Source organism: Topomyia yanbarensis, chromosome 3 (assembly GCF_030247195.1).
Source record: "Topomyia yanbarensis strain Yona2022 chromosome 3, ASM3024719v1, whole genome shotgun sequence".
Classification (NCBI taxonomy): domain Eukaryota; kingdom Metazoa; phylum Arthropoda; class Insecta; order Diptera; family Culicidae; genus Topomyia; species Topomyia yanbarensis.
This window is the reverse complement of record NC_080672.1, coordinates 267,974,949-268,099,957: the sequence shown is the minus strand read 5'-3', so window position 1 is coordinate 268,099,957 and position 125,009 is coordinate 267,974,949. Positions and strand designations below refer to the sequence as shown.

The 125,009-nt window shown below is 37.3% G+C and overlaps 5 protein-coding genes across 34 annotated transcripts; 2 read left to right on the top strand and 3 right to left on the bottom strand.

Annotated features, from left to right (window-relative positions):
* The first annotated feature begins 11,193 nt into the window (after positions 1-11,193).
* On the top strand, positions 11,194-19,644 carry LOC131689977 (zinc finger protein 44-like). 2 transcript variants are annotated; one of them, XM_058975400.1, is made up of 2 exons: positions 11,194-12,572; positions 18,774-19,644. In XM_058975400.1, the coding sequence occupies exon 1, from the start codon at positions 11,400-11,402 to the stop codon at positions 12,555-12,557; it is 1,158 nt and encodes a 385-aa protein (XP_058831383.1). In that variant the 5' UTR covers positions 11,194-11,399; the 3' UTR covers positions 12,558-12,572; positions 18,774-19,644. The 2 variants fall into 2 exon arrangements, with proteins under 2 accessions (XP_058831383.1, XP_058831384.1); XM_058975401.1 differs by having other exon boundaries at positions 18,771-19,644.
* A 23,882-nt stretch (positions 19,645-43,526) lies between these two features.
* LOC131688966 (bone morphogenetic protein receptor type-2) lies at positions 43,527-62,814 on the bottom strand. Of its 22 annotated transcripts, none has more exons than XM_058973646.1 (8): positions 62,661-62,814; positions 62,001-62,061; positions 61,581-61,877; positions 46,719-46,870; positions 46,569-46,662; positions 46,104-46,509; positions 45,888-46,033; positions 43,527-45,827 (listed from the first exon to the last, which is right to left on the bottom strand). In XM_058973646.1, exons 3-8 carry the CDS (start codon positions 61,639-61,641, stop codon positions 44,023-44,025), a joined length of 2,664 nt encoding a protein of 887 aa, XP_058829629.1. In that variant the 5' UTR covers positions 61,642-61,877; positions 62,001-62,061; positions 62,661-62,814; the 3' UTR covers positions 43,527-44,022. The 22 variants fall into 22 exon arrangements, with proteins under 22 accessions (XP_058829629.1, XP_058829635.1, XP_058829638.1 ...); XM_058973652.1 differs by having other exon boundaries at positions 61,581-61,872; XM_058973655.1 differs by having other exon boundaries at positions 61,581-61,817.
* A 7,303-nt stretch (positions 62,815-70,117) lies between these two features.
* LOC131690545 (CDGSH iron-sulfur domain-containing protein 3, mitochondrial) lies at positions 70,118-70,943 on the top strand. The gene is made up of 4 exons (XM_058976410.1): positions 70,118-70,288; positions 70,347-70,488; positions 70,547-70,640; positions 70,697-70,943. The coding sequence occupies exons 1-4, from the start codon at positions 70,235-70,237 to the stop codon at positions 70,821-70,823; spliced, it is 417 nt and encodes a 138-aa protein (XP_058832393.1). The 5' UTR covers positions 70,118-70,234; the 3' UTR covers positions 70,824-70,943.
* A 1,763-nt stretch (positions 70,944-72,706) lies between these two features.
* On the bottom strand, positions 72,707-112,899 carry LOC131688425 (microtubule-associated protein RP/EB family member 1). 8 transcript variants are annotated; one of them, XM_058972637.1, is made up of 6 exons: positions 112,517-112,899; positions 83,968-84,236; positions 83,594-83,837; positions 76,305-76,539; positions 76,158-76,239; positions 72,707-73,652 (listed from the first exon to the last, which is right to left on the bottom strand). In XM_058972637.1, the coding sequence occupies exons 2-6, from the start codon at positions 84,232-84,234 to the stop codon at positions 73,602-73,604; spliced, it is 879 nt and encodes a 292-aa protein (XP_058828620.1). In that variant the 5' UTR covers positions 84,235-84,236; positions 112,517-112,899; the 3' UTR covers positions 72,707-73,601. The 8 variants fall into 8 exon arrangements, with proteins under 8 accessions (XP_058828620.1, XP_058828625.1, XP_058828624.1 ...); XM_058972642.1 differs by having other exon boundaries at positions 76,164-76,239; positions 83,591-83,837; positions 112,517-112,897; XM_058972641.1 differs by having other exon boundaries at positions 76,305-76,530; positions 112,517-112,897.
* A 5,100-nt stretch (positions 112,900-117,999) lies between these two features.
* LOC131691033 (small ribosomal subunit protein eS17) lies at positions 118,000-124,422 on the bottom strand. Its single transcript, XM_058977171.1, has 3 exons — positions 124,284-124,422; positions 123,884-124,035; positions 118,000-118,335 (listed from the first exon to the last, which is right to left on the bottom strand). The coding sequence occupies exons 1-3, from the start codon at positions 124,284-124,286 to the stop codon at positions 118,098-118,100; spliced, it is 393 nt and encodes a 130-aa protein (XP_058833154.1). The 5' UTR covers positions 124,287-124,422; the 3' UTR covers positions 118,000-118,097.
* Positions 124,423-125,009: the final 587 nt, after the last annotated feature.

Sequence of the window (125,009 nt, the reverse complement as noted above, 5' to 3'; positions counted from 1 at the left end):
ACATTTCGCCATATCAAACACTACATTTTTCTAGCAAATCTGGCCAGTATATCATATCAGACCCCACGAACAAAACTAACAATCATAAATCTATTCGACTCACCCTTCCGCCATCTTGCCATGTGAACTAGAGCACTCTAGTTAGAGTGTAGCCAAGAGGCCATGACGTATCCAAACGAACATGGAATTTGACGTATACACAATAAAAATACGTCAAAGTTCATGTTCGTTTGGATACGTCATGGCCTCTTGGCCACACTCTAACTAGAGCGCTCTAATGTGAACGACTCGTTACAGAACACTCTGCAGACTACACACTTTTTATTTAAGGAGTTCAAAAGCAGAAATTCGCATGTCTTTTAATTTTTCTTCAAGAAATTTTCAAATAGTGCTTGATTTTTCGCCTATTCCAGGTGAAGGTCCCCGTAATAGATTTACATGTCGTTTTCGATTGAGAACTTAGACACTAACTCACGTTAGTTACTGCAAACGCAGAATCACTGGATGATGACTCGGCATCTATATATTTTATTTTTTATACATAGGTCAGTGACATACTAACATACACGAGAATAGTTAATTTGAATATTGCAAATACGCTAACAGGCTAACGTCACAAATACACATATAAATACAAAAGTTCTTCAAAAAGTGTTCGATCGGAAAGAAACTAATATATGAATGGTAAACAAATGATTAATATGTCGAGTCTTTGTTCAAATATTCAGCGTTATTTAATATATTAAATATTTACGATACAGAATTGACGAATTCAAATTATTTTATTAGGCAACATGATGATCATGATGCCAACACTGCGAAATGGGCCCTGTGGTAACGAAAACAGTATCCCATTAGTCAAATTCGAAGACGTCATTTTGGCTCCACGCTGGCTCCAGAAATCACTTACTAGTTGTCTTGTCTTGTCTTAGAGTAAAACTAGCTACCATGAATGTAAACCGGCATTACGGAAGCTCCCATAATGTTCGTCCGCATTTTTTGACAGCTTTGCATGGGCTTCCTCTTGTACTTCCCCCCTTAAAACCCTCATGCTCGTTTGGCTGCACTTTTTGACAGTCCGTTTGGCTGCAATTTTTGACACTTCGCTAATCTGTGTATAAAATGTCTGTAACTCAAACCACTTAAAATTCATTTGAAGAAGAAATGCTAATGTTATCATGAGCACACATACCTTCTATGTGTCAACTGTATAAACTATGTATGCGCACACATAAGTTATATGTGCGCATTGTTATAGAATCAGGTTTCATGTAGCTTAGTTATGAAATGTGAATGTAAGATTAATATTTCTAGTCAATGCAAAATGTCTTACCGTAATCCACTGTTAGTGGTAGCATCTCAGCGTCGAATCGCATACAGTACGGATCAACTCCATCCACAATTGTATTTTTTGACATTAAAAATGTCTTACTCCACTATCTATGGCTAGGTGTCATTCTAAAATCTAAACTATCTCCCATGTAACGAAACTATGTAAGGTTTGCACGCTTATAACTCCGATATTACTAGATGGATTTTAATCATTCATGCACCAACCGATTCAGAAACACCTAACTTAAATATTGGTAATAATTTAATATCTCCCCAATAAAAGTAGACTTTTGGAAATTGGTAAAATTAAAAAGTTCACGAAAAACGGGAAAATTACCATTCGTGAGGCAGATTTCTCAGACACAGCCGTCAGAAAAGGGCAGCTTAGTTGCTCAATGAAACACGAAAAGTCATAAATAAAAGCAACGCATGTCCGTTTAAATCAGTTGTTGCTCTTATCCCATACGAGCAACATTGTCTCCGGGCGATGCAATAAGCGCTATCGATTTTCGGCAACGTTGGCATTTGCACACACTCGCACCTAAGTGACTAAACCATATACGGTTAGTTTATAAATTGACTTATCCAGCTGCGGTTGTATTTTGCCGTTTTGACGTTTGAATTGGGAGGAAAACAAATCATTTACACAGAGAATTGGGAGGAAAACAAACCGCTTCTGGGCTTAAGGGGAGGGCGGTAGTATAAAAATGCGAGATCTCAGTGTGCGTATTTTAAACGTCAGATATCTCAATAGAGGTGACGCGTACCCAGTGATGCCACAAGTACAGATTTATCTAGAAAGGTACAGATTTTTGAAGCATTTTTGGTACAGATTCTGTACGGTACAGATTACAGATTTTTGTAAAAAGTACAGATTGGTACAGATTTTTTTACATGACAGCAAGGTAAAATTATTTAACCATGCGATGCATCTCAGTAAACAGCAGGTAAACGTTGAGTTTGAAAAATCTAAAGTGCAGCTGGTACTGATTGAGCTTGAACTGAAGCTGATATTAGAATGCGATATGCGAGAAACCTGCCTCCAGCAAATCAAAGGGATGATGTCTAAGTGCGAATCTTCTCGGAGTGCATTCGTTTACTCTGACCTGCTCCATTTGAATACCTGCAAGCAGGTTACTCGCATCCTATTGATATTATCAGTCCCATTTCAGCTTCTTGCCACCACTCTGTTGACCACCTTTGGTGCCAAACAAAGTGGCAGCGAGAATTTGAGCTGGAGCCAAGTTTGAAGATTTGTCTTGACATTTGAAATGCGTGTTTTTCATTTCGTTGACTTGATTTTTTCTCATATCTCTGACTGATTTCTGGCAGAATTCTGGCTCAAAAGCAATAACCGATTCAGAATCCTGGCCGTTGAAGATAAATGAAGACATTTTTTATGAAATGTGAAGACATTTGAAATATATACCTGACATTCCTGGCTGGAGCTGATATTGACATTACCCAGTCAAACTCATCCGAAATTCTAAATTGTTTCTTGCGGAATTCCATCTCAAATAAAACAACCGATTCAGAATGTCTGGTTTGATTTCTCCGAATGAAAAATATGTATAAGAAAAATGATTTTTTTAAAACAACCTTGTTATTGTTTGTGTACAGAATCCGGCACAGATTTTTCTATAGAAGAGTACAGATGGAAAAGATTTTTCAACTCCCGGTACAGATTTAATTGTAGCAACACTGCGCGTACCCGTTTGAATCAGTTTTTGTTCTTATGTCGAACGGGTAAGATCATGACTGTAGCGTCTGGGCACTACAATAAGCGGTAGACGCTATGCATTTTCGGCAGCGGTGGCCGTGTGCGGATTTTTCGGGTACCAGCACAGTGTCACAGAATGATTTGCAAAGTGGGTGGGTGGGGTGGTTTGGATTTAATTCAATACGGCAGGATGCGACTTATGTGTGCTGCTTGAGTGTTGCGTTGAAAAACATTATTTATTTTTATGCATGCGTGTGCGTTATAACTTGTTAATTTATGTTTACGGCGCTTTGTAGCTGCGTAGGGTAAAGAGCCTATTGGCTTTCATATGTTTCATATTTCGGTTATATGTTTTTTATCATATTATTTTATTTTTTTTATTTTATCTGACAACGTGCTTCTGTAGTTATTGCACTGTTCAGCAGCGTAGTATTTTATATAGGAGAGTACACTCAGGTTTTGACGCGTTTTTTGCGCAGTATTTTTTACGCGGATTTTGAAATTTATGCGGTTTTCATTTACGCGTTTTTTGAAATTTACGCGGTTTTCATTTACGCGGCTAGTATCCCCTGCGTAAAAAAACCTGAGTGTAATTGCATCGGAAACAATCACATTCCCAGCAGAACTTTTTGTTTTCTAATTTCAAACACTTTTGTTTCGTACCACACAAAACGGAATATTTTAAAACAGAACTTGCCGTCCCAGCAGCAGTTTAAGCGGGTGTTCTTTTTCGATTAAAATTCAAGCCATGTCTTAAGCGTTACTGGACTTAAAATTGTTTTTCCAGTTTATGCAGTCAGAGTATCTGTCCTGCCCCATGTATTTAAAACACAGTTTTAATCGCGTTTTAAAGTGTACAACAAATAGAACGGTTGGGTATACCAATTTAAATTTTAAAATAAATCTGTTTTAAATTATGAAACAAACCGCTGTTATTATATTATGTCAGTCCTATTACCACATAAAACACCTATATAAAACAAAACTGGCTCACTGGCATCACTGTTTGCTATATTACGGTCGTCAGTAGAGCTGATAGTTTTTTTTTTGATTTTTTAGTGTTTTACACTCGCGATCATTTTTATTCTCGTTTTATCTGTATATCGTTTTATTCGGTAGTACGTGTGCATTGAAATTTCGTGACTTCAAGCACGATTATATCTGCCGTTGTGATTCGTGAAAGTGATTGTTTTTGGTTGAGATTTTTGTTTTCACTTGTCATTATCACTGCACAGACGTTACGCTCAATTTTTTCGCCAAAAGCGACATCTGCTGGTGGGTAGTTGAGTTGTCACACGTTGCGTGCAAGTTTGCTTCCATTGACGCACGTTACGTCTCCTGCGCATATTGCATACCCGCTAGGCGTTATTTCTACATCAAAGCATGGCTTGTAACAACTGCTCGAAAGTGGTTAATGATTCTGATCGAATCACATGTCGTGGATACTGCGGAAATTCGTTCCACATGATATGCGTCAAGATGGATTATGATGTTCGTGACGTCCTGGGAACCCACCCACGGAATTTATTCTGGATGTGTAATGGCTGTGCTGATTTATTCTCGAATGATAATTTCCGTAGAATGGCTTCGCGTTGTTGCGATATAGTGCCTGACGACAATTCTCTGAAATCTATAAAGAACGACATAGCTGATTTGAAAGATGTCGTCAAAGCACTCTCGGTTAAAGTTGACTCTAAACCGCTATCCCCAATTATAACGCCTTGGAATCGAATTGCTGAATATAATCCAGTTTCAAACACGCCTAAGCGCAAACGCGAAGATGATTCGCCCAAAACAAAAATTCCTAATATTCGTGGATCCAAAGCTGCGTTTGAAACAATAAAAACAATTTCACCACCTGAGGAGCTGTTATGGGTTTACTTGTCAGCATTCGATCCCAGCACGACGGATGACGAAGTTTCTACCCTTGTGAAAGATTGTCTGGGGGAGAATCTGCAACCGAGAATAGTTCGTCTAGTTCCTAAGGACAAGGATCTCTCATCTTTGAGCTTCATTACTTTCAAAGTTGGCGTTAGCAAATCATACAGGGATAAGGCTCTGTCCAAAGATTCTTGGCCGGAGAACATCTACTTCCGTGAATTTGTGACCAATTCAAAAATCCAACGACCTATCATCAGGATTGCGGCGGAGAAGAATCCATCTGGTGGTGGACAGTAGCGCCAAGCTGTTCCGGATAAACTCATCTGTCCAACTTCTTGTATCCCGGCGAGCGATTCAGGTCTACCTGGCGAATCGGCGACTTCTTCTGTGTCAGGTAAAGCCAAGAATGGTATATGTCCTTCCGAAGCAATACAAGATGCTGCACCCCCTCAATGTAAATTTCACTTACAGTCTGCTGATGAACACAACTCTACCGCCGCTGTGAATCTTCAATGTCAAAAACAAAATTTGGATCCCATCGTAACGAGCTCGTCTCTTCACAGCACACTCGGCTCTACAACGATCACAGAAGGACTAAGCACTCTATGCTATGCTGGTATGACTCATCGCACCCTGGGACGCACTGCAGCTAGCACTATGGAAGCCCTTGATCCCCCTGCCACAGTCGAGCCATTGCAGCCAGCGTTCACCAGTCGTCACGGTCCTGTGTGCAGGAGTGGTGAAGGGGTCTTCCAAATCGATACCAACGACAATCAATCGCGGCATTCAAACCTACAAATATATTACCAGAATGCCGGTGGTATGAATTCAGTAATCGAAGATTATCTGGTAGCAAGTTCAGATGAATGCTTCGACATAATCGCCCTCACAGAGACGTGGCTTAGCGATAGCACTCTGTCAGTGCAAGCATTTGGTGCCAACTACGATGTTTTCCGAACTGATCGCAGCTCACGCAACAGTCTCAAGGCTACCGGCGGCGGGGTACTTGTGGCTATCCATCGTCGATTGAAAGCGCAACTGGTTGACGATACTTTGGGGGTCTGTGTCGAGCAGGTGTGGGTGCGAATCAAACTGGCTGGCTACGCACTTTATCTTTGCGTGGTTTATCTTCCACCGGATCGCACTCGCGATTCGACATTGATTGATTCACATACTGAGTCACTGGAACGGATTTCCGCTCAAGCAAGCCCGGTTGATGAGATCCTGATTGTTGGTGATTTCAATTTCTCCGGATTAAAATGGCGCTCTGCTTCTGACGGATTTATGTTCGCTGATCCCGAAATGTCATCTTTTCATGCTGGTATCACCAGTTTGCTTGACTGCTACAGTCTAAATCTGCTGCGCCAAACGAATAATGTGGTGAACGAGAACAACAGAATCCTTGATCTCTGTTTTTCGAGCAAATCTGACTACGCGCCAAAAGTTACCGCAGCACCGTTCCCCCTGGTAAAGACTGTTAGACACCACCCTCCCCTGCATATATTGCTTGAAGCCATTCGAGTGAAGCATGACTGCAATGCTTCTGACACCGTCAGCTATAATTTTAGAAAAGCCAACTATAATAGCATTATTGACTTCCTGTCGAATATCCACTGGACTGAAATTCTCGACAATGATGATGTCAACGTTGCAGTGCAGACCTTCTCCAATGTTATGAGCTATGCTATCGATCGCTATGTACCCAAAAGAAGTGGCCTTCAATCTAAGCACCCAGCGTGGCACACTGCCGAGCTGAGACGGTTAAAAGCGACTAAAAGAGCCGCTCTGAAGAAGTACTCCAAGTTTGGGGGCTACGTGCTGCGACATCACTACGTTCATGTTAACCAAGTCTATAAAAAGACATCGAAGCGTTGCCATGCCGATTACTTGCGAAACGTGCAACGTAAGTTGAAGTCCGAACCTAAAACATTCTGGAAGCATGTAAACGAGCAAAGAAAGGAATCCGGGTTGCCTTCAACGATGAGCTATGGAGGACGTATGAGCTCTAGTTTACAGGAGATCTGCCAACTATTCTCTGAAAAGTTCGCGAGTGTTTTCTCCAACGAGAAGTTGACACCGACCCAGGCTTCACGCGCGGCTCTCAATATACCTCAATCATACCAGTCTTTGAACTCTATCAATATCGACAATAATATGGTACAACTGGCGGTTAGGAAAATGAAGGCTTCAACCTCGGCAGGCCCAGATGGTATACCAACTATTATTCTAAAAAAATGCTCTGCCGGTCTAATTGAACCTCTTTGTCATCTGTTTCAATTGTCGCTAACAACCGGAGTATTTCCCGAACTCTGGAAATCCTCCTTCATGTTTCCAGTTCACAAAAAAGGTGATAAAAAGGTAGTTGACAACTACCGTGGTATTACAACGCTAAGCGCAGTTCCTAAGCTGTTTGAAATGGCTGTGTTGGAACCCATCTCCAGCCACTGCAAACAGTATATCTCCGAGACTCAGCATGGATTTATGCCGAAACGTTCAACATCTACGAATCTTCTGTCGTTCACAACATATGTTACAGATGCTATGTCGGACGGCCTTCAAACTGACGTTATCTACACGGACCTTTCAGCTGCTTTTGACAAGATAAATCACGCTATTGCAGTGGCAAAATTGGATAGACTCGGCTTTGGTACTAATATTCTCCGTTGGATGCAATCGTATCTCAGTGATCGTCGTCTAGCAGTCAAGATAGGTGATTGTGTATCCGAAGAGTTCTGTGCTTCATCTGGTATTCCGCAAGGCAGCCATCTCGGTCCATTGATTTTTCTTCTGTATTTCAACGACGTTAACTTTTGTTTAGAAGGACCACGGTTGTCTTTCGCCGACGACCTCAAGTTATACCATAGAATCCGGAATACTCATGATGCAGCTTTCCTTCAACGCCAACTGGAAACCTTTGCGGAATGGTGCGAGATCAACCGAATGACCCTAAACCCCAAGAAATGTACGGTCATTACGTTCTCGAGGAAAAAAACGCCAATTCGATTCGATTACTGTCTAGCTGAATCCACAATTGACAGAGCGAATTGCGTCAAAGATCTCGGAGTTTTTCTCGATGAACAACTGACGTTTAAACAGCATATCAGCTATATTGTCGCAAAGGCATCACGCTGTTTGGGGTTCATAATGAGAATATCTAAGCACTTTTCAGATATTTACTGCTTGAAATCTCTCTACTGCTCACTCGTTCGATCAACTCTGGAATATTGTTCAGTTGTGTGGAACCCTCATTATCTCAACGGCGTCCATCGAATTGAGGCAGTACAGCGCAGATTTGTTCGGTTTGCCCTTCGTCGATTGCCTTGGAGCAACCCTCACCAGCTGCCAAGTTATGAAAGCCGGGGTTTGCTTATTGGACTCGATACATTGCAAGTGCGACGGGATCTATTCCGTGCTATGACGATTTCGGATATTTTGCAAGATCGAATTGACTGCCCCGAGCTTCTCAGTGCGATAAACATGAACGTTCGCCCTCGCGCCCTTCGCAATAATTTATTCCTCCGATTACCTCTTCGCCGGACTAACTATGGAGTGAACGGTGCCATCATTGGTTTGCAGCGGACTTTCAACAGAGTTTCATCCGAGTTCGATCTTCACATTCCACGTAGCAGATTACAATTTGACTTTTTAAATAGATTAAGAAATTATCATTAGGACCACACTGTGTCTGTTGATATTAATTATAAAATAAAAAACGCTGCAGAATTGGTTTAATAATACAATGTTTACACTACAGAGTTATAATACGTTATAATAATTAGCAACAAGAAAAATGTCACCAAGATAGCATAAAAACCCGTTTTAACTGGTAGTGCGAACGTTGTTTAACAATGTAATTTATCAAATAATTTCATTTGTTCAACCACTAATCGATCAAAAATACTTAACCTTAAGATTGTTTACTTAAGTTCATTAGTACATTATTGAAAATTTAAATGTAATATGAAATTTCATATTTCATGGAGAATCTGTATATTTCCGTTGGCGGGCGTGGGCTTCTTCATCACAGTTCTCAATATGGAACTTTTCTTTGAATATATTTTCTGGACAGATCAGCCTATTTTTACTAGATGGATCAGCCAAATAATGTCAATCACCTTGTGAGATACTTGATTAATTGTAATGATTGATTACCGTTAAATGACCTTCAATAAATTATGTTTTAATGGGGAGGGTATATAGCAAATTGTAACATATGCAAACAGGCGAGTGAGCAAGAACGTGAGTCGATATGTGTGATAGATAAAATTCATTTGCACGCTTATGAAAAAAGCTACATTTTTAATGTCACCGTGGTCGTGTCCTGTATACAACCCTTTATTTTTTCTAAATAACGAGTTAGATCCTCTGGTTGCAGCTTCTGAGTTTTAGTTGAAAGAATGTTCGAATCCATTTTAAAAATCGCGGAAGCACAAATTTAACATAAACAAATCTTGTTTCCGCAAAATTCGATACTGTCAAACTGACGTAAACGACTATTGTCAAAAAAGGGCCGTTAAACGTACTACGAACTAATCAATTTAGATCGCCATTATGGCACTTAAAAAGCTGGATTTGCATCCGCTCATCTATGCTAAAATCTATGAGTAAAATCAATAGGCATAACGTTTACATTGTTTTGAGTGTACCTACACGCAGAACTTTATTTATGCATCGATTGCATACTTTTCTATCTGCCTCTCGTTTCTTCTGCTGTAAATTTTATGCTAAACCGTATATATAGTTTTTTTTTTTTATTTTGAGTGTTGCATTGATAGGCCGGATGTGAACAACCGCAGTTTTCCTATGTATGGTTGTCTATGTTTAAAAAAAATTTATTTTAAAAACAAAAAACCGTTTTTACGTATTACAACGATTTTTTTTAAATAAAGTTATGTATACTGCCGTGATACGCGTAACAGTCCCACCTGCACAGCAAACCCATAGCAAATGGGACTGTTATGCGTATCACGGCAGTATATTGGACCTAAAATTTATCGAATGAAACGGAAAACAATATATACACGGCAAATTTTTTTTACCCGGTTTATGTATTCAAATTGCCCATTTTCGGAAATTATTCTGGCTGTCAAAAAATGGGTACTTTTTTGTTTCTAATAATGAGTACTTTTTATCCATTTCACAACTACTCGATGAGGTAATGTCAATGGGTATTCTGGTTGCAGTCGAAAACTGTAAAATCCAACCAGCGACAATCGTATTTTCTCTGGTTCTAAACAATAAAATCACGTCGGAAGTAGTGCGCTGTATTCTTACATTGACCCGGTCAGCGTGGCAAGCAGAAAGTTAGCAAAAGTTGAGCAAAGCGAAATTGATGCTGGCAGAGTTTCTGCGAGCATTTTGCGCGATTTGTGCGAGAATTCTGGCAACGAATTCACTCAAATGCAACAACCGTTTTTGACAGAAGCGGGTAAACCAACCGATGCTGCTCACTTTTATCCAGAATCGAGCCAGAAATGTACGGCCAAGATCTCTGCACGCTTCCTGCCACATCTTTGTCAGATGTTTTGCTCGATTCGTGCTAAATTCTACCAGGTAGGAATTGCCAGGATCTTTGCACAGTTTATGTCCGAGTTATGCCAGGGTTTAGCTCGGTTCCTGTCAAAATTTGCCAGAAAACGCGAGCGAAACCAAGTTCGCCCTAGCTCAACTAACCCGACAGGATACGCGCAGAAATCTGACAGGGCTGCCAAACCAAGACTTATAGAAATCTAGCAGAGCGGTCTCTGCCAGAAAATTTGCTCACTGGGGAGGCGCTAAACCCCAGTTAAGCTCAGCCGGAAATGAACCGGAATTCTGGCTGGTTCCAGTTCGTATTCCGGCTCCAGTGACACAACCGATTCTAGTTAGAATCGGTTGTGTCACTGGAGCCCGTATACGAACTGGAACCAGCCAGAATTCCAGTTCATTTCCGGTTGAACTTTACCGGGACAGCGCACTACTTCCGACATCATGGATTAGCACTAAACAAGAGAAAAAACGATTAATGGGTGCTTTCTTTTATAAGTGAATAGCTTAGTGACCCAATTGACACAACCGAACCAACGACGAGGGGTAACTCAATGTGTAAGTAACTGGCGGTAAATAACTCGGACACTTTTTCTTCGGATTGTTTCAAGGAGTTTCTGGTCGTGTCGTTGACCGAACTCCGAATCAATCGAAAACGCGATGAGAAATTTGGTGGTTTAGTCACACACTTTTGTGTTATTTCGCATCAGCGTGTATATAAGAAGGAAAATGTCAATAAATTTGATTCATTTCCATGTTCGGTCGTTCATCTCTGATCGGCTGAAAAAATATAAGCAGTTTCAACACTTCTTGCTGTTCTCAAGTGGCTTACAAAATATTTTCTTCCGTAGTGGACGCTGGTTTATCAGTTTCAACCAAAAGTGCGATTGTTGCCCGAATACAAACGGCGAAGTAGTAGATCATCTCTGCTTTCTACTCGATGCAGTCGAATCTATATTCGGAAGATTCATTGTTAAGCTATTGGAATGAATTCGATGGGGGTCCTGTCAGCTATCCGCTCCCTCAGCAACATCCACCACCAATGATTGTCGGTACGCAATTCGATAACGGTAGTTTTAGCTTTTTGCCGCCTCCGCCGCCACCAGTGGGAATGCCATATCCGGCAGGCTTGATGGTGCCAGGTACATGCCCAAACCCGATGATGGGCCCAGTTCCTCGTACTTATCCACGGTTTCAACCAGCGTTGGCATCCCTTCAAGCAATGCAACCGGGATCGCTGCCACAACCACCTCCACCAATTATTCCTGCTACACATTTCAATTTTCAGCCACCTCAATCGCATTTTCCAATAAGTGTACCGCCGGTGCCTGTACCTGTGTCTGCTGATAACCAGGAAAGGACTCATTTGAACCACTTGGGGCAAATGGAACAGGTGGTGGTAAAAAATGGGCAAGTATTTCACATAAGCTTCATCGACGATCCTAGCGAACCAGAGCCACCAGCTCTCCCAACACACAATAGTGAGAATACGGAGAGCGAAGACAGTCAATCTAGAGATTGGATCAATTACGACGAATTACCGCTACTACAAAATATTTTTAATAGCGAAACTGAAAACGGTACGTACAAATGTAAACAATGTGGAAAGGAACTTGTCTCAGCTTTGAACTTGTATATTCATGAACAAACGCATAAAACAACGCGACTTGACTGCAAAGTTTGCGGTAAACGTTTCAATCGGATTGGAAAGCTCGAACATCACATCCGAAAACATCACCTGGAAACGCTACCGGAAGGATCTGCATCGGGGAACAGTCCATCAGGTACGCCGATTCTGAACGATTTCAGTAACTACTGTGTTGAGTGTGAAGAATTTTTTACCAGCGGCGACGAGCTTCAAAATCACATGGAAGTAAATCATCGCTTAATCGACGATTCCAAGTCCCCCAAAGATCTGAAGAAAGCGATCGGCTGTCCGTACTGCGAAGAAACATTCGAATGGCCCTGCTTGCTCAAGACGCACATGACAAAACATACCGGCGAGAAACCGTTCATATGCGAACGGTGCAATGTGTCCTTTCGATTTGTGCAGAGTTTCTACCGCCACAATCGGCGAGTACACGGCTGTGAGAAATAATTGCATCTCACCTCAGTAAGTTTTACACGAATTTTTATCATTTATTGAGCGTTCGAAAGTAAAAATAGTAAGTGCGAAACATGGTTCGTAAAAACTCTTCAAATCTGTTGGAATTAGGGTTCCGAATATTACGTTTAAAGTTTATAATCGATTTTTACCCGCTAATATAATTAAAAAATGTTTTACGAAGCATGCTTTACCTTTTCGAACGCTCATTTGAATAGCTGTTTTTTCTGTATTATTACCTGCAAAAGCAACACATGATGTATCGTTTTTGATAGTGTTTTAATGTGTTGAATCGTCTGGCGAAAGAATCCCGATTTTACCCACGATTGCATCGGCTTTGGTCAGCTGAATTGCTCGACATTAAATCCGACGAATTTATAGATTGTTGCATCGTCGCTTATAAAAATTTAACAGCAGTGTCTGTCGACGCAAAAGTAGATGAATTAGGTCGACGTAATTTGTCCACATCAGTTGATGAAAAACGGCTTTGGTCAGCTGAATTGCTCGACATTAAATCCGACGAATTTATAGATTGTTGCATCGTCGCTTATAAAAATTTAACAGCAGTGTCTGTCGACGCAAAAGTAGATGAATTAGGTCGACGTAATTTGTCCACATCAGTTGATGAAAAACGATTAGATAGATCAGTCGACAGTTTCAAATTGTTCAAACCGTTCCGCCTTATATTCACTGGAAATTTCTCAAAATTAGTACGAGACAGGCTTTCGTAGAGGTTCCTATCTTTGGTATCAGCAGGCTAGATTCATGCCTTCGATTGTACCAATTAAAAAAGAAAGCTCTCATATCCAATGGACAACACGTTCCATGACAGGAACTCTAGTGATATGGGGAGTATCAGAAGGTAAATTGTACACCGAAAACTAAATATCAGAATAACGGTCCGCGACCAAGAACGCACGCGAATATGTGAATGGCCACACGGTTACAAAATCGAGTTTTGTACACGCGAAGTCACATGCACGCGAGGAGCACACGCGACAAACACGTTAACATACGAGCGCTTAAGCCCTTCGCGATCAACAACGCGCACCAACGCCCGCGATCACGCAAACTTGATAACACCCTGTTAATAATGTGAACGTATTAGCACTTACGAAGTTTTAAACGCGGTCTCAAACGCGAACCTACAAACGTCCGTGTTCGCGCGATCAAGAATCGGTCACGTCCAGAAATCATTACACTCCGTCCTAGCAACTTAGGTCCGTACATTCAGTTGGACCAATCAAAGAATAAAGCTCATAACCACTAGACAAAACCTTCCATGGCGACATTCTCGGGAACTCTAGTGATATGGATGATCTCACTTTCATCTAGAATCTGAGCCGTACACCAAAAATTAAGTATTGGATTGACGGTCCGCGCGCTATCATCCAAGAATGCACGCGAATATGCGAAAGGTACACGGTTATAAAATAGAATAATTCTATTTATTTATTTATTTATTATTATTATTATATTATTTATTCACACGAAGTTACATACACGCTAGCACACGCGACCAAACGCACACGCGATTGAACAAAGTCTCTACGCCCGCACATAGGGTTACTGCGCCCTAATTCATCTTAGCTTCTCTATGCATCCCACCCATTTGAACACATTACACCCAGGTTTTTTTTACGCGGGGGATACGTACCGCGTTGATTGGAAAATCCGTGCAAAAAACCGCGTTGATATGATCCGCGTAAAAAACCGCGCTGATTCGAAATTCCGCGTAATAAAACCCTCAGCAAAAGACAGAAGATTTTTGGAAGTTTTTTTTGTGCGGATTTCGCAATTAACGCGGTTTTTGCAAAAAGTCCTTTTGAATGCAAAAGACTTACACTTTTTCCTGAAAAAATTCTAAGTCCTTTTAAATGCAAAGAACTTAGGAGAATTTTGACAGTTGTTCTTTTGCGCGGATTTCGCAATTAACACGGTTTTTGCAAAAAATATTTTGACTGCAAAAGACTTAGAAGATTTTCGGAAAGATGGAAGAGACGGGTTTGGAGACTCCTTATGGCCCACACCTCAACAATATGGGTATTTTCGGAATGGTCTTGATGAGTAGGTTCCAAATTGATCTTTGGCGCCATTTTGAAATCCAAGATGGCGACTTTCGTTTAGCGAAATTCGGTATAACCCAATCAGCATTTCTTGTTATTTAAAGTTGAAATTCATGTTATTAAAAGTTGAAATTCATTAGAGTTGTCTACCTCATGCAAATGGTGCGTTCATTATAAGCCGCATTTTTCACTTTCGACAGAGCCAACCCAACTACAACTCAACTTTGCGCGCTTATAACTTTGTCAGTTTTTGTTGGATTGACTTGCAGTCTTCACGAGTCGATTTGTTGTTACAACAAGATTCGAAATTTTTCTCATGAAAAACATTGATCGATTACAGCGCTACCTAGATCTGAAAATGTGAAACTGATGCGTTTCTCCATACATTTGGTCAATTTTTCCCATACAAATTTTGAGCCATTTGCGGAACCACTTCCAGTGTACCAAATGAGTTGAAATTTTCAGGGAAGCTTATTAGCCACCCAAACTATCATATTCAGGTGCAAGCTTTTGATTTCGAGATTTCAGGTATTTTGGGCCAGGCTAGTATGTATGTATGTGTGTACGTGGAAAAAATGTCACCTCTGTTTCTCAAAGATGGCTGGCCCGATTTGCACAAACTTAGTCTCATCGGCTGTTATTGAGTTTTTTATTGATTGGACCTCCGGCTCCGGAGTTATGGGTTGAAGAGTGCGATCACACAGCGAATTCCCATATAAACTGAAATGAAAAATTCTCAAAGGGAAGGAGGGAAAATTTCAAAATCAAATTTGTATTTTTGATGCCAAATGACTTTAAAATGCATGAAACATTGAGTTTTGATGTAAACTCGAAAAAAAATTAGGAAAAATTGATTTTTTTGCCTTTCTCATATAGAAAGGTAATGCAATCACTCTAAAACTCGTCAATTAGGCCGGCCCGGAAGGAGTATGCAGAGAGGGGTTGCTACTTTAAAATTTCTTAACCAATTGAAAATTTTCGGCAGGGCCCGGGTCTTCCTCTTTGATCCGCCGCTGGTTCCAAACGATCGTGGCTATCGATCCATTGTATGTATGTGCAAATCGTACTGAATATGTAATATACATTACCATCATTGTATTGAACATGGAATGGAATCGTAGTCTGGACAAATGAGAAAGGTACAATTGCACCATTAGGTGGATTGAAACAAATTTTTATTTTGAGAATGCGTCGAGTTGAGACGAAAACTTTATATGATTAATAACGAGGATAACACTTTCCGAATGTAGAGGAAAATTTATGAAAAATGGCGTTTTCCATTCGGCTCTAGCAGGTCCTGATCGATTTTGATGAACATTTGATTTTTGTTGTATGACCAATAGACCGGCAACAAAATTGACTTTTTTCGGAACACTGCTAATTCGAATGGTAATTGGTAATGATAGTCATATGCAAAATATGTGCTTTTTCCGATAGCTCTAGTTCATTCACAAGAGGTTTCAAGTTTCTATAATATATATATATATATATATATATATATATATATATATATATATATATATATATATATATATATATATATATATATATATATATATATATATATATATATATATATATATATATATATATATATATATATATATATATATATATATATATATATATATATATATATATATATATATATATATATATATATATATATATATATATATATATATATATATATATATATATATATATATAAAGGTTCCCCTAAAATGTTATTTAACCATTTTTTTGAAATTTCCTATTCTAAGCACGTGCGAGAAAGAGAGACAACATATTACTTTATATGAGAATATCTTTATACTGCAAAATCGGATCAATTTGCAGTCTGCGGCAAAGTTGACCCTTACACCTTAAGCTACAAAACTGCAGATTTTGGGATGCACAAGATAATACTGGCATTTTGTACTGAATTTGTTGTTTCAATTGCCTATTTTTCATATATTTTCACATACAAACTTGAATACTCTTGTGTGTGAATTAGAGCTCTCGAAAAAAGTTCATGTTTGACAAGTGGTATGTGAAGTCAAAATTGTTGCCGGTCTAATGACCAATTATATGAACAGGTCAAATATTGAAAAACAGTAATTTAAGTTCAAGCATCATTTGAAAACCGCTAATTTACGCTTTCGGAATTATGCCGTTTGGACAGTAAGATCGATTTTCACCAAACCGCCACCAAACCGAATTTCTGGCTACGCCGCTGACTTCAAGTAAGTAGAAACAAAGTCGTTCTACAATCGTTCACAAGAAAATTCTTCGAATACTGAATATCTATTATAATACACTGAAAACCCGATTTTATCAGCCGAATATGAACATGGTGGGCTCTAGCAGACGAACAAGACTGAATTCGAGTAAATCCTTTTTTGAGCATGTTTTCCTTATCATGAAGATAGAAATATGCAAAAACAAAAAGTTCATCTTTTTAAATTTTACGCTAGAAAACCCCTTTAAAAGAAATGTATATTAAATAATCAGAAATAGTTATCAGATTACATCAAGGGACGGGAAGAATATTTTAACAGCTTCAGTTTATTATAAAGAAACGAAAGTTGTCCGATTTAGTCAATGTCCCCATTTTGTCAGCCTAAAATACACCATGAGACTGATAAAAACGGGTCTTTATTGTAGGGGAACCCGGGGCTATTCGGACCTACTTAAGCAAATCGCCCTTTTAGGTGGATAGATGATAAAAAATTTACCGGTCAAAGGTCCTAATTGTTAGTTTGAGACATCAGTTACATTTTGGTGCCATAAAAGCTTCATTTGCACCATTCAATGGCAGCGCTAGGCGACGATTTGCAAACCTCTACATTTTTCCATACTTTTACAATGTAGGGGTAATTTGGACCACCCTAGGGGGCAATTCAGGCCGACATTTTTCGTTAATTTTTTTGCAATGGAATTATCTTTACCTATGAAATATTTTTAAGAGACACTTCTGAGGAAGCAAAAAAAATTGCTTTACAAAAACTTAATCTGGGAAGTAACAGCTGTCGTTTGGCGGCCCATGTATTTTCTTTGCCGTGGCGTGCGCAATGGTGTGCGCAGCTGCAAGCCGCTTAACGTTGGTTGACGGAATAGGGGGTCCGAATAGCCCCGTACGCTCATTTCGCACAGAAGTGATGAGCGTCTCGAAAATATCTGTGTTTTCACCCAAACAAAAATCATTCCATTAAATAGAAGCCTCAAGCTTTTCAAAACACTTACTTATTATCTTTTTCACTTTTATTTATTGCTTTAATCACGTTTTTACCATCATAATGATTTTTGTTTTGAGGATGGCAAAAAATGAAACACGTTGTATCTCCTTAGTGATAGGGATCAAGCATATCCAGTGCTACAGGGATCAAAGATACCTGTTGTATGAGGTGAACAAAATTTAAATTATTTGTATGTGTTGTGAAACTTTTTATTCGAAAAACGTGTCTTTCTACACCAAAGCTCTTAGAAAGTAAACGTGCTTAAAAATTTTCATAAATAATTATTTCGACGATCTCACACAACCGTTCGAAAAATCTGTAAAAAGATCTTCGATATTAATTAAAACCAATATTTTCTAAAATATTACACAACTTTTCCAAACCAAATTTAGTACATCAGATTTGTTTTTTAAACATCATAAACGATCCAATATTTCATTTTCTTTTTATATTGTGATAACTTTATGCGTATAGATTATGAGATATGGCCAGGGAATCAAATAGCCCCAAGGATCAAGTGTCCTCACTGTCCCCTAGTGTGTAGCAACATGATAGATATAGTCAAGACGCACGTGCTTGACAAATTCTACTAATAAACCCACTCAATTATGTAAAATTTCAATAAAAAGCAAGTAAACTTAAACTTTTGACCGGTAGTTTATCGATTAATAATTTTAAAGAATGCTTGGTTTGTGAATGCCAGATATAGCTTTATTATGGGTATCCCGTCGGTTAATTATTGAGGAAGGCTTTGTAATTGTCCTTCAAAATATGGATTAACGACCGTCAAGTTTCGAAGAAGACCTAATCACATTACTTCACAATATCTATGGATAACAATAAATGTATTGCATCTTACCAGAAATTTCACAATACTCAACAATTTTAACACAAATTTTTACTTCTATTTCATTTTTTACCAGCAGTTCAAGATTTGGCAACGTCGTCAGCACGAATAGTAATAATATTTAATTCTAAGTACATAGTTTCAACAGTAATTCAATTGGAACTAGCTTTGACAAATTCTATATTCATAATGATTGAGATTATCACTACTAGATGATGACATTTCTTGCATAATTGAAATTGATTTAAGATACTGATGCACAGAGGAAGTAAAACTTGATATTATAAGTATTAGCAAAAAAGATAAAAAAATCTCCTTAAAGTGAAATTAAATCGTGTATAAATATAAGTTCTTGCTCTTCCGTTGAATATGTTCTTTGGTAAACCCAGTCAACATGATTAGCATTTTGTAGCTACAATACTTAATTATAAAATAATTGCAATTAATCAGAGATACCCTTATTCGTTTTGAATAACAACCAGTCTGTGTTAACGTTTTCTACCTTATCTAAAAAGAAAGGTCTGTGTTATTTTATAGAGCTTATGTTAAGTTATACAGTACTTTGTTTAAAAACACATTTTACAAGATGTTACCGATTGGTTTGTATGAAAAACGTACAGTTGTATTGTTTTGACCATCGAATATGTGTTATCCTGTCTCAACGCAAAGTTTGAGCCCAATAAATTTTCTTTCCTTTGTCTGGTTGAATCCAATAAAAACTCCTGCACAATTAACAGACCAGGAGTTTACAGTTTATTATTTTTTTGGTTTTCAAATTGACTAGATAACACATGAGCGACGGTAAGCCATCGCCAAGCGATTATTTTAAACTGGTCGTTTTCTGAAGTAAATTCGTATATTTTAAGTAACAATGTGCTTCCCTATGTTGAGTAACGTACAAGTTTGAAACATCTGATTACTATTATGTCCCAGCAATAAATTATGAAATACACAAGATAAAACGTAAGAAACATTCATCCGAAATTTCCTCATTCGTTAACCTATTGTAAATATCACATCTCTCTCTCTCTCTCTCTCTCTCTCTCTCTCTATATATATATATATATATATATATATATATATATATATATATATATATATATATATATATATATATATATATATATATATATATATATATATATATATATATATATATATATATATATATATATATATATATATATATATATATATATATATATATATATATATATATATATATATATATATATATATATATATATATATATATATATATATATATATATATATATATATATATATATATATATATATATATATATATATATATATATATATATATATATATATATATATATATATATATATATATATATATATATATATATATATATATATATATATATATATATATATATATATATATATATATATATATATATATATATATATATATATATATATATATATATATATATATATATATATAGGCGCATAAAATCATACTGACTGCCGGCACTGCTGGCTCCATGTAAACTGCAAAAGAAGAGAGTGGCTCGAACTTTATTTGTTTCAAAAAATATTTCGATGAGCATTCTAGGATTAGTATACCGATCACAATTAGAATATTCTTCAGCTGCTGATTTCAGCTTCGGTTATACTACATTAATGTCATACGCAAAGATAAACTATGAGTTACGTTGACATATACTCGACCAACCAAAGAACCGTTATTGTTTATCCTGCAGCAAGAAACGCGGGGCTTGCAAAAAAATCAACCTGATTCTAAATCTTTTGAAAGGGATTCGCCGACACAGTATTGATTAATTTCAAAGTCTTCTGTTCGTTCAAAGGAATGTTTATTGAAAAACAAAATATAACTTTTATCAGGCCACATTATATCCAGTTTCATCACATCAGGGATGTGGTACTGCTCTGGTTCAATATGTTAAGAATAACTTGTTTGTAAGCCCCGTAGTTTAAAAATAGAGATCAATAACAATTGATAGATTCGTTCAAAGACATCTTCGTGTTGAAATCATACCAATGCAATGCATTATTTTAACCTTTGAGTATTATTGGCATATTGTTACTTGGTTTTCGTAGATTATCGTAGTCTCGTATCAGCCCAATTATAATGCATAGTCAAACGAAACAGACAAACGAATCCTTGGTACATGAATTTCTGATTTCAGTTAGCACAGTTCAAATTAAAACGCGTAAAACTTAGTGGTATTGATGTAGTTTATATCGTGTGCCCACTCAGGTTTCTTCACGCGGTTTTTACGAGGTTTTTCACACGGATTTTCGAATTAACGCGGCTATTTTACGCGGATTAGCGTGATTTTTACGCTGATTTTCCAATTAACGCAATTTTTGCAAACTATTCGTCCTTTCGAATGTAAAAGACATAGACTTTTTTCTGAAAAAAAATATTCGAAGTCCTTTTAAGTGCAAAGAACTTAGAAGAATTTTAGCAGTAATTTTTGCATGGATTTCGCAATTAACACGGTTTTGCAAACAAAGTCTTTTTGAATGCAAAAGACTTAGAAGATTTTCGGAAAGATAGATGAGACGGGTCTGGAAGACTCCTTGTAGCCCGCACCTCAACAATATGGGTATTTTCGGAATCGTCTTGACGAGTGGGTGCCGGAAATTGACTTTTGACGACATTTTAAAATCCAAGACGGCGACTTCCGGTTTAGCGAAATTCGGTATAACCCAATCAATGTGGGTATTTTCGGAATGGTCTTGACGAATGGGTGCCCGTAATTGGTTTTTGACGCCATGTTGAAATTTAAGATGGCGACTTCGGGTTTAGTGAAATTCGCTATAGCTCAATCAATTTGGAAATAATTTCTCTTCTCACTTCCATTCTCACTGCACTCTTCTAGATGAACACATAAAAATATTTTGCGTTTCGCTGGTTTATGTTAGGTGTTATATCCGAGAAAGTTTTGGAAGATCACCCAGGTTTGTTTTTTTTATGCGGGAGATACTACATCAATTGAAAAAATCATACCAATTAGTTTATAGAAAATTTCGCTAAACTGGCAGTCCCCATCTTAAATTTCAAAATGAGGTCAAACATCGACCTTTGTCTCCTACTCGTTAAGACCATTCCGAAAATACCCATATTGATTGGGTTATAGAGAATTTCGTTAAACCGGAAATCGCCATCTTGTATTTCAAAATGGCGCCAAAAATCAATTTCTGGCCCCTACTCGTCAAAACGATTCCGAAAATACCCTTACTGTTGAGGTGCGGGCCATAAGGAGTCTTCCAGATCCGTCCCTTCCATCTTTCATAAAATCTGAGTTTTTTGCATTCAAAAGGACCGTAATAATTGCGAAATCCGCGCAAAAAAAAAATCCAAGAATATTCTATTTCTTTTGCTGCGATTTTTTTCACGCGGATTTTTCAATGATTGCGGTTTTTTTACGCGGATATTTCAATTAAAGCGCTTTTTAAGCGGATTTTCCAATTAGCGCGGTTTCTTAAGCGGTACCCGATCAGAAACACGTAACAAAAATACTTCAAACCTATATCTCCCGTCGTTACTTGTTATAATTTTCTGTTATTTCAACTACTAACGAGACTAAATTTATGACACAATATGTTACGAAAATTGCGTTATGTTATAATCTTGTTATTTCATTCTGATCGGGATACGTATCCGCCGTGTAAAAAAACCCTGGGTGTACTTCTAGTATACTGGATATTTCTAGTTTTACAACAAAAGATTATCCATGAAATTATCGCACTACGTAGAAAACACCGAAAATTAATTCGTTATCCAAATTAGGAAAAAGATACAGTTTGTGATATATAATATTTAAAAACCGTTTTTAATGTTACTCATAAACTATTATACAGTAGTATCTCCCAACTACCTTCTACCTTTATTAAATTTTCATTTAATTTTTAACGAAATCGGATTTTTAGCTGCTGCATCGTAATTGCCCAGTATCTTTCGATTTACTGAAGCTCCGGACAGTTTGGCGTATTATAGTAATCTTTGGACACAAAATTATTTTGATGACGCTATACAATGCTACAACTCATTTTGCATAACGGCACGATGCCAAATCAGGCCAACACGCCGGAGAACCACAGTCTTGTCTAAAAGAGGTAGTCGACGTTTGCAAAGGCGCTCTTTGTGGTAAGTTCCTTGCCCTGGTTCATAATCCCGGTTGTGATATAAATCTGACCTCGTTTGCCGCAACTGCAGATTGCTTGTCAGAACAATTTCGTTTGTTTGTATTTTTCAATGATATTAAATCTATATCTGGCGGTAAATATCAGGCACTCTCTCCATGGCTGAACAGTTAACATAGAAATAAAGAGGCTCTTCAGTGTGCATCTTGGTCCCACGGGCACGGAAGCAGTGAATGCAACCAAAAAACCTATTTTAATCCACCTAGCGGTGCAATTGTGCCTTTCTCAATCATGAATCACGAGAATGTGTGCGTTGTTTATATTCATTAAAAGAGTTCGAGTTCTAAAATTTTGAAAAAAAAACAGCCACGGTAATATTGAACTGAAAAAAGGTGCGAAATCGGCAAAGTCCCAAAAAGTCGATTTATACAAAAAAAAAAAAAAAATTTCGAGATAACATAAAATCTCGACGTTTCGTGCATTTTAAAGATGTTTGGCATCAAAAATACGAATTCGATTTCTGAAATTTCATGGGGTCCCTCCTTTGAAAAAAAAATTTGAGTTCTGGCTTATATGGGAATTTCATATGTGACCGGACGATTTAGTCTATATTTCCGGACCCATATAAGCGATCCGTACGAAATTTTATAGACATTTGTGGGGATATTATAGCTATCATTTGGAACTAAGTTTGTGAAAATCGGCCCAACCATTTCAGGGAAACTGATGTGAGTTCGTAAATTTTGACAGATGGCCGCTTTTCCCGGGCACTTCCGGAACCGTCTATGGTGGTCAATGTAGTCAACGATAGTTTGGTTGGCCGTCGGTGACCTAGAACAGCAAATTTAAGTTGTTTGAGAGACATTTTAGCGAAATTTTTACCTTTTTTGCTTTCATCGGAGTATCGGTTTGAATCACAATTTGCTATGTGATCGCACGCCACAACCTGTAACTCCGGAACCGGAAGTCGGATCGGGATGAAATTAAATAGCCATTTACGGGGACGCAATACCTTTCATTTGAGGCCAAGTTTAGTCGAATCGGTCTAGCCATCTCCGAGAAACCGATGTGACTGTTATTCTGAATTTAGATACTTCCGCCGGGGCTTCCGGAACTGAGGATGGTGGCCAATGTGGCCAAATAGACTTTGAATGGATGTTAGTGACCTAATACTACAAATCGAAGCAGTTGTGGTCATATTTTGGAAAATTTTTCACCTTTATACATTCATTGCAGAATTTATTAAAATCGACATTTTCTGCGTGTTCGTACTTATCACCCTGTAATTCCGGAACCGGAAGTCGGATCCATTAGAAATTCAATAGCAGCCTATGGGAACGTTGCACCTTTCATTTGAGACTAAGTTTGTCAAAATCGGTTCAGCCATCTCTGAGAAAAATGAGTGACATTTTTGGTCACATACACACACACACATACACACACACATACATACATACACACACACAGACATTTGCCGAACTCGACGAACTGAATCGAATGGTATATGTCACTCGGCCCTCCGGGCATCCGTTAAAAAGTCGGTTTTCAGAGCAATTGCAATACCTTTCTATTGAGAAAGGCAAAACGTTCTTCCGATCAAACTTTATCTGAGTTGCAGTTTGATTCGCCTTCCTGTTTGCCAGTGATGGGAGGCACAAATAAGCGACGTAGATATAATTTTCCTTTGGTTATTTTTTTAATCAACGATTTTGTGTTAATTTTTATGACATTTTCAGCGTTTTTTCAGTAAAAAGAGTGTCATTTCGCGAAAAAACAAGATATTGAAAGAATCCTACGTACGTCGCTTGCTGTTATTATACGAAATCGAAAAAAAATAGTTTTGAGCTCTAGGTTAAAATTACGGGAGATAGTTTTCCGGTCGTGCACCCTTTCCATGAAGAGGGGTCTACTAAAAAAGGCTGCACGGCGACCATCTTGTGACAAAAGTACTTGAAAAAGTTATCTTTTGTGCTTCGCAACTAGTATTATTCAGTTCTTAGTCGACCGTTACCGGTAGTAGACGTAGTTGAACGGCGCTACGCTACAAGTATTTATTTGATTAATTTAATTCAAGCCGCGCGCGATTTTCGAAAAAAAATAGTCAGCATTATGTCGTGCAGTGTTCGATCGTGTTCAATTAGTGATGATCGTTTTTTATGGAAGTGCGAGTTTTGCAACAAATCGTATCACGCGGCCTGTGTAGGAGTGCAACGGCACCAAGAGCATCACATCACGTCTTTTATGATTCCTCTATGCTCGGATTGTCAGCATAATCTTAAAACGGGGATTGACACACGTAAAGTGCTTTTCCAACAGGAGCAGCTCTTTAATTTAATCAAGACGCAAACGGATTCCAATCTTCGAATGGCTGCTGACATCAAAAAGTTGAACGCATTTGGTGAACTGTTCGATAACATTGATCACCAGCTAAAAGAAGCGGTGACTAATGTAAATAATATCACCTGCGCGAAAGTTGATTATGCGGTGTCAACATTATCGCGCACTATGGAAAACAACGCGGTCAATAAGGCCGATGAGCTCGTTGTTTTAAAAAATCATATCACGTCATTATTCAACATATCTATGGAATCCACAAGGAAGCGCGTTGAGGAGTACGTGGTGGAGCTCACAACTGACCTGACTCGTGAGCTAAAAAAAATATGCTGCGAAGTTCAAAATTTAAGCGTAATAACCATTGACATGGCGTCTCAATGCAACGAACATACCGGTAACCAGTCGTTTTCTGCTCGTGATGCTCTTGACGAAATAAAATCACAAGCCAGCGCTGTTGGCGACGATATTTTAGACGAAGTAAGGGCAATTGCCGCGACAATTAGTACCCTGGAAACCAGTGTTAATAATGCTCGTTTGACACCTGTGGTGTCTCCCCCCAGTCTGATGGACGAATTGACCGTCGTTTCAAATAAAACTGCTATCTCAGGTTCGCAGCATAATCAAGTGGCAAAAGATGGATGGCGCACACTTGGTTCGAAAAGAGTGTGGCGCTCCGACTGGTCAGAATATGACTTACGTAAACAGCGTCGCATTAAACAACAAAAAGAGAAAGATAAAGCAGCAAAGAGTAAAAAATCGAGAAGAAAACAGGGTACAAGATACAGCAATATCAACAGTAATAACAATAACAACTGCAACAACAAAGATAGCAAGTGCAATAAGAACAGGAACCGCAATAAGTACAACAATAACAATAATCACAACTACAACCAAAATAGAAACAACAACAATAGCAACAAAAACAACAGCTACAAGTCCAATAATACCACAATTTCAATAGAAACAGGCACAACATAAACAATAACGACCACAACGGAAACAGAAACAACAACATTAACAGCAGTAACAACAACAACAACAACAATAATCACAGAATAAGCAACTACAACAAAAACAGCAACAACAACTACAACAGAAATAACAACAACCACAACGAAAACAGAAACAGCAGTTACAGCAACAACAACAACAACAGAAACAGCATTTGCAATAGAAACAACAATGGTCTTAACAACAATCACCATAACAATAAACATCATTGTTCATCTTGCTCCTGTGAACGTTCGTGTTTTCGCCAATTTTAACGCACTTCTCAGAGGCAGACCAGGACAAGCATGACGCAACTGGTAACAGTACAATAGTTTTAAACAATATTTTTACGAATAACGAATCACAACCAACTTCTTCGAAAGCCACTGAAATTTTGGTTTACTGTCAAAATTTTAATAGAATGAGGAGCGCCGTAAAGATGAACGAAATCCATAAGAATATATTAGGCTCCTCATTTTCGATAATTCTAGGTACCGAAACAAGTTGGAATGAGGATATAAAAAGTGAAGAGGTTTTCGGTAGTGACTATAATGTTTTTAGAGATGATCGTGATTTACGACTAACCCAAAGAATGTCAGGCGGAGGAGTTCTTATCGCAGTTTCATCTATATTTAATTCCGATCTTATTGTCTCACCAAAATTCAAAGAATTTGAACATGTATGGGTTAAAGCACATGAAATCCACATTTTTGTCTCAGTGTACTTTCCACCGGACCTAGCTTACAAATCAACATATGAGATTCAAGCAGCTGAAGAAATAATCTCTAATTTTCCTCCAGAATTCAAAGTTCATATTTATGGTGATTTTAATCAGCGCAACTTAGATTTTATTCCTGACTCTGAAAATGAGAGCATTCTACTTCCTGTCGTTGGTGATAACGAAACATTACAATATATGTTTGAGAAAATTGCATTGCTAGGACTCAATCAAATAAACCATATAAAAAATCAACACAATCGTTATTTAGATCTGCTATTAACAAACATTAATGAAGATTTCTGTGTTGATGAATCTCATTCTCCCTTATGGAAAAATGAAACGTTTCACACAGCAATAGAATTCTCTATTTTTGTGCACAAGAATCATAATTTCATTGATTGTGACTTCGAGGACGTTTTCGATTATAGAAAAGCAAATTATGAAAATATTAAATATAAATTAAGCAGTGCTAATTGGCAGTCCCTTTTAAAGAATCAAGTGAACGTTGAATGTGGAGTGGAGATCTTTTATAATATTTTATGGCAAATAATACAGGAGGAAGTTCCACTCACGAAAAAACGACGAAATCATGCATCCAAAAATCCAGTTTGGTTCAACAAGGAAATTATTAATTTGAAAAATCGGAAGCAAAAAGCTCACAAAATTTACAGAAAACACAATAATCAGGATAATTTGGAAAAATACCTTAACATTCGTGACCAACTAACTTTGGCTATTTCTTCGGCACTAACTGTATATAATGCAAAAACTGAAAATGAGATCAAGTCATGCCCAAAAAACTTTTTTAATTACATCAAAACTAAGTTGAATTCATGCAACTTCCCATCAAAAATGTCTTTAGATGGGAAAGAGGGTGAAACTTCAAAAGATATTTGTAATCTCTTCGCAACATTTTTTCAAGAAACTTATTCTAACTATTCAGACAATGATCGTGACTTTGAATATTTTTCTTATTTTCCTGATTATTCAAGGGATGTTGGTGTCAGTCACATTAATGTTCAAGATATCTTGTCTGGTCTCAATGATCTAGATGCCACTAAAGGCTCAGGACCTGATGGAATTCCACCTGCTTTCATAAAGAATTTAGCAACTGAGCTTACGTCACCTTTATTCTGGCTGTTCAATAAGTCACTAGAATCTGGTATTTTCCCAAAAGATTGGAAAAAATCTTTTTTAATACCTATTTATAAATCGGGTAAAAAATCTGATATTCGCAATTATCGTGGAATTGCCATTCTGTCTTGCTTTCCCAAACTTTTCGAATCCATCATAAATAAAACCATTTTCAACCAAGTCAAACATAAAATAACAAATTCACAACATGGGTTTTTTAAAGGCCGTTCAACTAGTACAAACCTTTTAGAATTTGTTGATTACTCGTTAAATGCCATGGATAAAGGAAATCATATAGAAGCTCTTTACACTGACTTCAGCAAAGCTTTCGATAAGCTGGACATTCCCATGTTAATATTCAAACTTGAAAAATTGGGAATCGAGATGAGACTCCTCAATTGGATTAAGTCGTATTTAACAGATCGTCAGCAAATAGTAAAATTCTATGAGATGAAATCTGATATAATTAAAGTTACTTCGGGGGTTCCGCAAGGTTCACACTTAGGACCTCTTCTTTTTATTTTATATGTCAACGACATCTCTCTTATTTTAAAAAACATTAATATTCTCATATATGCGGATGATATGAAGCTATTTTTAGAAATCAGAAATAATAATGACTATAATGTTTTTCACGATGAAACACAAATCTTTTATACATGGTGTTGTAAATGTTTACTGGAGTTAAATGTTAAAAAATGTCATCTCATGACTTTTAGCAGAAAACAAATCACGGCTTCCGTGTCAATTACATTAGGTAATCAAACCGTTCAGAAATGCGATAAAATAAGAGATTTAGGAGTTATCTTAGATAAAAAATTAAACCTTGTGGAACATTACAACACAATTGTTCATAGAGCTAGTAATATGCTTAATTTTATAAAACGCTTCGGATATCACTTTCAAGATCCTTACACAATTAAAACTCTTTACGTAGCATATGTTCGGTCTATTTTAGAATATTGTAGTATTGTTTGGTCACCATTCATAAAAAAACACGAAGTGAGAATTGAATCAATCCAAAAACAGTTTCTATTATATGCATTACGCAAGTTAAGATGGACAGTATTCCCTCTTCCATCTTATGAAGCACGTTGTATGTTGATAGATATTCAAACATTAAAAGAACGTCGGGACTATGCTATGATCTCGTTTCTAAACGATATCGTCATGCAGCGTATTGACTCATCTTACATTTTGTCAAAATTAAATTTATATGCTCCTACTCGTCAATTACGCAATAGAAATTTGTTCGCGATAGGTCATCACCGTACAGACTATGCTAAATTCGGACCACTAAACCGGATGATGGCTGTGTATAACGAGCATTGTGAAAGTATTGACCTTACCATGCCCCGAACAAGTTTAAAACAGTTTTTCAACTCTTTACGGCATCATAGTACATAGAAATAGTTTACAGGATAGTATATAAGCAATTAATATTTATATAATGTAGTCTACATTTGATTGACGAAATAAATAAACAATTATAAATCCCATTTGATAAGATCTCGATTCCTCTCATTATTGCGGCTTACAGTGATTGGATTGCGCTGCCCACGATTTGTTAGAAAAAAAAATGGTAGGTAGTCATATCAAAGAGCGCCGCGCTGAAAAAGTTTCCTTTTAAACTAAAAACAACACCTGCAAAATCTGAAACCGATCCAATAAAAATTAATGGACCCGAAAATTAATTGAAGTGAACCAATGCAATTTTATTTGAATTACATTTTTTCACTTTTTTCCCTATATAAATTAGTAAAACCACTAAAATTAGTATGAAATTGCATATATAATGTTTTCATTGATGCGAGAAACAAATTACAAAATTTAAATTTCGCGTGGAGTCGATCATTCCTAACCAGGGGGTGGCATCCCTATGCTGATGTACAGACGTTGACAGTAGTCAGCATATGGTTCAGGGTTGTTAATCGATAATTCATCGTCATCGTCGATAACGTTAACCACCCGTCAACGTCATCGGAAAATCCGTTAACGATAATGTATCGTCGAATTCATCGTCATCGACGATAATACATCGGCGATTATCGCGATACATTTTGCGTTACTTTACCGTTTATTGGAGTTGAAGTTAAAGCGGTTAACATTCAATTGTTTAGAAATAAATACCTATTGCATAACATGTGGTTGGCAGTTGAAAATCAATAGTTTTTGACATTTTCAATGCACAGGGGGGTCCGTTTTTTCAACTATTTGGGAGTTTTTTTATTCAAGGGAAAGTTATTGGCAGTTCAAAATCAATAGTTTTGGACATTTCAGAAATTGTTTTGACCACAAAAAAAAACAATTTTTGAGCTATATTGTCTTCAGCAAAGTTTATTTATAAACTGTTTCGCATTTGAAATCAGTTTGGTGATTAATCTCCCTAAAGCTATGAAGCAAATTTATGTTTGGTCATTTATGAAAATAAAAAAAAATAACTTTATTTAGCAAAGTTGTAGAGAATACTTAAAGCATTGATTTCGCTGAAAAGACTATGTGTCTATCTATCGACGATTTTAATAGACATTTGTGATGATTTTTATGATATACCCTTGAAAATTTATTTTTTTTAAAAATAACTTCCTGGTGAATTTGTAGAATTTCAAAATGTTTCAAGATTTTGTTCTGCATAAAAAAAATACACAATTTTTGTAATGTAAGTTTATTTGTATCTCTTACATCTTTGGAGTTATCGAATGTTTTAATGCCCAAAAAGTAATATTTTTGTATGGAAACCGCAAATTTCCACAGACGAAGCTATACCAATACGAATCTGTAAAGCAAACACTATCATATCCAGGGATATATAATTGTCGCATGCTGTCTTTTGCATGCTAAATATACAGTGAATACCCAATTTTATCAGCCCCCGATTTTTCTTCCCATGATTTTGTCTACCCCCGATTTTGTCAGCTTTTTGACCCAATTTTGTCAGCCTCATGCGAAAATTCGTTTGGTGGGCTCTAGTATGCGAATCACGTCAAATTCGAGTAAATTCATTTTCTAGCATATATTTCTTATAAAAATGCAAAAATAAATAAATCATTTTTTTTAAGTGGGAAATATTTTGTAAATAAACGTGACTGAAGACACTATAGTTCAAAATTCGTTATTTCATGGTCAGAATAATTTTGTTAACTTTTTTGTAACTTTAAAAACGCTGTGCACCTGCTGACTCCTCTGTGCAACAATTTTCCCGGAAAGTTGAAAAATTCCATTTTGACGCATCGTCGGACCCTGTGCATTGAAAATGTCCAAAACTAATGATTTTCAACTGCCAACAACTTTTTCTTCAATATAAAACACTTTCCCGAAAATCCATTTTGAGACATCGTCGGACCCCCTTTGCATTGAAAATTTTTAAAACTATTGATTGTCAATTACCAATTACTTTCCCTTCAAATTCAAACACAGAGAATAATACGACGATACAATTATCGACGATGACAATGAATGCGACGATACATTATCGTTCACGGAGTTTCCGATGACGATACATTATCGTTAACGAGTAACGCCGATAAATTATCGTGAAAAATGTGACGTATTAACAACCCTGTGGCTCAGCCGTTTCTAGGCCCATGCCTCTCATGCTCTTGCGTAGGATGCCTAGCAGGGGACTGTTCCTAACCTAATTGCGTGAAGTTGATTGCAAAGATTGGAATTCCTTCAAACTTCTAGGACAAACCATCAACCGAATTTGCGTCGATAATGCTACTATTCTTGCAGCAAATTCAAAGCTGAAAGCATCTAGTTCCCCGAGCACAGATGGCGTTCCCTCGACTTCGACGGCTTTTTGAACCACTTCGGTGAGTCTTCGTGCTATTACGCACTACTGGAACATTCCCTTCCTGCTGTAAAGCAGCGCACATGTTTCCAGTTCACAAAAAAAGAAACAAATTGGGGAATCTCGTGTTTAGGTACCGTATCAAAACAATCCGAGCTGGTTGGTAGAACCTTTTTTCTTTCACTGAAAACACTAGGGGAACTGTGGGTAAGACGGACAGGTGGGGTAAGACGGACACATGGTTATTTTAGGGATATAACATTAAAACTTCAATTGGATAACCATGAATTACGAAATACTTCGTAGGCCTTGAATACTATTAAACGTGTACAATTTAAGCAAATATTGATAATCAGTTGTGCAGCTTCTTACGGATGTAATTTCCAAGTTTCCGATTTTAAGGTTTATCGATAAAAAAAATAATTTTTTTTGCGGATTTTTTCCTTTGTAACTCTTAAGTAACATCTTCGTGGAAAATAACAGGTAAGTTGATTTATGCGTGAATAAGTACAAGCGCTTAAAAGTATGTGTACTAGTAGGGCAAGACGGACGGTCTTGATTAATTCTGTTGATTCATTCTTACATGAATGTATCGCATGTAGAAACAAAATTAAAGCAGTAGTCAAACGTGGAGAACTACCCAATTAGCTGAAGTCTCGTATGCAGTAGACTGCAGGATGTACGTTAATGTAATCGAGACTAAATACGGAATTCCTAGAACATGGAAAAGGTAGACGACTTTGTGCAAGTCCCATACTCTACACACCAAAAAAATCTGAATTTTATCGTTGACGTAATTGCAAACATGACACAATTCAACAAACCGTAATTTACGAAATGACGGAACATTACCGTGTTCCATTTTATTTTACATGAAACATATACTTTACATGCGCGATGAAATAAAATTACACTTCCTACCATTCAGAACAAACGCTGTGTGTGGAGTAAAATTACATGATTTACGAAATTAAACGTCATGTAAAATTAAAATCAAACGTAAAACTAAGTCATTTTTGATGCTCGTATATGTCAGGGTCAGGAGACGTAAATTTACACTATTTTTTCTAGGTGTGTAGCTATGTGTAATCCAGGAGCTGATGTTACCAATAACGCATTTAATATATAACTTTCCAGTTTTGTATAAGCGATTGTGCCTGACCATTGGAACTGGTTGTATAGCTCTCTTTATGACAACGGCAAAAACGATATTAGAAAATACATCATTTCCTTCAACTCTAAATCATACCCCAGAACGTTGTTTTTCACCTCGAATTGAACATATATATTAAAAGGAACCATAATCTATTCAAAACATCCGTTAGAAATAGTAAATTTTAATATTTTGTGTTGTGATCATCTTTCCTGAAACATGTCCGTCTTACCCCACCCATATGTCCGTTTCACCCGCAGTCTGAAAAAAGTGCAGATATTTCTTCGTTTTCTAATTTTTTAAAAAATGATACTTATTGATTTTTGTAGAAAATTCCCTCTGGTCACTCGAAAGCCAACATATGGTGCTACAACATAGAGTATTACATGTTGACAAAACATGCTCTTACTATGTTATATTTCAGTATTGCCTTAATATGTCCGTCTTACCCTCAGTTCCCCTACATTGCAGACGACCAACACGATTTAATACCTAAACGATCGACAACGACCAACCTGCTCTCGTTCACAACATATGTAATCGATGAATTCGTTGACGGATTGCAAACTAATGCGATTTACATGGATCGCCTTCGACAAAATCAACCATGATAGCGTAAACTCGGTATTCATGAACAACTCCTGCGATGGTTTTGTTGCTACCTCGATGGAAGGCACCTCCAAATCAGCATTGTCTATCTGCACCATTCTTCACTACATCCGGTATCCCAGAAGAAAGCCATCTCGGACCCGTAATATTCCTCCTCTACTTTAATAACGCCAATATCATATTACAAGGACCCCGCCTTTCTTTCGCCGACAACACGAACATATATTTATTTATTTATTTATTTCCTATCTTCGGTATACACCGTACAGACACCTTTTAAAACTATATATTTCTTATTAATAACTTATATCTATGCTTGGAAATGTTGAAATCAAACACTGAAGAAGCTTCGTTAAATCTTTGGCAACATCTTTCCAGTGGATTCTTTTGTCCATATGAGGTACAATGTCTAGGGATCCATAACACAGTGGGGTTACGAAGAACACGAGGAGGCGCATACAAATTAACTGTCTATATTACCTGACAGCAAGTCGAAAACAAAAACTCTTTGCAGGAAGATACGGCGAGTCGCCAGAGTCTGCAGACCGAGTAGCATACATGTATCGGCATAAGGAGGCAATACAACTGGATCTTTTCATGGAAGTTTCCTGAGAGCGAATCGCACAAAACATCTTTGTATACGTTCTAATCGGTCATTTTGAACAGCATGGTATGGTGCCCACACTTGCACAGCATACTCCAGAACACTTCTTATCAGGGCACAGTAAAGAGCTTTTAGTGCGTAGAAATCATCGTGCTCTACTTTAAGAAGCCCAGCATTCCGAAAGCCTTGGCAGTTGTCGCGGTGATATGGTCGGAAAAGCTCAACTTCCTATCGAAGAGCACTCCCAAGTCACGGATCGATTCGACGCTTTCAATTGTTCTTCCTTTAAGGCTGTATTCATAAGGTCCTAGAGTAAGCAAGCGTCCGAAACTAATCATATTTCGTTTATTCCACCCTTAAGCGTCTGGATTTGGAGAATTTATTCAGCTTGTCTGATTAAGACACATTAAAGAACAATTCTTCAGCATGTATACAGCCTGAAGAAAACCACAGTTCAGCTTTATCAATAAACCTTTTCGTTACTGCTATTCAGCTGAGAGAATTATCATGTAAAAATATTAAAAAAGATATTTAATTTCAAGTTACACACGCCATCAATCTCTTTGGAAGCTATCTTTTTTTTATTAATGTTACGTTGTAATGTTGTTGGATATCATATCACGTATCACGTACCTGGATTCGAATCCGCAACCTGTTGAATACTAAGCACTTACTTTACTATCTGCACCTACTTTACAATCTTGCATACATTGAATGCTTAAGATTTCACCAATGCACCGAAAAGTATAGGTTGCTGAATAGAGTGTGTACAAAGGCTATAGTAGCCTTTTATAGATTTGAGTGAATCTAGTTGGCTTGGGTTCGAATCCCAACGTACGATAATTTTTTTTATTTGATAATTTTAAGAACATTCGAGAATTTTAAATTAGACAATTTACTAGTTTCGAAAACTGATGATTGTAGACGTTTTTGTATTCAACATGAGGACTTACAGTTGTCACAAGTAAAAATGGGTGTCATATAAAGAGGTGGTAACTGAATGATGGATTGAAGCCATTAATAATACTAATGTGGCTATCTCCTCGATTTATTTTCCACTCCCTGCCAAATGATTTTCTTTTCAATGTGATTTTTTTTGGTAAGCGGAAGTCGCTGTTCGAATTCAATAGTTTATATATTTATATCAATTATTTTTTATTGGAATGAAAATACGTTTAAACTCATTGTACCTTTGTCTGCAAGTCGATAAGTAAAAAAAAAATTCATGGTAACAAGGCTAGTGTCAAAAATTTACAGCAACGTTCGAACAAATAGTTTCTCTTGTGATCCATATAAGAATATTCATGTTTTAAAAGTAAACAGACCATTTCGATTAAAAAGTAAATTTACATACACAAGGGCGCGTGTGATTTGGTAAGCTTGCACATTGAAAAATTTACTTATTACTCGGCTGTGCGGGGATTTAGCTGAGTTCAACTAAGTGTGTATGTATATGCAAGTCACTGGAATGATTTTTTTAGGTTTGCTAATGCATCGAACCAACTTGATAACTGCTTTTTGTTAGCAATGACATTTTTTCAGGACGAAATTGAAATTGTAAATCAACTACATGAAATTATAAAAAACTGTATAAATTTTATAAGAGCAAACCGTTGAAGCAACAAATAGAATAAGCAAAGGGTTCTAAATGCGCTAATTTGAGAAGTTCTTCACTTAAAAGTAAAAAAAAATGTGCACGTATTGGGACTCGAACCCAAGTCGATTACCAATAGTCATGGTTTTCTTATCGTGTGAATTTTTAGAGTAGGAACACATTAAACACATAATTCAGCTAGAAATCAAAGGAGGTATAAAGGCAAATGTATAAGTAGAAACAACCTTTTGAAGACATGTAGTGCAGCTTAATGAATAAAGGTAATAGTATTGGCAACAGAATCATTTATTCAACTCGTAATTCAGTCTAATTGGGATGGTTGAATAAAAGCATTAATATTGCTGCTGCTACATTTGTTAGTAGTATAGTTCAGCCTAGTTTGAGCTGGCGAATATTGGAGTTTAAATAAGCTAAATAAACTGTTAATGTTCAAATAGTTCATAGAAAGTTTTATTCAGATTTCATAGCCTTTAATCTGCTTTTAATCAGACAAGTAGTCTTATAGTTCAGCTCCTAATGTTTGTTGGGAGCTTGAAGCCTTATAGCGTCAAGTGCCGAAGCGATAGTTCGGATTTAGATTTTGAGATCGTCCGCGTATAGCATTTCCCAGACTTAATTCGACTACAGATATCATTAATGAACAAAATAAAAATAAGCGGGCCCAGATGACCGCCTTGCGGGACTGCTTTGGGTGTTCTGAATGTGCTTGAGCACGTGTTTTTTATACTCACGAATGCCGAACGATCGGAAAGATGCAACCAGTTAGTCAGCCAGGTGGGAAATCTCAAACGCTTTAATTTAAGGATTGCGATGTTGTGCGGTACTTTGTTGAAAGCTTTTGAAAAGTCGATATAAAAAACATGAAATTTTTTCAACAAATATAGGATAAAACCGATACTTTAGTACGTGGCATGATCAAAACAGAATCGCTTTGAACCCGAGTAATTGCTCCATTGTTACATTCACGCCATCCGACTCATTTTAACTACAATTTCTTCGACTCGAGCATTCCAAGATGCTCTCATGTCAAGGATCTCGGAGTCATCATGGATCCGACATTAACGTTCAAACTACATACTTCGTGGATAAGGCATCAAAACAGCTTGGGTTCATCATCGAACAGCGAAACATTTTGGGAACCTATACTGTTTAAAAATCACTCTGTTGCGTGTTGGTTCGCTCAGCACTAGAATATTGTTCTGTTGTTTTGAATCCGCACTACCAGAACGGCGTTAACAGAATCGAAGCCGTCCAAGCCGGTTCGTACGCTTTGCACTCCAACACCGTCCTTGGCAAAACAGATTTCAGCTGGTGACTTACGAAATCCGGTGTCCGTTAATACAGCTCGACACTCTAGGCATCCGGAGGGACTGCCTGGATCTTCAAGCCTGCGTTTGAGCTCTACGTTATCTCTTCAGCGAGTTCCATTCAGGAGAACCAACTATGGACGCTTGAACGCTGTTACCGGACTCCAGCGTATTTTTAACAGTGTGGCGACGGCGGAATTCGATCAAAGCTAAAATATTATCTATTCTGAAATGCAATTAGTTTAAGCAACCACTATTGGGGCCAAGAGGTCTGTTGGCGAAGGTAAAACAAATAAACAATGAATAACAATAAACATATCCTTTTGTTAAAAGTAAAACAAACTTATGCAAGAGCATCGGAGGCATGGGTCTAGAAGTGGCTGGGCCTACCATATGTTGAGTACTGTCAACGTCTGTACATTAACACAGGGATGCCACATTCCTGGTTAAGAATGATCAACTCCGCGCAAAATTTAAATTTTGTAATTTAGGCCATTACAAATCTTTTTTAAAAATTATGTAACCCCCCTCCCCCTTTCAAAATCGCTGGAAAAAATCAGGGGGCAAATATTTTTTTTTAATAAGCTCAATTAAAAAATTTGTCACTTTTTATAAAACAACAATAGCGTTCATAAAGTTTTGCTTTTCGTCATTGAAAACTATTCTAGTAGTTTTGGAAAATGCTATCCCATAATTTTTTTTTATTTTGACCAAGAATGGTCAATATGGTAGATAGGACGTCCGAATAAAATCGTCGATCCAATCTAACATCAAACGAAACGTTTACTGTTCGCGGAAGGAAGGACCGGCCCGTGAATTCTCAAACAAACATCTCATGGCAAGGCTAAAAGACCGACTTCTGAATCGATTCCATTTTAAGAGGTTATATACAAAGTTGTAGCGAAAAAGAGAGCTAAGTTCGTGATTTTGTTTTATGCAATTTTTTTTTGAAAAAGCAAAAGACAGCTCGTTGGTAGTGCTATCAAAGTTCGAAAAAACAAGTTGAATTAAAAATAATATTGAAGGTTGGCGGAGTTATGGCCCATCCCCCGTAGCGAGTTTTTTTTGCAGAGTTTGCGGTGAACGCTCTCCAAGTCGAACCGCTCAACTGAAATCAAAAAAGTGAAAAGATTATTGAAGAAAAATGTATTGTGGTGTACTTGAACGGATTGGTTTCCCAATAACAATTTTTTTCCTGTAAATAAAACGTGTTAACCAAAAAAATGAGTTCAGGGGTATTAAAAAATTTAAACAAAAATTCATTGCAAAGAATCAAAATTTTTTGGATAAAAATGGAACCGTTCAAGTATACGAGAATGTAAATACAAACAATTCAAAAAAAAATTGATGAAACTCGGATGAATAGTTTTTGCGATATCACGTTCACCGCAACGGTACTTTTCAAACAACTTAGTTACGAAATAATTGCGTTTAAAGTTATGTGTTAACTTCATACGCGGAAGAACCAGCGTGCTGCGAACGGCTATAGTTTGGAATCTAGTGCTCCGATCTGGATGAAATTTCGCACAGATATTTTCAAAAGTATGTACTTTCAGAATATTCAATAATTTTTTTTCGATTTGTTGAGTTCCAACTTTGTATATAACCCCTTAAATGCAACAGTCGATAGAGATCGGTTGTTGCATTCTAAAATAATTTCTATAAGGAAACAATCTGAATTCACATAAGACTCCTGGCGATTTCTATGTGGTTCAATATTCAATATGCATGAGATTTACCGAAAGGCTTTTGAAATTTAAAGATTTAATATGGGATCGCAGTATTCATACCATATTTCCGCACCCATATGTGCGATTCGTATGAACTTCACCAGATTAAAGTCTGCTACTAAACCTTCCATTTAAGACTAAGCTTGTGAAAATCGAATTAGTCGTTTTTCAAGGAACGGAAGAGACTTTAAATCTGAAATATTCCAAGAACTAGGAACTTGCAAAATCGTCGAGAAGGACGCTGGAATCAAAAGGACTTTGTCTGACCATCAGCGATCAAGAAGGCTCTAGCAAAGCTAAATGTAGATCTTACAAACAAAGGTACCATCAGCACTTACCGCAGGGAGAACCGGGAATCCATTATCCATGTTAATGTTTGTAGCCTTGGAGTGACGGGAAAGATGGACTGAAAAGCGTGCGAGGATATACCCACAGCGACCATCAAGCGATCTGGTACAGCATTGGTAACTGGACACGGTTTGAATAACGAGTGAAAGTGGAAAACAGCGATCTTTCACAAGGACGTGTCCGTCGAAGAATTTAAATTTGAGGGCATCCTCTTCAACATAAATGCGAACGAGTTAATGGCAGTACTAACAAGGGCGTGTAATGCGACCATACCGAGAAATGGGAAACCGAGAAACGGTCGTCGGCTGTAATACGACGATTACCGATTTACGTATAAGTTATTCCGAACTTGGAGAAGAGTTAGAGTGACACCGAAAGAGGGAAACGAGCTGCATGAGATGCTTTTAACAAAGCAGTCGAGCTGAACAAGAAAACTTGAAGTAATGAGATTTGCCACAAAGCCAACGCGAATTCTCAAAGAGATGCAAGTTGGCATAGCAAAGATAAAAGGCCCAGCTGCAAGGTGTCCGGAGAAGCTAGAGGTCACCATCGAAAGGTTTTCCCCGCAACTTGAACCAATCTTCGCCGTACAGTGAGGAGGATGATCACGAAGAAGAAGCTCGAATTACCGACAAGCAGCTGATCGAGATGGCGAAAGCCATGAGTAGAAAGACCAAGTATCAGCCTCTCATATATTGCTGAAAAAAGCGATATATGAGAACCCGGATATGTTCAGAATGATCCGATAACTGGAAGCGAAAGAAGCTGATGTTGCTTCCGATGCCGGGAAAACTTGGAGATCTTCCAGTGTATAGGTCAATATGTCTCTTGGTACTGTTAGAGAGATTAATCCTGAACAAGTTAATCGGACCGTGAGAACGGCATGTCATTCAATTCGACTTCGTTATAGGCAGGTCTACAGTGAATTCCACCCGAACGGTTGTGGGAGCTGTGATGACAACAGAGAAAAGGATATCGCTATTGCGTGGTTGTTACCTTAGACGTGAAGAATGCTTCAATTGTACTGGCTGGGAAGCAATCGCCCATACGCTGTACAGCATGAGTAACTCTACAGGATATTACAGAGCTACTTTCAGTACCGAACACTGATCTATGAGACAGACAAGGGAGAATGACAACTACGACTGACGTCCCTCGGCCCGACGCTGTGGAATGCAGTGTACGATGGAGTATTGAAGCTGAACCTTCTCAGAGGTGTAACGATTTTCGTTTTCGCGGATAATGTAGTGTTCCAAGTAATCCGAGAATCACTAGCAGAGCTGGAGGCACTCGCCACGGAATCGTCTTCATCATAAAACAGAGTTGGTGTTTGTGAATGACTGAACTGTTGTCTAGAAAGGAATCGCGTATTACCTGTAGGACAGTTGAAAGCTGAAAGAGGCAGAGTCAAAGATTGATTAACTGCATATGTTGTCACTTACGATGAGTGTAACTGCACAGTGTGATTCCATAGATGTCCGATATGGGATGCACTGTATAATTAGAGTTCTTAAGTAACCCACCCAGTGTTGACTAGCAGCCGAAAGACAGCAACAGGCGAAAATCGCGGTCGGAGAACATATCATCGACTCGAACTTTTAAAGTCCCGACGATTATGCTAAGGGGAAGACTATGAGAGTAACCACAGCTTTGGTTGAGGCGCCAGTGTATCGGGCACCACGAACCATCTGGAATCCCCGGACCGAAGCCCGTGAGCAGACTAGTTACACCGTCAGGAACTATATCGAGTGAAGCGCCAGCGGTTGGTCAGCAAGTTTTCAGCGAATCGGAAGCAGCAAACAGGATTTATGAACTATCCGAGTAAATTGCGACAAACTGGGAGCTAATTGACTTACGCAACGGACATCGGTATCGAGTGAAATTCCGCCGTTGAGGAATAAATGACTCACTGAGATGACTCGCGAAAACAGGAACTAAATGGCTCACAGAAACGGGAGTTCGCCACTGCAATTAACGGAATAGGTGTTCGGAGCTAAACGGCTCGAATATATGCTCTATTGTATCATTTTGTCATAACTTGTCCAGGACAATATATAATCATTTTTGTACAAAGACATACCTTAAGTACCACCATTAAAGCTGAAAGAGATTGTTAAAATTATGTAAATGGAAAAAGCGATATTGAAATTTCAACAAAAGAACATTCTATTCGAAATATCTCGTGATCTCGATCTATCTTCGGAAAACCTGTTCGGAAAATCAAGAGCTGTGAAAGACCAAATAGTTTTCAACTGTACCACTAGGTTGTGCCAGTGATCTTCCTTTTTTTTGAGTTCACTGTATCTCAAGACCGAATCAGCCTCCCCACGATATAACGCTTTGATGCAGTCTCTTGGGGCAGAAGGAAGGAAGAAAAGTAAGGACTATTTTAAGTGGTTATGCACGAAAGTCAATGCACTTTTGAAAGTGGTTATGCAGTCATTGTCAATGCACTTTTAAAACTTTTCAACTTTACTATAGTAAACACACGCTCAGACATTTTCACATCTCGACGAACTGAATCTAGTGGTATATGACACTCGACACTCCGGGTCTAGCTTGACAAGTCGAGTTTCAGAGTGATTGCATTCCTTATATAAAAAAGGCAAATATGAACTGATGATTCCTATACGTTTCGTAAATCCGTACGACTGTACAACAAGATGGGGGAAAATGAAAGTATATTGAAGATGTACACGGAACAGAGCCAAATGACTATCATATACCAGACAAACAAATCTACATGTTTTCAAACACAAGCAATAAACCTAACCTGCCGTTTTCACTAGAGCTCGAAAAATTATAGTATGCACAGAATGTACGTTCGCCAGTTCGCCAGTCCATATGTAAAATGCTACAATCCTGTTTCTGTACAATGTTATCAAGCAGGGTCATCTTTGACCAATTTTCATGCTTTTTGTGTAAAGTCGGTCCATGTGCCACTACAACGGTACGAAAACTATCCAAGCAACCAAAAGTTCGGATAATACCTAAAAGTACTCCTAAATGTTCATATTAAGTTCTTAGTGATCATTCAAGCTTTTATTGAGAATTTAGAAACAGATTAAACCGCTATTAGAAATTGCACTGTTCGGAAAATTATTTAAAACGAAAAACTTAACCATCCCTTATATGAACTTTTGATTGATTCAATAAAGTTTGCTTGAATTGCTTAAGTAAAACAACCCCGCTATCCGAAATCACCCTGCGGAAACGTCCACGAGAACGATCGCAGGAAAATGTAAAATGAAAAAAAATATGCTTTTTTTTTGTTTTAATAAAAATAAATATTTATTTTTTGTTTGCCACCCCTTTCAGAAAAAAAATTGTGCTTGGACATAATTTTTCAAAAAGATTTGTAATGGCCTTATTTCTCGCATCAGTAAAAATATTATATATGCAATTTCATATTTATTTTAGTAGTTTTAAAATAGTTTATATCAGGAAAAAAGCGAAAAATGCAAAATTTTCAAAAATTGCCTTTGGTTCACTTCAATCCATTTTCGGGTCCATTAATTTTTCTTGGGTCGGCATCAAATTTTGCAGGTGTTATTTTTAGGAAACTTTTTCAACCCGGCGCTCTTCGAGATTGAGTGATATCGCAAAAATGGCCAGCCATAAGGTATCGTTTCTAAGAAGCAGTAACATAAAAAACTCTGGTTTTGTAATCGCTACCATCCCTAGCATTTTCAAACAGTAAACTCTTGTCGATCTAAGGCGAACATTCGATTCGTGGATGAATAGTTTTACGTTGTAAATAATACTGGTTAAAATTAAAATTACTGTCACAGAATCTTGTAATTAATAGAGGTATGAACCGGAACGCGCGAATTACTAAAGCTCGGTAAAAATCTTCAAAAGATATTCAAGTAGGCAACAGAATAGTGCAGAATACACTTTAGGCTGTGAAATAGATTACTGCAGTCTCTACTATCTTTTGAAAGATTGTATGATAATCGATTATTTCGGTTTTTCTATAAACAGATCGATTTTCGAAATTTGAAATGTTGAAATATATTCTATAGATTCGAAAAAAGAGCATTTGATGGCAACAGATAAAATTACATTCATCTGACGCTTTAAATTGCATCTGTTATACAGGTTATATGTGCCATTATGATGGGCCAATTTTAACAAATCATCTACGCTATCCTTTCAGTAAGATATTTTTTCAATAATTGCACACCAATCCACGCCGCCTCCGATAGTTACAAGCGGCGTGACGCCGCTGATCCAAATTGATTCCTACGCCGCCACCGATTAAGACTACATCGGCGCACATGTCTATTCTGTTTTACTTACCTCTTAATTTTAATGGAATTTTTTTCTTAATTTTAATGCAAACATACCATCATTTGTAATACCTTAGATTTTTATTCAAGTGCTTATAATATACTTACTGTTCTACACTTATTCTAGTAATTTAAGTGCGTTTACCAAGATTACCTCATTATGCTTTGTAGATTGATTCAGATTTTTTTTCAATAGATTCTAACATACTGATCATTTGACTAAATGCTTAAATTTATCTCTTCCTGATCACTTTGCTATAATTACAAAAAGTGAGTTACATATTTAGTTATAATTTTGAATACCAATTTTTACTTCCAAAATGGAACATCCCAAACAAAAATCTGCCTAACATTTTTACTTTGTGGTTATATATTCAAAAATAAAACCCAATCTCGTCTTTTGTAATGACTAAGTCAACAGAGATTCATTATTTGTTACGCCATGGAATATTCGGTCACGTTTAATCACACCTATCACCTGGCTAAGTCTTTTCGTGGCTTTTTCTACCCTCTCGCTGTGTCTTTCATTTAAAGCTCCAGCAGAAGCACCTCCTCGTGCTATACGGAGTTGGCTATTTTGCTAGTGTCCATCATTCGGTCGTCATAGAGCGAGAGGGTCTTTGAAGCACGGATTTTACGTACCGAGGGTGGTACATCACCGGGGGTTTTAACCCGTTGACTTGGGTTCCTAAGCCGCTCAATACTACCCTTAGGTCCGAAGACCTCATGAAATACTTCCAGTGATCGCTGCCGCTTCATATGTTTGCTGTCTTCACGATTTTGATCGCTGAGGCTTGATCGGCTGCTGTTGAGATTCTTAACTGCGTTCGCCGATTTGGAAACAACGATACGGAGTTTTTGGTTCGGTGAATTGGATTGGATCATGGTAAACGGTTGACTGGTGAAGTCATCAGTCAAAGTCTTAAACTTGGAATTAGCTGATCGGATGAGATTGTTTTCGTATCGTCCACCATTGCTAGTACTGAGATCCAAGTTGCTGGGACGCTCGGCTAACTTCTTCTCGATATCATTGTCTGCTGCGTTTATTAGGGTGATGTGAGGATTTGTTGAATTTACATTCAGTCGTTTGGAAGGTATATTCTCCAGGTTGACCTTCGAAATGAGAGAATTTTCAACGAAATTCGAGCTATCGTCGCAGTCCTGCTGGACGTAAGGGTTTGATTTTTGGAAAGTTTTCTGCAGCATCGCTTTGACGCTGTTCAGGCCTTTTATTTTGTGATGTACTTTGTTGTTTTCCAGCTTTGGGAGAACACAAGGATAACGGAATGAAACGTCCGAATGATGATCATTAGTTAGTGATTTGAATCTATCTTCCTCGTCTGGAATGTAGGCGTCGTTTATGCTATGTTTCTGTAAACCATTTGGAATAATTTGATTACGAGCTCTTATGGGTACGTTTATAACTTTAGAATGAGTTACAGAAGAGGTGGTGGTATCGCAATAATGATGGCTCTGTGGAATGATCTGTTGATTAGGCGGTGTCATAAACGCAACAGCTGTGGAGTTGACTTTCGTGTATGTTGCGGGAGGTGTAATAATCAAATTGTTCGTGCTTAATGTTGGTGTTTGACCTTTGTGCAGTTGAGCTTTAGGGTTCATACTTGTAATATCTTGGATGCGCTCTTGGACACAAAGTGCAGTTAAACGAGCTTCGGCATCATGGTCCCAACAATCCTCACATGTGTCTTTGACTACCTTAGCAGCGATACTATTTTCATAATTGCCGGGGAATCTTGGTCTAGTCTTGTTTCTGGACACCAATACCTGCATCTGCTCGAAGTTGGGATTGGTACCAATTTCTTCTTCGTATGGCGCCTTATAGTCGGGTACCGAATTTTCATCCGGGTAAAAATCATCACACCTTGTCGCTAGTTCCCATAACACCAAACCTAGTGAATAGACATCAATTTGTTTCAAGGCTGATTCACAATCCCGCAGATTGACCGCACCTTCCAACACCTCTGGAGCCATATAGCGCAATGTTCCCACCTCGTTGATACTCTTTGTTTCAGCTAAAGCTATTTCACCCCGACATTCATAACGAGGTCCGAAAGTTTTCATTGCGAAGCCAAGATCACATATACAACAAGAAAGGTCGGGTTTCACCAACACATTTCTTGAATTGAGATCACGATGACACACACAGGGCTTCACCAAATCTCCTTTGCGAATCTCCGTGTGCAAATGAGCCAGTCCATTGGCGATCGATTTACCCATTCTGCAGAAGACACCAAAACCCATCTGGTTGTCGGATAACCAATCCTGAAGACATCCCAGAGGAGCCAATGAAAGTACCAAGAGATATTCGATGCGACCATCCATCGTGCGACGTTCGTCACATCCTAACGACAAGAAAGTATAAATTATTTTTACAAATGAGTACATACCGATTAGTAGCTTACCGAAGTATGTTAGTAAAGAAGGCGTTTCCATGAGAGGGATCGTATAAATATCTTTCTCATTTAAGAAATACTGTCGATGTTGAGCGGTAAAAAGCTTCACAGCCACATGCTGTTCATTAACAATACCCTTCCAAACTGTACCGTATCTTAAAGAGAAAAAGAAATATTTTATAACATTACTAATGGCAGCATGACACGACACGAGGTAAAACATACTTTCCCTGACCAATCATTGAAACCAATTTCAAATTATCTACATTGTATAAATTTGAACTGTAGCCGGGTCCAGAAGGTTCCAACGGGGCCAGTTCTGAAACCGCTTTGGACGTTTTCCTGCATGTCAAGAATCCGATTATCAACATCAGAATGATTCCAACCATTGCAAAGCAGATATAAACCGTCGGAGAACTCCATATCGATGTGTACGGTGCAAAAGGTGTGTATTCACTTTCGGCACCCAAACGGACACTTTCCGGTATGATTGGATTAGAGGCATAACTGAAATTGCCGTTGCAATTGTCACCCGAGCAACAGCAGAAATAATGGCCGCTTTGGGTTTCCTTGTGGCTGACACACTCATTATGGTAGCATGTTTCTTTCTTATCCGATAGCTCCCAGCACCCTACAATTGTTAATAATTAATGGAAGTACTGGCGCAACAGCCCAATTAGAGGTTCTTACCTTGTACAACTACTTTGGTTGTATTCTTCGTTGTGTCAAATGTCCATAATGCGTAGCAGAAAGTTGCGTAACGGGCACATGCGACTACGGTGGACTGAAACGAATACATTAGAAAAGCACTGAAATGTTAGAATACTTTTTAATATATACCGTATTCTTATCCACTAGTGTATTATCAGTTGGCTCCGCAGGTTCATCATAGCTATCATAATCATCCGAACCATCTTGACTATATTGGCTGTTGGTGTTGGTAACAGAAGTCGCTCCATACTGCAAGCAGGTTCGAACCTTTAACGGAGTTCCTTGAAGTGATGAGAAAGGAAATTAAGTATTACCAAGTGATTATGAATATATAATGGTGACATATTTGGTACAAAGACGAAAACAATACGAATGTTAGCTATTGAAAATTTACTAACGGATTGCGGAATACAGATATTTGATACAAGGCATGATACATGATAAATCCTAATAACCCAAGTGATAACCCCAGTTTTCGTTCATTTCAACGACAACTAACCCCAAGTTAGTAACGTGGTAGGTATTATAGGCGAAAAGTTGTACTACAATCAACATACTTATATTTTTATCGAGCTCCCGAAATATCAATTTTATTCAAATGTAGCTGTATTTTAATAAAACTGCTGGTTTCAAATATGGAATAATGGAAAGTTATGCTGAAGGTATGTACTTTATTTGTATCTATTGATGTCAAAAGATATTATTTTGTTTGTTTATAGAAAATGTCAATAACTTTTACGATTTTGTAGCAGACGGTTTCAGCACACATTTTTGCTAAATTATTGAAATAATTTTTTGTCCACGTATGTCCACTATGTTTCAAGGCAATTTGTGTTCTTTGAACGATTCTCCATTTGGAACATTATAGAATTATTGCCCAAATTTGCCCGTTTTCGAGTAATCTTTGATTAAGTGGAGACGGAGACGGATTATAAGATTTTCAGTTTACAATTTAGACTCGTACTTTTAATTACTGCTGCACCTCCGGTTGTCATAGCGAGTCTCACAATACTGTATTTTGAACAGGAAGAATTGTGTATTTAGTGGTGAAAATTTCATCGAGATTCATAAACATTTTCAAAAGTGGAACGCAAAAGACGTAAATAATTTTGGTCGTTCATATTGAAAACCAACGAGGTCAACAGAAGTGATCGCCAAAGGTTCAAAATTTCAAAAATCGATTACGAATACCATGGTCAAACGTTACCGGGCAACTATGACGTTTGATCATGCAAAGCAAAACAAATCTAGAGGTGGAATATATAACTGGATTTTACGAGCGAAAATCGGTAGAGTTGAACAAAAGAATACTGTGATCTCTGGCCGTGACTTGGCTAAAAATCTCACTTTCGCGTACACTCCAGCTTTGTGATTTTTTTTGTGAGAAGGTTGTCAATCGTAGTATGTCAGCAAGCATGACAACAAAGTGTGGTTGCTCAAAACTATACCAGGAAGCAGTACGAGCATGTTCTGACCAAGTATAACGCAAGCATTTAAATAGACGCTTCATCGCACAGTGGAGTAACTATAACAAATTCTTGGCAAATAACCAAAAAAAATTTTTTTTCGATTTTTTATTTAGTTATATTTTTTTAGATACCTAAAAGCATACTGCATATTATGGCAAAATAAAGAGTTTGCCAAAAATTGCTAAAGATTTTTTGCATGGATGCAAAATGATGATAAAATGGTGGGTTTTTAATCATTTTTTATTATATATTCAGCAAAATCGCTTTCTAATGATGATGACTGTATTAAATAGGACAATATTATAACAAACGTAATTGAACACAACTATTTGCGTAATTGGACCAGCTTTAGAAACACCCTTTTTAAACATTTTATTCCAAATTTGAATGATAAAAAAGTTACATTATACGGCAAGATCCGGCAAAGTTGCTGAAACAACATTACAAAACAAGATTCCGGCTATCCGAAAAACATTCAATCTTTTCCGATCCACAAATTCCAAGCGATTTGAAAATATAAATATTTCTACTAGTTTGAGGTACACCAAAATGCTGTAGGGCCAAATACCATGTTTGGCAAAATGTATATCTATGATGATGTGCACAGGTATCCCTTTTTCCTCCTTTTTCCACTGACCAACTGTTCATGCATCGGGAAAAACAAATGTATTCACAAAGATGACCTCAAAAATACTAGTATTCGGGAGGATCTAGAAAAATGACCTCTGCACTGGTGGGTGGATAGATGCCAAATTGTCCCAAAAACTAGTTATTTTCTATTTTTAGTTCATATTAAGGCATAATAACAGCAATGGCCGCAATAAATAGTTTTGGCCAGGATTCGACCCCAGTTGCTCCTCTGTGCATCGTAATAATGGACTTTGAACAAATCCTCGGTCTAACAATTTAAAGAAAACTACGAATCTTAGTAAATTTCACTTGTCTTCGTATTTTTGGCATATTCATTTTTAGTTACTACAATTTGCAGCAAACTTGTTATCAATTTTCACTTCATGCATTTCGAGAAATATATGCATCGGACAGCAATTGAATAATAATCGTACAGAGAGTTGAAAAGTTTTATAACTGTGTTGTATAATATTTCAAAATACATATTTTGAAATGACTAATAACATAAATTTTCATAAAAGCTACATCATCTATACACCCAAATGTCTTATTGCGTGCAAATCAACAAATTCTATCATTTAACTACACACCATTTAAAATTCGATACATTATAAACATTATTGACATACACTGGAACCATTAAAATCATACATTCGTGAAAATTTCTTATATTTATATTAAAATGTCAGCCATTTTGTATCTGCCATTTTGAATTTTGAAAATCTGACATCAAAATCGTAATCTGCGCCCCCAAAAACCGTTGTATGTACCTTTGCAGGTAAATCGAAACCATTTTCGACTTTTGGACAGGTTTTTAGGGAAATCCGCCACTGTGTGTCGGTGGTAAAATAGAAATGGCCCAGGCACCTGGCCGTCAAATGGTTAGATAACATAGTACAGTCAGCTCCTTGGCGAATTTTAAGCTGATAAAACAGGGACATTGATAAAATCGGGACATATATTTTTCTGTCTTTTTAATAACCCGAAGCTCTTAAAATATTCTTCTTTGTTCCTTAGATATAATCTTGAAACCTTTTCTGATTATTTACTTTGGGGAGCTTAAAATGATTAATCAGAAAAAGGGGGTCCGATAGCACAAAATTTAAAAAAAAAATAATACTTTTATTTTTGCATTTTTCGGATCTAAAGATAAGAAATATAAGCCCAAGAAAGGATTTACTCGAATTCAACTAGGTTCGTCTGCTAGAGCCCATCAAACTACCAATTATCAATTTTCATATGAAGCTGATAAAATCGGGTCAAAAAGCTGATAAAATCGGGTGCTGATAAAATCGGGTCTCCACTGTACTACAAGTTCTCTATCTCATGCATCCACGTGAGTCTATGGATAACCTTTGGTCGTTAGACCGCACAGTGGTCGGAAACGCCAAAAAAGTTAACTTAATTCACTAGAGGCCAAACCATCGAATATATTCACAGGGTGTCTTTGGAGGAATTGTTCGTATAAATATTCCGCACAATCTGATAACAATTGAAATTAGGCATGGCTTACTATGATCGAACTAAAAAAATTAACTTTTTATATTGGCGAGATAGAAAGTTGGTATCTTCGACAAAGTTTTAGAAATGCTCATAGTGAAGAATTTTGTTGAAGAACTTGAGCTTGTAGGAGTAAAGGTTATCGATTTATAAGACGTTTTCTATGACAACTCCCTTAAATCTCGTTTTTTTTATATAACTTTTTTCATTGTGACTTTTCGTGCAAACTATGTATAACACAAATATGTAGGTATCAAAACTACATAATATTGTCGAAGACTGTATGTAAAAATACTCATTTGTTTCAAAGTTATTGAAGATGTTTACATTTTTTTACACCAACTTCAACTACGTATAAGAAAGAAAGGTGCAAACCAAAATGTACGAACAGGCACTTTTTTAACTCTATAAACTATTCACAATAAATCAAAGAAAGTTTGGTGCGTGGCATTCTAGAACCCTATGAATAGGGTAAGCTTACTTTATCATGTTTTTTGACTTTTTTAATACAAAAATCAGCAAAAATTTTTTTTCATTTTTTTCCGTAAAATTTAATAAATAATGGTATGACATTCTTTAGTAAGCATTAAATTCATTATGACATGTCTATTTGAGTATATATTAGTTTGTAATCTGCAATGATATTAAAAACTTTACATTTTTGCTTCCACGTTTAAAAAAACTGAAATATTCAGGTATAAGAGAAAATAATACTTGTAATTGAACATTGAACCAAGAATTTCAAAAATTGGGGCAAAAAAACTTAAAATTTTTTGTTTTGCTGATTTTTGCATGGAAAAAGTAAAAAACATGATAAAGTAAGCTTACCCTATTCATAGGGTTCTAGAGTGTCACGCACCAAACCTTCTTAGCTTTATTGTGCATAGTTCATAGAGTTAAAAAGAGTGCCTGTTCGTGCATTTTGGTTTGCACCTTTCTTTCTTATTCGTAGTTGAAGTTGGTGTAAAAAAATGTAAAAATCTTCAATAACTTTGAAACAAATGAGTATTTTTACATACAGTCTTCGACAATATTATGTAGTTTTGATACCTACACATTTGTGTTATACATAGTTTGCACGAAAAGTCACAATGAAAAAAGTTATATTAAGAAAACTAGATTTAAGGGGGTTGTCATAGAAAACGCCTTATAAATCGATAACCTTTACTCCTACAATCTCAAGTTCTTCACTATAAGCATTCTTAAAGCTTTGTCGAAGATACCAACCAAGGAGTTTTTATTCTCAGGTGATACGATCCTCAAAAACGCTGATCATCCATGTTGGTTTTAGAAACGACATCTAACAACATTGTTTACTAGTTCTCTCCATATGTTTACTTTGATTTCAGAGGGTCAACAAAGTAGTTCGCTGTCATTTTTCTTCCCCGCAGTCTGCTGCATGCTTACCTCACTCCTCGTCTAGTTACTGCCGAAGACGAATCACCTTAGAACTCTAAGCACCTTGATACCAACTTTCTATCTAGTCAGTATAAAAAGTTAATTTTTTTAGTTCGATCATAGCAAGCCATGCCTAATTTCAATTGTTTTCAGATTGTGGGGAATATTCATATGAACAATTCCTCCAAAGACACCCTGTGAATATATTCGATGGTTTGGCCTCTAGTGAATTAAGTTCACGTTTTTGTCGATTCCGACCACTGTGGACCGGCATCGGCTGGGTGCTATCTGCCTTCTGCTGTAGCAGCATAATGAGAGGGTCCAGCGGGTGGGCCTCAAAGCCATGCCGATGATGATGCGCCAATCCATTGTGTAACGAGACCCGTGCCGAGGGATGAATGGCAGAGGGAGGCATAAACACTTCATACCCCAGCCCTACGTGAAACTTGGACTGGGATTCCAAGTGATGACAAATACCCAGCCACGTAAGAAGCTTGTAAGGCGCACCCCATTGTATTTTTGCTCTGACCATGTCAAGCGGGGCTCTGACAGGTTTGATTGTCACCCTAGCTATTCGTGGAAACAAAACCGGAAAACACTAAGAACACTGTAAACATGAGTTTGGTGGAGATTGCGACGATGGAGGTGGAAGAGCAGAAGGATTGCACGGACAGAAAACTTGGGGAGCTGCTTAGTAATGGCTCGTTGGAGGATGTTGTGTCCTGCATTTAGTCCATTCTCAATTCTCCAGCTAGATACGAGGATCGCAGAGTGACCAAATAGAAAACAGACCAGTTCGGCGGAGCAACCGGTTGGTCGGAGAGTTCCGAGAGTAAATCAAGAGAAACACGAGGAACTCATCACTTAGGCGGAGCAGCGAAGAAACGCTATAGGTGGCTGCTGGGAAACGGCCACAAACCAGCTGAAGCGCTATAGTTGGCAAGAATCCCAATAGGTAAGACACCAGTTAAGCGGCAGCGTTCGACGGACACTGCTTCGCCGAACAACAGCGGAAGCAGGAAGTAACTTCAACCGAAAAAGATCAAGGGGCAGGATCCTACACAGACACTAAAAACTGAGCAGCGCCCAACCTTCAACGAAATGGCCAAGTTGTACTCGATGGCCATCATTCCGGTTGGGTACACTGCCAATACCCTCAGCCATGAACAGCTGAGTACTACTCGATGCGCACTGATCAGTATCGTCATGGAGCAGAGCTCCAGCAATACGAGACCCAAGTTTAGGAAACAAGGGTATCTCGAAATCGCCTGTTTAGACAGCGATACAGCTAAGTGGCTGCAGGATTCCACAGCTGCAATCAAGCCCCGGGAAGCGCCAGAATATGAACGACAATTACGCACAGAACGTTGGGGGGTAGTGAAGAGGAGCACGGTCCTCAAAACGGTAGAGCTCCTGTTGGTGGTAGATGAAGCTGGACTACGTATTCGGAAAGGCTGGCATACACCTCGGGTACCTCGGTTTTCGCTGAACGTGGAAGTTCTTGGCAAGCATGAACTGAAAAAGTTCCTGTGGGTGACGCCCTCATAGAGTACTACAGAAGAATAAACAAGCCCCCTTTTCATTGAAGAATGTGAAGCAATAAATATAAATATCAGAGGTGAGTATTTACTAGAATACCTTTCGTCGAAAGATGTCAATGTATGTAACAAGGGAGTTGTACCTACATTTATTAACGCAGTTAGAAGCGATGTACTGGACTTCACGTTATGCAGCGCTCAAATAGCGGAAAAGATAAATAACACGTTTCTGACGAACCTAGTCTGTCGGATCACAGACACGTGATGTTCGCCATAGAAGCCAATAAACTCACAGTGCAAAAACACAGGGAAATAAGGAAAACAAATCGGTGTGTATTTCGCTAACACCTGGCACAGTCGAAAGAATGGGGAGTAATATCCAATCTCCAACAGATCTGGTTAATGCGACAAACGACCAATAAAAGAGGATCATAACCGTCTATAATGACAGTTGCCCTTTTGTAACGAGGTATGTCGTGATGTTCTTTGGTAGAACGAAAATCTAGAAACATTTAAGAAGGAATCTAGGCCCCTATTCCATAAAGCGAAGAATACTGGTAATTGATCAGACCTCAGGACCGCTCTTACCAAATACAATGCTGAGTTGAGAAAGGTTAAAAACTATCAATGTGCGAGTTTTGTGAAAATATCGAAAACTTTCCAGATGCAGCTAGCCTTTAAAAAAAAATTCTTATCAAAGGATCACACAAATGGCCCAGAGCAAGTGAAAAAAGGCGATGATTCTCTCACAATTGACATTAGTGAAATATTAGATGCTCTAATGAACACCAATTTCCTGGGTCGGTTGCGAAAGACGAGAATTCGAGGTCAGGATTGTGATGGACTCCGCCCTAACAGGACTTGTGAGACATCACATAAACTGGTGAGACAGCTTACAACACCGTCTCTAATTAAATGGGCTATCAACTCCTTTGAACGCTACAAATCCCTCGGTCCTGAACATTCTTTCAATATTTTCAAAAACATGACATGATTCTTCTGGAACTACTCGGAACTATTTATTCCAACAACAGGTAGAAAAGGCCTTTAGGCCTATCTGTTTGACATTAACAATTTTGAAACTGATGAGAAAACTACTGGACCACTAGATTCGAACGGACCATTTATCAAAAGTTCCGCTAAACAAGTACCAGTTTGCATAGCAAAGGGGCATATCAAATGAGCAAATCTATAGCATGCCCAAGAGTCAAGAGATCACAGCGAAATGAACAGTACAGCGATTTGATACAATAAATATGTATACGTAAAATTTGTGGTAATCCTGAAGATGCATCCCAGCATTCGGGGTGCTTTGCTAATCCAGTTGACGATAGTTGAAACAAATAGTCTTTTTTTTCTTGAGGATTAGATCACCGAGCACTTCCTCGGATTTACACACAAGCGGCTCGAACTACACTCATCAGCAAAGGTTTCAACCTCTTGTTGGAGTAATTTACAATCTTAAGTAGAGCGGATAAGAAGAAACATCTTGAGATCGTTTGCGAAGGATAGACGTGGAGTCTTCAGAACTAGATGGACATCGTCGAGGTCAAGCAGAAACATCAATGGTCCCAAGTGACTCCTCTGGGGTACTCCTGACGTAGAAATAAATGCGGGCGCCTGACAATCTGCAACGACAATCACTATTTCTCGATCTGTAAGATAGAATCGAAATAGCTGCAACAAACTACCGTTGATTCCATCTCTCCATTTTAGTGATTGTTATATAATGGTGCACTTTGTCAAAGGCGGCAGATAGGTCTATGTAAATAACATCTATATGAGCGCGATGTTCTATACTCTCTGTTATCTAAGATGTAATGCATAGCATGTTAGTCGCAGTCGAACGTGAATCCATGCTGATCGTCACTTTGGGACTGCTTGCAATGAGGCTAAATAGGTTCCATAATTACCAGCTCGAACAACTTCGATACAGCAATCAATGAAGTAATTTCGCGGTTATTGTCAACGTCTCGCTTATTTCCCTTTTTGTGGACTGGGAACATGTTCGCGAACTTCCAGCGAGATGGAAAAATGCCACTGGCAATAGGTGCCCTAAAGATGTGAAGAAGCAGAGTCGCTAAAACGTCGATGTGCCTTTGCAAAAGTACTGAAGGAAAACTGGCAGGTCCTTAATTTAAGGACGATTTTCTCGCAATTCGTCGTTATGATTTTCCATGCGTATTTCTAGACACCTAATAAGTCTCCTGGTGGCCGGATGCCCTGAAGCTTGAATAGTGCGCGAATTCTAGCACAATTTTTAATCGAATACCTATCTCTACTTCCTACCTCCCTCATCCTGTGACACTTGTGGAGTGCGCAGTAGTATAAACGGCCTCTAGTAATAAGAACCCGATTAGAATGCAATAACAAGATTATAACAGAACGCAATTTTAGGGGGAAGAGCATAGCGTAGTCGGTAAATCGATTGCCTTGTACACAGCTTACCCGGGTTCGATTCCCAACCCCGCACATAGGGTTAGATATTTTTCCAAAAGAGATTTCTCTACCCCAAAAGTGGCGCATGACCCTAAGGTTAAAACCTCTATAATCAAAATAAAAAAGAACGCAATTTTTGTAGTATGCTGTGTTATAAATTTGGTCTCGTTAGTAGTTAAAATAAAAGAAAATTATAACAAGTAGCAACGCGAGATATAGTTTTGAAATGTTTCTGTTATGTGTTTCGGATCGGGAAGTGTCGGACTAACATTCCTTCTCTTTCCTGGTCCGCTTTTCGTACGGAGCTGGAAAGCCGGTGTTGATCAATAACCCTCAAAAAGGCACGCGGGTCTCAGAGGCCCGGAACGTTACAATTTTTTAGTTGCAAAAAAATGTCTATGCAGTATAAGCTTGGGCATGGAAATTTTGATAAGTTGCTTGGAAATCTATAACAAAAATAAATAATTGTGAAATTTGCACCTATGGAGTGGTGCGCAGCACTGTTTAAATTTTTTACATGCGCAAAAAGGCAATCCGGGCCTGGCAGGCCCGGTGTACATTCAATATTTACTAGGAATACCACGGGTTTTATACATTCATATTTATCTGAAAAAAAAACATTTTGATGAATTCATCTCCATATTAGCAGGTATTTTTGTCAAGTTTTGATTGATTTGATCTTTTTACCTTTTTTATAACAAAAAATAGCATTTTTGTTAGATAAATACTTTCATTTCACCCACTATGGTCTACTTGACAATTTTTTGGATTCAATATAACCGTGTCGTTATTGTCTATTTTTGGTGTTATAGTTGTCGTGATGATTCAAATTGTAGGATCTAAAAACAACAAAAAATTGAAATGGCTACAAGACGATCTGGCCATGTTTTCAATCGCTTCATGGATTCTGAAATAATGGAAGAAATTCAAGCAAATTCAATAGCAGACGATGCCGAAGCAGATTTTCAAAGCGAGGAAGAAGATGCGAATGATATTGCTTCCGACAATGAATCTGATGAAGACTGGAAGAAGAATCTGAATATGTACTCCGGTTATGCATCAAAAGAAATTAATACCAACCCAAAAACATTTATTGGTCGTGATCAAACGAAATTGAGCTTAGAACCAATCGACAGTCGAAATAATTCTCCGAGTACTCACATTTTGGAAAACAATTTCACCTTTTTACATTCATCGCCTTATACGCTGAAATCGGAATGTGCTGTGTGATCGTACTCTTCAACCCGTAACTCCAGAACAGAAAGTCGGATCGATAAAACTGAAGGAAAGGTTATACCTTTCATTTGAGACTAAATTTGTGCAAATCGGTCCAGGCATCTCTGAGAAAAATCGGTGAGATTGTTTGCCACATACATCGATCCATACATACATACACACATACACACATATATAGACATTTTACGATATCGACGAACTGAATCGAATGGTATAATAGATTTAGCCATGCGGGTCTCGGTTAAAAAGTCGGGATTCCGACCGATTGCATAACCTTTCTATATGAGAAAGGCAAAAAGGAACTTGAATATAACGGGCCTGAGAGGCCCGACCTGCCCTTTACTGTTAGGATTTTAGCTTGCCTTCACAAGGGATAAATAACTTTGGATTACCAAGAGTGGTACAATGAATGATGATTAATTTCTCCTAGGCATTACCATCTATTGATTGTCTGCGCGATTCTAACACACGCTCAAGCTATTAGGTATCCGATAATCGTAGATTTTTTTTAAATTCGTGCTGTTAACAGAACTATTCTAACATTATACCGAATTCCCATCATTAGCTAACTCTAATGCAATGTAGTATATATAGGTGGCAGAACACACGGTTTGCTAGTGCTGACAACCAAAAATGTGTAAACCATCCAGAAGCACAACGGGTCGACGTCATAGCGTTTACACAATTCAATGGGAGCGGAACGAACGATATGACGAAGGCACGTCGATTTATTCTGTGATCATTCACACCACTCATGTAAGATTTATCTTACGAATATCAAAGTGCCACCTTAGCCACACATGTATATACTACATTGCCTCTAATGCACTTCGCTAATAAAAATTATTTTAGTGAAAACGTTTCTATGTGATGAACGTTCAAGCTTCATGGTTCTTTCGCAGTTTGAGCATTTAGTAACCCATTGTGATGCTTTTACAATCCCTTTCGATATGTTCTTCATGGTTATCAGTGAGTAAACTTTAGACTACTTTGTGATAAAGAGTTAGCAGCTGCCGCAGGATTGCATGAATTGTTACATACTTATTTGTTCGTATCTTTAACAACACTGGACATAACGAAATTTTGGCAAAATAATTTTTATCTGGAGGAATTCATTTGGCATATTTATTCCATTTTGTTGAAACATGCACCTCCAAATGCAGTCAGCTACTAGTATGGATGTAGTACAACCAGAACACAGCTCTTGTTGCATAACCCCGGATTAAAAACTCTGTTACATCCAAACACCTAACTACAAATGATGGTAGTACCATATATCGAAACATGGTTCTGCATAAATAACACATTACCTGAAAAAACTGTATAAAAAATCGCAAAAAATATTAGTGTATATCGATACATCATTTCAGGCATATATTTTGAAAATCGGTATATTTTGCTAAACTCCTCCCGAAACTTTTTTCTGACTACGATCTTGACCTAAATAATTTTTTAAACATCTTTGCTTCAATGAAAAATTTAGTCGAGTACAACGCACTCTTATTCATCCTACCATTCAAGCTAGTGAATTGAACAGAGATAGCAGACACTGCTCTAACTAATGTATTCAAATGGGTGGGATGAATAGAGGTGCTAAGATGAATTAGGACATAACTACCCTACGTGAATTAGACTTGCTTCGTCTGCTACTGCCCTTCAAACGGATTTTCTTGCGAGGTCGACAAAATCCGGGTAGACAAAATGGAAGGTTGATAAAATCGGGTCTTCACTGTAACTTAAGGGATCAAAACACATAAAAAACATTTATTTTAAATTAGTATGAATTAAATAAAAAACTTTTTAGTAAATGTTCCAAATCGCGACTTTTTTGAAAAATGGGTAACTTTTTTGGAAATAGTTCTAAATGGCCTATTTTGCAATAACCAACGAAAAAATCGGGGGAAAAGCTTTAAAGTGGTTTAAACTGCAAAAATATGTTGTTCCTTCTAACCTTACTAACAGTGGCAGGTATTACGCATGATAAAACGACTCGAACATAGGGGCTATGACTAGTTTAAATTCGACTGAGCGGCTGCAAATTAGGACAGCTTGCCAAAAAGTCGATGTGGCGTAGCTCCATTAACAACGGTTTTGCCTTTCTCATATAGAAAGGTTATGCAATCACTCTGAATATCGTCAACGTAATCTCGGCCCAAAGAGCCGTGTGTCATATACCATTCGACTCAGTTCGCCGAGATCGGAAAATGTCTGTTTGTATGTATGTGTGAGTGTATGTGGAAAAAATTGTCACCTCTTTCTCAGAGATGGCTGAACCGATTTTGCACAAACTTAATCTCAAATAGAAGGTGCAACCTTCCCATCGGCTGCCATTGATTTTTTTATTGGACTTCCGGTTCCGGAGTTACGGGTTGAAGAGTGTGGCCACACAGCAAATTCCAATACAAACTGGTACCACCATGAAATTAAAATGATGCAAAACTTATTGAAATGGATGCAAAATTACTTTGATTTGTCAGTCTTGATCAATAATGACTATCCAAAGTCGCTTTGACCACATTGGCCACCTACGACGGTTCTTGATTCCATATAAGCAGGAACTGAAAAACCTCAAAACGGGAGTAAAGGAAAATTTCAAAATCGAATTTGCATTTTTGATGCCAAATGACTTTAAAATGCTTGAAACGCCGAGATTTCATGTAAACTGTTAAAAAAAATTAAGTGTGTATGTGCTCAAAACGAGTACTAGAAAAAAATACTTTTGTTTACGTATTGTTATCTTAAAATGAAAGCTTGGAACGAGTTTGTTATTCATAACAGCGGAAATTATTGTATGCTTTTCCAACATTTATGCAATGTTTGAAAGTATAAATTAAATATCGATTATACTGACGGCTGTCGGTAAGTTAAGGTAACGTTCTGAATTCTTTGTTACTTCAAAACAAATAAAAGTAATGGGTCTGAGAATCGCCAACCGCGAACTGGCAAAATAACTCATAAATCTTAATTCCATAGCATCTTTATAATGCATGGTGATAGTACTTGCTTTATTGACCATGTAATAGATAACTTTTATTTAGAATTAACCAAAGTACGCTATTAACACTATTGTAAATTCACGCTAACAATTAGTTGTATGGTAGACTGGTTTTTCAAAAAGTGTCGCATAACCAATAGAACTTCCGTAACTGTCTGCATTATCACACACATTGACTATTTCTCAGTTGATTTTGCCATAAGAGATTGAGCGATCAAATCGTGACCCCTTAAAATTACTATTTTTCATTTGTCATTTCATATATTGATTTTTCGAAAATATTTTGTTTGCAACACTTCTAGAACTTTGTATGGCACATATTTTTGCTGAAGTAACATAGTTATTATCTCGTCTGTTTGGAAAGTTATGATCGATTTTTGTTGAAAAATATACCATTTTCAAAAATTAATTAATTCTTTCAAAGAAATAACGCTCTCGCAGGTTTTTCACTGAAAACTAGAAAAGTTCCGATCTTTCAAATGAAATCAACAGATTGGAAATCCATTTGCAATCTTGGAAGATATATAGCTTCGAAAAAAAAAACCATTTTTGTATTGAAAATCGTCTGTAACTATGCAAATACAAGAAATAGAAACTTCGGCAAAAATATGCATTTATAAAAGTTCTAAAAACCTCTAGAACGAAGTATTTGCGGGAAATGAACACATAAAAAGATATTAATAGAAAACCAATTTTTCAAGAGCCACCCTATCTTAAATATTCAAATTAACACATGAAACATTAGAGAAAGCCATATAGTTTTTTTTTTCAGAAAAGTAACATCAATTTGATTGATTTATTACTTTGTAGAACATTATGTAGCTAAATTTTACATATCTTAAAAGTTGATACTTTGGACACCATAACCACAAGGACCATCCTAATTCAAGTAATAAAATCGGGAAGAAATTTCTAATAAAGTTTAACGCAGATACTATATATCTAAAACTAGGTTTGGGCGCTAACAGTTTTGTCTTCCTAAATACGGCTTAGGGACCATAGTCCATTGTATGTAGGTTCAAATCGTACTGAATCTGTTATAGCCATGGAATAGTAGTTTGGACAACTGAGAAAGGCAGAATTGCACCACTAGGTGGATTGAAACAGGTTTTTAGTGACAAAAGGTTAGTATTTAACAGAAATATAACATTGCCACTGCCTAATGTGGCGGCGCCACAACGCTTCATTCGCCCGTGGCTAGTCATAGCCCCTATGTTTGAGTAGACTGGACAAATGAGTAGATCACAGGTTTGTTTGCACTTTCGACAGCGAGCGAAAGATCACCTCGTCCGGCGGTCCTCATTGGTTTCCTCGAACAAATCTAAAATGGTGCACCATGCGCCCCCATTTCGGTAACACAATTTAAAAATTTCCTTAAACCCGTTGGCGCACCGAGGAGTTGTCGAAAAGTAGAGGCAAAACACTTGGCGCGGCAAACCACTTAGTGCGGCTCCGCACTCGTTGGTGCCTGGACAGGTGCTCTGAAATTATTCTCAGTACAACTTTCAAACTTCAGGATTGTATTTGCGGAGAGAATAACTATCTATTAGAGAAAAAAGTTTTTTTACCCTAAGCTACTTTAAAGCTTTTGAAACCCCCCTCCCTAATTTTTCTGTCGTTGTTATAAAATTGGGCATTTATAATCATTAAAAAAAAACATTTTTCGAAAACGCCACGATTCCGAACATTTTTACCAATTGTAGAAGCTCAAGGTTGGTCAACCCTCTCAAGTTTTCATTCGACTCAGTTCGTTTGCCTAATTTTGCATACAAAAAATATCACTTACCTTCTATGTTAGGAACGGTCCTGAGTAAAGCTAATAGCAAAACACAAGCCAATTCTTTCATCGTAACCGAACGAATTTCTCACTTCAGTATCTGAATATGAATCACGCTGCTTATTTTATCACGTCCGTATCGAAACTAGTACACAAATCAGCGTTACTGGACTGAACTCCAGCGAATGTTTTGTTTGTATTTCTTTAGTATTGTTCACTAAACGATTATACCTATTCCGTTTTTCACTTTGGGTATTAGTAAAATATCAAGCAAAAGCTAACTGCTGGGAACTTCTTGAAGCTGAACTTGTCATGGAAAAGGGGGCGTTTTTATTAGTTATTCGTCGATAACTCACACTCCCACAACATAGTTTGTCATTCAGAATCAGAAAAAGAAGATATGGTGTATACCGTTTAAATTGTTCTTACATGTATAGCAAGATGCTCAGGCATCCTTGATAATGAAGATGTATGTTTGTTATTGTATCCGCTGAAATTCAAAAAAAGAATGATGCAAATGTGGTAATCGTATTTTCATCTCATTAGTGCGTCGCGTCTTATCGTAGAACGAGTGAAAAGATAGTAGCAAGTGAACTGAAGAAACCGAACCAAAACAAACAATTGGACCCGGGGCGAACGAGCAAATATTCCAGTCTTAAATTTTAACTATCTTAGCGATGTATCAATGGTTCTTCGAAGGGATGGCATTGTTGCCCTACATTTTCACCAAATTTGTTATATTTTAGTTTTCCTTTCCATCCCCTACATTGCGTTTGCAACAAGCCTTTACTTGGGTGATGTAGGGTGTACTAACACTAATACAGATGAGTCCTTTCCTTTCTGTGATGGGGTGCAATTTCACAATCCTTCCTTGCAAAACTCTATGGTCTTTTTTTCGAAGTCTGAAAGTTCAATCACTTCAGTAAATTGCAATTAATATGCTTCTAAAATGAGCGAACGGTTGAAAGGTATTATTTTACTATCCATCAATCTGATGCGTAGGTATACTTCGTTTTTCAGCGCAACAAATTAAACACCAGAACAAAATAAATACAAACTCTAAAACTTTTTCAGTGCAACCATGTAAACCTTTAGTTAATATCCATTTGAACACCGTTTAACCATGTACTTAGAGATAAAAAATCACAAATCTATTTCGTTTGCGTTGCGATACCGAGCCAAACGCCACTACGTCTGGATTGGTATTGATTTTTCCTTGCAAGAATTTTTCTCGCAGCGAATACCCTCTCACTATTTTTGCTGAGGCGAAGCATAGTACGAAAGGGTCTTGTTTTATGTATTCGCATGAAGCGTTATTCAGACGAATAAATACTAGGGAGGCTCATTTTTACCAACAATTAAATACATAGAATCATTTGCACATAAACCAGCGAAACGTGGTACAAACCAACTGAGCCAATGTACTACACTTTGTGAAGCTGCAGATATACGCAAATATAACTCGTTTTAGATAAACGAGATTGGATAATATATGTGATAAAAAGTTTTATATCATTTTGTCTTCGATTGCTAATACTGCTTGACTTTATTTACTTTCGCATTATTGGAACGTGCAATAAAGGGTGAGTCGTTAATTCTTGCAACACATTAGATTGATTGGTACATCGGCTATAGTTATCCAAATGAAACAGACACAGTAATTCAGTATGTATATTTATTTCAGTTTGCATAATCTGTTAAACTGTAGAATGAGTTTGAATAAAATGCTCGAAATTTGCGATTAACTCCCTTCATCAGAGCCTATACAGGCGTTCCCGGTATGTTTTTCTCAGTTTTCACCTTTTCATTAGTTTTTTCGTCCTTCGCCACTCCTTTGATCTTCCAAAGTTCGCATTTCATCATGGCCCAACAGGTTTCAATCGGGCGAAGTTCCGGACAGTTTGGTGGGTATAATTCTTTTGGCACAAAATCTAAGGAATTAGCCGCATATCACTCATGTGCGGATTTGGAATAGTAGCATAATGCCACATCTAACCAAAATAACGGTATTTGATCGTGCTGTCTCAAAAACGACCGAAGCCGTTTTTGGAGGCACTCAGTTTTGTAAAGCACCCCATTCAATACGTTTGCCACAAGTGCATATGACCTGCCAAATCATGTGCTTCGAAGCGAGTTTCGTTAACTTGTTCCGTTTGAAGCGATCATCCACAGCAAACTTGTGCAACCCGGCACCTGCTTCCTGCTTACAATCCGCTTTGATATAGGGCCCATCATCAATAACGCAGCACCGGTAGGCGGTATTTCGTTGTCAGCATCGCGTAGAGTCCAAATCGGGACGAACGCTAGTACTTTTTCAATCAGGATTGTTTCTTGGCCCTCTGGACTTTGCGAAACATCAAGTTTTTTGTCCAAGTCCCGCGTTGAAATGAGCAGTCAGACCTCTAAATATTTTTTAAGCCCTTTTTCCTGGTTTTCGCTCAGCTTCTTACTTGTGGACACTGTCATCTGTTCCTGGAACTGTCGGAAAACCTTTGAGGCGGTCGAATGATGTAGTTTTCCCAAGGCGGGATGCGACATCTTAGGATTTTGCATGTGGGTGAACAAAACTCTTTCGCGAATGGTTTGCTGATTTTTTTTCCATATTAACCGGGATCTCATTGCCAACTGCAAAAAAAATTAGGAAGGATTTATACTTTTCGCTAAACCAATAATAAGCCGCATGATTATTGTTGTTGTTTATTAACGACACTTTACCCCTGAGAGTGCATTCGTGTCGGAAAATGGGATTGATTGGACGATTTAGGATCATGGTTTATATCTTCTGGATCCATGGATGCTGGGATGTGCCAGCTTCAATTGTCGATAGACAACGAGCCGAGTCTGTCATGAACAGTAGATCGTTGGAAGTGCAGTATGCAGTTACCAGTGTTCTTATTGCAAACGCTTCAGTAAATAACACGCTGCACTGTGGCGGTAGACCATTCGATTGTTGGAAATGTTCGCTCCTAACGAGTCCCATACCATACAATAGTCAAGAAGTGACAATGACGGACCCGATTTGTAGAAAGGAAGTTCGTTGACCACGTGGTAGCTTAGCTCCGATCATTTTCAGATTACGCAGCCTGGATTCGCATGCCATCTTCGTTAGCTTGCAATGCGCTTTGAAATTCAGCGATCAATCGAGAGTGATACCAAGGGTTTTCAGATGATTTTGTGTCAGTATGCTACTGTATCTATCCTGATGGTTTGCTTGCGCTCACGACGGGTATTCGGGCTACAGTAGAACATGCTGGGCTTTGTTGCTGATATCGTAAATCCAACACTTTTTGCCCATCTCTCAATGGCTTTCACTGCTGACCGTCGTTTTCGATAGAGTGGTTATTCTTTTTTACCCGCACCACAGGAATGTCGTCGGCATACAATAGAGCTGTCACGGCATTCGGAAACACCGAGAAGATAGGTTGGATTGCTATGAGGTATAAGGTAACTGGGAGCACAGTACCGTGTGGCACACCATTTCCCCACTGTAGGTTGCGCGATAAATGCCCGTCGATGTTTACCTGGAACATACTTTCTCCAAAGAAAGTTAGTGAGCCTGTTTATCATGTTAACCCTAGAAAGTTACACTTACTTTTTCCACCTTAGAACGTTGAACTGGGGTTCAAACGTACTCCACGCGTTTGATTTCAGTTTTCGCAGGTAAAAATGCAAGCAAAAGAAATGTTTTATATATCATTTTCTTGGTTTTTTTATTGCGAAAACAGCTGTATAAGTGAAAGTTCAAATTTTATTGAATCAATGATACATAAATTGTTTCTCTTTGTGCGGTCGTTCTGCACATCGCAGTGTTTTTGTGCTGCTCTATTTTTAATCGGTGTATTTCACTCTTTGTGGCTCATTGTGTGAGCAAATAACAAGCCTGATGAACATCGCGTTAGCCCTTTAAAAAAATTAATTGCAAATTTAACAATTTCTATCGCTTACCGAATGCGACGCTACTATCTAAAATCATTCCCAAAAGTAACATCGTGTCCTCGTCTGTGAAGCAACAATTTTTATAGAAGTCATATGTGCCAGAAGGAGTATTTAAACTCTGTTATATTTTCATGTAATTCCTTGGCTTGTAATCACCAATAGGCTTCCGAGCCGAACAAGAAGTTTAAAGAAAAATCTAATTCCTACAGCTTTACATAAACGATATATACAGCGCCTCATGCTTATTATTGTAATTACATGCAAGGAACCCACTGAACGAATCAACGAATGCATTCGATGAGTGAGTGAATTTTGATTCATCCAGAATGGAATTTCTGCCTGTTCGCTGACATTCGGTTCGTTTCTAGTATTTTTTTAACGAATCACTCACACAGTGCGTTCGCTGGCCATTCGGATTGCGCAAACATGGTGATGGAGGGAGGATTCATCGCATTCTCCCATGGTTCGTTGCTCCATGCTCACTATGCTGATTGCGTGCGGCTGAACCAAGGATAAATGGCTATCAGATGCAATCAAACGAATGAGTGAATTTTCCTATGCCTGGCTTTAAGGTCAGTGTATACAGTGTCTACTTGAGATCAATTTTCGATGTTTTTAATACAGTACGAATTAAATTGGGCAAGATTGGTGGTTATTGATCTGCCTGAAAAAAGCCATGTTGGTCCTTTGATATGTATGCTTTGATCTCACGAAAGAGCATGTTTCCTACTGGGATCTTAAACAACTTTGATCCAGCGCAGAGCGAGGTAATGCCACTATAGTTCGCGACATTTTGCTTGTCACCTTGTTTAAAAACTAGAAACATTATTGGTTTTTTTAACGCACGGAAAACACTGATTGTGACAGTGAAATGGATGCATGGAAATCCTGAGATGAAACAGAAAATCAATAAAGTGAAAGGAAAAATGCTGCTTTTACAAAACCGATTCTCTAAACCGTACGAACAATTGAACGATAAATCAGTCGATGGGGAAAAATTTCAACATGCCAACTGGGTGATCGTGTGACACGTAAAAACAACAGCACCATTCACTCTATTCACACTCAAGATCGATTTTTGACAAATCCAGCTGAAATCGAACATCATATATACAATTTCTTCAAAAGTCTATTCGCACAAGAAAACGTCGAAGCAAACACGAACTTTACATTAATCTGTTATATTCCAGCAGATTCTGAATCGAATAACCAAGCAATGAACGAGATTACTACCGAGGAAATTTACATGGCAATCAGATCAAGCGCATCAAGGAAGTCCCCAGGCTGCGATGGGCTACCGAAAGAATTTTTCATGAAGGCATTCAATATTATACATCTTCAGTTAAATCTAATTCTTAATGGAGCTCTAAACGAAAACATTGGTAGAAATTAACATCAGGAGAAAATCGGGTAGACTAATATCATTTGACTTAGATCACGCCTTTGACCGTGTAAATCAAAATTTTCTGATATCTGTATTGCGAAACATGCAATTTCACCCCGGATTGATATCACTTCTTGAAAAAATAATGTCCGCATCATTCTCAAAATCAACGGAAATCTGAGTGCTGAACTCCGATAAAACATTCAAATATATAGCTACTCCACAACGTATAAACATAAGTCCAGAGACTAAAAGCAGGGCTCTAAAAATATTTTTAACCCATGTAAATTTTACATTAGATGGTAGTTATACTCTGTCGATAGCTTCACTGGAGTTTTTTTTAACCTGTAATTGCTTTTAGATAATAAAATGTCCTAATCAGATCGAAATAAACATGTTAATAAAAAAAATGGTTGAAAATGAGTCGTAGAGGTGTACACATTTTGCTCGCGCATCTTTTCAGTATAATACAAGGGATTCAATCTGGCCCCATCGAAGTATACTTTAACTTGCTTATGGTAGCTATTAGGTATTCGTCAGTAAATTGTACGTTTCCGAAATTGTTTACATCACGAAGCCCATAATCCACCTGACTTGATTTAGCCGATTCATTTTTGAACACACTCGAGAAGTGTTTCGCGAACAAGTTACAGATCTATGCTTGTGCCCTTGAAGTGCTAAGACTGGTTTTACCAAAAAAAATTTCGCCCTAGTGAGAAATTTTGGTTTTTGCCAAATTTTCCTCCTTAGGGTGAAATATAGCATAGTGCTTTCGCATAGGCCTGCTAAGCCAAGACAAGCTTCGACTTCACTGTGTCTCATCAGCATAAACAGAACTTCTGCTCGAACGGGACATCACGTTTGATCAGTCGTTCGATTGAAACACAAAGTGTGTTTTAGTTTTAAGGGATTTGCGTCAAGCCGGCGCTAATCTATTCCGACAATAAGTTAGTGTCGGTTTCTGATGAGGCGAAGCCGAAACGCAACTGAGTATGAAACGCTACAGGTTTTTAACGCGAAAGTCAAGTGGAAAGTTAATACTTTACGACTCAATAGCAAGCTCGATAGCATTCAACATTCAATGAAAAATATGTCATTCACGTGGAATGTGTTTGAATTTAATTTGAAACACCACATGAAATGCGTTTTAAGGTTGCACAGAGAATGCGCAAATTTCGCAAACGAAAAAGCAGTTTTTTCCACACCGTATGTCAGATCTTCATAAAAATCAATCAGCGTATGTAGAATGTTGTTACAGTACTGCTGATTGATTTTTATGAAGATCTGACATACGGTGTGAAAAAAAACTGCTTTTTTCGTTTGCAAATTTTGCGCATTCTCTGTGCAACCTTAATGGATTGCCATATGAAATTCGAATGAAAATGATTTATTTTACTTTTCAACATGAAAACGAACATGAAAGTGATGTTTAATTGCATATGCACTAAGAAAAATTATATGGTAACATGTACCATATGAGGAGGTAAATTCGACTTTTCGAGTGTAGTGGTTTTTAACCGACTATAGCATCAGGTCACATCAACTATACCCATGTTCAAGTTTACTATACAAGAGCTCTTGACCACAATAGTACTATTGAACATTGTATTGTAAGCATGACCATTATAAGTGGGATGCTCACCGTAACAATGTTCATAGTTATCTCGACTTGGAAGTGTTTGTTATAACTAAACCAGTAGAATGGAATTATTTACCAGTTTTACCATGCTTTATGCATAATAGTCAAATTGAACACTCTGTTGTATGAATGACCATTAAAAGTGGGATGCTTGGTATAACAATAAGCATAGTCATCCTGAGCAGGGCCTGCTTTCAATAACTAAAACCTTGGGGTTTTGACATTTTCCCCCTAGTTATTTTAAAAAGGGATATCATTGTTTTGGAAATGACGCGAGCCAATATGGATGGTGAGGATGGACAAAAGAAAGTTTGAGCCAATCTAGCTTTTGGAAAGTATCCCTTAGTTTATTGATGCTACACATTTTTTATATAAATATTAATCGGCTCAGCAACCATATCTCAGCCTCCTTTTTTCTGCTCTTACGCTTAACTGAAAAGAACCAAAAAATATTTATGATTTTAAAACATCGTTTTTGAATTCAATTGAAGTATGTACTCACATAGTGCAATAAAGCAAAGCAAATACTTAGTAATACAGTCCGTTGCGAAACATGACCTTCTGTTTCGTAGGACTTGAAACCGATTCTTAGTGTACAGACCATTTGTGAGGCTCATATTTGGCTACTAAATAGCTTCCCTGACTGGGACTCTACCATACAACGGGTAATGATGCTATCACCTTACCGTAATATTACAGAGATAATATTATTGCGATAGTTAAAAAAATAAAATTACAGAGTACGCCAAAAAACACGCACGTATGTTATTTATACATTTTTCACTGTAATGGCCGCATCCTGCAGAAAGACTTAATGGGATCGCAAACATTGACAAGTTTTATGGTTGTTAGTAATACAAAGCATTGTCAGCTGAAAATCACTATACGCAAAAGCTGCTTTCGACAAGGGTAAAGTCCACATCAACGGTGTATATAGTTATTTTAACCTTTACATTCCTATAACAACTATACCTTTAGTGTTCACGACTTATTAATATATTGTGCAGAGGACAATCAAACGAAAAGTAGTTATAACAATGGCACTGTTTACATTCAAGATGTTTACCATGTTCATATTTTTATTTTTACTTGAATTTTAATAGTGATTCACACTATTCATTTGTCACTTTATAGATGATAAATATTGTTGGAGTGAGCATGTTCAAATTGTCGTAAATAACAACAGCATAGTTAAGCGGTAATCGATTTTTGTAGTATTTTTTGGGATACAGATGTTTAGTATTACTGATCTCATGGTCATTACTGCTATTTCGGGGAATAGTTAAAACAACCACGAAAGTCTGGTCACAGATACTACAGGTTTTTTCTCAGTGTGGTTTTATTGTGTGGATTATTTTCAGTGTAATGCACTGGCACAAACGAAATTTTACATTTGGAAATATCGCCCTTTTCACAAAAAGACGTTGAACTGAGTTCTTGTCGCCCGGTCTCACGAACACTTCTGCAGCTTCCTGGTTGAAAACAATCCCATTTGATTTTGCCGTCTTTGTTTATTATTTTCCACCAGCTAGTGATGTAGTGTTTGTGTCATGTGCCGTGTACGTACATGAGCCGTAGAAAAGTCTACTGTCAAAATCATCTGATATTGACCGCTGATAAAACAAAATAGTCCGTGTAATCGAAAGCCTGGATATTTATTATAGCATTTTATAAGTTTAATATTGATATTATAAACATCTCGATATGTCTGGTTTACTTAAAAAGGTGCCGTTTCATCGTGTTAGTTGTAATGTGTTGGTAATGTAAAGTAAAACTAAATTCCGTGTCGTCCACTAATTATACACAACTTTAACAGCGAACATTTGTGTCATCTCACGTACGAACGAGCGATGCTAAAATCCCAAAAAACGTGATAGCCGATCTTTCTACGTCCCAGTACCAACAAGCGAACGGTGTGGTTTATGACAAGAAACCTTTCAAAATCGAACTTGTTGAAGGTAAGTTTACACAAATTCGATCCGAGATGATCAATCTAATTTTTACAATGTTCGATAGGCAAACGCTATTCTTGGTGTTTGTGTGGTAGATCAAAGTCACAGCCTCTCTGTGATGGCACCCACAAGCTGGAGCAGTATAAAATCACGCAAAGGTATGGGAGCATGGTGCTTGGTAATTATGTTTAAACCATCTATAATGTCTTTACAGACCTGTGCGGTTCCAAGTGGAAAAGAGTGGCACCTACTGGTTATGCAACTGCAAGCACACAAAAAATCGTCCTTTCTGTGATGGGACGCATAAAAATCAGGACATTCAGAAAACAGCAGGAAAGTGAATTACAATTCGATTTGCATTTTGTTAGTAGTACAGATTAATTACACTATTCGGAATAATTAGGCGCTTTGTTAATAAAATTCTGAAAGGATTGGTATCTAGTTTTTCTACGGATTTATATCGTGAGTTTTTAAATTGATTCATCATACAAGAGAAATTATCCACATAATAATACGTTGTTAATGCATCAACATTACGTTTCTGTCGCTAGTCATACAAGAGCCGACTATAAATGTTGGCACTGATGAAACAAAGAATTTTGTTACGTGAATGTAAGACAAAGTATGTGCCTTCGTAACCATCACCTGAACTTGAACGAGTGTAACGGTAAAATATCATTAAACACACCTTTCTCAATTATTGGCAATGGCTAGGACACAAAATGTGCGAACCACTTTATCCGTATATTCTTTTGTTTTTTGAGAACAAAAACGATAACTTATAGCCTGGACGGAAGCGAGATGTTGGGTAGGTATAAATGTACGTCCTTTGGCAGCCACAACCTCCCCTTGCATTTTATAGGAGGTTTCACCTAAGCAAATGAAAAATTATCACTTTGTTCAGGGAAACGAACTGATAGAACATGCCTTAAATGTCGGGAAAATAGTTGTTTTATAAAAACATATTTTCGATTTTATACCGTCAGAACTCAGAAATGATGCCGGCGTTGGCGGTAAAACATGATGATGAGTTATGTTCTATCAATGACCATGCGGTAGACTTGGAGGATACAACGCCCAACTCCTACTCAGCAGAAGACTTCACATTTCCTTTCGATCATATTCGACTGTCCTAGTCCATATCACCCTAGTCCTAGTTTTCCGTTCTAAGTTTATAACTGATTAGCTCTAGAATACCTATCCGCCTTTCAATTTCATTACTTTCGTTTCTCTTAGTCTCAAATTTGCCGAAAATAGCCAACAAAATTGAAACAGTAGAAATGATTTTCCTTAATTGCATCATTGAAGTAAACATTCGCTTTAAACTTTCAATCATAAGTTCAACTAAATGTGTACAACTTATCTACTCATAGGTAAAATGGTAAATTATTGGTTCTATGCTTTCTAGTGTGCAAACGTGCAAGCAAAGCAATGGGACTTTAGCAGATTAAGATGTCCTAGTCAGGATTGTTAGTTTTTAGTAGGTTTGTGGCACTACAATTATTATGTACACTAAAGGGCCAAAAAGAATGTCTGTTTAAAAAATATGCCAAACCAAAGACTACTTTCTAACGAGCGAGAAGTTGTGACAACTTTAAAAAATTTCAGATTGAGCCTGACTTGACAATAGACGTGGCAGTCACTGACTGTTGCTTGACTGCCAAGTCTATTGAAAGTTAACGTTACACAACGGAAAGTTTGCTTTTTTGTGAGTTGTATTTTCGACAACAGTCATTCGAAAAATCCATCCGTCGCATTGCATAATAGAACTGCGCGTAGCCGGAATATCTGTAGTGCTATCGCATGGACTCAAATGTGGTAAGGCTGTCATCATTTACCGAAGTGGAACTACTGCTGTTATTTCAATTATGGTATTTTCTATTAAATGATAAGAAATAAGTTGTAAATTGTAGCAGTAAATTGATCATACAGAAAAGATTTGTCGCAGACCCAAATTCGGTTAATGTTATATTTGTTACCTTTTTCTTAATTTTTAATGTCATATACTGTTTTGTATGTAGCAAATCTAAAAGTTGCGCAGGCGACAAACATAGCAGAATAGAATATTTTGATGCTTTTTTCACGACAGTAATAGAATAAAAAAAATAGTAGCAACTTTGATCGTTCTTCTTCCACTTAGCTTGTTATAATATTTGATGTAACAGTTGTTTGTTTCGTATTATAAATACATTTGCGAGAACAATACTGTCCTTATAACAGAGTATTTGAGCTAATGCTTGTGTTTATTTTACACCTTGTTCTGATACAATTGATTTACAAATAAATTTAGCACAACTGACTTTCACGCTTCTGTCTCTTTCTGATAATCCAATCGATATAAATCGTATTCACGATAATTATTCGTTAACTTTCAGGTTTGTTTGCGTTGGGTCTGTAGTATGAGGGTAGAACTTAGCTAGTCTCATTCCGGATCTCGCTTAGATATTGTTGTAAAGGTTTGCAATACAAATAACAAGGCATAGCTGCACTTTAGTGTGCTAAGAATGGACCACTGTTTTTGCTGGTTCGTTACTGGCTCAGACTGAGAGGAGTAACATAGACAGAGCATTTCAAAACACGCCAGATCACTACATATAATACACGAGGAAATGCATAACAATACATTGTGTGACTTTCAATTTTGCACCAACTTCAAATACTTTCAATATTACAAATATTTGCTCTGCTACGATATACGAAAAATGCTGAGAAGAAATCTGTTTCGATGTTAAGCAAACTATACGTGGTGTCAGAATCGTTCACTCCATTCAACGTGGTTTTCGATGCAATCTATAAAACTAGCTGGCCTGATTTAGATTTTCGTTTTCTACTTGTTCGCGAAACAACTGCTTTAATTAGTCACGTTCATAATAGTTATTAATAATAATGAATTATGTTTAAATACAAAAAAACCTCATCACTACCACAATCTTTTTTCTCTCATATCTTTAAATTACAGCTTTCTCCTGCGTACTGCGTCTTGTTTAATTGCGCACGACGGTTTGTCCAGGGTAAGTTTCGATTTGACGCCGACATTCGAGGGTAGAGTATCTCGTTCATGCGCGAGAGTTTTCACCATTTGTAACAAACAGTGGAGAGCGTGTGTTTGACGAGATATCTTAGTACTCCTCTTCTTCTGGTGGCATATCATCCGGTGGCGCAAATCCGTCCTAATAAAGAATGAAAGGTAACATTTTAATATTTTAATCACATTGGTACACATTGGTACAAAAAAATAGAATATATTTTAGCTCTAGTGTGCGCTTTCTAGAACCATTTTGAATGCATAAAACATCTCGATTGTGTTAAAGTTAGGTGTTTTGGCGCTTTGGATTCTCCTCGTCAGTAACTAGCACCGTCTTGGTGTCAGATGATAAACTCGAACCAGCACCAATATTGGCACTAGTTAGATGCTAAATCCAAAAAGTCATACTTCTTGCACGAACATAAACAACCAACTGGTTTCGGAAGACAGGCACAGAAGTTCTGGTTTGCTGATGAGCAAAGCGAAAGAAATCGATTATGTCGGCAACCATCGGTTATGCGTAAGATTAAATAGTAAAATAAAATCCGTTTTCACCAAAACAAAACAGTTATTTGGTGAAATTTCAACCACTGCCCCATTTCTCTTAACATCTATCCGGTACACTCGATAAATCTTGTGTGAAGAACTAGACAAGATAATGCTCAAAACATGATCCAACGTTATCATAGAAGATGTAAATATACTCAGTTTTTTACGCGGTGGATACGTGCGTGTAAAAAACGCGTTTAATACACAATCCGCGTTAATTCAAATCCGTTAAAAAAAAATTTCTCGCCTATTTAATAGAATGGAGTTTTAGCACTTGCTGAATGGAATGGTCAACCATGCCGAAATATATCAAATTGGCTAAACAGATCCGCGGTGAGCGGGCTAAAATTATGTTCTTACAATAAAAATTGCGTTGGTAATATCTGTGACATAACCAGAAAGTCGTGACTACACTTTGGACGTTTTAACAACTTCTAGCGCTGATAAGGATTGTTTTGCTTGATAAAGAAAAACGTCAATATATAAAGTAGAAGATGTATTGCGTCCTTTTCATATCCTAGACCAATACTTCATTTGATTGATCCAGTGGTTTAATTTGAAATCTGCATTACACAACACATGGTAGCTACACTTATACCAATCATGTTATGCTGACAGAAATCAGCAGCATCCAACGATCTTTGAATTCAGCACAAATATCGAAGGGGTTTTTTTTCCGAACCACCGTAAATATCATAAAGAATAGTTTGAAAATTTCTTATTCAAACATGTTATTTCAAATCTAATGATTATGTTAAATAACATAAGATTTGAAACATAATGTCCGAAGTGTTGTCACAACACAAAAATGATAATACTTAATCCATCGTCGCAATAGGTCATTTTCCATTAGTTTACTCTGTTTAATAGCGACATAATATAGTTGAGGTGTCGCTATTAGTTATGGATTTGTTACTGTAAGTTCTATAGAAAAAAATACAAATATGCTATGCTACTGAAAAAAGAAAAAGCGAGAATCTGTACTATACCCATCTTGGTTCGAGAGAATTATTAAACCCAGAAGCACTTTTTGAATGGTCAATTTCGAGTTTGGGAAAAAAAACTGGTATTTCTCGGATTCAATTGTGTTTGTCTGAAATCACATATGATAATTGAGCGACCGGACAGAACATGCTTCGTAAAACCCGTTTCAAATATATTAGAATATAAAAACCGGATATAAACTTCAAGCATAAAAATAGGACTGGGACATTCCTTTGTAAGAGTCGGGTAAAAAAAACGGAAAGAAATACATCCGATTCTTACAAAGTAGTTTTTGCCAGCCAACTTTTAATCTTGAACATCAATATATACGGATGTATTGATTTTTAAACGATTTTTATACTGTAGGTTCATCCTTGCCGAGTTTTACGGGTGAGAACTTTTTAAGCGATTCTTATGCTGAAGGATTTCTGTCCAATTTTTATGCTTGAAGTTTATTTCCGATTTTTATATCCTAATATGTTCGAAACGGGTTTTGCGAAGCATGTTCTATTCTTGCGACTTTTATTTTCGGTCGCTCAATTAAGGCGCATTACACAATTACACAATTTGAAAACTACTGTCCATTCGTATTACTTTATTAACCCATATTCCCATGTCTGAACAAAATTAATCAATTTTATAGAAACCGTCGCACTGTTTAAAACATGCGCAAAGTTAGGCACAACCCGTGTAAGGATTGCATATATTTTCATAGCCTAATATTTTTCGTGCTAACATTTTCATTAAAAAATAGAGTTCAAAATCCTGACACGAAAACAATTCAAATTTCTTAAAAGCGCAAGTATGGTGCGTACACGGTATAAAATATACCTAGGATATCAAAAAGCTTGGTAGTGTTCATTTCTTGATCCAATATTACTGGCAGCTCCCGAACATCCGTGCAACTACAGTACACACATTCCATCACCGTACCATGTCAAACTCATGCACCGAGCAGAAGTTCTATAAACCAATCGACCTAATGTTTGTTAGTAACGATTCATCATATTCGTACACCGGTTAACTAAGCAAAAATGTTTACTTCCTTTTTTGAGCCCGATCGGTGAATGAATTCGAAACGGTGCATAAAAAAAGTTAAAATAACAAATTAACTTACACCTACCTCCGTCGCATACAGAATGTTTAGAATTCTTTGGATCAGCTGATTTTGCGTATCGTTTTGTTCGTCTTCTTGACATCTAAAAAAGAAACAGTCTTTGGTAAATTACACAACAGCCACAAAAATTCTATCACACACACTTACAGTATCTCAATATCTCTAAGTTTGCTGAAATAGAAATCGCGTTCCTTTTCCAGCCCTTCTAGGTGTAACCGCATGTCCTGCACCTGATTGGTAAGTTCATCGACCTGCTGATTAGTCACGCTGTTCTGCGACGAGGACTTGCTGGCGGTCGCAGGGCCTCCACCAATGCCGCCTATCTGTCTGCGCTCCAAGTTGCCCATCGGTACTGTCGGTCTACTGGGTGTGACTTTTGATACTGAATTAGATTAGTTGATTTTGCGGGACACGGGTGTTTTGGTTATGTTGTTGATTCGTGAGATCAACGGAAGACAAAATAACAATGTATTACAAACAAAAGAAAAAAAAACTATAGTTTCATGCAATTAATGCTACGGTTATTTCCAACAACCCGACCTTGCTCGAGTGGTTGAAACCTACACTACGACAAAAAGTCTCGAAAGAGGAGGAAGGCGGGAAGGACAAATTTTGCTTTGATGTGATATATGCATTTAGAATTGTTTTTTTTAGTTTCAAGCGTTATTGATGTAAACACTAGCAACGAAATTATTGATGTCAGACTGTTAATAAAATGCTTATGAAACTCATATACACAATACACTATAGGACGGTATGGTTCATAGGAATAGCAAATAAAATAAGTCAATGCGAGAAAATCAATGATGCAAATAAAATGTATATACACATATATATAAATTTGTTAGATAGTGGCCATGGCATGACGGTTGCGATATTTGATTTTATTACAGCCTTGATTCATACCATGTGCATAGCAAGGTGAAATAATTGACTCTGAAACAACGTAATGTTCATAATCAACACTAGCGAAGCAGTATCACTAAACTGCCGTCATGTTCTGTTGCATTTTTGTACTTAGTGTACATAATAGGCTAATAATTTTGTATCGGTAAATTAATAGTGACATTCAACGTTATTCGAGATACATCCACATCGTTCACCATAGTTTTTTTTAGCGTATGGTTGGCTTGCGTTTTGAAGATTATTGAACAAATTTCCTTTTGTGATTTTCACTAGTTTTGGAAAGTATGCCGAAATGTAATGATGGATTATACAGGGAAAAAAATTGTTTCGTCTAGTCGCCTGTCAACAGTAACGTTGTTTGATACATATTGTCTCTAAATTTTTAACGAAACCAATTTTTATTAATTGTTTTTCCCGAATAAAGGAGGAAAATTATGAAAACTTTGGGTTCCAATACCATCAAAACAACGGGGATTTTTTACATGGTTACTCGAAATAACGCGGATTTTTTACAGGGTTTCTTGAAATAAAACGGATTTTTTTGCACCGGATGACCGTATCTTTAACCCTTAAATGCATGAATTTCATTTTTCCGTGGTATTCGTTTTTCAGGTTGGATACGATGAATACCTCTCGTTGAGGCTTTATATCCCAAATTCGGTATATTGCCAAATGGCAACAGTATGCATTTAATGGTTAAATCGGTATATCAAATCAATATTAAGTCTTCAAAAGGGCTAAAGAGATTTTTGTAAACAAACTTATTTCGCTCACTATTCCGCTGAATTTCGTGAAAAATAGATTTTAATCAGCATCTTTGCCCTTTATAGTAGCAATTGCAAATGTTTTCTCTGCTGTAATTAAAACTAATTAAGAGAAAAAATCAAAACAAAAGTTTGTTTACAAATCCTATTACCCCTTTTCAAAAATTTATTTGGAAATGATGCATTTTATTATGTAAAATCATGTCTCTTTGAAAACCGTGAAAAAAACGTCCAAAAAAGGTCCGTACAAACATCCGGTGAATGTCAAACAATTGAAATACGTTCCGTTATTTTTCATGCAATAGATTGTGATTTCTGCTAGTTCCGGTTTAATAATCCGCAACTGTTTTTTATACTTCACCTCATTAAACATCGTATTTCGTTCAGAATCTTATATCGAGTATTTATATAAAGTTATTGGAAAATCATTAATCATATTTAGCATGTTATAAGCAACAATAATGAATAAGTTTTCTTCCAGGACGTATATGGAATTATTGTCACAGATACTTCGAAATTTCATTCAAAATTGCTGCACATTTTTCAGACTTATTTGTGCAACCATTGTGTAACATATTGATGTTCTTGATGTATTCGAAATCTATCAATTTCTCTAGAGCAAGTTGCAATTAAAACATCGCATTGATTCCGCTTCTGTCTTCTTCCTGCTCTCCTCTTGGGTCCCCTAAGTCTGAAGCGGAGCAATCGACTATTAAGTAGATCAGAGCTCCTCCAGTTATTCTACCAGTTATTCTTTCTGTTTTAGTGTATATTATTGATTGCTTAAATGATTGTTGCATCAGATTGAATTAACCTGTTGTAACACCACTATGCTTGTTTAATATAGTGGATATTGTTAGGCGTGAACCTCCTCATCAGACGTCCTCTCGTCCTCCTCCTATCTGCTTATTCGATTCAATTAGGAAGATTAATATGTTACAGCTAAATTACTGAGAACAGACACCCAGGAAGATTAGAGAAGCAACCCACCCCCTTCCCCCAAAGTGAATAGCCAGTTTTTAGTACAATTATGTATTTAAAATAGGCTTGATCTATATTCACATGCTTTCGGGACGCAAATTATCCAAATTTCTTTACCTTTTCATATGTTTGTTTCCATTATTTTTATAACTACTTACTGTAATTTTAGCTAAAATTATCAAGATTTTAAACTGATTACTAAAAAACAAATCTCGACAAACATATGATTAGGGCATATCAGCCAACTATCAAAATTCACTTTATGTGAAAATTTCAAGCAAACCGTTACTCTCCAATCACAGATGTTGATTGCAAAGAAAAAAAAGTTTTCTTCTTCATTTACTGCTGTGAAGTGTGTTCAGCCAAAAACGAAAACTTTGACAGTACGCTTTTACGCCCTAATCGGGTGAATGACCGTCAGGTTAAAACACAAATAAACAATTACAATTTTACGCCCTAATCATATGTTTATCGAGAAATCATGCTAAAAAGGAAAAAGCTAATAGAAATTCGCAATTTTGTTCAAAATTATTTTTTTAAATATACTAGACATGATTGTACGTCGATTCCCGGTTTACCATTTCCCGGAAAACCATTTTCCGGAATGTCATTTCCCAGAAAACCATTTCCCGGAATGTACCATTTCCCAGAAAACCATTTCCCGGAATGTACCATCTCCCAGAATATCATTTCCCGGAATGTACCATTTTCCGGAATACTATTTCCCGGAATGTACTATTTCCCGGAATACCATTACCCGGAATGTACTTTTTCTCGGTAATTATTTATACTATTGAAATCTAAAGTTAACATGTAATTTGAACTTTAAGAACAAATCCAGAGCTATGTTGACTTACATATATGGTATTCTATAGCATTCAAAATCTTATCATTTTATAGAAGCAATATCATGAACAATCCACTAGAGATTTTGAGCCGAGTTTACAGAAACAGCCCAACGAATCATGTGTTTTTTACCTTCCAAGATGTTTGTGGACCTGCATACACGTGGGCTGGTTACATAGAGAGAATTCTGGTTTCTAAAAACTTTAATTATCACGAGCGTTTACAATTAACCATTTTTTCGTGAATGGTCTTCGAGATCCAGAGGAATGGGTTAAATTTATCGTCGAAATCAAAGGATTTCATTTTCGCCGTTACAGAAGAGTAATCTTGGATTTGTTCAATTATTTTAACAAGGAATCCGTGAAAAAGAAATATTTTTCCTTTTGTAGGAATCATTCCATTTACGTATATTTAGATGGAACACCGAGAGAGCTACCAACTTTTAAACTAAACTAACCTATTCTCCTCTATTCTTTATTTCACATTATTCCGCGACAAATAAAATTTGCAATCAAGATATGATAAGCTTTATAGATATTGATTTACTGTGCTGGAATAAAACATGATGACATTCTTCTGCATTCCAAGTTTTTGTTTGATTCGCTTGACACCTTATCTTTGCTCTCTAATCATATTAATAAAAAAAACAAGCTCTCATAAACCAATAAAGTACCAGAAAACAGATTATGCTTAAAAAAGGCAAAGTCTCAAAGAAGATTGTTATGAATTAATAATTTCCAAAAAAAGTACTCAAATTTTAAAGAAGACAAATTCAAAAATATTTTTCATGATTTTCTCATCTCCAAAAGAAGGCGAATAAGCTCATAGAATAACAATTATAATTCAAAAAGTTATAACCCCATAGAAAATCCTCCCGATTTTCCCACCGACTAAATCGGCTTGCGTCGGCACAATCGGCCGACTATGCCGCCAATTAATCGGTCGATTGTTGCACCGACTCTTATGGGGGTTTAACATGGACGTCAGCCGACTCAACAACCGATTAAATATGACAGACGAAATCTGTTGAAATCGGTCTATTTCAACCAATTAAATCGATCGATTAGTTGATAGTTGAAACAAATACAAATTTGTATTTGGTTTAAAACTGGAACCAGATTCACACAGATTAAATCTGGCGATTAATATGGTGACGAAAATTGTCCACCGACGAAACCCAACTTGCTCGTTTAATTAATCTGTCGACCTCGATGCACCCGTTTTTGTCGGTCGACTGTGAAATTTATTAACTGTCAAATTTTCTATGGGGATTCTGATGGGGAAGGTATGTTAGGACCACTAGTACTTAAATCCAATAAAACACCAAGAATATTTTGTAAGAGTACTTAAAATAATGTGAAGCTACATAGAAATAGAAAGTACATATAAATCAAAAACATGCCAAAAATAACGAACGACAAGGAAGCATGCATGTATGAGAAAGAACAACCGCAGATTTTTTAGATGCATAATCCATAAAAATCCCAAAATAGATATATCTGAAGCATTGTTTTATATGTTATTCTAACTTACCATTAAAATCAATAAAATTATAAACATATTTACAAACTACTTTTTTATGCTCTAGAGAGAATTTCAAAATGAGTGGTGGCAAGGTACGCAAGGTTTAATTTATTTTCCGGGAAATGGTATTCCGCGAAATGGTTTTCCGGGAAATGGAACATTCTGGGAAATGGTTTTTCCGGGAAATGGTACATTCCAAGAAATGGTTTTCTGGGAAATGGTACATTCCGGGAAATGGTTTTCCGGGAAATAGTACATTCTGGGATATGGTTTTCCGGAATATGGTATACCGGGAAATGGTATTCCGCGAAATGACGTACAACCACTAGACATGTATGTAAAGGTATAATTTCATTCATTTTTCAATTCCATTTGAATTTATAATTTTCCAGAAATATTTTCAGTGAACTGCACAAGTACTATTTAAATTGGTTATAAGCCAAAACAAGAAGAAAATATTTGCTTAATAGCTGCAGTTTTTTCGTAACATAGTTGTTCGCGTTCCCTGGCAAACAAACACAAACACACACACACACACACACACACACACACTCACACACACGCACACACACACACGCGCGCACACGCACACACACACACACACTATGCTTGACACTTTTGGGTTGTATATGATAATTATCGACTAATTTCTCACTATAAAGTTTGGTGGTTTTTGATCCGACACCCTGAAACAACATAATTTCTCAAATGACAAGATTCGGTAATCAATATTGATGATAGCTTACAGCCTCCGGTTGCTGCAGATTAGCTTGGATAAATAAATGTTCGAATAGCCGTTGCTGTTTTCAGTGCGACAACGTTATGCCAAAAATAGTCTAAGCTAAAATTGGAACTGAAACTTTTTAACCAGGTTTGTTCTGGTATTTAATTTAGTTCATGTGGATTTCAATACTAAAAATCACTAATATGCTGTTATATGCATAACTGTCCCATGTATATAGAAAATCCCGTAGAACGAGGAGCAAATATGTGTATAACGGCAACGAACGCGAGACAAATAAGTTCTTTTAACGAGGGATGATCAGTGTAGAACGCTAGAAATATGTTAATAATTGATAAAAAAAAACCGTCACCATCCACATTCACTTATATGAAGGGTCAATTATAAAAACAGAACAGTAGGAAAACCTCAGTGCCCGACTATGGCACTAAAGAAGAAAATGGCACAGAAGAAAATAGGTACGCATCGAGAAGTAGGAATCCACATTGCTATGGAAATGTTGAACACAAAAACACACTACATGTACTAACAGAAGAAAATCAAAGCAAAAAGCTAGGTTAGGATGATAACAAAATGTTAAAGAAAAACACACATACTCGGTTTAATTTTATCTCGTGATGTGGATGAGACAATTGGTGCCTTGCGCGGTACGCCAGCGGCAGCTGCAATGCCGTTTCCTTTTGGAGCACCAGCAGTACCCATTCCCATCGGTAAATTATCCCGCGCTAGTGAGGCATCGTACTCTCTACCGTCATAATTGGCGTCGAAAAATTTCTTAAACCATTGCAAGAATTCAAAATTATCTTGAAAACGCCCTTTGATTAGTCTATCGATTGGGATAATCTATAAAAGAAAATAAAAGAAATTAAAATGTTAAAAAACGAAAAGTATGTTGTAAAATGTTCTTTTCTTCCTACGTGAAACCGCATTATGGGATGTATTTTAATTAACAACTAGCTTTGTTTTACATAATGCCAGTTATAGATGTAGCCATCTCTTTTCTATAGATTTCAATTGTTATTTTTTGTGAAAAAATCGTAAGCAGTGTTCAGAGAGAAAGAATCAATATTCAACCATGAATCAGTTATATACTGACTAGGCTATACTATTGTTATTTATTCTAAAATTTATTTTTGCTCTAATTAAATGAATGCCTAGCTTAGTAGAGTTTTCTCCAATAGATTAATAACCCATTTTTCTTAGAATACCAATTCGTCTATTAAAATTGATAAACTTTAATTCATAGTGAAAGGATCGTAAACTGCGTCTAATGTAAATTAATGGAAGGATGATCACCGTTGGTTAAACTAAACTAGAATTTTTGCAAACGTTCATGTTAGTTATGATAAATATTTTCGCTGATATTCAAAAACCTGTTACAACTATCTCTACGTAGAGATCGATTTTTGTAGCTATATTTAGTGATGCGGTTTCATGTGGTCATAATGTGCGGGGCGAAAAATAAATTTATTATTGAATGTTTAATATGCCCTTGACCCGATAAATTAGGACTAATATGAGATGTAATGCCTAATGAAATATTCTTTAAATCCATATGGGACTAGCCAATTCATTTCTCCCTCCTCATTCGCTTTGCTAAGAACACAAAAAAAAAACAAAATTTACTTCAACGAACAGAGTGAAAGAGAGAAAAGGTTAAAGTTCTACACTACCAGTGGAAGTGACGTGGTGAGTTGGTAGTTTCTGCGATTTTGGAGCTTGAATATGTCGTTTCGGAAGTTCTCCGACACCAAGTTCATTTTGTATTGCACCAGATCCAAGCGGAATTCCAAAACGAGCCTCCATTGAATCATATTCTCGGCCATCATAATTAGCGTCGAAGAACTTCTTGAACCATTGCAAAAATTCAAAGTTATCCTGAAAGCGACCCTTGATCAGCTTATCCACAGGAATGACCTAAACAAGGACGAAATTATGCTAAGGTCCATCTGGCATATTGGTCTAAGGGCATATGTTAGAGATAAACCATACCTGAAGTATGGTGTTACATGGCATAATTCCATGCCAACACGATGCAGCCACTTACCTTGTCCACATTCATCTTTTTGAATGCCGCCTGCAGGATTTTGAAGTTCTGAATATATTCGTGTTCTAAATTGGTACGAAATTTAACACGTTTCATGGGCACTGAACCTGGAAACAGCATGTCCATATACTGACAATAGGCAGCACCCGTGCATAATTCCTCGATCTTGGTAAACTGGGACCGGAGGCAATCGTTAACCCATGACAGCATATCATGCCTTGACAGGTTGTCTGTGGTTACGTTGGTCGAATACACGTTTACAGCCATTTCTGTAATAGAGAAAAAATGTATTATTGTAATCATTTTCTGCTGCTATGCCAAATCTAATCCTAATCGATACAATAAACCGGAACCACATGACCGTTATAGCAGCAACCAAATAGGTAAGCTCGAGTCCAATCAAGGTCAAGCTGCAAAACAATCAACCGAACTTAATTTCACCGCTACAAGCGTCATACATTCCAACAGACAACACAGCTGATGGTGCTGCTCGACGTCGGTAAAACACCAACCCGAGGAATAAGGGCGGGTAGCGATTTCCAGCAAATGCTTGTGCACATATTGACTCATCATCATAATTTGTCGTTTGCTTTTGGAAATAGGCACCTGCCCGAAAAGTAATGCTTCGAACTGAGCCACTCGTAGTTGAAGTGTTCAGTTTGCATATAACAGGAAGTTTGCCCAAAAAAGTAGTGAAAATAAAAATCACCGATCGAAAGTTGTAATAAATATGGAACTGCCACTAGTGAACAAAATATTTAGTTGTGAATGTCTTCCGACAAAACTGAAATATAAATGAAGTATCGGTGTGGGAGACTAGATACGTTGTATGTTGCACCAGTCGTAGGGGTAAAAGTTTACGTAGAATTTTTGTCTTTCTCGCTCTACTTATTATAAATGGATTCTACAACATTTCACCGAAAACCATTGTAGTTGCTACTCCGTGATTGACCAGAACAAGCGTAATTGCACAGAGAATCAACGAATGAGGCCTTGGAGTAGTTATCCATCCTCAATATGCACGTTTCGAGAATTCTATGCTTTGAAATGTCAATAACGGCTCCAGCAACGTTCTACAGTCATCGGGGAAGGGAAGGAATGTTAGCGTAATAAGGAGACCGTGTGTACCTCTGCATCTACACGTTTGCCAAGGAAGTTTTTGTTAGTAGGATGGGGTAGAGTTACAAAAACTTGGATTCACCTTGATGAGTGATACGATCTATGCGACTCTCAGTAGTGTTATCATGTGTTTATTGCTCTGGGCAGCCGCCTGCCGAGAATTTATGATAGATTTGTCGCTTCTTGAATTAATTTTGAAACGCGGCATTCCAAAATCAGTACAATTCAATGAAAATCGATTACTTTTAGTGTCTCGAGGCATTTGTCGATATACCTATGTAATTAAATATTTTATTATACACGTGTTATTTATCGTGTATAAATTTTGGTATTATTATTAAGGACAATTATGTATTGGCTGTCTTTTCCACGGACGATTGATTCTTATGTTGTAATTATTCGCGCGCTGTTTTGCTATCTAAGGCATATTTTAAACGGCATAAAAACTAATGAACTGTGTATGTCGGATATACGGTTTTTTACGTTAAATACTAGAACAAGATTGAGAACAATAAGAGCGAAAGGAAATTAACTTGTCACCTTTTGCGTCAATAACAAGCTACAATATTTTTATACTCACAAAGAAAATATATAGCTAACCATTACAGTAATTTAGTGCATGTGCCTACTCCAAAGTATATGCAAGTACTTAATACAATAAGAACAATTAATATAATTTGTTGAAGATTTAAGGAACTAAAAGTAAACCAATGAGTATTTCATTTTCATTTTGCAGCGTTTGGTGGGGCAATGAGAGCGCAAGTCAGTCCAAGGCCGATGATAGGAGGGGTAATGGCAGAATAGTCTGTGCGGACCACCAAAACGCCATGGGAGAGGAACAGGGTGTGGGTTGGGATAGGGTTAATGGATTGATGTATATTTGACGAATAATTGCGCTGCAGAATGTGATGACAAGGTGCATTGAACAGTACTACTGTTGGTTGTTCAGAAATAAATACAATATGTTTCTCCATAAGGTTTGATAGCTAACGTATGTATTTTGTGATAATGTGATGCCACTTTATAAGTGTTAAAAAGCTCATTTTATCCCGTGGTTTTATCAAGTTTGTGAGACCGCAACCGTAGATGTGCGTGGAAGATCGCAAAAAGCTCAAGCTCTTGTATGTTCACGTGTTTGTCGCGTATGCCAGAAAGTATGTGATTTCGATTTTGTAACTGTGTGGCCATGAGTTTGTTGCTTAATTTTTATTTGTACAGTTCAGGTACTAGAAGATGATTCCACCATAACACTAGTGTTCCCGGTCACGTTTCCATGGAATGTGCTGTCTAATGAATATGAGCCTAATTTTTTTATTAGTCCAACTGAAGACATGATTCTAGGCTGTTAAGCACAAGGGCATGAACATCATTACGTGACCGACTCATGATCGCGCGAGCGGTGGGTTGTTGGCGAGATCGCGAGTATGTGTGGATGTTCACAATTGCATGTTCGCGTTTGTGTTATAGCGAAGGCTAGCGGCGTGTTGCTATTAGATTCTAGGGACCAACAGAATCCAAGGTCTCCAAGCTACAAATCCCTAAGCATAAAAATTTGCAGTCTGGAGACCGCCACCAAGCCCACGGAACTAAAAATAAACCAATGTGTATGACAATAAAACATTTGTCTTCGTGCTGACATGACTGCCAAAAATTGGTAACTGATTTTGAATTCTTCTTGCGAATTGTCAATTTTCAACCCTCATACATAATTCGAAAGTCATCAGTCACTCAGACAATACCATGCGTAATACCCAGTGGATTAGTTTTCTAGTTGGTCACATTAAAACGAAACAAATAAATGTCAGCACGATTGGCTTCAACCGGCTGATACGTGTTCCCTTACAATGCCATCAAATCAAAAAAAAAACATTTAAAATTGCATAGGGTGGACGAGCCCTTATTCATCTCATTAGTCAGGATATCAGACTATTTCGTTGATAACTCGTTTTAGAGTGACGGGATTGCGCATAAATAGGTACCATCATCTTTGCTTCGTTCGTAAGAATCAGTACATACAATTAATAATTTAGCCTGAAAAATGAAAAATGCTCGCATTTGAGCGAAGTCGAAGTACAACGTACCTGTATTCATCCTACCATTTGAGCTAATGCGTTGAATAGATAGCAGACACTGCTTAACTATTGTGCTCAAGTGGGTGGGATGAATAGTGGAACTAAGATGAATTAGAGCGCAGTAACACTTCGACAATATACGTTCAATTCAGAATATAACGAAATGAAGGGTGCTTCATTTTTTGCATTAAATTAAGATAGGAAAAAAATAGTTGATAAGGGACGCGGAGAAAATAGCTAGTCGCAGCCAGAAATATATTTTCCAGAAAGTACCAAATCCCCAAAACTAATTTCCAGAAAATACTAAAAGCCCAGAAACCAGATGGCCAGAAAGTACCAAAAACCAGGAAATTATTTGACCAAAAGTTCAATTGTGTCAATCAAATTCGTAACAATCAATTTATTTAGATTATATTCACAATGCTTGTTATGATCACAATTCCCTCTCCTAGGTTGACGGGTTTGACGGTATCGCAAACATCTTCAAGCCTATTTGAGCAGACACCTGCTTTAAGATGGTCATTGCATTACGCCTCGATAGTGGTGCATCGATGAGACCGAGAGGGCTTATGGGCCTTTTTCATGTTTTGTGTTTTTTCATACTCTGCACCAGCCCAAAATGTCAACTAAGAGCCTGTGCACACTGGCGTGGCCGATTGGCGAGTGGATTGACTTTTTCTGTGGGCTGTGTTTGCAGATGTTGTTCAACAGCTTAACGGCAGTCTTTGTGTGCACGGCTCGCAGTGGAAGTCATTGTGTGTCGATTTATCGGTCGACCTCGTCAACGTGCACAGGCGCATTAAAAAAATAACAGTAGTACCCTATTAGTTGTGTTGTGTTGTAATAATTGTAGTTTTTGGTACTAGTGTACAATTGTGTGCTAGTCGTGTGTCTATCTGTGTATGTGGGCGTCTGAGTATTTGTGACATATGGACCAGGGAATGGATGCAGAACTGGCTTATATGATGGAATAGTGGGTGATCCTTCTTGGGATTCGTTGGTCACTTTTTACTGGTGTTCAATTCGTGCATTTGATTCGATTCATTCGGATTGGATAAATGAAGGTACGATTAATTTACCGACGCACGTCAATCATCCATTCCCGTCCAGCATAGCATGAGAAACTTCTAACGGAATGCAATTGTCGTTAATGGTAAATATATAACATTTTCTGGCATTTGGACGATTCCAAGTAGTTTAATTGCATGGTACATGTGTGTGGTTCAATTAATATTCAATAACAGTACTAACTCTACGCTTTATTTCATTTTATTTTATTTATTTTCGGTCTCATGCGTAATGTTCCTCTGATGACTTCCCCGAGTTAATTTAACATAAAATGGCAACATTGCTGTCAACAATGGCATTTCGCTGCCATCAGACGTCGCCAGGTTTTAGAAAAATTGAGATGTACTTTCATACTCAATTGAATCAGATAAGTAGGAACGAACAACAAACTGCAAGTAGAATATTACACATGTCTTATTTTAACATCATGCATATTTGTATTAACATATTATTTACAGAGTTTTAGGCATTTTTCAATGCACGGCTAGCGACCTCAAAAAAAATATAAGAAATCCGCTTCAAGATGTTGATTACAATACGCCTCGATAGTGGTGTATCGAGGAGGCCGGGAGGGCTGATATGAGCCTTTTTTCTGTTCTATACCTTTCCTCTATTTACCCTCTCATAGCCGACAAACAACCAGTAACAAATAGATAATTGAGAAAGGATGTGCTATGTGTGGTGGTGGGCTATTCACGTATTGGTAGAGTTTGAAGTACTAATGTATGTCTTCCATGTGATGATCATGAATTCAGCTATATCCTGTACCTATCTAATCTATTACGTCTCTCATATGTTGTCCTTTATTTCTTCTTTTCGAGTCCTATACTGCCATTCTACACCCGCCTTCAGCTAGGTCAGCAAAGATGGTGATAATGAACGTCTTAACACTCACACATTCTCAAACGCGGTCTCAAGCGGGAACCTACAAAAATGCTCTCGCGCACGCGATTGCGAATCGATCGCGTCCGGAAGTCTATCCTTGATCCTAGAAGCCTAGGTTCACGCCTTCAGCTGGACCAATTAAGAAAATACGCTCATACCTATTAGACAACACGTCTCATGGCGACATGACCGGGAACCCTATCGATATAAACGATCCCACTCTCTGCCAGAATTCTAACCGCGCACCGAAAATTTAATATCAGACTCACGGTTCGCGCGACCATTCAAGAACACACGTTATAAAATCACGTTAGCGCACAAACGTTAGAGCCCCTCGCGATTTTCCAAGCAACCTACGCCCACGAACTCGCAAACATGATTACACCGTGAAAATCTCAGCACTCATAAACTTACCAATGCGATCTCAAGTGTCAACCTACAAACTCCCGCGCTCGCGCCATCATGAATCGGGATCGTCCGGAAGTCTCTATCCTCGGTACCAACAATATAGGTCCTTGTTAATTATTAAAAAAATAATAAAATTTAAAAATAACTCTCATATCCACTAGACAAAACGTTCCATGGCGACATGACCGGAAACTCTAATGATATGGGGTAACTATCTCCCTGTCAGAATGTGATCCGTACACCGAAAACTAAAGATCAGAATGACGGTCCGCGAATATATGAATGGCCGCAGGGTTTCAAAATCCAATTTATACACGCGACAAACACGTCAACATACGAACGCTTAAGCCCTTCGCGATCATCTACGTACACCTATTCCCGCGATCGCGTAAACTTGATAACACTCCGGCAATTGTGTAAACGTTTTAGTACTTACGAAGTTAAAAACGCGGTCTCAAACGCGAACCCGCAAACGCGCGCGATCATGAATCGGTCACGTTTGGAAATCTTTAGCCTTCATTCTAGCAATTTAGGTCCATACAGTCAGTTGGACCAATAAAAAAAATAAAGCTCATATCCACTAGACCATGCGTTCTACGGCGAGATGATTGGGAACTCTAATGATATGGAAGAACCCACTTTCTTCTGGAATCTGAACCGCACACAAAAAAATTAAGTATCAGATTCACGGCCCGCGCGCGATCATTCTAGAACACACGCGAATGTGCGAAAGGCACACGGTTATGAAATAGAATTTATACACGCGAAGTTACATACACGTTAGCACACGCGACATACAAACGCACACGCGATCGAGCACGTTAACGTACAAACGTTCGAGCCCTTCGCGATGATACACGCGATCGCGAGTCCCTGCGCCCGCACATACCTGAACCGAATGATACAATGAATATCACATTCAGAATCACGGCCCGCTACAATTGGCCTAATGCAGTGTTTTATTGGGCGACATTGCCTGTCTCGTCTGCAAATTGTAGTATGTGATTCTGACGGGGAGCCCTTCCGAGAACCTAGCTCTACAGCTCCAGTAGGACAACTCTCGAAAAAAATGCTTGTTATGATCACAATTGAGAGAATTGAGCACCGGATAAATATGTAATTGAATTGTTATTCTTTTGAACGAGTTGTTTGAAGAATTGTTCTCTTGTCTATAAAAATTGATATCATCATGCGCATTGTAATGTGAATAATATAAATACGGTTATTGTTTTCACTGAGTTCTTTTGAGTTGCGGGACGCGTGAAGTAATGAAATAAATTAACGCTGAAACAGTTACATGAAGTATTTGTTTACCATAGAGAGTTTTGAGTACATCATAATTTGCTCGAATTAAGCTTGATGCATTTCTTCTGAGTGTGAATTTAGAAAAGCTGAGTAGGGGAGTCCGGGGCTAGTTGGCGGTTGGGGTAAGTTGGCGGAATCCCCTTTTCTCCATTCCTATTAGACATAAAGCGCTGTCTCTCGTAGTGAACCTCAAGTAATGTGAAATGCATTATCCAATGTGTTTTTGTTGCAAAACATTTTGTTTTGTAAAATCTGTGGGCGATATTGTGTTTTTGAGCGTACTTTGTAAATTTTCTTAATTTTAAACACTTTGTGTTATTTAAGGTGGTTTTCAATCTATTACCCGAATGATTATATTTTTAAAAAGCGCGTAAAAAGAGCTTTCTGTAATCTGTATCCGTATAGATATTACACCTATCCATACACAAAGCATTTTTTTAAATACTTCTAAATAAGTTGGCGGTACTATTTACAGTGCAAAAATAGTCATCAAATATTTTCATTTCTGGAATTCACTTCAAAGTAAGAGAAACTGTTTCTTGTGTTTCTCGTCATTACTGGGGACAATGATTTCGGCCAATCGCCTGAAGAATTTCGAAAATTTGCTTTTGAATATGGAGTATGCGTCGAAGTCAAAATGACGGGGTATTGAAACAGAAATATAATGAAAAGTGTCGAATAATATACAGTTTTAGTGAAAAGACAATCGGTACATTTCATAAGGACCACTGATGTAATCGATTTTCCATTTGATTGCTTATTTTCTGGCATTCCGCCAACTGACTCCATACGGTATGCCAACTTACCCCGGCGCAGGGGCAAGTTGGCGGGTTTTCCGCGTCACATATTTTCGTCTTTAGAAATGAAGACAACGTATCAAACATTTTCATAAAATTCAGAGATGTTGCCAACAGTCTGCCTTTTCATGCAACGTGTTCTATTTTGCAAGATCTACCATAAATAAAAAATGAAAACTGAAAAAACCGCCAACTAGCCCCGGTCTCCCCTGCCCCGCATTTTAAAGTGCGTATTCAGAATTATGCCTTTATTTGATTTTAACATTTGTTTTTCAGTTATAAAAATGGTATCAAGCAAGACGAGTAACCTAACAATTTTTCAAAAATTTTGCCAAAGATAGAGATTGTGGCGATTGGTCTTGCCAATTGCTCAATTGTCTCAGGGTTGCCACATTTGAAAATTGGTATCACCCGCTAAGTTTTTAAACAATTTGGGAACTCCCCTTCCGATATTTTTTTTAACATCCGAAACAGTTATTTTATCTGGGCCTGGACATTTGTTGGGCAACAGCTTGTTGATAATGTTTCTAATTTCCACATCTTCTACAAGTTCAAGAAAATTGCTCTATATTTGTTAAATTTTCTGTTGTTATTTAGGCGACTAGCCAGTTCCTAACCGACTGTAGTAAAATAGTGATTGAATTGTATTGCCATTTTCGAAGGATCGTCGTACTGCTACCATCCACTGCCTGTGATTAAAAATTTCTGTTTGTGCTGTCCCTGCTTTCGTAGTTTATTGATATTGTTCCACATTTTTTAGTATTTCCATCACTAAAGAGTGTTCTATAGAAATTTGATTTAGCTATTTGTTTTGCGTTGTGTAATTTTTTGTTAACATGTCTTAGGAGTTCACTTGTACGGCTGTCGGTGGGGTGTATTTTTTGTTTTCTGAGTAATTTGTTTTTTATTTGCATGAGTTTCCAAACATCGAACTTAAACCACGGGCAAGCCTTATCTTTAATTTTTACTTCAATTTCAATATATTTGGTATGTTTTAATCTTTGTTCGTTATATTTATTATAGTATTTCTGAGATAATGAGACGCTTATTTAAAAAAAATAAAGCTTCGAATGAGTAGGGTTAATATTAATAGGATGAAAATAGTAATACTATCCTTTAACGGTCTAATAGGCATTTAATGTTATACTGCAACTTTGAACTGGTAGCTGCCAATTCAAACATCTTAACTATTCTCAGACGGTAAAACATCAATTAATAGTTAGAAAGTCGAGTGAAATATTGATTTGAAGTGAACTAAATTTGTTTCCCAAGGGGGAAAGAGGAAACGATTTTATTCTCATCTGCTAACTGAATAGTTTATCTCCATTGCTCCACTAGACTATGATGAGGTAACAATAGAGCATCTAATAAAGCTTTGCTCTGTCACAAGCAAGAGGATTTAGCAATGAGAGAATGTGCTTTCTCTCTGCTCTCTTAGTTACTGAGCAAAAAAGTGAATCATAATATAGCTCATGTTATAGGGGGTAAAATATTTCCCCGTTTCTCTTCGTTGCGAAGATGAGTAAAACAAAGCCGGACTGAAACTAATACTACGAGATTTTATCAACACTAAATCGATTTTCGCAATTTAAACTACAGTGCAATATGATCAACCATTTCTGGTATCCACCTATAACATAGACTCCCGTTCTACATGTAATTTTCCCATGTATATAACGAATACTATAGAACATGGGACAGTTTTGTTTATATCAACAGTAGACTTGCAAATTTTGGTGCTGATATATTAAAGGATTTGGTAATTATATATCGGTTTCTTTTCTCAAGACATCCGGTCTCTTTCTCAGGAACCCGTGATTAACAAGCTATTTAGTCACCATTGATTACATTATATATTATTCATAATGTATTCTTCTTGTAAATCACCAGAATGTTCTCAAGTTCAATCTCGTTAAGCTTTTTTGATTCCGTCTTATCTTTTTAGGGCAGATACCACCTGTTAGAGCTGATATATCTCTGTACACTAGAGTGGGACATGGTTACATGAAAAAAATAAAATTTGGCTCCGAATAACTTTTTGGGTCCCATTTAGCTCCCAGAACAACTCTACAAATTTTTAGCTCGATCGGTGAAACTATATTTTTGTGCCCACGGTTTAAAGTTTACATTGGATTTCGTATGGGAAAATTGTCTTTTGCAAATTAATTCTTCCAAGAGTCGCCCGTTATCTCCTAAAAATTAAACAGATGCCTGATTTTTATAGGAAATTTGTCAAGGAAACAAAGTCTAGAAGACTGCAAAACGATCTGATGCTTGTGGAAAAAGTTATTAAGCAAAATCCGATTGATGCCCTGAAGATTGATGAAAATTTCACTTTTAATAGCATCATTGCTTCTGACGGTTTTATTATATACAATTTTTTAACTTTCTCTTATTATGTACAAAAGAAGCCTCAATTTATCCCTCAAAACCTTGCGAAGTGACCAAATAGTATAGATAAACGATTTAGATAAGTTAAGAGAGGATTAAAACAAAATTGCGTATAATTGGACAACCAACAGCAGTGGTACTAGAAAAATGAATATTTTATCAATCGTCAGAGCATCAATCGGTTTCTGCTTAATAACTTTTTTCTCAAGCATCAGATGGTTTCGTGGTTTTCGAGACTTTTTTTCTTTGTTAAATTTCCTATACAAGCCACATAACGATTTATTTTTAGGAATGTAAATGTAAACTTTAAACAGTGGGCGCAAAACTATAATTTCACCGATCGAGCTAAGAATTCGCACAGTTGTTCTAGGACCCAAACGGTACCTAAAAAGTTGCTCGGAGCTGGAATCTTTTTTTTGTCCCACCCTACTGTACACACGAGGTGCATAATTACTCGTGAACGTTAACATTTTCGAATTCACGAAAAGAGTTGTGCAATTTTCTATAGCACGGTTGAAATATTCGTTCAATCAAATCATCGTATAATACGTATAAGACTTCTACAAAACGAACCAGCTCAACTGTGGTAGATATGGAGAAGAACTGGAAGTAATAATCGGTGCGATAAAACTGAATGTAGATGTAAATGATGCATAATTATGTCGAGTATGCTTCTTGTCGTACACAATGACTGCCTCAAAAAGTGCAAATTGCTTGTTTTAAGGTGCAGTTTGTACCTTGCGAGTAAATACGCAAATCCAAATAGGCCATCGATTTAAATCATGCGCAACTAACTACTTCAAACTCACTTCTACATATAAATCGAAATATTCGCTAAAACTAGATAGGCTTGTCAGTTGGGGCGTGGATGAAAATAAAAGACCACCCACATATAGTTGTATGTGCTCAACTTCAAGATTCAAATGTTGTGGAAAATTGATGACAAAATGACACAGACAAACACATTTAATTTGTGCTGCAAATATTTACGCAACATTGGATAATACAAATTTTACGCTCAAAAAGGACTACAGTTCGAGGCATTAATTTTGGGTTTTATTATCAGTGATAAAAGCTTTAAAAATTCTCACCCAAGCAACTGGCGCATATATTTCATTACACAACTCCAACAAGCTTATGCCAATGCTGCCCTGAGTCAGGTGTGCCTCATCTCACTATTTGTCACAGGAGAGAACATGATCTCAGTCAGCGGAGGCGAGTTGAACAGCACAAATAAGCTTGATATACGCAATGTCAATGGTTTCATTCCAAAGACGCCACTCACCGGTATAGATTCTCGTCTCGTTTGTCGTCTATTTCCCACCTTCAAGCGTAATCGTAAACCATTTTGCCGGATGATTTACCACAAAACAGCAGTGAATAAGCCTGTATCTATGGAGTGCCTATGAGAAAAATGCGTGGTTATGGTAGCGGTATTATTTCCCAACCTGGTACGAGCGGAAGTTGGCAAATAGAATCTTTCAACATTTCGTCTGCACAAAATATAAAGTTGCGATTGAGATACAATCTATACGCCGGATGAAATAAATGCACATAACATTAATGTCGTGACCTTAGTTATAAGTTTTATCGGTGATAAAATTGCAACATCAATTATCAGACCAGCATTACTGGGTAGATGTAATCACAACGTGGAATACATTGCAATGTAGCAATAATAATTTATCCTTTCTGAAACATGAAAAAATCACTTTTTTAAACTTGAGCTACACTTTGGGGGGTTACACCACAGTTGAGCACAAAAAATAGGCAGATTTCGGAAATTTTTTTTGACTCGATGGAGAGACGAATCGAGATCCTTCATTTTTTTTCGACAGTTGTCCTACTGGAGCTATAGAGCTAGGTTCTCGGAAGGGCTCCCCGTCAGAATCACACACTACAAGTGCAGACGAGACAGGCAAGGGCGCCCACTAAAACACTGCTTTAGGCCAATTACAGCGGGCCGTGATTCTGAATGTGATATTCATGGTACGGTTCAGGTATGTGCTATTGTGTCCCTACGACTTCGCGATCGCGAAGGGCTCGAGCATTTGTATGTTAACGTGTTCGATAGCTTGAGCGTTTGTATGTCGCATAGGCTAACGTGTAAGTAACTTCGCCTGTATAAATTCTATATTAAAACCGTGTGCCTTTCGCATACTTGCATGTGTTCTAGAATGAATCTGAATCGTGAATCTGAAACTTAATTTTTCGTGTACGGTTCAGATTCTAGAAAAAAGTGGGTTCTTCCATATCAGTAAGGTTCGCCATGTCGCCATGGAACGTGTTGTCTAGTGGATGAGCTTTATTTTTTGATTGGTATAACTGAATGTATGGACCCAAGTTGGTAGAATGAAGGGTAAAGACTTTCGGATTTGACCGATGATGATTAAAGCAAATCCCAACGTCTCAAGCCGTGATTTGGCTAAAAAGATCGGCATGTCGCAGAGCTACGTCCAGAATGAAAAGAAGAGAGCTGGACTACATACATACAAGGTACAGAACTTCCCAAACCGCGATGAGCGGCAACAATCGACGACTAAAACTCGGGCACGGAAGCTCTACGAGAAGATGCTGACAAAATATGGCTGCTGTGTGATGGACGACGAAACGTATATAAAAGCCGATTTTAAGTAAATTCCGGGGTTGGAGTTTTTCACCGGCAAGAGCAAGTTCTATGTGGACGACAAATTTAAGAAGAAAATGTCGAAGTTCGCCTCCAAATATCTCATTTGGCAGGCCATCTGCTCTTGCGGACTGAGGAGTGAGCCTTTCGTGACAAAGGGCACAGTAAATGGCGAGATCTACAAATCTGAGTGCCTCGAGAAGCGCCTTTTGCCGTTCTTGCAGCAGCACGACGAAGCTCCGCTATTTTGGCCAGATTTGGCATCATGCCACTATTCTAAAAGTGCCCTGGAGTGGTATGAGGCCAATTCTGTCCATTTTGTTCCAAAGGACATGAATCCGCCAAACTGTCCGGAGCTGCGCCCGGTGGAGCAGTACTGGGCAATGATGAAGCGGGAACTTCGGAAGAGCAAGAAGACAGTCAAAGACGAGAAGGACATGTTAGGAAACGGAAAAAAACTGAGAAACTGGTACCGGATGACACTGTAAAGACTTTGATGGAGGGCATCAAGCGAAAATGCGTTCAATTTTACACTCAAGGCTCCATCGATTAACTTTTCTTTTGATTTTTGAAGTAAATATATGTATAAAACTACCCTAAAATTTTGGTTTGATTTTAAGCATTATAAGAAAATTGGCATGACATTTTCGGTGTCGCAATAATTTCGTGTTCGCCCTTTATGGGAGTAATTTTTTTCTTGTTTCTTTTTTGTTAATTGACATGGACCTAGACTGTTGGTACCGAGGATGGAGACTTCCGAATGAGCCCGATTGATAATCGCGCGAGCTCGGGAGTTTGTAGGTTGATGCTTCGTGTTTGTAAGTTTGAGTGCTGAGACGTTCACCTTATCACCGTGGTGTTATCATGTTTGCGAAATCGTGGGCGTAGGTTGCTTGGATAGTCGCGAGGGGCTCAAACGTTTGTATGCTGACGTGATTTTGTAACATATTTGCGTGTGTTCTTGAATGGTCGCGCGACCCGTGAGTCTGATATTAAATTTTCGGTGTGCAGTTCAGATTCTAGCAGAGAGTGGGTTCCCTTATATCGCTAGGGTTCCCCGCCATTAGACGTGTTGTCTAATAGGTATAGCGTATTTTCTTAATTGATCCAGCTAAAGGCATGGTCATAGGCTTCTAGGATCGAAGATAGACTTCCAGACGTGACCGGTCCGTGATCGGGTGCGCGAGGGCATTATGTAATCATGTTTGCGTAATCGCGGACGTAGGTGTGCGTAGGTGGTCGCTAAGAACTCAAGCGTTTGTATGTTAACGTATTTTGCGCGTGTGCTAGCGTGTATGTGACCTCGCGTGTATACACTCGATTCTGTAACCGTGGTGCCATTCATTTATTTGCGTGTGGTCCTGAACGATCAGGCGAGCCATGAATCGATACTTAATTTCAGCGTGCGGATGCTAGAAGGGAGTTCTCCGTATCAACTGTAGTTCCCGGTCATGTCACCATGGAACGTGTTATCCGGTGGATATAAGCGTCATCTTTGCTGACCCAGCTGAAGGCGGGTGTAGAATGGCAGTATAAGACTCGAAAAGGAGAGATAAAATCGAAAGAATAGATGAGACATGTAATAGATTAGACGGCTACAAGATACAGCTAAAGTTATGACCATCACATGAAAAATATACTTTACCCTGCTAATACTTGAATAGCCAACCACCGCACGTATCATATACTTTCGAAATTAACTAGGGTGATGTGCCTATTATGGCAGTAGAGCCTATTGTGACCCTATTTCGTATCCCTTGGTTTCGAACCAAGCATATGAGATAATGACAATATCGATTTGGCTAAAACAGGTGTGCAAAAAAAGCTCAAGTTATATTCTTTATTTGTTGTGCACATACGTATTCAGAACTATCCACTAAATCCAACTTTTAATTAAAACAAAATCACCTTATTGAAATATCTGCTGATCCGCCTCACTCGCGTAGTGAACCGAAACAGGACGCAACGGCGCTTAGCAAAATAAACACTTTCGAGCCAGCATTTACCGCCTCATATCTCGTTATTCCGGCACAAATATATTAAATATTGCACTGATACATACCTTTATTTTAGCTGGAGAACCTTTTTACGATTATTTCACTTTAAAAGCACTCGTCAAACACTAGAATAGGCCTAGTGTTATAATAGGATAAAACTAAATACGGGGGTTCCTATTATTGGCATGTTTTGCTGATACACTACCACAATCAAAACCAACTTTTTGCATCCATCATACAGAAAAGAATCACCAGTGCGGCCAAACCAAAACATGAACTTGAAAACATAATGTTATGCAATTTCAGGTATAAGTAATCAATTATTTCAAGTTATTCAACTAATTGTTGATTGCAGATATTTTATTTTCATCTGCACATACAATTTGGATCGGGAGGAAGTAATGTGTGATGTGAACTTTATATTCCAGTTGTTAACTTTCGCATGGTTATTTCCTGCATGCGCAGTTCTGGGCGCTCTTCTATTAACAGCTGATGAGTTTCTTTCGTGTGCGTAATGTTTACGTTTGTTTTGATCGGCTGAAAAAAGCAGAATAATTCGTTTTACAAATCACGCGTTGGCGTCCATGATCTGGATACCTAGTTAGAATCGACGCAAATGAAATATGAGGCATTGCGTTTCAACTAGATTGTTTTTCGATGACGTGGAAATCGGCACACACATGATGCGATAATTGGAACGTTCAGGTGGGAATAGATGCACAGAATAGAACATTTATTTTCATTTATGCTGAAAATTGAGACAATTCTGCCAAATAAGCATTATACAGATGTTTAAGAAACAGTGCACTGATACTTTATTCTGAAAAAGGTTATAGGTAATATGGCTTCTTTTTAAGTTGTTCAAAAAATAGTGCGACCCTCTCCATAATGGTGCCAAAATAGGCTCATCACCCTATTTCTTTCTTGGTTGATTGTTGGTTGTGAGCTTGGAAAAGTATAGAGCAGAAAAATCAGCCCTCCCGGCCTCCTCGATATACCACTATCGAGGCGTATTGTTATCAACATCTTGAAGCGTGCTTATATAAATCAAATCCTGAGTAGTCATAATGAATGGTGGTTTATTAACGTGAGAACTAACCTCTACTAGTAGAACTTGGTGCTAATAGAAACTAAAAATAGCGAAGGTCCTTATATTTAGATAACTATTGAGTCTATTGTGGTCTTGATGATGTTTATAATACCGTCAATCACACCAACCTGCGAGAGGAAATCGAGATCCTTCAAAATTGGATTTATAATACAAACTGTGATGTACAAAAATTGATGTTGTCAAGTAATTTCATCGCAACATGGCACCTGTGCAGCACCGAGACCTAGGCCAAAAACCAAAGTTTTTTCGTTTCTTTAGCATGACAGCAAGCGACGCAGATTTTTTTTTCAAATTTTTATTTTTCGCTCACACTTTTTAGCAGAAAAAGTTTGAAAATGGGGTAAAATTTGACACAAAATTGCTTATTGAAAATATTAGTCGATGAAAAAATAAAATCCTGCGTGAAAATTTTAAAATGATAAAAAATCATATGTTCGAGTTACATTTCCGGCCATCTGAAAAAAGTGGTTTCGAGAGAAACGTGGTGGCGGACGAATTAAAAATTTTAAATTTTTAAATTATTGTCGCCTTATATATTTTGACCCCAAACACCTTAAAGCATGTTTTAGGTCAATAAAAAAATCGATTTTTGAAAACTTCTACAGTGGTGTAACCCCTTAATTCTGAAAGATAATTTAAAAATATATATGGTTGATAAATTTTGATATTATTTTCATTCCCCAGATGACAACATTGCCATTACCATTCCAATAATACTATGCTATATTTCACCCTAAGGCGAAAAATTGGGTTTTTCTCACCAGGGCGAAAAATTTTGGTAAAACCTGGTAACTTATTAGTCATGGGCGCGTTTCGTCTTCATCTAATCAGAAACGGACACTAACTTTTTGTCGGAATAGATTAGAGTTGGCTTGACGCTAAATCCCTAAAACTAAAACACAGTTTGTGTTTCAATCGAACGACTGATCAAACGTGATGTTTCGTCAAAGCAGAAGTTCTGTTTATGCCGATAAGATACATTTAGGATTTGTGCCCTTCATGTACAAAGACTGGTTTTACCAAACATTTTCGCCCTAGTGAGGAATGTTGGTGCTTACCCGGGAGCACGTCGTTTGACATAAGTTCGTTTGGCATAAGTTCATTTGGCATAATGTTCATTTGGCATAACAGTAGGTGACACATACGTTCGTTTGGCATAATGTTCATTTGGCATAATGGTCATTTGGGCATAATGGTCATTTGGCATAATGGTCATTTGGCATAATGGTCGTTTGGCATAATTTAAAAAATACACTCAGGTTTTTTTTACGCGGGGGATACGAGCCGCGTAAATGAAAACCGCGTAAATTTCAAAATCCGCGTAAATGAAAACCGCGTAAATTTCAAAATCCGCGTAAATGAAAACCGCGTAAATTTCAAAATCCGCGTAAATGAAAACCGCGTAAATTTCAAAATCCGCGTAAATGAAAACCGCGTAAATTTCAAAATCCGCGTAAATGAAGACCACTTAAATTTAAGAATCCGCGATAAAGGGAACCTCATTGATGGGTACCGCGTAAATTCCAAAATCCGCGTAAATGAAAACCGCGTAAATTTCAAAAACCGCGTAAATGAAAACCGCGTAAATTTCAAAAACCGCGTAAATGAAAACCGCGTAAATTTCAAAATCCGCGTAAATGAAAACCGCGTAAATTTCAAAAACCGCGTAAATGAAAATCGCGTAAATTTCAAAAACCGCGTAAATGAAAACCGCGTAAATTTCAAAATCCGCGTAAATGAAAACCGCGTAAATTTCAAAATCCGCGTAAAAAAAAACCGCGTAAAAAAAAACCGCGCAAAAAAAAACCGCGTAAAAAAAACTTGAGTGTACATTGAATTTTCTGGTACTAGTCTCTGACGCCTAATGTGGCTACGCCACATCGCTTTAAACCCGGTGCTGTCCGACATCGCTCCGCTCCGTCGGGCTTGAACTAGTTGATAGCCCCTATGTTTGAGTAATCCGGGCAAACGAGTGGATCACAGGTTTGATCGCGAGGGGCCGCCGACGCACCATCGGAACCCGGCAGATCCCGCTTCGGATCCTTGGTCTGTTATGCGACGATGCCAAGGGTTAATTGGTATATATGGTTCAAATAACTGCTCATATTTGATAGAAGAATCAACCCTTATGTTTAAGTAATCCGGGCAAACGAGTAAATCAACACTTTGCTAGCGAACTTATTAAACATGCAGATTAAAAGAGCTGCTCATTTTTGAAAGAAGTCAACCCCTAATTTTGGGTAAACTGGCAAACGAGTATTTCACCAGTTTACTTGCGAGGGCCATTTGGTATGCAAATTTAAAGAACAGCTCATGACTGAAAGAAGGAATCAACCTTCTGGCAAATATATACATATATATTTGCCAGAAACAAGGATTGATCCCTTCTTTAAGACATGAGCAGTTCTTTGAATTTGTATACCAAATAGCGCTTGCAAGTAAACTGGTGATCCACTCGTTTGCTCAAACTTAGAGGTTGATTCCTTCGTTCAAACATGATCAGTTCTTTGAATCAATATACTAAATAGCCCTTGGAAATATCGCATAACCGAGACCAAGGGGCCGAGGTGGTCATCGACCCGCCGTCAGAAGTGGCTACCCCTCACCAGCAACTCACTCGTTTGCTCGAGTTACTCAAACATAGGGGCTATGAACTAGTTTAACTACCATACTTAAAGCGATGTGGCGTAGCCGTATTAGGCGTCAACATTATATATAAGAGATTTCAATGGGTATTTCTAATTATGCCAAACGACCATTATGCCAAATGACAGTGTCACCTGCTGTTATGCCAAATGAACATTATGCTAAATGAACTTATGCCTAATGAACTTATGCCAAACGAACTTATGCCAAACGACGTGCTCCCTGTTTACCCAATTTTTCTCCTTAGGGTGATATATAGCATAGTGGTTTCGCATATGCGTGCTAAGCCAAGACAAATTTCGTCTTCACTATGTCCTATCGGCATATACAGATCTTCTGCTCGGACGGGGAATCGCGTTTGAGCAGTCGTTCGATTGAAACACAAAGTGTGCTTTAGTTTTAGAGATTTAGAGTCAAGCCGGTGCTAAAACACAAAAGTTAGTGTCGGTTTCTAATGAGACGAAATGAAAACGCGCCCATAACGAATAACAACAATGGTTCTTTCCAATTCCTTAAAGTTTATTTCGAATCAGCTGGATGTATTTATGCAGGCACTTTAAACCTGCTACGCTTTTGTATTGCATACTCATGATCGAAGTAGGTTATCTGATTAAGGAGGTCCTCTGCTCTCGAATCCCGAAATTGAGCTGTTTTTGGGGCATAAAAGTATCGACAGAACAAATTTTGAATTTTTGCTTTAAAGTTACGTATTTTGACTTTTAAATTTCAATTTTCAAGGCAACAAAAAAAGAAAGTTGAAATTGCTGACGGAACTTTTCAGAAAAGTATTGATCCGATTTCAATATATTTCAATATTATTCTAATTATTCAGTAAATATACCGCTATATTTTCCCGTGACAGATTCGCAAAAAAAAATTGTTCCATATTATAAAGTCACTAACAGTTTTAACATCAATGTAATTTCAAGGTCACCAATGTTCTTTAAAAAAAATTATTCCGAATCTACTGCGGAGATTTCTCATCGTTTACTGACAGTTTTTTTTATCAAGCACGATTTTATGAAGTAGCTTGAGGAAGCCGGTGCATCATGTTTTATCAGAGAGAACAGACATTCAAGCTAGAACATTTTTGTTTAGAAAACCTGTGCAAACATTCGAAAATGTAAAATATGGTAAACTCACTAACGCATTCATTTTGCGTTTATGATCCACGCTCATTGAATATCGCGTGTATATTCCAACTAATGGCGTTGTAACGGAAGAAGTGTAGACTGTCGCTGAGCTAAAGAATTGTGTGTGAATTATTACAAAACCTAAAACCTTCCACAGGGGAAAGATACTAGAAGTCAAACAGTAGAACCAAGTATCAGGCATAGTGATTCAAAAAATTCACCCTTTCGAAATCATTTCGATTGACATTTGAAAGTCCTGTCCTACCAAACTATGTACCCATGTACAAGGTTCCACTTTCAGTACATATGTTCGCTCCTAAGATCATGATCTGCACTAATTGTATACAGCTGGGTCACACACTACTGAAACAAAGTGAAGTGCTCAAAATGCGGCGATGCTCACAAGGATGACCCATGTGCACAGAAGGCTGAAAATTTCTTTGCGATGATGTTGCTCATTCTGCACGTGATTGTTCGTTACTAAAAACTGCACATACGATCAGATAAGCTTAAACATTCCACAAAAGTGTGATCAAAGCGCGCTTTTGCGGAAACTCTGAAATTATCGAAACCGAACCCCATACTATTGCAAAACATTGCTCGGATATATGATGATGATGTATGTAGCTCTGAAGGGGGCGCCGAGGATGTACCTATTCTTGGGAAAAGGAAGAGAAGTGCTGGTTGGGTACAAGCTGGTTTGCTTTTCAAATTCAAGACGCGTATTTTCCGAGTCTCCCAACACAAAAGAACGTGTAGATCTTTTAGGAACTGACCGAACATTTCATTATTTAAAAAAAAAATAATGCATGCCCCGGCAGACTGACTCAGCTATGGATCTCTCCAATCTGTATTGGCAGCCGCAGGATGAAAACGAGAACCGAAAAGTACTTTTCAAAAACACATTTTCGGTATACTTTTTCCAGTTGCTACCCGTCATTCTTTACCGCTTAACTAATGCACTTCAGACGATCCGCTCGTTTCTCTTTGATGATTTCGTTTTATCTGCCATTCTCTTCGCTCTAATGTCGGTGCGAACAGGACGATATTTCCAATTTTGTTCGATTTTACAACTTTTTTTAATGGCCGTTTCCACTCCCCAATCACTGACGTTGTCAGTAAACATTGAAAAAAGTTTTCCTTTTTGTTGAATGGTGTGAACTGTTTGGACAACAACGATTTCTTTGGATTTTCTTCTTAAACCGGATTCTGACCATAAGCTTCAAGATTAGGCTAATTTATTCGAGACATTCCAACACTCGCGCTAAACTTTGTAATAAGTGTATTCGCGCGTTGTACTTTGTACAGCAGAGATAGTTTACCTTTTGGCTTTAGAATATTTCGTGATCCTGATCACCATAGTCCGACTGCTCAATATATTTACTTAAAAAGCATGGTCCTTAAGACTATATTGGCATAACTGTTTTATCAAAACACATGTTTGTCTCAAACAGGGATTTGTTTTAGGATCATGAAACTTTAACCTCGTTTTTCTCAGTTCGACCTGAATGTTACTTAGGACCTTTTGAATAGGTACTCTTGATATGATGTTCTAATGAAGTTCACTATTGGGATTTTCGAATGATGTGCACCGGTGTAGTAGAGTGCACTGGTTTTGCACTTTCTAGCAGAAGTGTCAATGGATTATATTCAGTTTTCTGCACTTCTGCTAGAAAGTGCAAAAATAGTGCAGAATCAGTGCGCTGCACTACACCGGTGCACATCAATCGCAAATTCCATATATTTTTTGCGTTAGTGTACAAGCTCACCTGTCAAAGCATCATAGTGAATTGCCATCTACAATTGAAACGGGACCTGCGGATAGTTTTCTTTTTCTTTTTTGACGTAGGACTACGTCTTTGTTTTCGATATGGGGGTGCACTCTGCAAATTCTACAAAAATGGTATGTATCGAAAAGTGGTCCAATTTTAAACGCATATAATTCAGCCATCTCACGATAAATTTTCAAATTTTTTGCACGAATCGCCCCGAAATACTTCTAAGAATAGATTCCAATAGATAAACCCAAAGATTTTTGATATCATAGCATTAAAAAATTAAATAATATACAACCTTGTCAAAATATCGCGCATTTACACACAGAAGATAGCGCTTCCCAAGCCCTGTACGACGGATTGGTGTACCTAGCGCGCAACGCTTCTATGAATGACGTCATCATCGACTATTTAAAGAACGGACTTGGCCAGACACGCTCAGTTCCCTGTTAAGCGGCTGGTGAAGCAGATCACTGCGCTGTGTTTTTTACAGCCAGTGTAGCTGAGCTAGAAGTCCGTTATACTGGCTGTGGAGGGACGCTACCCTGTGTCGTCCAACAGGCGACCGCTCCAACTGCTTCCTAAATGTCGCTGTAATGTTGCCAGTAAATTTTTGGTTTAACTAGCACATGTATTTGCTATTTGCGTTTGAAATTAAGTAATGTAGTGGTAGTAATAAGCTTCCCATTTTGGTTTAAACGCAAGGGCAGTTCTTAAAACAGGTTTTGATTAATTAGTTTAGCTCATCTAAGCAATTTTATCAATTCTGTAAATTAGAAGGAATTTTACGGAACTTGGTGAATTTGGCCCCACTTGCAACTGGTATAATCAACATGCACAAAGTGTTGCATAACGCAGGGCTGTTTTTGGAACAAAATGTTTTATCATTCAGCCCTTCGCTATGCAAAATCACGATATTATGACAGATGGGCTAAGTGCGGCCGTTCTTTCAAATCGGGAAAGGCCGCGTGGAATTTTGGTGAAATGCGCTAATAGTGTCGTGGTGGTACTAGTTGTCTCTTTCGCTCTACCCATCATCATCAGCGTTGACTCATTTTGCATTGTACGCTTGGGTTCAATGTTTGGGGCGAATGTGTTGGTAGATAGGGGAACTGGCGGTTAAATGAACACGTTAAGTAAAGTCATTACTTTCTAACTAATAAGTGAATGAGATATTACAATCACCTTATGTTTCTTGTTAGACATGTTTTGTACATATCTGGTAAAAATACTTCGTCATAATCACATGATTCTTGATTTCTAAACATGTCCAAAAATGAAACATGTTTATAGCGAGTGGGTAAAATGAACATGCGGCGATGGTAAAATGAACAGCTTCTGGTGACCTGCAAAATGTCCTGTATGTATGCAATGCGCAGCGTTGGAAAGCATTTTCCGATCAATGCTAATATCCCAACAAATCATGAGCTTTGCATACACACAGGGCATTTTGCAGGCAAAAAAATTGTCACGGAAGAATTGAATTTTCATGACGTAATAGGGTAAAGACTTAATTTTCGCCCCATTAGGGAGGATGCCACACTATTCTATTAATTACGCAGTCTACAGTCGATGAAATGCACATAAATTGGCATCAGTATCCTTGCTTCGTTCCCAAGAACCAATTTTATACCAAAAATGTCCTGAGAATGGGGAAATACTTCTTTTTGAGCGCCACGAAAACTCGAATCCTATTTTCGCACTACCATATGGTGGCCCATGCGTTGAACAAAGATGGCAAACGCTGCTCTAACTAACGGCTTCAAATGGGTAGGGCGATAATAGAAATAGGGCGAAAATAGTCTCCACACCCTATTATCCATTTTACAACTTTTAGGATCTGTTTGAGAGCAACTAGAAAGCTTGTTCTATACATGAGATGTGATTATATTGTCTAAAATTTGATTTTTCTTCACCGGTCCGGGTGTTTTTTCCCACACACTAAGTGCTAAGAAAATAAATATTTTACATTAAGTAGTATAGTCCTACGTCTACAGTTCGTGCAACCCCATAGGGCTGCCCCTTGTAGTTTTTCTTTTATTTTATCATTCGTCTCGCATAACCACTCATTCTGCCTTACACATTCTAAATGGACTGGCTGCAATTGACGTTAGATTTTTTTTTTACTCGCATGTTTCAGATCTACAAACGGTGCTGCCAACACCACATATGTAAAAGAACATAATAGCAAAAGCAAAGTGCAAAATATAATAATATAATTATCAATTATCTCTATATTATCCTCGGGAAAAAGATGTAATATGCGATCCTGCAATCAGTAAATGCAGATGTTATGGTAGAATTAATAATTATTCAATAAATTTAAAAGTTGCAAGCAAATTTTTACGCACGATATTCTCCGTTTGATAGATACAATGTAATGAAAAACAGCTCTAGATTCACATTTTTCGCTAGAAATTTGCTTGAAGCTTATCCGCTTGACGCGCCAAGTACACTGCTGGTCAATAAAATAGGTGTGAGATAAAAATACATGAAATTTTGAGTTTTCTCTAAAAATATTTCTATGTTCAAATATTTTATAGTTAGGCACAGTCGTAAATATGTAAAAGAACACTTTTATTTGCAAATTAAATGTTATGCTTTATCGTAACTCTTTCTTCTCTATGAAATCCAAAAAAGTACCTGGTCAATGAAATAGGTGTATTGTAATCCATTGCATTAAAATTTTTCAAATCCAATGATTTTAAGACTTTAACATTTTTAGCAACTAGTAACCTGTGTAAGCTCCCTTATTCAACCAAATTTTATCCATTTGTCTTGACATTGAGTCATTCAAACGCTGATAAGTTTCCGTTGGTATAGGGTAGCATTCCTTTTAAGCTGCTTCCCACAAACGATCCTTATTTGTGAAATTTCGATCGAATAACTTCTTTTTAAGTACATTCCGTAAATTTTCTACGGGATTGATGAAAGGAGATTGGCATGGTCTGAAATTATAGTCACTTTACTATCCCGAAATCATTCCTTTACATACTTCGATGTGTGTTTTTGGTCAATATCTTGCAGAAACTGTCATGTAAAGGCACGTTATCTTTGACATAGGACTGCATGACATCCTTTAGGATGTCCATCCTTTAGCCTTGCATTCGAATCTTGCCATTATAGCGGCGTTGCGAAGAATAGGACCTGCGCAATTCCACGAGAAGTAAGCTCCAAACCTCATTGTTCTCGCCTTCGTGCTTTACCATATTTTGCGTGTGTCGCAGATCAAACTGTTTGCACTTTGGACGTTTAACGTTCCGTTGTGCATCGGAGTAAAACAGGTTTACCTTTGATTCGTCCCTCCGAAGGATATGTAGCCATTTTTTGATTCCTTTTGAACCAGGGCTATTAACGCTGTTGAAAAGCAAATTGCATTTTTCTTCAAAGGCTTTAGTTTCGAAATAGTGGAACCTTCTTAGCAATTCTTTCTGGAAGCGAACTGTTCTCGGACCTGCCACTTTTCCAATTTGTGCTGAATTGGTTTTGGATGACGCGAATGGATCAGATTTCGTTAAAATTGCAATACGATGGTCAGCTGCTGTAGATGTTTTCTTGGGTTTTTTGCGTGTTTCCTTTTTTCAAAGGTTTTAAGGCATTTGTAACGAAGTTTTCGGAACGCCGCAGTGTATTCGTGATTTATTTTTACGTCTTATCTTCTTGAACAAAATTTCTTAGCACTGTACTTCGTTCCACTTGAGTACAGTGAGATGCTCGACCCATTCTATAACTAATCTTTGACTTATTCAACATTTGAATACATTTATTAACACGCAGAATTCAAACTTCACCAAATAAAACGTATAATGGAATCATGTAAAATAATAACACGTTAATATATTTCACACACCTATTATATTGACCACACGAAAAAGCCTGCGGTAGACTTGTTTTGCATCTTGACAATGATTGCAAATATAATCTGCGCCAACAACCCACTAGTAACTTGACAGATTCCAAGGCTTCTGTGTGCGGTAGGCGTGATTGAGACTGCTGCAACTTGGTATGCGCAATTGAGAGAAAAACAAAATAATCTATCACACACCTATTTTATTGGCCAGCAGTGTAGATTTCAAATTGTGACGAAAGTGATTTCTTGCATTGGTGCTATAGAATCGTTGGTCTATATTAATTGTTTTAGGATATACATGACAAAGTTTTACAAAAAATGCAATTACTGGTGATAAGAAAAGACTCGTTTTTACGTTTGATACAAAATATTTAGTCGAACTTGATATTTTATTGCGAATTATCGAGATCCGGAAACATTTTTGTATTTTTGAGGTTACGTTGGTTGTTTTAGATACGGAAAATGTTTGCTTAGAATTTGGATTTATCAGTGAATGACCTCGACTGTCCAGTGATTTTCGTCCACTATCGTATTTTTATCCAGCTTCAATCTCTGAATTTAATTTTAGTATAAACTAGATCCGGAAGAACGAATTCATAGAAATGTAACAAGAAATTTACCATCCATATATTATTCAGAGGTAGGAAACGTATTTACTTCGTTAGGAGAAATAACATTTAATTATAATATTGATTAAGTTTATAAAATTCAAAATTTACTTTTCGATGCGTTTGAAAATAAAAACATCATTCTACTCTCATGCCATCTGGCGGTCGACATCCAACGTTAAGTCGTGAATAAGTAAATATGTTTGCCTCGGTCGTCCATACGCGTCGATGCAAAAATTATATCGTTGGATGAATTAGGAACGAAATTTGTTGCAGGCGTTGTTGTCAACAAGCTTTGCAGTTACATGAAAAATCACTCAATTTTAAATCACAAATCAGTGCATAACAATACACAATCTCTTCAAATCGTTGCTCCGCAATTCTATCGATACCGGCAATTGTTTCGAACATTTATATGAAGTTGAGCAATGTTCAGTTAGCGCATAAACGTATAAAATATTTATTTGCTTATTAATATTACGCACTGAGACTATGTCGTACAAAACTAGATATAAGTATAGATTACACATATTATCCGACAGACAATCGAACCAAAGAACCAGCATTTATGCTTCACGTATATAATATAGATGATAGCTGTGCAACTAAGGTAAAATGCACATGTTTCCAAAATTGTAGGGTATTAAAAAAAACTAGATGACTGGCTGTAATTTGGTGACAGCTCCTTTCAATCCTCTTGGTGTAAATACGTACACACATTTCTAACAAACTTATGCACTCTCCCCAAAATTCTTACTTGTATGCACGGCTTCGCAAATGCTGATGATGGTTGATGAATCATGATGTACCTATGTATACCGTTCTGACAATAGATAACGAAACAGCAGATACTTTTTTTGGATTTATATAGTTGCAGCACTACAAAGCTTTATCAAAATGAGAATTGCCAATATTTACCGTAATTCCAAGACAAGCCAGCTGTCAAAAAATACTTGCAACACTCCGTTCCTTCCTATACCAACGAAAGAGGTCAAATTCCTTTTTGGAAAATGCCACAACACTTATTTCGCTCTCTATTTCGACTCTCAGTGACAATGTTCCGCTCTCCGTTTGAGTTGAGCGATATTCAAAAGTAGACATTCGGCGAACAGTCTGGTATTCATTGAGCACATATTTGATGAAAATGTTAAACAAAATAATCTAATCTCTTACTGAAACATGCGTCATATACAGTATAAATGGACGCTAGAGGAAGCTGAAACTGACTCATGAAGATGAAAATCGATGTAATCAGCTTTATTTTTATCTGCGCAGAATAAATTTTCTAAGCATTGATTCTTTTTATTTGTTGCTCTCATATTTTTGCAACGTAGTTTTTCTTAACACCGATTTTAGAATAAGCAATAGTTTGTGATTTTGAAAGTATTGCTTACTGGATCTTGTACAACATGAATTATACCATATGATTTCTACTATATTTTTTAAATCAGACCCAAATGATAATAAAGATCTCTTCAATTACTTTTTCTTGAATTATGTGAGATTTCATTTACAGTGTAAATTGGCGCAGATAGAAAATCGATTTTTTGTTATTTAGCTGTAGTAATCGAAAAAAGACAGCTCTCAATGCCCGTTGTCCTTATCATTCAAAGACAATCTCCTTAATATATTGAGGCACTAACAAATATTTATTTTTTCGTTTATAAAAAACCAAAGCTGTAAAAATATTCTGTAGTTTCTAGACTTAATTTTTTAATTAGCCATTTATTGTTGGTGTAAATTTTGTTTAAGGGTTTCGTCCCCCAACTTTAAAGTCGATTTTTTTTTGTTTTTGCATATTTAGGATGATAAATATGCTCCCAATTTTGATATGAAGTGTTTTCTAGATTCCTTTAATTTGGCTATGTGATTGTTCTACTTATTTTTTTCCTGCAAACTTCGATAAAAACACTTGCTAATCTTTTGTGGATCATTCTTTAATTTATGAAAAGACAAAATAGGAAAATCCAAGCAGAAACATGTAACAGTCTTTAATCACCCTGATTTAAATAACTTTTTAAGAAATTTTTCAAGTACATTAACATTCTGCCGTACGTACGTTAACTTCTTGCCGCTCTCGTACAATAAATGAGATGAAATTAGTCCGAAGTTATCTTATGTGCCTCCTTATCCTGACAGAAATCCAACAAACAGGCTCTCGATTGATTAAAAACTTACAAACTGCGGAACAATAATGCCGTTTTTAATTATGGTGTTGAGCAACGGGCGAATACAAATATAATGACTTATTTAATATGTGGCAAGTCAATTCAAATTCATAGTTCACAGCTTGTTTACTTTATCTTTCCAAACCAACAAACTAGCAAGGTGCAATGATTACAAGCATCAATTCCATATCAACATTTGAATAGGGCTAATAAGATTTGTAAACAAACTTTTGTTTTGCTGATTTCTCCTAATTTGTTATCATTTCAACACAGAAAACATTTGAAAATGATTCTACCAAGGGTAAAGATGTTGATTCATGTGTATTTTTCATGAAATTCAACTCGGTGGCGGAATAATGAGCGAAATAAGTTTGTTTACAAAAGTCTCATTCGCCCTTTTGAAGAATTACTATTGAATTTACGGATCATGCACGTATTATCATAAACTGGGACTCACGAGACGTGGATAGAAATTGACCAAAATATGATACAGGTGTTTACCATCCTAATCATTAGAAGGCACATACAAACACTGGCACATGGATGTGCGAGAGCATGACCAAACGCCGTATGTATTAGTTCAGACTTACTTTAGCAAAATTTTCTCCGCTGGTTCGGGTCTGGTTTGATCTGCTCCACCGTGTACGAAAAAAAACTAGAAATTTTTCTGCAACTCCACACTTCCGGGATAAAAATAAGGCTGTTGGCAAGTTCTACTAAGCACAATAATTACTTTTCGCACTTCCAAATGGATCTTCACTTTAGCAATTCACTGTCCCCTTGGAAACACACAGAATGCAGAATTTATCCACTTTTTATCTTCTGTACAATTAACCGTATGCATATCTGCCGCACTGAACGTGAAGAGAAAAACGTATCACTACGAGACAACTTTTCTAGCTTTCGATCGGAGCGAGTTCGGATTTCAAACTGCCGTTTTTGCTTGCTCTGGCTCTCTCGCTTTTGCTGATGCGAAATCGGCGACGACAAGGCTGATGCTTCATGCTTGTCTTCGCGTTGGGTTTAGGGCTGTTGAAAACTCTACACGCCGCATCGGCGCACCATCGTACACCAAGGGGTTTTACAACACAATATATTTTGCTGCATAGGCGCTTTTAAAGGGCCTTTTACACGAGGCGCTAGTAACGTCATTACTGAGAAGTAATTCACTTTTAATGATAGTGTAAGGTAAGTAATGACGGAATTCCCGTACAATTTCAGTTATGTCATTGCTTAGTAATGACACTTTTATTAAGCGTCGTGTAGGGCCCCTTTTTTAACGATCGTGTATGGCGAATAATGACGGAATTCCCAATTGAGCCCTTGTCGGTCAGTATCACGAATACTAAAGCAGTATTTTCAACAGCGGCCCTTACACGCTCAATATTTTTATCAATACGAGTATTGACGATATTGCTTCAATACGCCAATCCCATTTGAAATGTACATCGTTAATACAGTCGTGATTCGCTGGTTGGGCCACACCTCTGTTCAACTAACGAGTTTGATTCGTAAGTAAATTTGACATAAGATTTTGACATTCAGATGCTTTTTAGTTGGACAATGGTCCAACTAGCGGATGTCCAAGTAAAAAGCGGCCCAGTTAAAAAGTGTCCAACCAGCGAATCATGACTGAGTCATGATTCGCTGGTTGGACACTTTTTAACTGGACCGCTTTTTACTTGGACATCCGCTAGTTGGAACATTGTCCAACTAAAAAGCATCTGAATGTCAAAATCTTATGTCAAATTTATTTTGACAATCAATCTGACAATTATTAGAGATGTGAATAGATGCAATTACACTACTAACGTCTCCTTTGGAGAGTTTTTGACATCTGTCAGTCGGTCCAACTAACGAATCAAATTCGTTGTGAAAAAAAATCTGTAGCATTACAGAAAAATCTGTGAATATGGTAACCCTGCCGCCAACCAGTTAGTGGTGTATTATTTGTCATGTGACGTGTACGTGCATGAGCCGTACTCGATAAAAAATCCTCACGTTGATGGAAAGTGATTTACAGTTGATTTCGCACTACACTTGCCCAACATTTCAATGCGATGTTTCAATCTGTTAGGGACCCTTACACGAAAAAGTTGAGTAAAAGGCACACCCAAAGCTAATTGAGATGTTTCCACCAGAGACGGTTCTGTTGTCGTTCCGTTTAGTGCGTGAGTTTTACTGAATTGATATCCAAGTGACCGTTATAATTATGGGATAAGCCAGTAGTCATGAATCGCTGGTTGGACACTTTTTAACTGGACCGCTTTTTACTTGGACACCCGCTACAGTTGTGATTCGCTGGTTGAACACTTTTTTACTGGACCGCTTTTAGTTGAACCTCCGCTAGTTGGACCATTGTCCGACTAAAAAGCATCTGAACGTCAAAATCCCATGTCAAATTTGCTTTGACAATCTATTTATCAATCTTTTACACTACTAACGTCTTCTTTGGAGAGTTTTTGACATCATTTGTCAGTCGGTCCAACTAGCGAATCAAATTTCGTTAGTTGGACAAGGCTGTGGCCCAACCAGCGAATCACGACTGTAGTTGGACCATTGTCCAACTAAAAAGCATCTGAATGTCAAAATCTTATGTCAAATTTACTTTGACAATCAATCTGACAATTATTAGAGATGTGAATAGATGCAATTACACTACTAACGTCTCCTTTGGAGAGTTTTTGACATCTGTCAGCCGGTCCAACTAACGAATCAAATTCATTAGTTGGACAGAGGTGTGGCCCAACCAGCGAATCACGACTGTACCAAATCATGTGATGTGATGGCCGAATAAATAGAGAATCACAAACCCCCCCCCCCCCGCACCATCTTCCCCCCAAGTTTTCTGTCGTATATAGTCCAATATACTGCAATTTTCTTCAATGTCTACACTAAAATTAGTTATGGAGTGTTTTCACAAACTTTTTGTGATGTGATGGCCGGATAATTAGAGAAGCACCCCCACCATCTTCCCCCAAGCTTTTTCTCGTATATAGTCTAATATATTGCAATTTTCTTCAATGTCTTGACTAAAATTAGTTATGGAATGTTTTCACCAATTTTTTTCATTTTGATTATAAAGGCCTTAGGATCCTTAAGAAAGGTCTTTCGGTTTTTTCAGGTTAGAAATGTTTTTGACATTTGCGGGGATTGGGGATCGAATCAGGTGAGCGGCGTACACCTTGTCGACCATTACGCTTTTCCCGCCCCATCAAACAAAATTTTTCGAAACTGAATTTTCGAAAACTGAACCCATTAAATCTCGAACTAAATTTGTTTGAAGAATAAATACATACTTTATATATTAATTCTAGGAGGATTAGCCAGAGTTAGTTCGAGCAAGTTTTTGTTTATAGACAACTTAATCAAACTTCGTATCCCTTTTGAAACATTGTCCCTAATCCATATTTCGGAACATCTCTTCAAAAAAGAGCTCCGGGCAGCTATGGGACCTTGGCTTAGAGATCAGTTATAAGATCCAATTCGCACAATTTTCCAAAAGTCCTCATGATGCCTAAAACGATAGGTTTAAGTGATCAATTAAGTGATCAGATTTAATGATCAGACGGTGTACTTCCAAAATTATTATTGAATATTTAATTAAATTAGCATAAAGCACTTTTTTCAATCCAATTAATTTTGGTTTGGGGGAGGGGGTGTTTAACCCCCAAAATCCCCCTGACTGCGCCACTGGATCTCATAATTTTCGAGTATTTCGAAAAGTGTGTTGGACCTAATAATATTATGCGCAGCTGACAACTTGATTCTAGTTCCCTACAATACTTACCGTTTGATTTTCAAGTCACACAATTTGAGCTTCTGAAAGCCAAAGAATGATACATGTGGGTAATGTGATCGCCCAATGGTTTCAATCAAAACGGAATCGGATCTAAAGGAAAAGAAGGAACAGAAACTACAGGTTGAAAACATTTTTCGAACGAATATGGTTCGATAGAATCTGACTCCCGTTTGCTTTTGCTGTCGTTATTGAGAATATAAACCACATTCGTTCGAAAAAACGATCCATTGTAATGTAGAATAAGGCTGATTAATTTTTGAAAAGTGCTACCTAATAATATATATGTAAACAAACTTGTTGATTTCTACTATGTTGCTACTATTGAATTTATACAACGCAGAAATGTATTTGAGAATGTTTCTACGACGGATCGATTAAAGTATATTTTTCATGAAATTTCACTCTGCAGTGAAATAATGCGAAAAACTACAAAAGAGAGTGGGCATAGTGTAGTTGGTAAATCAATTGAATTGTACGCAGCTCACCTGGGTTCGATTGCTAACCCGGCACATAGGATGAGATTTTTCCAACTCGAAAAAAGAAGCGAACGGTCCTGAGGTTAAAATCTCTTTATATCACAGAATTCGGTATATTGTAAAATGGCAACAGTATGCATTTAAGGGTTAAAAAAGCTCCTTTTGAAGAATGAATAGTGAATTATGCTCAGAACAGCAGTATGTTTGACTTAAAATTTTCCGTTGCCCCCCTATCTTCTAGTTTTAGTTAATCAATATTTAATCTCGTTAAGAAATGCACAACAGTACCACTACTTTAAAATAGCCCCAATTAATTCCTCCTAATCTTGAACAACTCTCTCTAGTTATTTCTAGTTAATAAGCTTGTAAAATGTTCCGCTTAGTTAATAATTAATTTCTCCTACAATCTCCCTTCTAAAAATCATAAAGTGAATTACTATAAAAAGAACACACAAAATGACCCGTCCCCCAAATCTTACGAATATTATATTATACCATCTTTTGTATGTATAAGTTAGCTGTAAAGTTTTTTTTTTAGTTTCATTATATAAAGCAAAATAATATTGAAATGTGTAACCCCCTAGTTTTAAGAAATTCAAAATGTAAAACAATGAAAAAAATGGCACCTTTAAGCTAACGCATACGTGCCTTATCAAATAAACAAATTGAAAAAAAATTCCGTTGGGGGCCATGCACTAATTACTCTTTTTTAGAACTTTTCAACCTCCCCCTCCCCCCTGATAAGAGTTCGTAAGATTTTGGTGAACTCCCCCTCCCCCCTACGTAAGATCTTATCATGATTTTCGTAATTAGAAAAGCATACAATCCATTAAATTGAAAGATAACGAAAACGGTACGGTACAAAATTCAACTGTAATCATCAGCAGTAATTTTATTAGAATCTTAATTTTGCCCAGTAGATATTTCAGAATAACTGCTGGGAGATATTCAGAAACTCCGATTTGGTCCTTATAGTCTGCTTCGCTATAGTCGGAAATAGTTCCTTGTGATGTAAAATCTCTTCTGGTGGGAATTAATTCTGAGTTCCAACTGTGACGCTTATCGTACGCGTAGCTTCGAAAAAAATTCGTAGATGGCTATCACAGTTCGCACTCTGCAAATATTTGATCTACAAGATCTTTGACAATCGCATGACAGAACATTTTCCGGCTACCTTGCGGAAGCGAAAATTTGAAAAAAGGATGTTAGCCTAATAACACGGTATCAACACTTCCTAACTTGTAAGGTATATGGTGACTCGAGTTCCTGAACAGAACAATGTACCATCAAGAGTCAAGAAATTGTTGTAACTGCACCATCGGCAATTAAGTCGCTCCTCACGCTGCCAGCAATCAATAATATCCCATAACTAAGGAATCATATCCTGCCGGAAAATACTTTAATTCGAGGTCCGCCCTTCCTTGACCATGATGTACAATATATGCTCGTTTTGTGTAATATACATGTTCATGGCAGAAATAAGAAATAGGACCCTTTTCTTATGAAAATAATATTTTCCATATTGATTTCATTTTTCATACTTGTTTTATGATATTACGTAAGAAAGGACAAACCCTCCCTCCCCCTTAGATAAGAATTCGTAAGATATTTTGAAACTCCCCTCCCCCCATATTCCCTTACGTAATTAGTGTAGCCCCTTTTTAGAACATACAGTAAAATATCGAGTCACAACAGTATGCTTTTGTTGATCCTCAGCACCTTTCTTTGAAAAATTAGAAGGAAACCCCAACTAGAAGATGGTGATAAACTCTTCAACAAATGCTAAGAACGGTAGTTGTTGCCCAATCGGATACCTTGGGATCATTTATTGATTATTCTTCATTCGAAGAATTTTTATTTTTCCAGTGCCATATTAACGCTATCGATCCTACTTTAGTTACGTCTGCTGTAGCCCTGCGCCGTTGGATTGGTCACTTGGACGACGATATTGCTGAAGTCCAAATGCTTCAACATTTCTTTAGTCTCTGGGTCGACCTCAATAATATCCTGCTCCAGGGCGGAGACCTCTGGTACGTAGTTATCTCGGCGCTCACGTTCTTCTTCTTGCAGTTTGATCGAAATGCCCCGAACTTGCGAGTTGCGCAATCGCTTCATCAGATGTGTAACAAAACTGCGAATAAACACAAATGTTAAAATTAGTTGTCATTACTATACGTTGTAGAGAAAAAGAAAGTAAAAAATGTTGTGCTTCTGTAATGAATCTGAGTACACGTACTGTTTGGGTGCTGAAATATTCATTTTTATAACATTTTTTAAAAAGCATTTGCTTATTTAAAATTTCGGTAAGCTGGTGTTGTGTAAAGCGATAGAACCCAAGTTTGGATAATGCAAAAAGAGTCAAGAATTTAATAAGCCAATTTATTTATGAGCCAGGCTTCAATTATTTTTAAAATATGCCAAATAAATGGCTTGAGGCGAAACCGAGTCAATTTTTTTGAGCATCGCCCTACGGAAAATTTATTTTGCTTAGAAAGGTGCTAACCTATTGCACTCTACCCGTTTTGAAATAACCATATTGATTGGTATCTCCGTGTTACTTATGGGCAGAGTAATCATTTCCTTCTTGTATTCAGTTTGTCGTGCACTCTGTCAACATTTTGCATTACACGATGAATGAGGGTGTGCAAATACGATGGGTTATAGTCGGGCATCGTAAACACGATCAGCGATGCCAACCTTCCAGTTTAAACTCAAGTCAAACAGACAATCGGAAAAATATTCCAGTTTTTTGAAATTTGAGCCCGTTTTATTTTTAATATTTATTTATTTAGTTTAGTTTTTCAAGCAAACCATGGGATGATGCCGAGTGCCCCAGAACAAGATTTTAGTCCACCGTAACCTGAACTCTTTTTATACCACTTGTGAGTAAAACGGTTCTGAAATGTACATTTTGACTTGATTTTAACTAAAAACTCAAGGTGGCAGTACCTTGTGTCAAATATTTTGATGAACATTTGTTGAACTCAAAGCTAGTTGTATAGTGGTATCTAAAGAAAGGTTTAAGCGCATCCTCAAGTTTAGCAAATTTTTGTGGCTGTGTAGATTGAAACCTTCAAAACAGTAAAATTCGACTAACTATTACAATTATAATCAAATTCGAATGCTTTAATATTTTTTTAATTTGGACAACAAAACCGACCCAAATTTTCAGTAAAAGGTATAGAACATACGTGTTTACTTAAAATTACGTTCATTAAAGCGTTGACTTAAACATTACAAGGGTAAAGTAAGTTTTTTCGAGCATCCAGTTTTTTCCATTTTTTCAAAAAAGGTTCCAGTTTTTTTGAAAAATGTTGGCAACGCTGCACACAATATTTTGCTACATATACGGATGGTTTATGTTTGGATTGAATTCAACTTTGAATATTTTATGCATGATGCGCGCGTGGTTTGTGAGTCACATATTTGGTTGCAATCTCAAAATTATAGTTATGGGGCAAAACAGAAAAATTTAGTGTTGTATTCGAAATAGAAATAGGGGCATATCCTGGCGAATCAGGACGTCTTGTCACCCTACACAGAGAACAAAATATGGCAAAAGCAATCAAATTTTAGGACTTCAATCGCATTTCCGCATCGCAATTCGCACAAAAATATTCTCGTTTGCTTTGACAATCTGTGAACTTCAAAATACTGATTACTGATTACGTGTTGAATGTAAACTAATCAATTATATTTTGAGTACAACCATAATGTTGGTTGTTTCAGCCTTAGAGCTGAAAATTCTTAGGAAAACTGGAATTTATTCCTAATAAATGCTGAGTTAAGCAAAACGTAGTTTGCTAAAATAAACAACAAAATGGAGAATATATCTAATGTTTTATGACTATATTTTCGCTATGCACTCAAGTTTTTTTCACGCGGTTTTTTTTGCGCGGTATTTTTTACGCGGTTTTTTACGCGGATTTTGAAATTTACGCGGTTTTCATTTACGCGGATTTTGAAATTTACGCGGTTTTCATTTACGCGGATTTTGAAATTTACGCGGTTTTCATTTACGCGGTTTTTGAAATTTACGCGGATTTTGGAATTTACGCGGTATCCATCAACGAGGTTCCCTTTATCGCGGATTCTTAAATTTAAGTGGTCTTCATTTACGCGGATTTTGAAATTTACACGGTTTTCATTTACGCGGATTTTGAAATTTACGCGGTTTTCATTTACGCGGATTTTGAAATTTACGCGGTTTTGATTTACGCGGCCTGTATTCCCCGCGTAAAAAAACCTGAGTGTATATTCTACGCAGACTATCAATGAAGTAAAACAAGCAGTTCAGCGTTCATCAACAGCAGGATCCTTGCAAACTAAAATATAACCTATTTTCCAAAAAATACGCTGTCAATTTTTGTAATTCAGCTAATTTTGTAATTCTATTGAGCATGACAATCTGTTAGTACAGACTTTGAATCAGGTTAACCGCTATGTGTCCGACGCGGTACCCGGCAGGTTTCAGTTAATGAAATTCCCATGTTTTATCCATAGCTGGAAATTGAAACCTTGTGACATCTTAGAACTTCACTAAGTCAAGCTTTTGGGTTAATAATATTGTTGAAATAGTAAGAGGGGAAGTGAGGAGGGGCTCCTGATTTTTTTTACTACGTAACAGGCCGACGTGGGTACTCGGGTACCCACAAAACTGAAATACCAATAACTAAGGTAATTTCTAACCGATTTTGATACTTTTTGGTGTTTTATATTCGGAAACTCATCCACTTGGTAAAAATGAATCGGATTACTTCATTCGATTCCCGGAAATCCGGATTTCCGGAAGCATGTTCCAGTCCTGGGATACTATTTCGTGTTTTGCTATCTTATGTCAAACGCCATTCTGGGGTAAACTGAGTTAGATATGCCGCATTACTTGTTTGAAAAATCTCTACAAAGTGGCGTTTTGAGAATTTTTAAATTCTGCTTGGTTACTTAGATAGCGAGAAACATGATGAGAAATTGTGAGTTTTTTGCTTCAAATCACTGTATCTAGGGATTTGCTCAAGTTATATTGAAGTTTTAGATGTTTTTATGTGTGAAAATGCCTGAGGAACACAATGGCATAAACATTTTCAAAAGAACATTACACGAGTTGTGAGAAAAACACAGTTTTAGTTTTAAACTGGAAATAAAGGATATTTGGCAACACTGTAACCAAAAATAATTCTAAATTCCCTGACTCATTTCCTTCAAAATGTATTTCACTGGTTGTTTATAGACCATATGAAAGCAAAGATATGAATAAAAGTTAAAAATTGATGATTTTTTCTATGGAAAATTTTCCATGCACGATTATGACACGTCATACAAATTTTAGTATCAATACACGCCTATGGCACGTGTGAGTGCGACTTTTGTTTACATTCATAGTAAAAACTGGCAACATAGTCAACCGATCTTCGTAATATTTCAGAGATTAATGCAGAATAGATAGAAGCATCAATTGTCTTCTTTGGATTGTTTATACCATTTCAAGAGTACTTATTCAAAAGGTCCTAAGTGACATTGAGTTCGAACTGAGAAAAACGAGGCTGAAGTTTCATGGACCTAAAACAAATCCCTATTAGAGAACAAATATGTGTTCTGATGAAACAATTATGCCAATATAGTCTATGGACTCTGCTCTTTAGGTAAATAATACTAAAAACATGAAATGTTTAGTGCTAATGTAGTTTTTAAGCGCTTTAAAATGATGCGTCGTTTTGAAAATTATAGGACCTTTCACATAGGTCTTTTTTCGGGCCTAAGAATCATACGACGCTGCACATAAGGCTTTATTCAGCAAAGGTAGCTCTTACGAAGAATATTGAATTTCTTCAAAGTTTTCAACACAATGAGCACCGGAATACAAATGTTCTTCATTACTATGGTAAATAGTTGCACTGGATTTAACATAAGTCTTGCAGAAAAAAAATTTGCGAGAAACTTTAGTTTATATTAATAAACCATTGGCTGGAAGTGGTTAAAACCAACGAATGGCATGATACTTTAGAATAACTAAGCTTTCCAATTATCATTTAATTTATTATACTTTCTAAATTCAACTTCGAAAATAAGTCGCATGAACAGAAGAAAATTTCTTTTATTTTGATTTTTAGGACGTTTTACTAGGTACCTATGTGCAGTGGGAAAAACATAGAATGAAATGAATCATGCGTCGTTTTGCATGGTGCCTATGAACAGCTGCAGAGATTTTGAAATGTTCCACGCATAGGTCCTTTCAATTTAAAAGGTCTCAAGTGCAATATTTCAAAATATGATCATGAAACCTTTGGGACTTTTTATATAATGCTTGTTACTTTGATAAATACTGGATATAATGAATCCTGGTTTTCGGTATTGTTAGCTATGTTGTAATCACATGCTGCGCTGCAAATAACTCAGTTTGCTTACATTTGTCACTAAGGACCATTTGAATCAGCACTCTTGATTTATAAGTTTCAAGATATTCAATCTCAAACTTTAAAAATCGTTTTTATCGAAATGTGCTAACTGGCGCTAGTCATAAGATAGCACAACAGCGACGATTTGTGAATTTGAATGGAATACTAGCAATATGGGTATCAAAATTCTTGGAATTGCATCAGTAGGCTATATCTCGTGGTTTTGGAAACATTTGGAGCAGGCTCCGCGGGGACGTGAGTGGCCATTCCATATCAATTCCAAACTGCCATAGGGCCCCGTAATAACAAATACCATACTTCTGAGACTTTTTGAAGAGTTTTGATACTCGTATTGCTAGAACATTATTATTTACAAATAATACCTTAGTACTAGAACATTACTCCGGAAAATCCGGATTACCAAGAACCAGATCCATTCATCCGGTTTAATTTTACAGAATCACAGAAGAAAAAAGTGGACGAGCTCCTGAATCCAAAACATCTTAAAGTGTCCAAATCGGTTAAAGGAAGCCATAGTTATGAGCATTTCAATTTGTGGGTACCCTGGAACTCTCGTTGGGCTGTTAAAGGTTGGACACATAACGGTTAAGGAAATTACTTGGATAGCGGTAAATACATACAAATAAAGTTACAAAAAAGGGAAAAAAAACTAGTTAAAAAAAAAAACAAAGCAAAGAGTTAAAAAACAAACAGAAACAAACGAATAGTCTGCTTTTGAACTAAGTTTAGGTTGCATCCATATAACCTAAAAGTTAGGTTTTATACCCAATTGTAATTGTAATTTGTTAGCTTACGATGCCCTGTTGGTTATATTCGTATACCTTATGTCAGGTCAACATTTATATTTCTCCAAACCAATATTTTAGTTTGTACTTATAAGGAACGATTAGCGTTCAATGATCTCAATTTTGATTGCAACGAATATGATTTCCTTAGCCTGATATGAAGCTTACGCTAACAGGTTGTCGTTGCAAGTGAACATACAAAATACAAACAATTATGGTGGAAAACAATCAATGTTCTACTTTAATCTTGGGTTTGCAACATATTTTTTTAAATTTTTATTCATGTTTGAGCTTCAATCATATTTTTAGTCGTTTCAGCCTAGACCCATTGCTCTCCGTGTAGGTACTTAAGCTTGTACTCCATATGCCGTTATTGTTCAAATTCACAACTGTATCAAATTGAATTTATTATTCACATAAAATTTTCACTTCACTGATCTACATGAGAATGGTTTCGAAATTAAATCAAATTCAAACTCACCCGGCAATCTTGTTACGCAGCGGCTTGGTCGGAATGATGGCCACCTCCTCCACTATGCGCTTATTTGTATGGAAGTCCATGGTCAGTCGAGTGTAGTACTTCTCGATGATTACCTTGGAAGCCTTCTTTACGGTCTTGGTACGAACACGACCCTAAAAGCATAATAAAACGGGGCTCAAAAACATTTTCCTTGGAAATACAATGTTTAGTGCTATCGGTTCAGCTTCAGTTTTCCCGTCGTGTTAGACGTCAAAAAGTCAAGGAAAGTTGTTTTAATCACGATACACATTATTCCGTCCATATTTTTATCACTACCGGTTTAACCATTACTGGTTCTTATATTTTAAAAGCAAAATTTAGTAAATCGTAACGATAAACATTGAAAATTTTAATTATTTACCATTTCGAGTTAATTTTCACTGCTGCCGATCACTACGAAAACGTGTAGAAAAGAAACACATGACGTCACGTCCTTTGAAGCTTCCCATTTGACGGCTGTCAAAAGACAGAGTTACCAACCATATGAAACCTGAACGAACCCAGCAGTTGAGGTACAAATACAAGATGATTGAAAGTAAAAGGTTTGTTCCATTAGACGGAAGTTACTCCAGACCAGTGTTACGAAATTTCAAAATCAGTTACCTATTTCTGCTTGCATTTACCGAAACCGACATTCAGATTCAACGCCTCCCTCATTCATTCACTTTCCAACTGGCTGTAATTTCATGCAGAATCGAATGCTTGAGTGCAGAGGAAATATAAATTTATTCACCAACCAAAGCATTCATTTGTTATTTATTGTGGATAACACTGGAAATTAGCAAAAATAACGAAAAATAAGATAGCGACAAGATTGCGAAACCGCCATTTTAAGATTTAACCTCTTCAATTCCGCAATGCTACAAAAATATAATTTGAACTGATTTTTATATGAAGTATTCGAGCGACTATTGGTCTTGAACCAAGGCAAAACTTAGGAGGATGCAAAGGAATCGAGTTAGGAATCAAAAAGGCACACTAAACAATAAATTAAATGGGTACCACAAAATTGTAACAAATAATTTCCCAATTTTCGCTCAACAGGTAGTGAAGGGGTGAATAAATCCATGAACGTGCATGAACTGTC

Coding starts and splice junctions, on each gene's coding strand:
- LOC131688425 (XM_058972634.1), bottom strand. CDS start 84,234: ATGGCTGTAAACGTGTATTCGACCAACGTAACCACAGACAACCTGTCA. Junction 76,540..82,516: donor ACGAGATAAAATTAAACCGA/GTATGTGTGTTT, acceptor AATCTAATTCAG/TATCAAAAGTCACACCCAGT. Junction 76,240..76,304: donor CTTAGAGATATTGAGATACT/GTAAGTGTGTGT, acceptor TTTCTTTTTTAG/ATGTCAAGAAGACGAACAAA.
- LOC131689977 (XM_058975400.1), top strand. CDS start 11,400: ATGCAGTCGAATCTATATTCGGAAGATTCATTGTTAAGCTATTGGAAT.
- LOC131690545 (XM_058976410.1), top strand. CDS start 70,235: ATGTCTGGTTTACTTAAAAAGGTGCCGTTTCATCGTGTTAGTTGTAAT. Junction 70,489..70,546: donor CAAAATCGAACTTGTTGAAG/GTAAGTTTACAC, acceptor AATGTTCGATAG/GCAAACGCTATTCTTGGTGT. Junction 70,641..70,696: donor CAGTATAAAATCACGCAAAG/GTATGGGAGCAT, acceptor ATGTCTTTACAG/ACCTGTGCGGTTCCAAGTGG.
- LOC131688966 (XM_058973640.1), bottom strand. CDS start 61,641: ATGAAAGAATTGGCTTGTGTTTTGCTATTAGCTTTACTCAGGACCGTT. Junction 46,663..46,718: donor CACTAGTGGATAAGAATACG/GTATATATTAAA, acceptor TATTCGTTTCAG/TCCACCGTAGTCGCATGTGC. Junction 46,510..46,568: donor AACCAAAGTAGTTGTACAAG/GTAAGAACCTCT, acceptor TAACAATTGTAG/GGTGCTGGGAGCTATCGGAT.
- LOC131691033 (XM_058977171.1), bottom strand. Junction 118,336..123,883: donor CTGCGTAACAAGATTGCCGG/GTGAGTTTGAAT, acceptor GTTTATTCGCAG/TTTTGTTACACATCTGATGA.